This window comes from Gadus morhua, chromosome 8 (genome assembly GCF_902167405.1).
Source record: "Gadus morhua chromosome 8, gadMor3.0, whole genome shotgun sequence".
NCBI lineage: Eukaryota > Metazoa > Chordata > Actinopteri > Gadiformes > Gadidae > Gadus > Gadus morhua.
The window spans coordinates 701,181-842,700 of NC_044055.1; the positions used below are offsets into that span (position 1 = coordinate 701,181).

A 141,520-nucleotide genomic window follows, 5' to 3' on the forward strand; every position below is an offset into this window, starting at 1 on the left:
ATCAGATGGGCACTGCTGACCAACTTGCAAAGCACCGTGCCGAAGATCCACTCTGAGGAATGGTATTTGGCCAGGAAGGGGAAGCTGGATGCAAACAGGATGTTGGAGGTGACCAGATTGATGAGGAAGATATTGGTGACGCTGTTGACCTTCTCAAGCTTGACGATTATGAACAAAACAAGCCAGTTGCCTAAGTAACTCAGGAGGAAGTTGATGTAGTAGAAATAAGGAATGATGGCCGAGGCAAATTTGGTGACGTTTGCTGAAAAGCAGTGTGGGACGAGCCCGTCAGCCTCGTAAGATGGATAGCTTGTGTTTTCACTGATGTTAAACAGATATAAGAAATAGTCATACTGCTCATCCTCCATGGTTATTGCTTGAACCTGTGGTAGATGGAAAAACATATTTATAAGTCTCATATGATTGAATATATTCCTCTACATGGGTGATATGTTTTCGATACGGAAGGCTGTGCCCATCATGCATAAGCTGCTCTGAAGTAGAGCTTCAAATGACAACACAATTAAAACACTTTGATGCTTAAAAGGTCTGGATCAAATATTTTGCAGTTAAAAGAACAAATGATGATAATAATAATAATAATAATAATATAATAGTTCTAATATAATATGAGAAATATTAAATATATTATTAATATAATAAGCAAGACAATAGCTGAGAGCTCTACAGTGACAGCTTTCAGGTATCAAACATAGTGTTTCGGTGACTGCAGAAATATAGTTATAACACACACTGTGCATACATACCTCACATATAACACTGTACAAATTAATGTAGGATCTGTTCTATGCCCAAATCATGTTTCTTACTCATTATTTTACTGGCTGTAATTGCAGCTTGTCTTCTCCATTCTTTAAAATAAATACGAATGCTAATAATTGATTGATAATAAAACATAATGACGGGCCAACGTCTAGTCATTTCAGTTTAAAGGGAGAACTTAATTTGGCTTTTGAAAGATTCTTCTTAAACAAAATAACTCACCAATGTTGATTTCCGTGTGTGGAGGAGTGGATGAGTGAAGAGCTGTGGGTGTTTAGCATAGACATGAGGGTTAAGAGATAGTTCTTAAGAGGAACTGAGATATCCTCCCATTTACATTACGCAACTTTAAAAGGACACCTCTCGCCCATACGATGATTCTGGCACCAATACTGAACAGAAGCTTGGCCTGGACTTAATGTGTTTTACACTCATACTTTATAAAGTCAAATACTGATAATGATGTAATCTAAAGCACCGTTTGATTAGCACTTTGCATACAAATACGACAGCTTACTGGTACATGCTGACCCCAACGTGGTAAACATAACAAGACTGTTTGGCATTACAATAGATTGATGATTATCATAATTAATAATCTTTACATGGCTGGCTAGATTTAGTTTAAGATGTATATCGTAATGAGTCTGGTGATTTTAACTAGAGGGTAACCACATCCACAGTGGAAAATGGAACAATCTTTATAGTAGGCTAAACTGCAATTAAAATATGTGACACAGCTATATATGCTATCCCTACACAGTTTAATACTGACCTAGTTTTCCTAGTCCAATATAATACAATTGTTTGAATCTATAAAACAATATTATCAGTAATTCTTGCAATTCTAATGATTGAAACCGTAGTAAAACCAAAATAAAGTAAGCTCATGCATTTCAGAATATGGTCTCATTTTTATTGTTTGAAGAAGACACATTGATCATGCATCAGTGGCACTTTGTTCAGACAAACAGCAATACTTCACTGTTCATGGGAAAAGAGTATAAAAAATATAACAAATTGACCAAAACATGTACACAAATACTTCAAGGGTACATTACAAGATTCAAAATCAACATTTGTGTACATTACAAGATTCAAAATCCAAACATTGGTTGGAAAAGGTTAATAAATAAGTATAATACTTAAAAGAAAAAGCCAAATGGTATCTTGGAGGTATATTATATCACGCAATCACAGAACCGTTTTAATTACGTTCATTACGTTAGGTAAACTTTTTGAATGTCTGAAAACATTTCTTCATGGGAAAAACATAATTCCAAAGCCAACATAGGAACAATCAGCTGTTAAATCAACTGTAAGCAAAGCAAAAAACTAAACAAAAGCAGCTCCAGGCATCGTGGCTGAGCTAGCCACGATGTTAATATAATCCCTATGATCTCTTGGAGAGGGGATGTCCACACCGTGACACCTGTGGAACGGGTAAAGGATTAAAGTAATGTTTGATGTCACACACCCTAGAGTTGGTTCGCTCTTCTCCAGTGTAAGAGTTCCAGAGGATGTTATCATCGTCACACATGATGAAAGAGCAATGTTGGTAATAACGACACAGCGGTACGGGAAATGAGTGCATCTTAGGGTTCCTTTACCCTGGAAATTATGGGATGGAGTGGGGATCTGCAGGTAGAGGGGGCCGGCTGGATGAATTCAAACATGCAGGCTGCTGATGTCCCGGGGGTGACTGAGGTAAACGGTGCACTGGATTGGGCATGTTGCCCTCTGCGTGATCACGGGGTATTGCCAGGGAAGAGGAATATCTGATTCTGACTGAACAGATATGTGGTAATCACATCCCAGTAGCATTGGATTTGCAAGCACAAAATAGATTCAAACGAGCTGAACATTGGGTTTAAAAAGAGAGAGGTGGTTTAATTAGGGAAAAATGTTGAGGACATGCACCCTTGATCTTTGAATTCAAATATAATTTGTGTCCCAATAATAAATGGCAGTGGCCTTGGCTTGAACACGGCTTGTGACGACCAACCCGGAGAGTTACGCAATAGCAGAGCATGGGGGTGATTCAACACTAATGGGGAGAGGCTGAAGAGTGGACACTTCTCTGATCTGCTCTGATGCATGTACACACACACACACACACACACACACACACACACACACACACACACACACACACACACACACACACACACACACACACACACACACACACACACACACACACACACACACACACCAGATGTGTCATCTCGTTAACAGTTATAAGCTAATCATAGATTCATGCCAAAAAAAAAGACAAAAAAGCAGAAGAAAACAATGGTAGAGGTATCAAGAATTTTAGCACATACATGAGCGCGACCCTACTGCCGCCTTCTGCTTGTCAGGGTCTGCGCAACGTCAGGGGCCCCCACGCCACCCTGTGGGGGAACCCAGGAGCTAGGGCCCCCACGCCACCCTGTGGGGGAACCCAGGAGCTAGGGCCCCCCACATCAACGTGTGGGGGAACCCTAGCACGGCTATTGCCAGACCAAGCTCAATCGTAGATGGGGAAGCTGCTGTCATTTCCTTCAGCACAAGAGGCGTGATCAACGGGCCAGTTCAAATGACTCTGTACACAATTGGCTGCTTGCCGTCGCTTCCCTGTCGGCATTGTGTTAAACCAGCCAATAGCGCGCCAAGGGGAAAAGCCAGCTTGGTGATTGGCTCCCGCAAAAACGTATCGGAAGCAGAAAGAAATGTGTTGCTCTTCTTCAGACCCTAATGCAGGGCAGAACGGGCTGAGGGTACCCAGTCTAGGGGAACCCAGTAGGCAGACGCTAGTGTAATGGGCGTGAGGTTGGACCCAAGAACAGCACAGACTAAGACCAGCGTTGGAACAGTTAAAGAGTTTATTGTCCAAACAGGGTCTTAAAATCCACAGAAGGTACACAAGAATAGTCCACAACCTGAGCTAGCCAAAACAGTCTGACTTTCTAGCAGAGACCTCCGGGGAGGGAATCCAAGCGAACTGGAGACGGACAAGGGGCGAGCAGACAGATGGGTCAGGGACAGAAGGCTGTTCGGATGGAAAGCCAGGAGCGGATCATGACAGTACAGAGCTGGCAGTAGGTTGGAAAGCCAGGAGCGGATCATGACAGTACAGAGCTGACAGTAGGATGGAAAGCCAGGAGCGGATCATGACAGTACAGAGCTGGCAGTAGGATGAAGAGCCAGGAGCGGATCATGACAGTACAGAGCTGACAGTAGGATGGAAAGCCAGGAGCGGATCATGACAGTACAGAGCTGACAGTAGGATGGAAAGCCAGGAGCGGATCATGACAGCTAGTCACCTCTCGTCTGAGAACCCACCTTTAGGTCCTCGGGGGCCCCGATGCCCTGGCATCCCCGGGTGGCCCCGGGGCCCGTCCTGGCCCGGGTGCCCTTGGGGTCCGCGCCCCCCCTCCAGGCCGGGGGCCCCCGGCGTTCCCGGGAGTCCGGCCAACCCTTCACACTGACAACCTCCGGACGGAGTGACCAGCTGGAGGAGCTGAGAGAACTGAGCTCAGCCAGCTCCTTCTTCCAATTAGCAGACACTTCACAGCCACCATGTTTAGGTTAACATTAGATAATTAGCCCTGGAGAAGAGGTTTTGCTTGAGTGGTTTATAAATTTATCTTTCAATCGTCTGCCAAATTCGGGTTCAAATGAGAGCCTTAACCTGCAGCTGTATTGAATGCAATGCTGTGTTGTGTTTCCATGTTACTGATGAGAATCATTTGGCTTGATAAAACCTTAATTTCGCTAAACCCCCTCAGTTTGACACGGAGTTGGATGGACCACTGGGTTCCTCACCATTTTTAAATGATCTGAAATATTTCCTCATTATGTGTGCTTGTGTGCAGGGTTGCCACTTTTTAGTAATGATACATCTCAAACACTTTTCAAGGTCAAATTCAGGGTTCAACCCAACAATAGTGGAGTGTTGCTTGTAGCACTCACCTTACTGCATGATGATGTGCAGTGGCAGCAAGTAACATGAGCCTGAGCTTGAATCCGAGTTAGCTGAAGTCGGATTCAAGCTCCATTCTTATGTCGTCCTCTAGTGGTGGTTTGCATTCTATGCTCGGTGAGGGAATTCTTAAATCACCACTAGAGGGCCTTGAGAATTGAGCTTGAATTTGCTTGCAGTTGAACATAGCGAACAATTCTGATCTAATTTTTCAGTGTTCATTATACTTTGCGTGGAATAGAAATTTCATTCTATAAAAAGCCATCTCCATTCATTGATTTGTAATTAAATCAGTTTGGAAAAATAAATGGGAGAGTTTTTACTAGGTTTAACCATTTTATAATAACCATAGATAAAAAAAAAAGGGTTCTGGCAAAGTTCACAACTTAGGAATATCACTCTGTAATAGCACATTTGTCCAACAATATTTAAGAAACAAACATTGAGAAAATATTTTTCTTTATTAAAATTAGGAAAATTAACATTAAGAACATAATGTTTTTTGTTCACTACATTACATTTATTTGCAGATACTTTATACTTTCACCAATGAAGCTGAACCCCAAATATTGCTTCCCGATCACACAACTTAAAAATAGGAACTAAGCAAAGCAGCCGTTGTAGCATTTTATGATCTACGATATAAAAAGAAGAGCTGGAGAGATTTATTTTAAACATATATATCAACATGTATTTTAAGTGGTGGAAGAGTGACGGTAGACGGTGGAGTTGCAGTAGCTCCGCCTTCGGTAGCATCGACTCTACTGGCCGGGGATCGACCACTGCTGTTAGGAAGAGCAGCACAAACCATCCAAACGATAGCTTTATCTTCATTTGTTACACATTCCACAACTAAAATGAAATAATAGTAGAAACACAACAACGCTTATGCTACACAAAATGGTTTTACAACATAACAGTTAAAATGCAAAAATTCTAAATTCAAATTCTATCATATTCTCTCTTTAGAATTAGATTTTACTCAAAAGTGGTTAAAATTTGCAATGTTGCCATGACAAAGCTAGTTCACGGCCTTGGCAGAACAACTCCGTTATTTTACACTTCCTTGCGATTTTTCATCCTTCGAGAACCTAAATGTAGCTTTTCTAAAATCAATACAAACTTAGATTGTTCTCAGCCTCGTTAATATGAGGTGTTATTCTCAACCACAAACTCACTATTTGGGAAATGACGGAAGGAAACTGAAAAATAATTTCCCTAAGGGGACAACTAATTAACTTACTAATTGTTTAAAGCGCTTTGAGTGCCTTAAAAAATGAGTGCTACATAATTGCAATTAATTATTAGATATTAATTTATAAGATGCTAAATTACTACATTTAAGGGCTGGGCGTAAATCTGCTTATGTCTCTCCCGCTCTGCCTCCGGCTCACACACAGTCTCTGCCTGCCCCCCCCCTCCCCCCCCTTCCACTGACTCACGTCACTTTTTGAAATCGCGAAACATGAGCCGTGTTCGAAATCGTTCACTATTCATTGGGTATTTTAAGTGCACTATATTGTGCATGAAATTAACCACTGAGAATTCGAACACCACTACAAAATGGCGAGCACCCTATATAGTGCACTATATCCATGATAGGGAACGATTTCGAACACAGCTATGGAGTCCGCCTGCACAAGCAGCTCCGAGGAGCTTGTTAGCAAGCGAAAGACCAACGGCTCCATAGTATGGAAATGGTTTGGATATAAGGTGTCTGACGAATTACAAAATCACGTAATATGTAGAGAGTGCTTAATAACTGTTGCAACCAAAGGGTTGCAATTCTGTCCATAATATTCCGGAGGTGCACACAGCTTTTGGCCGTGATATTATATATTATAATGTTCTCAAAAACGGTTTATTCAACCATCAAACTGTATTCAATTCTGAACGGTAGGAATAGTGATTGTAAATCGAAACGGTAGGTAGGTATAGTAACGGTAACTTCAAGGTTTCTCACTCCGCGAGACCCAAACATAAAACATTAAAGGTCCCATGACATGAAAATCTCACTTTATGAAGTTTTATAACATAAATATGAGTTCCCCTAGCCTGCCTATGGTCCCCCAGTGGCTAAAACTTGCGTTTGGTGTAGAACGAGCACTAGCTGTTCTGCTTGCCTTTTGAAAAAACGGAGGCTCAAGCGCGCTGATTTGGAATGTCTTTAGGTCTGTCACAAAGCATCTAAGCTCCTCCCCTTACTCTGCCTGGCCCGCCCAGAGACGTTGGCCCGCCAATGAGACACGACCGCGCAAGCGCCACATGTGTGTGTGAATACACAGACTGTAACGCAAGTGTTTCTTGTCGGTTCTTTGACGTCTCTTGTATTTCCACAACAAGACTGCAGTGGGGGTTATCTGAGCCATGGTTGAGAAGGAATTGGGGGAAAGGAACTTTGGCTTTGACTCCCTGAAGTACATGAACTGCGACATGGAGGAGAAAGACTCCCCAGTGTTGTATATTCTATATTCTAGTGTTCTAGAATATTTACAGAACACGGCTAAAGGCTGTGTGCGCCTCGCCATTGCAATGCATCCACTGTAAACAGAGTGCATGGTACCGTGGCTGCAAGCTGCTCAGGGCCACACCCCCACCCTCCTCCTTGACCCGCCTCGCTCCTCCTCATTTGCATTATAGCTACAGACACCAAAACAGCGCATTTGGGGGAAGCTCAATGTGCGACTGGCTCGGAGTGGCTGTAACTCTGCACCACGGCTGAATTTCGGGAACGTCTTTGAATACTGGGTTAGTTGCCCACTAATACCTATATTAAAGAATACATAAAATAGCATGTCATGAGACATGACATGCAACGCCCCCCCCCCACGCAGTCGTTACGGTTCATAATATTTCAATATTTCGGAGGCACACAGAGCTTTTGGCCGTGGTGTTATATATTATAATGTTCTATGTGTCTAGTCCACGGTTTATTGAACCATCAAACTGTATTCAATTCCAAACGGTAGTATTGCATATTGTTCCTGGTGTTTTACTCTACTTCTGATATCCTTTTGGTGACATTTTACTGTAGCAATCTGAAGAAAAAACACTTTAAAACCACCCATAATGACTCAACTCCATTTACAGTATGCTGAACTTTGACCTTACGTCACATCAATTCCTTCATACATGTGATCCTCATTTCTTTTGCATATTGTTCCTGGTGTGTGGTGTGTAAAATGATACCAAAATGATATCAGAAGTAGAGTAAGACACCAGGAACAATATGCAAAAGAAATGAGGATCACATGTATGAAGGAATTGATGTGACGTAAGGTCAAAGTTCAGCATACTGTAAATGGAGTTGAGTCATTATGGGTGGTTTTAAAGTGTTTTTTCTCCAGATTGCTACAGTAAAATGTCACCAAAAGGATATCAGAAGTAGATAAAGACACCAGGAACAATATGCAAAAGAAATGAGGATCACATGTATGAAGGAATTGATGTGACGTAAGGTCAAAGTTCAGCATACTGTAAATGGAGTTGAGTCATTATAGGTGGTTTATAATGTGATTTTTCTCCGGATTCCTACAGTAAAATGTCACCACAATGATATCAGAAGTAGAGTAAGACACCAGGAACAATATGCAAAAGAAATGAGGATCACATGTATGAAGGAATTGATGTGACGTAAGGTCAAAGTTCAGCGTACTGTAAATGGAGTTGAGTCATTATGGGTGGTTTTAATGTGATTTTTCTCCAGATTGCTACAGTAAAATGTCACCAAAATCATATCAGAAGTAGAGTAAGACATCAGGAACAATATGCAAAAGAAATGAGGATCACATGTATGAAGGAATTGATGTGACATAAGGTCAAAGGTCAGCATATTGTAAATGGAGTTGAGTCATTATGGGTGGTTTTAAAGTGTTTTTTCTCCAGATTGCTACAGTAAAATGTCACCAAAAGGATATCAGAAGTAGAGTAAAACACCAGGAACCATATGGAAAAGAAATGAGGATCACATGTATGAAGGAATTGATGTGACGTAAGGTCAAAGTTCAGCATACTGTAAATGGAGTTGAGTCATTATGGGCGGTTTTAAAGTGTTTTTTCTCCAGATTGCTACAGTAAAATGTCACCAAAATGATATCAGAAGTAGAGTAAGACACCAGGAACAATATGCAAAAGAAATGAGGATCACATGTATGAAGGAATTGATGTGACATAAGGTCAAAGGTCAGCATATTGTAAATGGAGTTGAGTCATTATGGGTGGTTTTAAAGTGTTTTTTCTCCAGATTGCTACAGTAAAATGTCACCAAAAGGATATCAGAAGTAGAGTAAAACACCAGGAACCAAATGCAAAAGAAATGAGGATCACATGTATGAAGGAATTGATGTGACGTAAGGTCAAAGTTCAGCGTACTGTAAATGGAGTTGAGTCATTATGGGTGGTTTTAATGTGATTTTTCTCCAGATTGCTACAGTAAAATGTCACCAAAATCATATCAGAAGTAGAGTAAGACATCAGGAACAATATGCAAAAGAAATGAGGATCACATGTATGAAGGAATTGATGTGACATAAGGTCAAAGGTCAGCATATTGTAAATGGAGTTGAGTCATTATGGGTGGTTTTAAAGTGGTTTTTCTCCAGATTGCTACAGTAAAATGTCACCAAAAGAATAGCAGAAGTGGATTAAGACACCAGGAACAATATGCAAAAGAAAGGAGGATCACATGTATGAAGGAATTGATGTGACGTAAGGTCAAAGTTCAGCATATTGTACTGTAAATGGAGTTGAGTCATTATGGGTGGTTTTAAAGTGGTTTTTCTCCACATTGCTACAGTAAAATGTCACCAAAAGGATATCAGAAGTAGAGTAAGACACCAGGAACAATATGCAAAAGAAAGGAGGATCACATGTATGAAGGAATTTATTTTACATAAGGCCAAAGATCAGCATACTGTAAATGTAATCTGATTTTTCTCTACATTATGGCAGTGAAATATAACTATTAGAATATATATATATATATATATATATATATATATATATATATATATATATATATATATCTTTTAGGACCTTCACTTTGCTCAAGGACCGTGCCTACCGTAGTTACTCTAGTTCAGGCGCAACGAAAATCAAACAGCGGCTCACTTTACCGCTTACTCGCAAACAGCGGCTCACTTTACCGCGGTGAAATGATGGGATGGAGTGGGGACAGGGTTCACGTTAGCCGGCTACAACCGGATATTGGCCGATTGCACGCACGCATGGCCGGTATAATAAAATGTAAACGGCCCACATGTCCATGAAAGAAGTTCGCATTTATGTATGAATTAATCAGTAGCATATGAAAACCAGTAGCGGTTCGTGGCCGAGCTCACCAGGAAGGCAAACACGAACGTGCATTGACTGCATTCATGAACGCCCGCAGTGCATCCGTTTAGGCATACACACATCACTCAATGGCCATGCTGTTGAACGCTGATTGGCTGTCATCATGCGATATTCACGTCAAAGTTGAAATATTTCAACTCGAGCGAATTTGTCGCGGCACAAATCCTCGTGAAGTCGCTCGCCTGTGCACTGCGAAAGTGTGGCGCGACAAATCAAACTTGTCGTCGGTTTTCTCTCGGGAAGAATTCGCCCGATACGCGTCTCTACGTTCACTTTGTATGGGATCTTGTCGCCCCGTCGCGTTTGGTGTGAACGCACAAATCCTTCACGACTGGGCAAAGCTGGCCAAAATCGCCAGTACAATCCCCGTGTCCAGTGTTCCTGCGGAACGAGCCTTTTCTCTCCAAAACAGGATTAAAACATCTATCAGAAACCGCCTAGCTGGGGAAAAGATGAGGCTGATGCGCATATCGAGCCTTGGGCCGGGGTTGAATGACTTAAACTTTTTGCGAGCAGCGGAGCACTTCCATGCCATGAAGTTGCGCCGAAAGTAGCCTGCAAGAATTGCAATTATCGAATGAATTATTTTTTACCCGTTTACCCTTTTTTTGCAGAGAATGGCTGTTATGTTTTTTTGCCTAGGCTAATTTAATAAATGGCATTTATTGAGGCAACTTAGTTTGTGTCGTTTGTCGTTTAAATGTGGACTTTTGGTGATTATTTAATTATTAGTGAATAACGTCCGGAAGATATTCCAAATGTCCGATATTCTGGAATAGTGTCGGACATTTGTCCGCCCAAGAAAAAGTCTAGCGTGAACGCTGAGTGGGGATCTGTAGGAGGGGGCCGGCTGGATTAATTCAAACATGCAGGTTGCTGATGTCTTGGGGGTGGCTGAGGTAAACGGTGCACTGGATTGGGCATGTTGCCCTCTGCGTGAGCACGGGGTTACAGGGAAGAGGAATATCTGATTCTGACATACAGATATCTGGTAAAGCACAAAAGAGATTCAAACGAGCTGAACATCGGGTTTAAAAAGGGAGAGGTGGTTTAAATTTGGCAAAATGTCGAGGACAAGCAGCTCTGATCTTTGAATTAAAATATAATTTGTGTCACAATAATAAATGGCAGTGGCATTGGCTTGAACACGGCTTGTTACGACCAACCCGGAGGGTTACGCAATAGCAGAGCAGGGGGGTGATTCAACAATAATGGGGAGAAGCTGATGATTGGGCACTTCTCTAATCTGCTCTAATGCATGTGAACACACACACACACACACACACACACACACACACACACACACACACACACACACACACACACACACACACACACACACACACACACACACCAGATGTGTTATCTCGTTAACAGTTATAAGCTAATCATAGATTCATGCCAAAAAAAAGCCAAAAAAGCAGAAGAAAACAGCGTGGTATCAAGAATCTTAGCACCAAGATTCTTGCACGACACGAAGAGTTTAAAGGTTCAAGAAATTAACCATGCTATCAGGAATGTCTCCGTCCTTCCCTATTGCGTCTCTCTCTGCATCATCAGAGTCAAGAACACCGAGCGCTGGCTTGTGCTGGGTGGTAAAACAGGGACCACCAAAAAGACACAATGAGACACAATAATGTATGCGTGTGTGCGTTTTTTGTGTGCGTGTGTGTGTGTGTGTGAACGTCCTGAGTGTAGGTCGGTTGAGACAAGGTTTTTTTTTGGCCCGAAATCATTTCAGGGGTGAATGGTTTGGTAACCACTGACCTTGAGGACGGACTGCTTTTGATCCTGCTAAAGCCCTGGGGTCTCATTTATAAAACTGTGTGGGATCGTTACTAAAAGTGTACATACGCCCAAAAGCCAAGTTTTGCGTGCGGCAAAAAATATTCAGATTTATAAAACCCTGCGTACGCACACCGTACGCAATCTTTGCTTTATAAATCACAGAGTGCCTACAAGTGTGCGCAGCTGAATCAGCTTTACGTTCCGCCCTGTACACACCCCTTTTTAACCATAAATGGTCAATGCAAATTACCTCATGAATTCAATCTGCATACAAAACAGACTCAGATGCAAGTATTATGTCTTGTCGGAAACTGGCAGAAGTACTGAGAAAAGCAAAAATGCAAAATTTCAAGGAGGTTGAAGTGGAGACACTTGTGGGTGAGATGGAGGCCCGAAAGGTAGTTTTGTTCGGCGGTCACGGGATTGGAATCGCCAACAACAAAACGCAGAGTGAGTAGCAACATGTTGCTGCAGCAGTGAACTCTGTCAGTAGCACGGAGCGCACAGTCCCAGAATTAAAAAAGTTGTTTGACATAAAGTTACATATTTTTATGTAGCCTACCCATAAATCGTTATGGTCCCTAAAGACCCTCTCCCTCCGAATCCTGCCATTTGCATGGTCCGCCAGAAGTGCCATATGGTGCAGCATTACCACGGCGCTCACCTCTGTATTTATAGGGTTACGGTAATAAGACTGACCGAGAACACCTTGGATAATCAGTTTGTATTCACCCACGTAAAATGTTCTTGAACATAACCCCTTTTTAATGCCTGATTTGTCATGAAATGCATCAAGAGTAACGGACAACGATTGTGACGAGGAGTGTGGCTTGGTTTTCTTGGGATTTAATTGACATTTGATTATGTGTTTACAGTGTCACATAAAAATATTATCTTATTGACACATGTTGGACAGCGCCATGCAGTCCATGCAGTCGCGCCGTCAGTGGACAGTATGGAGTGACGGGATTAAATATAGAGAATTTTTTTTTTTTTTCTATTCTAGGAGATGTTTCTGGAGTTATAACTGAGAAATAATGCAGTTGAATTAAATTATTCAGATTACATAGATTTAACGCATGATACGGGTTGAAATTAAATTTATGAAGGGCGATGATAAAACATAATCGTTCTTCTCACTCTGCAATTCTTCAGTCTGACTTCAGTTCACCACCACACAGAGTTCCCGTTGTCCGGTAATTACCGGTCTTTGACCGGAAAAAAATGAGGAGGACCGAAAATTCTAAATGTCTCCGGTCAGAATGACCGATTGGAAAAAAGGCTCCGTGTGGACGGGGCCTTATTTCCAATTGGTCATTCTGACCGGAGACATTTAGAATTTTCGAAACGGGCGAAAGCGATCCGGTTTCGTTTTATGCTTAATGTTCAAGGCGCTGGTTCTCCACAGAAAAAAGTGGAGCGCATCAACCCTGCGCTCATACAGCATGCGCGCTGTATACAAACATTCAGTCACGAGGAGATTCAACCATTGAGCAGAACAAAATTGAGCAGGTCCTATGTTCCCGGTTTTCCCCAAAAAGGGTCCTATGTTCCCCTGTAGCCATACATACCGGGGAGCATAGGACCCTTTTCCCAGAAAAGGGTCCTATGTTCCCCGCAATCTATCAATCTTTAAAAATATTTAAACTTTGACGCGGGATTCGCGTAATGACAGCCAATCGGCGTTCAACAGAGTGACATGTCTAACGTAACAGCCAATCAACGTTCAACCGGCCAACTCACCGGCCAACACACACAACGCAGTCCGGGGTGAACTGCAGCATGGAGGAGAAAGTGATTGTTGCCGTTTGCAACTCCCGGAGCTCTTTATATAAAAAAATAAAAATAATTGTATAAAAATATCACGGCCAAAAGCTCTGCGCTTCCGGATGGTCGTAACGCGGGGAGCTCTCGTAGGGATTTGCTTCTCGGGGTTTGTTTACCGGCGTATGAATATACTGCGTCAGGTTCTCCGACGTCTCTCCCTCTTCCACAAAAGGTAAAGACATGCAATGGTAGTTATCTTGGCCGGAATTTGGCAGTAATGGTGGAAAAAGTAACAGACCGGGGAACATAGAACCCTTTTTAAAAAAAGGGTCCTATGTTCCCCGGTCACATACATATCGGGGAACATAGGACCCTTTTTTTAAAAAGGGTCCCCGATATGCATGTTCCCCGGTCACATACATATCGGGGAACATAGGACCCTTTTTTGGGAAAAGCGGGGAACATAGGACCCTTTTTTAAAAAAAAAAGGACTCGGGGAACATAGACACGCTCCCCTATAGACTACCGTAGGTTTATGAACTAAACGGCGGCAAGCTAGCGAAAGCCGGCGGCAAGCTTTGCGGATCACCGGTATTTAACAACCATGGCGAATCAAAATATGATCACGCACTTATTCTTCTTTATAAAGCCTGCCTATCAATTTTTTTAAGTGCAATAAACACGGACAATATCCGACCGTTTTTTTTCCAATTTGACCGGTAAAATGAAACCTTCCCGGTCACATGACTGGCACCAATTTCTTCTAGCGGAAACACTGCCACCACACCGTCTGTGTCGCCAGTTCTCCTTTTCCTCCAAACCATGCGTACGCATGGGTCAGAGTTTGCTTAGGGCTACCCACATTTTCCCGTCAAGTTGGTTTTTTATAGATCACAACCCTGCCCTGGTGCGCTTCTCTCCACGCACACAGCTCATCTGTTCTTCCCCGGGGTCATGGGGAGCTCTCCCTTGCCCTGCAGATGGTTGTAGTGTTGGGCCACTGCTTTCCCTAAGAGGGTAACCCCCTCTTAGGGCAAAGGCTTTGTGGAGACGTTAATCGTTGGAGGGGGGGGGGACGGGGGGGACCATGCTAGTAGTACGGCCCCTTACTGCAGTGCTCCTGCCGCAGCTGGCCGTAGGGCTGGTAGCAGGAGGCCATGTCGCAGACCCCTGGGCCACCACACATTGTTAGAAATACACAACCGCTGTCACGGTCGTCTGGCCGTAGGATCAGAGCCCCATGGCCTCTGACGGATACCAAGTCACTGTTCTGCTCGTTAGGTCACAGTCCGCGAACAGAGCCCCATGGCCTCTGACGGATACCAAGTCACTGTTCTGCTCGTTAGGTCACAGTCCACGAACAGAGGCCCTGGGCCTCTGTTCGTGGACTGTGACCTAACGAGCAGAACAGTGACTTGTATCCGTCGCTGCCAAAAGGGGGCGTGTTTACCTGCAGGTCCCATCTCTCCCGGCGGTCCAACACTCCCCTCTCCTCTGGCGCCCTTCATCCCGATTGGTCCAGCGTCGCCTGTGTGTGGGAGAACGACACGGAGGACTCATCACCACGGGGTCCTCCTCCTTACCCGTCTGTCACCGTCTTTGCGTCATGAGCGCAAAGCCCTTCTGCAAGTCAGGGTCTGCACGACGTCAGGGGCCCCCACGCCACCCTGTGGGGGAACCCAGGAGCCAGGGCCCCCACGCCACCCTGTGGGGGAACCCAGGAGCTAGGGCCCCCACGCCACCCTGTGGGGGATCCCAGTTGCTAGGGCCCCCACGCCACCCTGTGGGGGAACCCAGGAGCTAGGGCCCCCACGCCACCCTGTGGGGGAACCCAGGAGCTAGGGCCCCCACACCACCCTGTGGGGGAACCCAGGAGCTAGGGCCCCCACGCCACCCTGTGGGGGAACCCAGGAGCTAGGGCCCCCACACCACCCTGTGGGGGAACCCAGGAGCTAGGGACCCCACGCCACACTGTGGGGGAACCCAGGAGCTAGGGCCCCCATGCCACCCTGTGGGGGAACCCAGGAGCTAGGGCCCCCACATCAACGTGTGGGGGAACCCTAGCATGGCTATTGCCAGACCAAGCTCAATCGTAGATGGGGAAGCTGCTGTCATTTCCTTCAGCACAAGAGGCGTGATCAATGGGCCAGTTCAAACTCTGTACGCAATTGGCTGCTTGCCGTCGCTTCCCTGTCGGCATTGTGTTAAACCAGCCAATAGCGCTCCAAGGGGAAAATCCAGCTTGGTGATTGGCTCCTGCAAAAACATATCGGAAGCAGAAAGAAATGTGTTGCTCTTCTTCAGACCCTACTGCAGGGCAGAACGGGCTGAGGGTACCCAGTCTAGGGGAACCCAGTAGGCAGACGCTAGTGTAATGGGCGCGAGGTTGGACCCAAGAACAGCACAGACTAAGACCAGCGTTGGAACAGTTCAAGTGTTTATTACAGGGTCTTAAAATCCACAGAAGGTACACAAGAATAGTCCACAACCTGAGCTAGCCAAAACAGTCTGACTTTCTAGCAGAGACCTCCGGGGAGGGAATCCAAGCGAACTGGAGATAGAAAAGGGGCGAGCAGGCAGAGGGGTCAGGGACAGAAGGCTGTTCGGATGGAAAGCCAGGAGCGGATCATGACAATACAGAGCTGGCAGTAAGATGGAAAGCCAGGAGCGGATTATGACAGTACAGAGCTGGCAGTAGGATGGAAAGCCAGGAGCGGATCATGACAGCTAGACACCTCTCGTATGAGAACACACCTTTAGATCCTCGGGGGCCACGATGCCCTGGCATCCCCGAGTGGCCCCGGGGCCCGTCCTGGCCCGGGTGCCCTTGGGGTCGGTTCCCCCCCTCCAGCCTCCAACCTTCACTCTGACAACCTCCGGACGGAGTGACCAGCTGGAGGAGCTGAGAGAACTGAGCTCAGCCAGCTCCTTCTTCCAATTAGCAGACTCTTCACAGCCACCATGTTTAGGTTAACAGATAATTAGCCCTGGAGAAGAGGTTTTCTTTTAGTTGTTTATACATTTATATTTTAATCATCTGCCAAATTCGGGTTCAAATGAGAGCCGTAACCTGCAGCTGTATTGAACGCAATGCTTTGTTGTGTTTCCCTGTTACTGATGAGAATCATTTGGCTTGATAAAACCTTAATTTTGCTAAACCCCCTCAGTTTGACACGGAGTTGGATAGACCACTCAGTTCCTCACCATCTTTAAATTATCTGAAATAATTCCTCGTAATTATGTGTGCTTGTGTGCAGGGCTGACACTTTTTAGTAAGATACATCTCAAACACATTTCAAGGACAAATTCAGCGTTCATCCCAACAATAGTGGAGCGTTGCTTGTAGCACTCACCCAACTGCATGATGATGTGCAGTGGCAGCAAGTAACCTTTGCCTGAGCTTGAATCCGGGTTTGCTCAAGTCGGATTCAAGCTCCATTCTTATGTCGCCCTCTAGTGGTGGTTTGCATTCAAAGCCCGGTGAGGGAATTCTCAAATCACCACTAGAGGGCGACACAACTCCTTTAGCATTGAGCTTGAATTCGCTTGGAGTTGAACATAGCGAATTCTGATATATTTTTTTCGTGTTCGTTATACTTTGCGTGGAAGAGCAATTTCATTCTATAAAAAGCTATCTCCATTCATTGATTGTAATTAAATCAGTTTGGAAAAATAAATGGGTGAGTTTTTACTAGGTTTAACCACAATGTTGGCCTTTGCTGCAAATTATATTTGATAATAACCATATATTAAAAAAAAGGGTTCTGGCACAGTTCACAACTTAGGAATATCACTCTGTAATAACACATTTGTCCAAGAGTATTTAAGAAACAAACACTAAGAAAATAATATTATTTTAAGAAAATGATGGTTTTTATTCACTACATTACATTTATTTATAGAAACTTCATGCTTTCAACAATGAAGATGAACCCCAAACAGTGCTTCCCAATCACACAACTTAAAAATAGGAACTAAGCAAAGCAGCCGTTGTAGCACTATTAAGTGCTACGATATAAAAAGAAGAGCTAGAGAGATTTATTTTAAACATATATATCGACATATATTTTTCACACCTAAGTGGTGGAAGAGTGACGGTAGACGGTGGAGTTGCAGTAGCTCCGCCTTCACTAGCCAGTGATGTTGCTAGGTACGCGTCCTGCGTCCCTGACGCATTAAAATCTGAAAGGACGCACTAAACTCACTATCCATGCGTCCCGGGGACGCATCTGATTTTCCCCATGAAAAACGATACATTGTGAATATTAAACAACTCGTGTTTAATCACAGTAACTGGCCAAAGAAACCTTCTTGTGAGCAGATCGGACAAGCGCTGTTTCAACCCTCTGCGCATCTACTTGGCGCAGACGTGATCCCCTGTACAAAGTATCGCGACATGCTAATTTAGCCGCTACCAAAACAACTAGCTCGTCACCGCTGATTTCATTTCAACAATTAAAAATACGAACTTCATAGTAAATAAACCCACGTTTCCACTGCTCGATGCTGTGCTCATTCGTGTCGAATGAGCAAATCAAACAGGATTTTTTTGCAATCCTTCTGATTGAATATATGTACATTTATGACAAAATCGTGAGGACTAGGCTTGTGACACACACACACAAAAATGTGGCGCTCGCGCGGTAATAGCTCATTGGCGCCACCTAGTGATCATTATGTGCAAATGCACAGCCTCTCATTAAAATGACTTAGGGGTCATTTGACCCCTCTTGCGGCGCTAGGAGTAAGTAAAAATGCCCGGCGTTTCTAGTGTTAAACATGAACGGTTGAGTACTCCAGCTCTAACCATATCATACCACCATCAAGGAGTTTAACACTATTAATTTAATTTAAGAAATAGAATAATAATAAAAAAGAAACACATTTTTTAAACTGGGGAGTCGACTCGGGACCCATTGAATTTCTCAGGGACCCACCCAACTCGCCACCTGTGGGTCCCGGGGACTCACTACATTGAAAACCTATCAACATCACTGACTAGCGCATCGACTCAACTGGCTGGGGATCGTCCACTGCTTTTAGAAAGAGCAGCACAAACCATCCAAACGCCAGCTTTATCTTCATTTGTTACACATTTTCTACAGCTAAAATGAAATAACAGTAGAAATACAACAACGCTTATGCTACACAAAATGGTTTTACAACATAACAGTAAAAATGCAGAAATTCAAAAATTCAATATCTACTTTATTCTCTCTTTATAATTATGTTTCAAGCAAAACTGGTTAAATTTGGCAATGTTGTCATGACAAAGCTAGTTGACGGCCGAACAACTCCGTTATTTTACACTTCCTCTTGCGATTTTTCATCCTTCGAGAACCTAAATGTAATTATTCTAAATTCAACACAAACTTAGATTGTTCTCAGCCTCGTTAATATGAGCTGTTATTCTCAACCACAAACTCACTATTTGAGAAATGACGGAGGGAAACTGTGAAAAATAATTTCCTTTAGGGGACAACTAATACCTCTTACCTCACCGGCAGAACCGAGCACGTCGCCCTGGCCACAGCTAAATCACACACCAACAGTGTCACCCGCGGTGTCCCCCAGGGCTCGGTGTTTGGCCCCACTCTTTTCTCCATCTACATGCTCCCCCTGGGCAGCGTCATCAGCAGGCATGGGCTATCCTACCATTGCTATGCTGATGACACACAGCTGTACCTCAGAACCACCCCCACTCCTTCGTGCCCCCTGCCAACATCCACACTGACCACCTGCCTCGAGGGGATAGAGGCGTGGATAAAGCGCAACTTTCTTCAATTTAACAGCTCTAAGACAGAAGCCATCCTCATCGGCACACCACCTCAGCTCTGCTTCTCACACATTACTAGTAGTGGTGCAACGGTTCACGGGTTTCCCGTGATCCGTACGGATCAACCATCACGGTTCGGGACACAAGTGATCTGCGGATCGGCTGATAAAAAAACAAAAGTTGTGCGTTGACGTGATCAGCGCATGTTTAGAGGACAATTCCGGTATTAACAACATCTTCAAGTATCGTAGTGAAATACAGTTTCTGTTGTGTTTTATTTGACTACAACCAACCCCCCTTGCAATGAGCAATGAGTCTCTCAACCGAAATCAATGGATTTACGAAATGCCAAATAAAACACCACAGAAACTATTGCCTTGGGAGAGTGTAGACTCTAAACTCTCCCCAGGCAATGCTGACATCCTGAATTGTAAATCCAGGGTTAGGGATTATTTACTATCCTATCCATGTTAAAAAGAAGAAGGAATAATGCCTCAGATTGCAATTTTTTTAAATATTGACCATGCTTAAAGGAAGCAGGATTATTACCTAATTTTTCACTTTATTTTGTTTTCACACAGTTGAAGATTTTATTTAAAGTCACATTTGTCTTGTTATCTTTATTGTTGTTGTTGGTATCACTTTCTCCGGCCGAAACATTCCCCCTTCCACATCTGTCACCAACCTGGGTGTTAAAATGGACAGGCCACTGAACTATGACACCCACACCAATTACCTCCGCAAGACCGCATTCTACCACCTCAACAACATTGCCAAACTCCGGCCTACACTCACCCAGGCAGATTCAGAGTAGCTCGTCCACGCCTTTGTCTCCTCCAGGTCGGATTACTGCAATGCACTCCTCATCGGGATCTCTGGCAAGAGCATCCAGAAGGTCCAGTACATACAATACAGCGCTGCCAGGATCCTGATGAGGGTACGCAAATATGAACACATCACCCCATCCTGAAATCACTTCACTGGCTCCCTGTCACATTCAGAATTGAATACAAGGTCTCCCTCCTCACCCCCCTGTGCAGTCCACGGACATGCCCCCCCTACCTCCAGGAGTTCCTCACCCCCCACACCACCTCATGCAGGCGTCGATTACGCCGGGGACACGTCCCCACCAGATTTCGTCAAGATTCATTTTGTACCCACCACCCAATCAAGTTAAATCATTACACGGGTCTTTTCAATGCCGTGCAACGCTCCGTTCACTTGCATGGGCTCTTCAAAACTTCCGGCGGTGAATTATATTTGATAATTATATTCCACATCTGTCACCAACCTGGGTGTTAAAATGGACAGGCAACTGAACTATGACACCCACACCAATTACCTCCGCAAGACCGCATTCTACCACCTCAACAACATTGCCAAACTCCGGCCTACACTCACTCAGGCAGATGCAGAGTAGCTCGTCCACGCCAAATATAATTCACCTGAGGTGAATTATATTTGATAATTCACCGTTGCTAAGCAAAATTGACTGCTGTCATGGAAAACAAAGGACTTTTTGCCTCTATTGACGTCGTTGGTTTCACTCCTCAAGTAGTCCGGTAACTTTTCAACCCCAGCGTCTTCGGTTGCTGAGCGACGTCAACGTCTTTGGCAGACTATTTCTCTGTAATGAACACTACGAATGCTGGTAACAAATAAATTGTAAAAAGACACACCATGTGAAGTAATTTTTTCGTTTTGGTACATAGCCGTGTGATAAGCGGGATAATGTATAGAACGTCGGCGGTCATTATCGAAATTAAGCCCCTTCTGTGGGAAGCAAGACACCTTCGCTGCGAGTCGGGGTCCTGTTCGCCCTGTCGGGGCTTAATTTCCTGATAATGACCGGCATTCTATACATTATCCCTTACTTATTACACGGCTCTTCTCAATGCTGTAGACTGCTCCATTCACTTGCATGGGCCTTCCTAACGTTCAGCTGACAATTATTTTTGTTTATTACAAGGCTCTTCTCAATGCCGTGGAATGTTCACGTCCACCATATGGACCGCTCTCAAGGAAAGTGTTTTTTTTTGCCTCTGATTCACATCATTTGTATCACTCTACAGTCCGGTAACTTATCAACCCCAGCGTATTCGGTTGCTAAGCGACGTCAACGACTATGGCGAACTATTTCTCTGCTGATCCACGCTACGAATGATAACAAATACATTGGAAAAAGACACACTTTGCGAAGCTATTTTTTCGATTTTGAAAATAGCCATTACTAATAATACCAATACTCTTTGGCTGGGATGATGAGGCATCAGAGAATCAAGTCATTTTAGCCTGAATACATAGGTAAGAAGCAGCAGAGCAGGTTACTTGTACCATGGACAGTATCAGAACGATAACCTGTTGAACTAAATGGATGTGGTAGGCTACACCACGGGATGCATCTGCAGACCACTGCCACATATATAAAGTTAAGGCGATATTTATTGCTTAAGATTTGCTGGTGCTGTTGCGGGGTCTTTTGTGTTTTTTGTATTCAAGTGGTCGGCTGTTTTAACTTGCAATTGATAGTCGTTGGAGTCAGTCTCTTGTTGACACAAAGTGACTTTTGGTCATTCTTGCTTTGCTTGATTTCTGGAATAATGTTGGGGGGGAGTGGATGAGTTTTGGTCAGAACGCCTGATGTAGGCTAGTTTTGATGGAATGCGTGTTGTGAATTGAGAACAGCCAGCTCATGATGTGATACAGCGTTCAGCTGTGCAACAAATATTTTTTTCTTTTTCAATCTTGAGGACTTTTGTAGTGCTGTGTGTAGCCACACGTTGGCCCTTCTGAACTTGAACACACAGTTAAATTCCTTTCCTAGCTCCTCTTGTTTACGTTGTTAGCTTAGCCATATCATGTCACGTCCACATTTGATACATGGAGCAGAACATAGTGGGTCATATGTCCGATGCTTTTTGGAAACGTTTTCTTCATAAAACGTGGCAGACAGATTTTGTATACATTTTATTCCTTAGTAATTAGCTACATGGTTATGCCGTCTTTCAGAACCTTTCATTACTGGCACTAAAGAGAGAAAAAAGAGTGCATCCTCATTAGGGGTGCAACGGATCACAAAGCTCACGGTTCGGATCGGGTCACGGTTTTTGAGTCACGGGTCGGATCATTTTCGGGCCAACAACAACAATAAAGATAACAAGACAAATGTGACTAATTTTAAATAAAATCTTCAACTGTGTAAAAACAAAAAAAAAAAGTGAAAAATTAGGTAATAATCCTGCTTCCTTTAAGCATGGTCAATATTTAAAAAAATTGCAATCTGAGGCATTATTCCTTCTTCTTTTTAACATGGATAGGATAGTAAATAATCCCTAACCCTGGATTTACAATTCAGGATGTCTGCATTGCCTGGGGAGAGTTTAGAGTCTACACTCTCCCAAGGCAATGCATCCTTATATTCTTTTTTTTAGTTTGGTAGCGAAATACAGTTTCTGTGGTGTTTTATTTGGCATTTTGTAAATCCATTGATTTCGTTTAGGAGACTCATTGCTCATTGCAAGGGGGGTTGGTTGTAGTCTTTTCGCTTGGTTCTAGCCCTACTGTTGATACGGCGAACCGAGCAAAAAGACCACAACCAAACCTAAACACGTCCGGTTCCGGTTCCGGTTTACGTTTCAATGGGATTTACGGAACGCCAAATAAAACACAACAGAAACTGTATTTCACTACGATACTTGAAGATGTTGTTAATACCGGAATTGTCCTCTAAACATGCGCTGATCACGTCAACGCACAACTTTTTTTTTTATCAGCCGATCCGCGGATCACTTGTGTCCCGAACCGTGATGGTTGATCCGTACGGATCACGGGAAACCCGTGAACCGTTGCACCACTAATCCTCATTGTACCCAGCACTTCCGAAAATGTACTTCCGAATGCGTCTCTGTCCCCAGCACATTTCAAACCAAACTGACGCCCATGCCCTTCACTGTGCATCAACACACACCCTCAGACCACCTAAGACCAACCTCCGCACCGTGGGCGATCGGGCTTTCTCCGCTGCTGCTCCAAGACTATGGAACGCTCTCCCTGACCACCTGAAGGCCCCACAGACTACAGCTGCTTTTAAACTAAACCTTGAGTCTTTTTAAAAAAATTGTCTTTTACTGTATATGTTTTAACAACCTTTTTCTTTCTTTTTTTTATCTCTGTAGCACTTAGAGATTTTCGAATGTAAAGTGCTCTAAAAATGATATGTATTATTATTATTTATTATCAATAAAAAAACTAACTGATTAAAGCGCTTTGAGTGCCTTAAAAGAGAGGGCTACATAATTGCAATTAATTATTAGATATTTATTTACAATGTATTTGCTAAATGACTACATTTAAATGTAAAACTGACAAAACAATAAAAATCATCAAATCAAATTTCCTGTTTTCCCATCCAATTATCCAATTCAAACAAAGTAAATTGTCTCCCACATGTTATAAGTCGTTTGTGTGGGACGTCCTTTGTGCGGTGGACTTGCTGCTCAGACTAGCGGGTCTGAAGTGACGTGCCAGACAAGGCCAGTGATGTTGATAGGTTTTCAATGTAGTGAGTCCCCGGGACCCACAGGTGGCGAGTTGGGTGGGTCCCTGAGAAATTCAATGGGTCCCGACTCCCCAGTTTAAAAAATGTGTTTCTTTTTTATTATTATTCTATTTCTTAAATTAAATTAATAGTGTTAAACTCCTTGATGGTGGTATGATATGGTTAGAGCTGGAGTACTCAACCGTTCATGTTTAACCCTAGAAACGCCGGGCCATTTTTACTTACTCCGAGCGCCGCAAGAGGGGTAAAATGACCCCTAAGTCATTTTAATGAGAGGCTGTGCATTTGCACATAATGATCACTAGGTGGCGCCAATGAGCTATTACCGCGCGAGCGCCACATTTGTGTGTGTGTGTGTGTGTGTCACAAGCCTAGTCCTCACGATTTTGTCATAAATGTACATATATTCAATCAGAAGGATTGCAAAAAAATCCTGTTTGATTTGCTCATTCGACACGAATGAGCACAGCATCGAGCAGTGGAAACGTGGGTTTATTTACTATGAAGTTCGTATTTTTAATTGTTGAAATGAAATCAGCGGTGACAAGCTAGTTGTTTTGGTAGCGGCTAAATTAGCATGTCGCGATACTTTGTACAGGGGATCACGTCTGCGCCGAGTAGATGCGCAGAGGGTTGAAACAGCGCTTGTCCGATCTGCTCACAAGAAGGTTTCTTTGGCCAGTTACTGTGATTAAACACGAGTTGTTTAATGTTCACAATGTATCGTTTTTCATGGGGAAAATGAGATGCGTCCCCGGGACGCATGGATAGTGAGTTTAGTGCGTCCTTTCAGATTTTAATGCGTCAGGGACGCAGGACGCGTACCTAGCAACATCACTGCAAGGCATGTTCTTCAACAACAGCTTCCTGAAGTGACTCTGAAACCGCTTACCCACAAAGGAGTAGAACATGGGGCTGATGCAACAATACAAGAACGCTATGTTTCTGGTCACGTATAACGCATAGTTCCACGCCTCGACCTGATCGCACTTCCGGTTTGCATCGTCGGCTGTGGAGATCTGAATGGCCTTCAGCAGGATCACGATGTTATAGGGAGTCCAGCAAACGAAGAAGGTGAACATGATGATGAATATCAGCTTCACCGAGCGCCATTTCTCCCTCATGCGAGTGGACATGATCCGCACGGTGATGCAGGTGTAGCAGTACATCACCATGAAGAGGGGCAGCAGGAAGAAGAGGAGGAACTGCATGTAGTAGCTGACCAGATTCCACTGTTTGACGATGTCGGCGTGGTATCCTGTCTCCTCACACATCAGGCCCTGCTTCCTGTCCTCCCACACGCCTTTGAACACCAGCTCATTGAGACTGGCCAGCACACTGATGAACCAAACGATCAACGACGCCCCGATGGCGTACGCCCTCTTCCTGCTCTTGGCAGAGGACACCGCGTGCACCACGGCCAGGTAGCGGTCAAAGGTCATCAGGGTGAGGAAGAGGATGGAACTGTAGAAACCAATCAGATGGGCACTGCTGACCAACTTGCAAAGCACTGTGCCGAAGATCCACTCTGAGGAATGGTATTTGGCCAGGAAGGGGAAGCTGGATGCAAACAGGATGTTGGAGGTGACCAGATTGATGAGGAAGATGTTAGTGACGCTGTTGACCTTCTCAAGCTTGACGATTATGAACAAAACAAGCCAGTTGCCCAAGTAACTCAGGAGGAAGTTGATGTAGTAGAAATAAGGAATGATGGCCGAGGCAAATTTGGTGACGGTTGCTGAAAAGCAGTGGTGGACGAGCCCGTCAACCTCGTAAGATGGATAGGTTGTGTTTTCACTGATGTTAAACAGATATAAGGGATTGTCATACTGCTCATCCTCCATGGTTATTGCTTGAACCTGTGGTAGATGGAAAAACATATTTATAAGTCTCATATGATTGAATGCTGTGCAAATCGATGTATTCATCTACATGGGTGATATGTTTTCGATACGGAAGGCTGTGCCCATCATGCATAAGCTGCTCTGAAGTAGAGCTTCAAATGACAACACAATTGAAACACTTTTATACTTAAAAGGTCTGGATCAAATATTTTGCAGTTAAAAGAACAAATGATAATAATAATAATAATAATAATATAATAGTTCTAATATAATATGAGAAATATTTAATATATTATTAATATAATAAGCAAGACAATGGCTGAGAGCTCTACAGTGACAGATTTCAGGTATCAAACATAGTGTTTCGGTGACTGCAGAAATATAGTTATAACACACACTGTGCATACATACCTCACAAGTAACACTGTACAAATTAATGTAGGATCTTTTCTATGCCCAAATCATGTTTCTTACTCATTATTTTACTGGTTGTAATTGCAGCTTGTCTTCTCCATTCTTTAAAATAAATACGAATGCTAATAATTGATTGCTAATAATAATGACATAATGCTTGAGGTGGACGGGCCAACGTCTGGTCATTTTAGTGTAAAGGAGAACTTAATTTAGCTTTTAAAAGATTCTTCTGAAACAAAACTCACCAATGTTGATTTCTGTGTGTGGAGGAGTGGATGAGTGAAGAGCTGACTAATGTCTGAGCCTGTCTTCAGTTTCAGGTCTCTATTGTTGAGCATGAGGGTTAAGGGGAAGGCCTTAAGAGGAACTGAGATATCCTCCCCATTTACATTACGCAACTTTAAATGGACACCTCTCGCCCATACGATGATTCTGGCACCAATACTGAACAGAAGCTTGGCCTGGACTCAATGTGTTTTACACTCATACTTTATAAAGTCAAATACTGATAATGATGTAATCTAAAGCACTGTTTGATTAGCACTTTGCATACAAATACGACAGCTTACTGGTACATGCTGACCCCAACGTGGTAAACATAACAAGACTGTTTGGCATTACAATACATTGTGATGGTTATCATAATTAATAATCTTTACATGGCTGGCTAGATTTAGTTTAAGATGTATATCGTAATGAGTCTGGTGATTTTAACTAGAGGGTACCCACATCCACAGTGGAAAATGGAACAATCTTTATAGTAGGCTAAACTGCAATTGATTGGAGTTAGCAATTGAGACACATTGATCATGCATCAGTGGCACTTTGTTCAGACAAACAGCAATACTTCACTGTTCATCTGAAAAGAGCATAAAAAATATAACAAATTGACCAAAACATGTACACAAATACTTCAAGGGTACATTACAAGATTCAAAATCCAAACATTGGTTGGAAAAGGTTAATAAATAAGTATAATACTTAAAAGAAAAAGCCAACTGGTATCTTGGAGGTACATTATATCACGCAATCACAGAACCGTTTTAATTACGTTCATTATGTTAGGTAAACTTTTTGAATGTCTGAAAACATTTCTTCATGGGAAAAACACAATTCCAAAGCCAACATGGGAACAATCAGCTGTTAAATCAACTGTAAGCAAAGCAAAAAACTAAACAAAAGCAGCTCCAGACATCGTGGCTGAGCTAGCCACGATGTTAATATAATCCCTATGATCTCTTGGAGAGGGGATGTCCACACCGTGACACCTGTGGAACGGGTAAAGGATTAAAGTAATGTTTGATGTCACACACCCTTGAGTTGGGTCGCTCTTCTCCAGTGTAAGAGTTCCAGAGGATGTTATCATCGTCACACATGATGAAAGAGCAATGTTGGTAATAATGACACATCGGTACGGGAAATGAGTGCATCTTAGGGTTCCTTTACCCTGGAAATTATGGGATGGAGTGGGGATCTGCAGGTAGAGGGGGCCGGCTGGATGAATTCCAACATGCAGGTTGCTGATGTCTTGGGGGTGACTGAGGTAAACGGTGCACTGGATTGGGCATGTTGCCCTCTGCGTGATCACGGGGTATTGCCAGGGAAGAGGAATATCTGATTCTGACTGAACAGATATGTGGTAAATCACATCCCAGTAGCATTGGATTTGCAAGCACAAAATAGATTCCAACGAGCTGAACATTGGGTTTAAAAAGAGAGGTTGTTTAATTAGGGAAAAATGTTGAGGACATGCACCCTTGATCTTTGAATTCAAATATAATTTGTGTCCCAATAATAAATGGCAGTGGCCTTGGCTTGAACACGGCTTGTGACGACCAACCCGGAGAGTTACGCAATAGCAGAGCATGGGGGTGATTCAACACTAATGGGGAGAGGCTGAAGAGTGGACACTTCTCTGATCTGCTCTGATGCATGTACACACACACACACACACACACACAGACACACACACACACACACACACACACACACACACACACACACACACACACACACACACACACACACCAGATGTGTCACCTCGTTAACAGTTATAAGCTAATCATAGATTCATGCCAAAAAAAAGACAAAAAAGCAGAAGAAAACAATGAGGTATCAAGAATTTTAGCACATACATGAGCGCGACCCCACTGCCGCCTTCTGCTTGTCAGGGTCTGCGCGACGTCAGGGGCCCCCACGCCACCCTGTGGGGGAACCCAGGAGCTAGGGCCCCCACGCCACCCTGTGGGGGAACCTAGGAGCTAGGGCCCCCACATCAACGTGTGGGGGAACCCAGGAGCTAGGGCCCCCACATCAACGTGTGGGGGAACCCTAGCACGGCTATTGCCAGACCAAGCTCAATCGTAGATGGGGAAGCTGCTGTCATTTCCTTCAGCACAAGAGGCGTGATCAACGGGCCAGTTCAAATGACTCTGTACACAATTGGCTGCTTGCCGTCGCTTCCCTGTCGGCATTGTGTTAAACCAGCCAATAGCGCGCCAAGGGGAAAAGCCAGCTTGGTGATTGCCCGCAAAAACGTATCGGAAGCAGAAAGAAATGTGTTGCTCTTCTTCAGACCCTACTGCAGGGCAGAACGGGCTGAGGGTACCCAGTCTAGGGGAACCCAGTAGGCAGGCGCTAGTGTAATGGGCGCGAGGTTGGACCCAAGAACAGCACAGACTAAGACCAGCGTTGGAACAGTTCAAGAGTTTATTGTCCAAACAGGGTCTTAAAATCCACAGAAGGTACACAAGAATAGTCCACAACCTGAGCTAGCCAAAACAGTCCGACTTTCTAGCAGAGACCTCCGGGGAGGGAATCCAAGCGAACTGGAGACAGACAAGGGGCGAGCAGGCAGAGGGGTCAGGGACAGAAGGCTGTTCGGATGGAAAGCCAGGAGCGGATCATGACAATACAGAGCTGGCAGTAGGATGGAAAGCCAGGAGCGGATCATGACAGTACAGAGCTGGCAGTAGGATGGAAAGCCAGGAGCGGATCATGACAGTACAGAGCTGGCAGTAGGATGGAAAGCCAGGAGCGTATCATGACAGCTAGTCACCTCTCGTCTGAGAACACACCTTTAGATCCTCGGGGGCCCCGATGCCCTGGCATCCCGAGTGGCCCCGGGGCCCGTCCTGGCCCGGGTGCCCTAGGGGTCCGCGCCCCCCCTCCAGGCCGGGGGCCCCCGGCGTTCCCGGGGGTCCGGCCAACCCTTCACACTGACAACCTCCGGACGGAGTGACCAGCTGGAGGAGCTGAGAGAACTGAGCTCAGCCAGCTCCTTCTTCCAATTAGCAGACACTTCACAGCCACCATGTTTCGGTAAACATTAGATAATTAGACCTTGAGAAGAGGTTTTGGTTGAGTTGTTTATACATTTATCTTTTAATCATCTGCCAAATTCGGGTTCAAATGAGAGCCTTAACCTGCAGCTGTATTGAAATCAATGCTTTGTTGTGTTTCCATGTTACTGATAAGAATCATTTGGCTTGATAAAACCTTAATTTAGCTAAACCCCCTCAGTTTGACACGGAGTTGGATAGAACACTCAGTTCCTCACCATCTTTAAATTATCTGAAATATTTCCTCATTATTTGTGCTTGTGTGCAGGGTTGCCACTTTTTAGTAATGATGCATCTCAAACACTTTTCAAGGTCAAATTCAGGGTTCATCCCAACAATAGTGGAGCGTTGCTTGTAGCACTCACCTAACTGCATGATGATGTGCAGTGGCAGCAAGTAACCTGAGCCTGAGCTTGAATCCGAGTTAGCTGAAGTCGGATTCAAGCTCCATTCTTATGTCGCCCTCTAGTGGTGGTTTGCATTCTAAGCCCGGTGAGGGAATTCTTAAATCACCACTAGAGGGCAACACAACTCCTTGAGAATTGAGCTTGAATTTGCTTGCAGTTGGACATGGCGAACACTGACGAATTCTGATCTAATTTTTCAGTGTTCATGATACTTTGCGTGGAATAGAAATTTCATTCTATAAAAAGCCATCTCCATTCATTGATTTGTAATTAAATCAGTTTGGAAAAATAAATGGGTGAGTTTTTACTAGGTTTAACCATTTTATTATAACCATAGATAAAAAAAAAAAGGGTTCTGGCACAGTTCACAATTTAGGAATATCACTCCGTCATAACACATTTGTCCAAGAGTATTTAAGAAACAAACATTAAGAAAATATTTTTCTTTATTAAAATTTGGAAAATTAACATTAAGAACATAATATTTTTTATTCACTACATTACATTCATTAGCAGATACTTTATACTTTTAACTATGAAGCTGAACCCCAAATAGTGCTTCCCGATCACACAACTTAAAAATAGGAACAAGGCAAAGCAGCCGTCGTAGCACTATTAAGAGCTACGATATAAAAAGAAGAGCTAGAGAGATTTATTTTAAACATATATATACACATATTTTAAGTGGTGGAAGAGTGACGGTAGACGGTGGAGTTGCAGTAGCTCCGGCTTCGGTAGCGCATCGACTCTACTGGCCGGGGATCGACCACTGCTGTTAGGAAGAGCAGCGCAAACCATCCAAGCGCCAGCTTTATCTTCATTTGTTACACATGTTCTACAGCTAAAATGAAATAACAGTAGAAACACAACAACGCTTACGCTACACAAAATGGTTTTACAGCATAACATTAAAAATGCAGGAATTCTAAATTCAATATCTATTATATTCTCTCTTTAGAATTATATTTCAAGCAAAAATGGTTAAAATTGGCAATGTTGTCATGACAAAGCTAGTTGACGGCCGAACAACTCCGTTATTTTACACTTCCTCTTGCGATTTTTCATCCTTCGAGAACCTAAATGTAGCTTTTCTAAATTCAATACAAACTTAGATTGTTCTCAGCCTCGTTAATATGAGCTGTTATTCTCAACCACAAACTCACTATTTGAGAAATGAAGGAGGGAAACTGTGAAAAATAATTTCCTTTAGGGGACAACTAAGACGTCTTACCCCAACGGCAGAACCGAGCACGTCGCCCTGGGCAAAGCTAAATCACACACCCACAGTGTCACCCGCGGTGTCCCCCAGGGCTCGGTGTTGGGCCCCACCCTTTTCTCCGTCTATATGCTCCCCCCGGGCAGCGTCATGAGCAGGCATGGGCTATCCTACCATTGCTATGCTGATGACACACAGCTGTACCTCAGAACCACCCCCACTCCTTCTTGCCCCCTGCCAACATCCACATTGACCACCTGCCTGGAGGAGATAAAGGCGTAGATAAAGCTCAACTTTCTTTAATTGAACAGCTCAAAGACAGAAGCCATCCTCATCAGCCCACCACATCAGCTCCGCTCCTCCCACATTACCCGCAACACTTTCTCTGGCCGAAACATCCCCCCTTCCATATCTGTCACCAACCTGGGTGTGAAAATGGACCAGCAATTGAACTAAGACACCCACATCAATCACCTCCGCAAGACCGCATTCTACCACCTCAAAAACATTGCCAAACTCCGGCCTACACTCACCCAGGCAGATGCAGAGAAGCTCGTCCACGCCTTTGTCTCCTCCAGGTCGGATTACTGCAATGCACTCCTCATCGGGATCTCTGGCAAGAGCATCCAGAAGCTCCAGCACACACAAAACAGCGCTGCCAGGATCCTGATGAGGGTACGTAAATATGAACATCACCCCCATCCTCAAATCCCTTCACTGGCTCCCTGTCGCATTCAGAATTGAATGCAAGGTCTCCCCCCTCACCCACCAGTGCAGTCCACGGACATGCCCCCCCCCCCCCCCCCCTACCTCCAGGAGCTCCTCAACCCCCAGACCACCTCCACACCCTTCCCTCTGCATCAGCATTCAGCACACACCCTCAGACCACCTAAGACCAAGCTCTGCACCATGGCCCCGCGCTGCTGCCCCCAGACTATGGAACGACCTCCCTGACCACCTGAAGGCCCCACAGACTACAGCTGCTTTTAAACAAAACCTTAAGACTTATCTTTTGAAATAACCCTTTAGCAAATTCCTCTTTGACTGTTTATGCATTATATGTTTTAACAACCCTTTTTTTTTCTTTGCTTTTTTTACTCTGTAGCACTTTGAGATTTTCGAATGTAAGTGCTCTGTATTATTATTGTTATTTATTATTAATAAACAAACTAACTGATTAAAGCGCTTTGAGTGCCTTAACAAAGAGGGCTACATAATTTAAATTGATCATTAGATATTCATTTACAAGGTGTATGCTAAATGACTACATTTAAATGTAAACTGACAAAACAATAATCATCGTTCAATTTTTTCCCATTCAATTATCAAATTAAAACAAAGTAAATTGTCTCCTAAATGTTAAAAGTCGTTTGTGTGGGACGTCCTTCGTGAGGTGGAATTGCTGCTCAGACTTGCGGGTCTGAAGTGACGTGGCAGACAAGGCATGTTCTTCGACAACAGCTTCCTGAAGTGACTCTGAAACCGCTTACCCACAAAGGAGTAGAACATGGGGCTGATGCAACAATACAAGAACGCTATGTTTCTGGTCACGTACAACGCATAGTTCAACGCCTCGACCTGATCGCACGTCCGGTTTGCATCGTCGGCTGTGGAGATCTGAATGGCCTTCAGCAGGATCACAATGTTATAGGGAGTCCAGCAAACGAAGAAGGTGAACATGATGATGAATATCAGCTTCACCGAGCGCCATTTCTCCCTCATGCGAGTGGACATGATCCGCACGGTGATGCAGGTGTAGCAGTACATCACCATGAAGAGGGGCAGCAGGAAGAAGAGGAGGAACTGCATGTAGTAGCTGACCAGATTCCGCTGTTTGACGACGTCGGCATCGTATCCTGTCTCCTCACACATCAGGCCGTGCTCGCTGTGCTTCCGCACGCCTTTGAACACCAGCTCATTTAGACTGGCCAGCACACTGATGAACCAAACGATCAAGGACGCCCCGATGGCGTACGCCCTCCTCCTGCTCTTGGCAGCGGACACCGCGTGCACCACGGCCAGGTAGCGGTCAAAGGTCATCAGGGTGAGGAAGAGGATGGAACTGTAGAAACCAATCAGATGGGCACTGCTGACCAACTTGCAAAGCACCGTGCCGAAGATCCACTCTGAGGAATGGTATTTGGCCAGGAAGGGGAAGCTGGATGCAAACAGGATGTTGGAGGTGACCAGATTGATGAGGAAGATGTTAGTGACGCTGTTGACCTTCTCAAGCTTGACGATTATGAACAAAACAAGCCAGTTGCCTAAGTAACTCAGGAGGAAGTTGATGTAGTAAAAATAAGGAATTACGGCCGAGCCAAATTCGTTGACGTTAGATGTAGAGCAGTGTTCGACAATCTCGCCAACCACGTAATATGGATCGCTTGTGTTCTCACTGTAGTTAGACAGATCAAAGAAATCGTCATCCTGCTCATCCTCCATGGTTATTGCTTAAACCTGTGGTAGATGGAAAAACACATTTATAAGTCTCATATGATTGAATGCTGTGCAAATCGATGTATTCATTTACATGGGTGATATGTATTTGAGACGGAAGGCTGTGCCCATCATGCATAATCTGCTCTGAAGTGGAGCTTCAAATGACAACACAATTAAAACACTTTTATGCTTTAATGGTCTGGAACAAATATTTTGCAGTTAAAAGAACAAAAGGGATAAAAACAATTGACAAACGATTAACATGTTTTAATATATAATAATAATATCATAGTTCTAATATAATATGAGAAATATTTGATATATTATTAATATCATATGCAAGGCAATAGCTGAGAGCTCTACAGTGACAGCTTTCAGGTATCATACTTGGTGTTTCTGTGACTGCAGAAAAATAGTAACATAACACACACTGTGAATACAATTAATGTAGGATCTTTTCTGTGCCCAAATCATGTTTCTTACTAATTATTTTACTGGTTATAAATGCAGCCTGAATTTGTCTTCTCCATTCTTTAACATAATTAGAAAAGTTAATAATTGATTAATAATAATGACATAATGCTGGAAAAGGACGGGCCACCGTCTAGTCATTTCAGTGTAAAGGAGAACTTAATTTGGCTTTTAAAAGATTCTTCTTAAACAAAATAACTCACCAATGTTGATTTCCGTTTGTGGAGGAGTGGATGAGTGAAGAGCTGTGGGTGTTTAGCATAGACATGAGGGTTAACGGGAAGGCCTTAAGAGGAACTGAGATATCCTCCCCATTTACATTACGCAGCTATAAATGGACACCTCTCGCACATACGGTGATTCTGGCACCAATACTGAACAGAAGCTTGGCCTGGACTCAATGTTTTTTCCTCTCATACAAAAAAAATGTGTTTGTTTAGCACTTCGCATACAAATAATACTACAGTTTACTGGTACATGCTGACCCCAACGTGGTAAACATAACAAGACTGTTTGGCATTACAATACATTACGATGATCATCATAATTAATAATCATAATATGGCTTGCTGGATTTAATTTAAGATGTATATCGGTAGAGTGGTAATTTTTACTAGAGGGATGCCCACATCCACAGTGGAAAATGGAACAATCTTTATAGTAGGCTATACAGCAACTCAAATATGTGACACAGCTATATAATGCTATATATGCTATCCTTGCAAAGTTTAATATTGACCTAGTTTTCTTCTTTGAGGTAATCCAATATAATACAAAGGTTTGATTCTATAAAACAATATAATCAGTAAGTCATGCAATTCTAATGATTAAAACTGTGTTGAAGCCAAATTAAAGTAAGCTCATGCATTTCAGAATATGGTCACCTTTTCATTGTTTGAAGAAGACACAGTGATCATGCATCAGTGGTACTTTGTTCAGCCAAACAGCAATACTTCACTGTTCATCTGAAGAGAGCATAAAAAAGATGATAAATGATGGGATGGAGTGGGGATCTGCAGGTAGAGGGGGCCGGCTGGATGAATTGAACATGCAGGTTGCTGATGTCCCGGGGGTGGCTGAGGTAAACGGTGCACTGGATTGGGCATGTTGCCCTCTGCGTGATTACGGGGTATTGCCAGGGAAGAGGAATATCTGATTGTGACTGAACCGATATGTGGTAAATCACATCCCAGTAGCATTGGATTTGCAAGCACAAAAGAGATTCCAACGAGCTGAATATTGGGTTTAAAAAGAGAGAGGTGGTTTAAATAGGGCAAAATGATAGAGTGATAAATACTTTCATAATCCCAGGGGGAAATTATTTTTGTCACGAACTCCAGATATACATACACAAATATTATATATACAATTTACAATTAGCAGACGCTTTTATCCAAAGCGACATACATCGGTTAATACACACATCGACACACCGACGGCAGAGTCAACCATGCAAGGTGACAGCCAGCTCGTCAGGAGCAGTTAGGGTTAGGTTTCTTGCTCAGGGACACATCAACACTCAGCTAGGAGGAGCTGGGGTTTGAACTAGCAACCTTTCGGTTACATGACAACTGCTCTACCTCCTGAACTAAGCCGACCCCGTATGCATATAATAATAATAATAATGTCGAGGGCAAGCACATTTGATCTTTGAATTCAAACATAATTTGTGTCCCAATAATAAATGGCAGTGGCATTGGCTTGAACACGGCTTGTGACGACCAACCCGGAGAGTTACGCAATAGCAGAGCATGGGGGTGATTCAACACTAATGGAGAGAGGCTGATGAGTGGGCACTTCTCTAATCTGCTCGGATGCACACACACGCACACACACACACACACACACGCACACACACACACACACACACACGCACACACACACACACACACACACACACACACACACACACACACACACACATACACATACACACACACACACACACACACACACACACACACACACACACACACACACACACACACACACACACACACCAGATGTTATCTTGATAACAGTTATAAGCTAATCATAGATTCATGCCAAAAAAATGACAAAAAAAAAAAAAGCAGAAGAAAACAATGAGGTATCAAGAATTTTAGCACCAACATGCACGACACAGAGTTTAAAGGTTCAAGAAATTAGCCCTGCTATCAGGAATGTCTCCATCAGGATTTGGTATCCACTTTATCAATATGGTATAAACACTATATGCCTCGCCTTCAGCCATGGTAATGACTGGCAACATCTGTTCCACTTTATTTCCAGTGGGCCGCAGCTCTAGGCAAGGCTGCCTTCTTTCGCCTCTATTGTTCATTTTATCTTTGGAACCTTAGGCCCAGATGGTTCGTCAGTCACCCCACACGTCTATTACGTTTCATGGAATAGACCAGTTCATCTCTCTTTATTGTGATGATGTATTACTCTATCTTGGAGATGCAATTAAGTCTACACCACATATTCAGTCTATTTTTTTTATAAATTTGCGAGTGTATCTAAGTATAAAATAAACTGGTCCAAGTCAGCTCTTCGCGTCTTTACCAATCGATATTCCAGTGGTTGACCAGTTTAAATACTTAGGTTTATCCATTTTTGCTTCAATACAAACCACGGTCTCTTTTAACTACAACTCGACCCTCAGGCAGGTGGAAGGTGATTGGTCATCCATCCCCAAATAATTTCGAGCGAGAGCTTCTATTATCAAAATGAACATCCTACTGCGGGTTAACTTCTGTAGTACAATGCTGCCCTTAGCACCCCCTGTTGGACACCGGGAGAAACTGCAAACATTTGTCTCAAGATATGTCTGGAAAGGGAAACGCCCACGGGTCAAAATGTCCATCTTGCAGCGGCATAAACTTTCTGGTGGTCTTGGGTTTCCAAATTTCCAATTTTATTTTTGGTCCTCAACCCACCGATCTCTACATACTCTACATAAATCCGACAGCACAGGTAGCCTGGCGTTCTTTAGAAGAAAATCGAGTTAAACCACATAGGCTTCAGGACTTAATTTACTCTAACATCCCTATCAAAACCAGCAAATCCAAATTTGGCTCTTTGATATCGCATTTGGTCGCCACATGGAGAACAGTGGTTTTGTTCCAGCAAGTTTTAAGCAGGCGATTGTCCAGCCACTGCTTAAAAATCATAACCTGGATGCAAAATGTCCAAGAAACTACCGTCCCATCTCAAAATTACCTTTTATTTCAAAAATCCTGGAAAAGGTTGTTTTATCACAACTATTGGCCTTTTTAAACCATGGCGAGATTTTGAAACCCTTCCAATCAGGTTTTAGATCACGTCACAGCACTGAGACAGCCTTGCTGAAAGTAACGAATGACCTAGACTCTGGAAAAATGCCATTTTGATCTTACTAGACCTCAGTGCCGCCTTCGACACTGTCAACCACAACACTCTCTTGTCGCACCTAGAGTAGAGTAAAAGTTTGGATGCGTAATAACTTCCTCCAAATTAATAATGACAAAACGGAATTCATTATTTTTGGCCCTTCCAAATCTAAAGCCCCTCGCGCGGCCGACTTAGGTATTCTCTCCCCCTACGTCAAACCCCACTCCAGAAACCTGGCTGTCATCTTTGATTCAAATTTCTGCTTTGACAAGCAAATTGCTGCTGTAGTCAACAGCAGTTTTTACCAGCTCAGAGTCATTGCCAAGATGAAACCCCATTTATCAATTCACAATCTGGAAATAGTAATACATGCCTTCATCACATCACGGCTGGATTACTGCAACTCCCTTTACCTAGGACTCCCTCAATCACTCCTCTCTCGCCTTCAGTTGGTCCAGAGCTCCGCAGCAAGGCTGCTGACTGGATCCAGAAAGCGGGATCATATAACCCCCATCCTAGCATCCCTCCACTGGTTGCCCATCCAGCACAGAATTCATTTTAAAACCGTACTTATGTTTTTTAAAGCCCTAAATGGCCTGGCCCCGCCCTACATCACAGAGCTCATCCACCACCACTCTGCACCCCGGTCCCTTAGATCAGGTAGCTTGGGTCTCCTACACGTTCCACGCACTAGGTTGAAACAGAGGGGTCACAGGGCTTTTGCTGTGGCTGCCCCTAGGCCTGTCACGATAACAAATTTTTCTGGGCGATTAATTGCCCCAGAAATTATTGCGATAAGCGATCATATTGCCGTTTTTCAACTAATATAATGATAAAGTACACCCTTTCGAAGATCAATAAACTTTTATTTTTAAAGAACACTGGAACTGGACTTCTGGAAGACATTTAGAATATCCAGAATAAATTAACAAAACAAACAAAAACAATCTATTATTAACAAAAAATGCTCTTGAATAAAAACGAAACATCAAATAAAAAGGATGTAAACAAGATTGCGCTTCAAAAAATAATAAACACGTGTACCGCCAGGGCTCCGCCTCCCACGCAGACCATGCAACAAGTGACATTTGACGAGGGGGTTTACTCGTTGTGCCCTGTAATTATGAGCCGGAGCCCGATTTCAACCCGACATTTGTTAGTTAGGCCTACCCTGCTAAATATATATAATATATATAAATATTTGTAATGCATAGGACGCCGGTCACTATCGGGAAAATAAGCCCCGACAGGGCGAACAGGACACCAACGCGCAGCGGAGGTGTCTTGCTTCGCCCTGAAGGGGCTTATTTTCGATAATGACCAGCGACGTCGTATACATTATCCCGCTTATTACAAGGCTACTTGCCAAGACGAAAAAATAACTTCACATGGTGTGTCTTTTTACAATTTATTCGTTACCAGCATTCGTAGTGTTGATCAGCAGAGAAATAGTCCGCCAAAGACGTTGACGTTGCTTAGCAACCGAAGACACTGGGGTTGACAAGTTACCGGACTACTATCTATGCAAGTGAACGGAGCGTTCCACGGCATTGAGGAGACCCGTGTAATAAAGGCCTATAATATTTCTGTTTATGGCATCGATTTCTTCTCAGATTAGGACAATAAAGCAATGATTTAAAAAAAAGAGTGCGAATGGAAATTATTGCGGCCGGCAAAACATTATCGCTCATTTAAATTTATCGCGCAATTAATTGATTTATTGCATATCGCGACAGGCCTAGCTGCCCCCGGCCTTTGGAACGAGCTGCCGCCTGCAGTCAGAAACGCTCCTTCCATCAACATTTTTAAATCTAGGCTCAAAACACACCTTTTCTCCCTGGCCTTTTACTTACTTTACTTACTTACTGTCAGTCTGTCACTCTGTCTGTCTGTTAATCTGTCCGTCTGCCATCGCTCTCTCCCTCTCTCTCTCTCCCCCACCCATCTCTCTCTTTCTCTATCTCTCTCTCTCTCCCTCCCCCCCCTCTCTCTCTTCCCCTCTCTCTCTCTCTCTCTCTCTCTCTCTCTCTCTCTCTCTCTCTCTCTCTCTCTCTCTCTCTCTCTCTCTCTCTCTCTCTCTCTCTCTCTTTATCCAGGGTATTCCACCAGTGTTGTACTGGTGGTGTTCCAACACCAACAGTGGCTGTTGTTGCCCTGCCCCCAGTCTTAGCTTAGTGTTGGTAGCGTATCTTCATTCTGCTGTACTGGTCATCGCACAGCGAGACTTGATCCCCCGCTCAGGGGCCGGTCAGCCCTAGGGCAGCGCCCAGGGACCAACTCCAGGTCTAGTGCCAGTGCCACCGCCACTGCTCAAGGGCGCTGGCAGTGGTATAAACCTCATGAGTATGTCTTTGGTAGCATGTTAATAGTGTGTTTGTAGCATGTTAGAAACGTGTTTATAACACATTGGAAGCGTGTGTGTAGTGTTCTGTAGCCTGTTGGTAGCATGTTAGCAGTGTGTTTGGAGCAGGTATGGTATTATGTTTGTCCCACATTTATTTGTTAGTAACGTGTTGTTGGTACGGTGTACATGGAGTGAGAGGCTCACAGCCAACAGCTGCTGGGGGAGCTGGGACGGTGGTCTAACAAGCCACTGTTGGAATAGAAACATTGTGGCTCCCCTGGCATTAGAAAGTGTGTTTGTGATTGTTTATTTACGTGTGCGGTGTATTGTGGCTACTGGCTACACTAACCTCACACATGCACGAGAATATGTCTTGTATTCTATTTTTACCGTGGTATATAAATGTAAACCCTTAAACACAGTTTGACCTTTTATTCAAAGTGGTGATTCTTCAATTTGACCTTCATTGTTTTAAGTTGACCCAGACCACAGAACGGCTCTTATTCGCTGCAGGGTCTACCAGGGTTTCCAACAACAATGAATGTTGAAAGACATATTGCACGTGGCCGAACAACCTCCAAGCTCACTGTTTAGACATCTCAATAACTAAAATCATGCTCCTACCTTTCCACCCTTTATAATCCCGTTCAGGAGCTGCTGACTCCGTCTCCTCTTCACACCTTGGCCGGGGTGCTGCCTGTGTGTTTGGAGGTGTGTGTGTGTGTGTGTTTTGAGTGTGTGTGTGTGTCTGGTGTGTGTTGTTGTGTGTGCACCAGGACCCAGCACCAGACACTGGCCTCAGCCCTGTTGGTCTGTCAGTCTGTCACAGGAGGGAGGAGCTACGAGGGTGTGGAGGGAAAAGGCTGAGACCGATGCCAAAGTGAAGCCCTGCCAAGACGTGTGTGTGTGTGTGTGTGTGTGTGTGTGTGTGTGTGTGTGTGTGTGTGTGTGTGTGTGTGTGTGTGTGTGTGTGTGTGTGTGTGTGTGTGTGTGTGTGTGTGTGTGTGTGTGTGTGTGTGTGCGTGCGCAGCAGTGTACTGTTAGCAGATCAGTAGATAATGAACCAACACACAAACTAACTTTTAATTGTACCCATGGCTGGAAGATATATTTACTGTTGTGCAAGGTTTTCATTTCCCCCTTGGCTAGTTACCCCAACCCTACTGTGTGTGTGTGTGTGTGTGTGTGTGTGGGTTAGTTAGTGGCTAGTTACCCCAACCCTACTGTGTGTGTGTGTGTGTGTGTGTGTGTGTGTGTGTGTGTGTGTGTGTGGGTTAGTTAGTGGCTAGTTACCCCAACCCTACTGTGTGTGTGTGTGTGTGTGTGTTTGTGGGTTAGTTAGTGGCTAGTTACCCCAACCCTACTGTGTGTGTGTGTGTTTGTGGGTTAGTTAGTGGCTAGTTACCCCAACCCTACTGTGTGTGTGTGTGTGTGTGTGTGTTTGTGGGTTAGTTAGTGGCTAGTTACCCCAACCCTACTGTGTGTGTGTGTGTGTGTGTGGGTTAGTTAGTGGCTAGTTACCCCAACCCTACTTCTCCGCCTCAGTTTCCACCTCACTTCCTTCCTCTGACCGTTCCAAAGCAAACATAAGACGGTAACAAAATGAATACATGCATTGCATGAGCACCCATTGCATTGGGTGCTCTTTTGCAATGTAACGCAATGACAGTTCGGATCCTTACAATCGATCTGTTCCTGCGACCACCACCTCCACCACCACCACCACCACCACCACCTCCACCATCACCACCACCTCCACCACCACCACCACCACCACCTCCACCACCACCACCATCACCACCTCCACCACCACCACCACCTCCACCATCACCACCACCTCCACCACCACCACCACCACCACCACCTCCACCATCACCACCACCACCTCCACCATCACCACCACCACCTCCACCATCACCACCACCACCTCCAGGTGAAGACACAACTGCATCCCTTCGGCCTCCCCTTGATCCTACACCTCCGTATTTTGTTTTTGCGTGTTCAGAAGTGAGTTTCCCAGACCCAACACAACTCGCACATGTGTGGGCTAGCAGCCCGCCAGCGAGCGATGGAGGGGACGAAACAACACTGCTGGGGGCGGGGGGGGGGGGGCACTTAGGGCATAAAGGACATTTAAATAAACTGTGGCTTTTCTTAGGTTAAAGTGTTTACCCTGAAAAAGCAATTACATTGCTACATTGTCTGTGGATTAAGCGTCAAATTCGAACTCTGTGTTTCGCATATTTTTGCAAGATTGTTTGCAGCGCTTTGAACATTCTCCCTTCCTAGGGAACAGAAATAGGTTGACATATTATTCTTTCTCTTCAACTTCCGTGTGACACTTCTGTGACTACTTAGGGGCTAAAAAGCCATTAGCACTCACTGGCAAACGAGAAGACACCATCATTGTACAAAATGGAGGGATGGTCCCCAGTAATAACGCCGGAGGGCTGGTATGATGAGAGCCCGTTCCCTCTCCTCTGTCCTGGTGACAGGGCTCATCGTTAAGCCTAAACGCGCCCGCTAACTGGACTGCAGAGGGGGTCACTCCGGCGTACGAATGTCTCCATTTGCCGGGCTGGATTGATGAGAGGTGTTGCTCTTCGTGGCCCCACTTCCACGGCCCAGGGAAGTCAGTGGTTGTTCGCTGTATCTCGAGTTTTACCTTCTTCTTATTGACTTAGTTCTTCTAACTTTAGTGACGTGTAAACCACCACGTATGTAAAGGTGCTGCACACACTGTCTCAAAGCAATGAGTTCCCTTGCGCGATTTTCCTCACTTTTGGAGAGTTTTTCAGTTCCCCCGTGCGTTTATGTTGGTTCTGAGACCCAGACATCCTCGGGTCTGAACCAGGGTGCTGCTGCAGTACATCGAAAATGTACTGCAAAGTATAAAAGTATACTTTATTATCTCAGAGTTGGGAAATTTGTGTGGTCAAAAGTGCAGCACATTTAAGACACACACACAACAACAACATTTAAGAAATAAATAGTTCAGTGAATCAGTAGCAGGCCTTAAAACAACATTCCAAAATTAGTTTAAAAATAGTAAAAGAAAAACACAGTGTTCATGATCTTGACCTGTGTCTTTCATTAAAAAGTCTAAAGGTACGGCCACACCAACCGCGTTGCTCGCGTTAGGGGCGTTGAAAATCGGCATTTTTGCATAGGGAACCATTGGTCTGGGCGCGGTACACGCGTTGAAGCGTTGAAGCGTTGCGTTGGGGGCGTTGGGCGCGGCAGTTGCGCGTAATTACGCACGTAAACGCAGTAATGGTGCGGCCACACCAACCGTGTTGCTCGCGTTGGATAACGCAAGTAACGCGCCTAACCTGACGCTTGATCAGTGTGTGGTCGTTCAACGCTTCCAACGCGTCAACGCGCCAACGCAGCTCGATGAGTCCATGTACATGCAAGTGAACGGAGCGTTCCCTCTTCGTCATAACTATCAAACCAAACATCCTTCACATTCACCGAGCGAACCTTATGAAAGTAAAATGCACATTTCTCGCTAAAAATGTTTCCATAAACGCATTTAATGGCGTAACTATGTTACTATTTCCACCCAGAATAAAGAAAGATGTCGGCCGTATGCTTCTGTGCAAGCTCACTACTCTCTGCCAGTGACGTCGGGTCAAGCTCCACGCTGATTGGCTACCGCGGCTAAGCGTCACGCGTTGGAGCGTTGAAAGTTCAATTTTCTGAACTCCGGGCGTTTTATGTTGGGCGCGTTACTGCGTTTACGTGCTTAATTACGTGCAACTGCCGCGCCCAACGCCCCCAACGCAACGCTTCAACGCTTCAACACGTTTACCGCGCCTAGACCAATGGTTCCCTATGCAAAAATGCCGATTTTCAACGCCCCTAACGCGAGCAACGCAGTTGGTGTGGCCGTACCTTAAAGCGCCCAACGCACCAACGCACCATTCCCAGCAGGAAGGAGCAGGAGGCTGCGTTGGGGCGTACGTGCTGGGCTGTTGCTTCAAGGCCCGAGTTGGAGGACGCCTTACCCGAGTCGGCAGTCGAGCTGCTCAACCCCATAGCTTTTTGGCCGGAGAGCTACATGCCACTGCCACCGGACTTTGGTGACCGGCCTAAGCCTCCGCGCTTTACTTCACACGCTCCACGCTTTGGCATAAATAAAGTGCTGTTTACCCTAACCGTCTTCATCGGGGTCCTACCTGCTTGCCTGCCACCCACTAACCCTAACAGATGTACAGTACGGCTCTGCCTGGCCTCAGGGTGGGGCGAGGCTCAGTAACCCCGAACACCCGAAACACACGCTAAAGTATTCTCTATGGCTTTGCGCCGCATTTGTCAAAGGAACACATTTCCATTGCCATCCGGCTGTCGTCGCTGGCGTACCTTGCCTAAGGTACATACGCATGAAGGAACAATGGCTTTAAAGTGATTTGCTAAACCAAATACACCCCGGTACCCCTCCCTCTCTCTATCTCTCGGGTCTCTCTCTATCTTCCTCACTCAATCTCAGCCTCGGTCTTCGCTCGTTCTCCCACACTTTTCCCCCCCTCGCCGACACGTGTATAAGCGTCTGGGTGCACGTGTACGGCGTGCTTGCTCATCCCTGCTCCCCGGGACTAATGGCTTTAAGTGAAAAAGATCTATGGGGAGTGAGGAGGTGGGGGGTCTCAGCTGCTGTCTGATGAGCAGAAATTACGTGTCTAATGGAATGAAATAGTTGTGCAAATTGGAGAATCGAGATTCTCCCTCTCTCTCAATGCCCTGCTCTCTCGCTATCACTCTCTCTCTCTCTCTCTCTCTCTCTCTCTCTCTCTCTCTCTCTCTGTCTATGTCTTTAACGAGGCTCTCTGTCTCTCTCTCTCTCACTCTCTCTCTCTTTCTCTCTGTCTCTCTCTCCCTCTCTCTCTCTCTCCCCCTCTCTATCTCTCTCTCCCCCTCTCTTTCTCTCTCTCTCTCTCTCTCTCTCTCTCTCTCTCTCTCTCTCTCTCTCTCTCTCTCTGTCTCTGTCTCTGTCTCTGTCTATGTCTTTAACTAGGCTCTCTCTCTCTCTGACTGTCTCTCTCTCTCCCCCCCTCTCTCTCTCTCTCTCTCTCTCTCTCTCTCTCTCTCTCTCTCTCTCTCTCTCTCTCTCTCTCTCTCTCTCTCTCTCTCTCTCTCTCTCCCCCTCTCTGTCTTTGTCTCTGTCTCTGTCTGTCTTTAACTAGGCTCTCTCTGTCTTTCTGTCTCTCTCTCTCTCTCTCTCTCTCTCTCTCTCTCTCTCTCTCTCTCTCTCTCTCTCTCTCTCTCTCTCTCTCTCTCTCGTGCTCATTCTCTCTCTCTCTCTCTCTCTCTCTCTCTCTCTCTCTCTCTCTCTCGTGCTCTCTCTCTCTCTCTCTCTCTCTGTCCCTCTCTCTCGCTGTTGTTTGGACCATAGGTATGGAGTGCATGGTCTACCTTGGTTTGCCGCCTCTCCTAATTGCCTGTACCATTCCGGTGTCTTATTTCTCCGTGGTCACCGGCCGTCGCTTACTGCCTTCAAACAGTCGCTCGCGCGCAAGGGTGCCGGCGCCATGGAAACGAGCGACACAGGAGCCTTGGCGGCGGGCGGATGTCCTGAAAAATGAAGTCAAATAGAAAATCATTCCTCGTTGACCGCCCCCTCCCGCCGTGTTGGGGGAGAGTACATCCGGGCAGAGGAATGTGCCTGCTTTACTCCCTCCAGACTGAGAATGAAGTAGAACACTGTTGCTACAGGGAGGAGACGACAGAGGAAGAGGAGGAGGAGGGGATACATCTGTTGGGGATAAAAATGATGTAAGAGGGCCCAGTTGAAACCTTCAAGAGCCAACCCTCCACAGGTCACAGATTGTAAACACGTGTTTATGTGTGTGTGTGTGTGTGTGTGTGTGTGTGTGTGTGTGTGTGTGTGGTGTGTGTGTGTGTGTGTGTGTGTGTGTGCTTTGACCGTTTCCGAGAATCTTCACTGACCCATGCCAAACAGCTATCTCGCACACAAAAACAAACACACACACCAAAAGAACTCTAACACAGACTCTTCACAGATCTGTGTGTGTTGAAAACATTGTATTATCACGCAGATATTCACTTTATGCCCAAGGATGGCCGACAGATGCTTTTAACTAACTTTAACTAACTAAAATAATCTCCTTGATTCGGCGAGAGAGAGTGAGAGAGAGAAATTGGAGAGAGAAACTAGAGAGAGAAACTAGATAGAGAAACTAGAGAGAGAAACTAGAGAGAGAGAGAGAGAGAGAGGGAAACTGGAGAGAGAGAAACTGGAGAGGGAGAGATAAAGAAAGAGACAGAGGAACTGGAGAGAGAGAGGGAGAGGGAGATTTTTAAAAAGACTTTATTCACCGTTTCTTTCTTGAACAATTAACCTTTTAACACAGACAACGAAGACTTTAGACAGCAATAAATAACTAAATAAACACACTCATTAAAACGCAGTTAACAAAACACATTGAGAGTGGAAAGTTTAAAGTGACTCATTCAAGCTGACGCTATGAGAGACAGCAGGCACACTGCTTTTTATACCCTCTGCATCTTCAACATTGCTCAGCTCTTTTGCTAGTCTATGTCCAATTTTTTTCATTCTGTAATACTCCTTCTCAGTGAAGCCTCCCTCCCCTCTGATGTTCATTTGAGATTTTACAGATAGCAACAGCATTTTTTTGTTTTGGACATTCTTCATATTTTTAGTTTTTTTGTAACACCTGTATACTATGTACTGAGTACATCCCATCCCGCTGTGAAGCAGAAGCCAGTGGTGAGTCAGTGAGGGGCTGGCAGTCAGTTACACAGTCCTCCATCTCCTCCTCCTCCTCCTCCTCCTCACTAGACTCTGTCTCTTCACCACTAGACTCTGTCTGCACCTCCTTCTCCTCCCTATCTGCTGTTTTCTTGGCTTTAGAGCCACAGGTTTCACTGGCCTGTTTCCTTTTAAGAAGGGGAGCCTTACACCTACTGTCTCCCTCCTCCATCAACCCACCCTCACTGTCACTCTGCTCTACTGCAGCAGAGCTGGGCCCAGCCTCTACACTCTTTGCTGGTTCTGTAATAATATTGTCCCCATTCTCCTGAACAACGTCACTCTTTTTTTCAATGTCAACACATACTAGAAAAAAACTTTCAGGATTTTTAAGAACCTGCTTTCCAATTTCAACATTTTCATCATCATGAGTTGCCTTATTTGGATTTTCCCCACACTGCTTTGCAGTTACAACATTTTCTTCTGTGATCTCAATGCTTGCAGCCCGCTGTTTTACAGCGTCCACATCTTTGGAGGAGCCTGCTGTCGCCTCAGCAGGCTCAGCCCAATTTTCGAGGGCTTTTCCGGGCAAGCTCTGACTAAATGCCCTTCTTTCCCGCAGCCAAAACACTTTAGAGTTCCAGAGTTTACAAACACAGCATAGTCAAAGTCGTCCACCCTTAATTGAAAAACTAAACTCAGTTCACTGTCCTTCTTGTTCAGAATCATGTGCACTTGCCGTCTACGTGACACTACATGCCGCAGCAGGGGAGACTTGCATCCCGACGGCAGCTTCCTGATTGCAGACACTATTTTCCCGTGCCTCGATAGTTCCCGAACCAGAACCTCGTCTCCGGTGAACGGAGGGATGTTAGAGATAGCAATCCTCGCTGCCGGCGTTGTAAGCGGAGACACGGACACAAACAAATCCTTCACAACGATCCCAGATTCCACCACTTGGTTTGCCTTGGCCACGCTGTCCACAAAAATAACGACCCCTCCGTTCATCCGGGCCGCGGACCTGATGCTGCTGTGCCCGACAACGTCTGCCACTGCCAGACTGCAGTCCTCCACTGAACATGGGAAGGTGGTGGATATCTTGAAGCCATGCTTGCGGCTGAGCTCCCCGAACGGCCGGACGGACGGAGAGAGGGACAGAGAGAGAGAGAGAGAGAGGGAGAAATAGAAAGAGCCTTAACCTGCAGCTGTATTGAATGCAATGCTTTGTTGTGTTTCCATGTTACTGATGAGAATCATTTGGCTTGATAAAACCTTAATTTCGCTAAACCCCCTCAGTTTGACACGGAGTTGGATGGACCACTCAGTTCCTCCCCATCTTTAAATGATCTGAAATATTTCCTCATTATGTGTGCTTGTGTGCAGGGTTGCCACTTTTTAGTAATGATACATCGCAAACATTTTTCAATGACAAATTCAGGGTTCATTCCAAGTTCCAACAATAGTGGAGCGTTGCTTGTAGCACTCACCTAACAACATGATGATGTGCAGTGGCAGCAAGTAACCTTTACCTGAGCTTCAATCCGTGCTAGCTGAAGTCGGATTCAATCTCGATTCTTATGTCGCCCTCTAGTGGTGGTTTTCATTCAAAGCCCGGTGAGGGAATTCTCAAATCACCACTAGAGGGCGACACAACTCCTTTAGCATTGAGCTTGAATTCGCTTGGAATTGAACATAGGGAATTCTGACAAATTCTGATCTATTTTTTCAGTGTTCATGATACTTTGCGTGGAATAGCAATTTCATTCTATGAAAAGCCATCTCCATTCATTGATTGTAATCAAATCAGTTTGGAAAAATAAATTGGTGAGTTTTTTACTAGGTTTAACCACAATGTTGGCCTTTGCTGCAAATTATCTTTTATAATAACCATATATATATAAAAAAAAAAGGGTTCTGGCACAGTTCACAATTTAGAAATATCACTCTGTAATAACACATTTGTCCAAGAGTATTTAAGAAACAAACATTAAGAAAATAATATTTTTTAAGAAAATTAACATTAAGAAAATAATGTTTTTTATTCACTACATTACATTTATTTGCAGAAACTTTATACTTTCAACTATGAAGCTGAACCCCAAATATTGCTTCCCGATCACACATCTTAAAAATCGGAACTAAGCAAAGCAGCCGTCGGAGCACTATTAAGAGCTATGATATAAAAGAAGAGCTGGAGATTATTTAAACATATCTATCAACATGTATTTTAAGTGGTGGAAGAGTGACGGTAGACGGTGGAGTTGCGGTAGCTCGGCCTTCGGTAGCGCATCGACTCTACTGGCCGGGGATCGACCACTGCTGTTAGGAAGAGCAGCACAAACCATCCAAACCACAGCTTCATCTCTACTGGCCGGGGATCGACCACTGCTGTTAGGAAGAGCAGCACGAACCATCCAAACCACAGCTTCATCTCTACTGGCCGGGGATCGTCCACTGCTGTTAGGAAGAGCAGCACAAACCATCCAAACCACAGCTTCATCTCTACTGGCCGGGGATCGACCACTGCTGTTAGGAAGAGCAGCGCAAACCATCCAAACCACAGCTTCATCTTCATGTGTTACACATTCCACAACTAAAATGAAATAACAGTAGAAACACAACCACGCTTATGCTACACAAAATGGTTTTACAACATAACAGTAAAAATGCAGAAATTCTAAATTCAATATATACTATATTCTCTCTTTATAATTATATTTCAAGCAAAAGTGGTTCAAATTGGCAATGTTGTCATGACAAAGCTAGTTGACGGCCGAACAACTCCGTTATTTTACACTTCCTCTTGCGATTTTTCATCCTTCGAGAACCTAAATGTAGCTATTCTAAATTCAATACAAACTTAGATTGTTCTCAGCCTCGTTAACATGAGCTGTTATTCTCAACCACAAACTAACTATTTGAGAAATGACGGAGGGAAACTGTGAAAAATAATTTCCTTACAACTAAAATGAAATAACAGTAGAAATACAACAACGCTAATGCTACACAAAATGGTTTTACAACATAACAGTTAAAATGCAGAAATTCTAAATTCAAATTCTATCATATTCTCTCTTTAGAATTAGATTTCACACAAAACTGGAAAAAATTGCTAATGTTGTCATGACAAAGCTAGTTCACGGCCTTGGCAGAACAACTCTATTTTACACTTCCTCTTGCGACTCTTCATCCTCCTAAATGTAACTTCTCTAAAATCAATACAAACTTAGATTGTTCTCAGCCTCGTTAATATGAGGTGTTATTCTCAACCACAAACTCACTATTTGGGAAATGACGGAAGGAAAGTGTGAAAAATAATTTCCCTAAGGGGACCACTAATAAACTAACTAACTGATTAAAGCGCTTTGAGTGTCTTAAAAAAGAGTGCTACATAATTGCAATTAATTATTAGATATTCATCTACAAGGTATATGCTAAATGACTACATTTAAACGTAAAACTGACAAAACAATAAACATCATCAAATTTAATTATCCATTTTCCCATCCAATTATCCAATTTCAAACAAAGTACATTGTCTCCCAAGCGTTAAAAGTCGTTTGTGTGGGATGTCCTTTGTGCGGTGGACTTGCTGCTCAGACTAGCGGGTCTGAGTTGACGTGCCAGACAAGGCATGTTCTTCAACAACAGCTTCCTGAAGTGATTCTGAAACCGCTTACCCACAAAGGAGTAGAACATGGGGCTGATGCAACAATACAAGAACGCTATGTCTCTGGTCACGTACAACACATAGTTCAACGCCTCGACCTGATCGCACTTCCGGTTTGCATCGTCGGCTGTGGAGATCTGAATGGCCTTCAGCAGGATCACGATGTTATAGGGAGTCCAGCAAACGAAGAAGGTGAACATGATGATGAATATCAGCTTCACCGAGCGCCATTTCTCCCTCATGCGAGTGGACATGATCCGCACGGTGATGCAGGTGTAGCAGTACATCACCATGAAGAGGGGCAGCAGGAAGAAGAGGAGGAACTGCATGTAGTAGCTGACCAGATTCCACTGTTCGACGACGTCGGCGTGGTATCCTGTCGCCTCACACATCAGGCCGTGCTCGCTGTGCTTCCGCACGCCTTTGAACACCAGCTCATTGAGACTGGCCAGCACACTGATGAACCAAACGATCAAGGACGCCCCGATGGCGTACGCCCTCCTCCTGCTCTTGGCAGCGGACACCGCGTGCACCACGGCCAGGTAGCGGTCAAAGGTCATCAGGGTGAGGAAGAGGATGGAACTGTAGAAACCAATCAAATGGGCACTGCTGACCAACTTGCAAAGCACCGTGCCGAAGATCCACTCGGAGGAATGGTATTTGGCCAGGAAGGGGAAGCTGGATGCAAACAGGATGTTGGAGGTGACCAGATTGATGAGGAAGATGTTGGTGACGCTGTTGACCTTCTCAAGCTTGACGATGATGAACAAAACAAGCCAGTTGCCCAAGTAACTCAGGAGGAAGTTGATGTAGTAGAAATAAGGAATGATGGCCGAGCCCAATTGGTTGACGTTTGATGCAGAGCAGAGTTCGACGGGCGTTTCATCCACGTAATCTGGAACGCTTGTGTTCTCACTATTGTTAGCCATATCCAAGACGTACGATGGATAGCTGGTGTTGTCGCTGATGTTAAACAGATCCAAGGAATGGTCATGCTGCTCATCCTCCATGGTTATTGCTTAAACCTGTGGTAGATGGAAAAGCGTATTAATAAGTCTCATATGATTGAATATTGTGCAAATCAATGTCTTCATCTACATGGGTGATATGTATTTGAGACGGAAGGCTGTGCCCATCATGCATAAGCTGCTCTGAAGTGGAGCTTCAAATGACAACAGAATTAAAACGCTTTTATACTTAAAAGGTCTGGATCAAATATTTTGCAGTTAAAAGAACAAAAGGGATAAAAACACTTGACAAATGATCAACATTTAATAAATATTATAATAATATCATAGTACTAAAATAATATGAGAAATATTTAATATATTATTAATATAATAAGCAAGACAATAGCTGAGAGCGCTACAGTGACAGCTTTGAGGTATCGACCATAGTGTTTCTGTCACTGCAGGAATATAGTTATAACACACACTGTGCATAACACTGTACAAATAAAAGTAGGATCTTTTCTATGCCCAAATCATCTTTCTTACTCATTATTTTACTGGTTGTAATTGCAGCTTGAGTTTGTCTTCTCCATTCTTTAACATAAATACAAATGCTTATAATTGATTGATAACAATAATGACCTATTGCTGGAGGTGGACGGGCCAACGTCTAGTCATTTCAGTGTAAAGGGAGAACTTAATTTGGCATTTAAAAGATTCTTCTTAAACACAATAACTCACCAATGTTGATTTCCGTATGTGGGGGAGTGGATGAGTGAAGAGCTGTGGGTGTTTAGCATAGACATGAGGGTTAAGGGGAAGGCCTTAAGAGGAACTGAGATATCCTCCCCATTTACATTACGCAGCTATAAATGGACACCTCTCGCACATACGGTGATTCTGGCACCAATACTGAACAGAAGCTTGGCCTGGACTCAATGTTTTTTATACTCATACCTTACAAAGTCAAATATTGATGATGACGTAATATACAGGATAGTTTGTTTAGCACTTTAGATACAGATACTACAGTTTACTGGTACAGGCTGACCCCAACGTGGTAAACATAACAAGACTGTTTGGCATTACAATACATTATTATGATTATCATAATTAATAATCATAACATGGCTTGCTGGATTTAGTTTAAGATGTATATCAAAATGAGTCTGGTAATTTTAACTAGAGGAATACCCACATCCACAGTGAAAATGGAACAATCTTTATAGTAGGCTATACAGCAACTCAAATATGTGACACAACTTTATGTGCTATCCCTACACAGTTTAATACTGACCTTGTTTGCCTGGTTTTATTTTTTTGAGGTAATCCAATATAATCCAATGGTTTGAATCTATAAAACAATATTATCAGTAAGTACTCAAGTACACATTTCTTCATGGGAAAAACAGCCAACAGAGGAACAATCAGTTGTTAAATCGACTGTAAGCAAAGCAAAAAACTCAAAACAAAAGCATGATAATATAATGCCTTTGATCTCTTGGAGAGGGGATGTCCACACCGTGTCACCTGAGGAACGGGTAAAGGATAAAGTAATGTTGGATGTCACACACAGACAGGTGACTGGGATTGTCTTTAACAGGTTCACCCTTGAGTTGGGTCGCTCTTCTCCAGTGTAAGAGTTCCAGAGGATGTTATCATCGTCACACATGATGAAAGAGCAATGTTGGTAATAACAACACAGCGGTACGGGAAATGAGTGCATCTCAGGGTTCCTTTACCCTGGAAATGATGGGATGGAGTGGGGATCTGCAGGTAGAGGGGGCCGGCTGGATGAATTCAAACATGCAGGCTGCTGATGTCCCGGGGGTGACTGAGGTAAACGGTGCACTGGATTGGGCATGTTGCCCTCTGCGTGATCACGGGGTATTGCCAGGGAAGAGGAATATCTGATTCTGACTTAACAGATATGTGGTAAATCACATCCCAGTAGCATTGGATTTGCAAGCACAAAAGAGATTCAAACGAGCTGAACATTGGGTTTAAAAAGAGAGAGGTGGTTTAAAATACCCCGGAGGGTTACGCAATAGCAGAGCAGGGGGGTGTTTCAACACTAATGAACAACGGTTACTGAGTGGGCACTTCTCTAATCTGCTCGGATGGATGTGCACACACACACACACACACACACACACACGCACACACACACACACACACACACACACACACACACACAGACACACACACACACACACACACAGACACACACACACGCACACACACACACACACACACACACACACACACACACACACACACACGCACACACACACACACACACACACACACACACACACACACACACATTCAGACACACACACACATTCAGACACACACACACACAGTCACACACACACACATATGTATTATATGATATAGATATCTCTGTATAATATGATGTTATTTAGATATAGAGCTCCAGGACTCCCGACGGAGCCCCCGGAGTGTTCTAGAATATTTCCAGAACACGGCCGAAGGCTGTGTGCCCCTCGCCATGGCGATGCATCCACTGTAAGCAGAGCGCATGGTACCCAAGCCCCCAGGAGCAGTGCACACTTCTGCAATCCACCGCAGCTCAGTGGCCAAGCCTGGTATTGCAGCTGTTTATGTAGGCTGTGGACGGGTCCCTCGATTCCAGGGACCCAGAAGTAGATCTCTCCGTTCCTTCCAATACAAGTGGGGCCCAGGAATGCGTCCCCGCAAAAAATGTCTGGATATCAATCAAAGGCTTATAATTATCTTCATAGCATGTTCTAATAAAATGTAAGTTTTCTCTATTCAAAACGCCACCTCAAGCGTTTTATTAGCTGTTTTATTTATTTATTTTTTGCAGGAGAAGGAGGGCAGGGCAGCTGAAAGGAGTCTTACAGTTTTTTTCAATTTTTCAAAAAGTCTTTCATGTTCACTGTTTTTATTCAGTTCCAGAGGGCACGTTTTCAACACAACCAAAAGATCAAATACTAAAAACTGCACATTGCAGCACTGTACATTAAAGTGCAGTAAATACAGTTTTAGCAAAAAATAAAACAAAATAAACCCTACTGTACTGTAAACACAGAAAAACATGGCAATTGTGCGTGGGTGGGCTTATGGATCCTGCAGTCTGTAGAGGTCTGGCCATAGGATCTCATCAACATCACAAGCAATGTTTTCTCCCGCTAAGAATCTGGGAAAATATTGCCTTGTGTGCCGAATCCATCCATGAATTGACCCTAAGTCGTTGTCAGCGCAGGCTTGTTCCATTGCCAGCAGAAAAGGCATGCGAGCATGTGGTTGGCGGTCATATATGCGCCATCTCCAAGCCGAAAATAATTCTTCTATGGGGTTTAAAAATGGTGTGTAAGGGGGAAAGTATAGGACTTTAAATTGATGACGGTTGGCGAACCAGTTGCGGGCCAGGGCAGCCCGATGGAAACTAACATCATGCCAGACAACAACAAACCTGGGCCGCTCTGGTCTGTCCTGTACAGCTGCATCGTGAAGTGCATCCAGAAATGTTATTATATCTTCGGTATTGAAGGGACCTAGTTTTGTTTGATGGTGCAGTAGCCCTAGAAGGCTTATGGCAGCACACAGTGAGATATTTCCCCGCGCTGCCCCGGGACTTGCACAATTGCCCTTTGGCCAATTATGTCACGACCCCGTCGTCTTGTTTTGCTGAGGTTGAATCCAGCCTCATCAATGTAAATCAATTCATGAGGCTGTGCAGCTCCATCCATCTCCAAGATGCTCCTTAACAAAACAAAATACATGCAATACATATTTTGGATGGCATTACTCAAAACACTAAACTACAGTACTAAACATACAGAACCCCCACCCCATCAAACAGGTACCTGGTACCTCTCTGAATGTATCTATGTGGTACTGATACAATGGCACACATTCAGCTGTAACTGGATGACACCAATACTGTATTGTAAATGTAAAGGACTGTAACAATTACCTGTACATATTCACGTCGAAGTCCTTTGACCCTGACACTGTTTCTCTGAAATGGGACCCTGTACAATTGCTTAATGGTAGTTTGGTGCTTTACCAAGATGCGTCTGATAGTGGAAATGCTTACTCGTTCTTTGCTTTTGAATACTTCTCTATCTGCAAGTATTTGTTGCTGTAGCTGGTTGAGACGGATTGCACTGTTTGCTCGGACCAGGTCCACAATGGAGAGTTCCTGCTGTTGGGTGAACAGGCGTAGGCGTCCGCCCCCAGAAGGTCTTCTAGTCATTCTATAGAAAAAAGCATCCACGAAATGGTACTGCATTGGTTTGCTTATTTTTAACAGTACTGTATATACTGTACTTTACTGTATATACCATAGAAAGTACTGAAACATCTCAATGTAGGTAATCACAGTATGTCACAAAACTACCACTTTTGTTCAAAAAGGAGCATTAGCCACCCTGTAATACAGTACATGTGATATGGTACAGTACTGCAAATAATCTTGATACAGTCTAAGTAGAGTAGAAAGTAGAGAGTTGAAGACATACATGTTTTCCAGTCGGAATGTCCTTATTATGGATGAAACTGTGAAACGGCTTAGATTAGGGTGGACTCTCTGCCCAGCTTCCCTCATAGTCAGACCATGGTTTATGACATGGTTCAACAAAATGCTCTTATGTCATCGGAAATAATGTTGGGGGCCTGAGGCCTTTTTGTAGCTGGCTGATTGGTGTTCAGTTTTGGAAGAAAATGTTTTCAGGTGTGTAAGTATTTTCAATTAACCAATGTGTTTAGGATTTTGAATAGGTGTGTTTTCCTAATGGTTCAATGAGATGTCATTTTGAATTAAGTGTCTTATGTATGAAATAGTGTGTAGTGTGTAGGAGCAAGTGTGTTGCAGAAAGGAGCAAGTGTGTTGCACAATTGCAACTAAAGTGCAAAGCAGCGCTTTTGTTTAAAGATGTCTAAGAAAGATGTGTTTAAGGTATAGCAACAAAAACTTCAAGTTGTGTTACTTTTGTCTAAGCATGTGTTTATAGCGTTCAAGCAAATTGAGAAAAACTGTAGTGAAACAAATGTTGTTTCCGCCCGGCATCCGAGAGGGCTCAGTGCCTCTCGTGTCCGAGGGTTTTTCAGTTTTAGTAGTTTTAGTTTCAAACCGTCATATTCTATACTTGGTCCCATTGAAGCCGCCTGCCCATTCTGACACTTAAATTACTGAAGACATCGTAACTCGGTCAAACTTCAACCGTTTACCTTCGTTCAAACCATTTAACAAATCTTCACACTTGGATGTTCAATAATATCCCAACGGAATTTCGATATCATTTACAATTTATTCAGAATCACAGTTTTAGTTTCATTCTGGCTTCATTTGAGGTTTCAGATACAGCTGCATGCTTTGCGCTTCTCATTCAGTTGTAACTTTATTTGTTTCCAACCATTTACTTTTTCTTAAACGATGTGCATGTTTACAAATTTACAAAGTTTAGTTTACTCCATTTAGACTTTTTAACTTTTGTTCAAGTCCCTTTACTAGATTTAAGCCCTTTAACGTTTCTTTATGTCTTAATCTTTGTGGCATTATTAAAAAATATTTTCACCCTCACTTTGTACTACAGCACTCACCGCATTTTCTGCAGGAAATGCATTTTCTAGTTATATTATATTCTCTCTTAATAATTATATTTCACGCAAAACTGGTTAAAATTGGAAATGTTGTCATGACAAAGCTAGTTCACAAATAACTGTTATTTAACACTTCCTCCTGCGATTTTTCATCCTTCGAGAACCTAAATGTTGCTACTCTAAATTCTATACAAACTTTGATTGTTCTCAGCCTCATTATTATGAGGTGTGATTCTCAAACACACACTCACTATTTGAGAAATGACGCAAGGAAACTGAAAAAGTATTTCCCTAAGGGGACAACTAATAAACTAACTGTTTAAAGCACTTTGAGTGCCCGTAAAAAAGAGGGCTACATAATTGCAATTAATTATTAGGTATTCATTTACAAGGTATATGCTAAATGACTACATTCAAATGCTAAAACTGACAAAACAATAAAAATCATCAAATCAAATTTCCTGTTTTCCCATCCAATTATCCAATTCAAAAAAGGTCAATTGTCTCCCGCATGTTAAAAGTCGTTTGTGTGGGATGCCCTTTGTGAGGTGGACTTGCTGCTCAGACTAGCGGGTCTGAAGTGACGTGCCAGACAAGGCATGTTCTTCAACAACAGCTTCCTGAAGTGATTCTGAAACCGCTTACCCACAAAGGAGTAGAACATGGGGCTGATGCAACAATACAAGAACGCTATGTTTCTGGTCACGTACACCGCAAAGTTCAGAGCTTCGACCTGAACGCACATCGGGTTTGCTTCGTCGGCTGTGGAGATCTGAATGGCCTTCAGCAGGATCACGATGTTATAGGGAGTCCAGCAAACGAAGAAGGTGAACATGATGATGAATATCAGCTTCACCGAGCGCCATTTCTCCCTCATGCGAGTGGACATGATCCGCACGGTGATGCAGGTGTAGCAGTACATCACCATGAAGAGGGGCAGCAGGAAGAAGAGGAGGAACCGCATGTAGTAGCTGACCAGTTTCCACTGTTTGACGACGTCGGCGGGGTATCCTGTCTCCTCACACATCAGGCCCTGGTTGCTGTCCTTCCACACGCCTTTGAACACCAGCTCATTGAGACTGGCCAGCACACTGATGAACCAAACGATCAACGACGCCCCGATGGCGTACGCCCTCTTCCTGCTCTTGGCAGCGGACACCGCGTGCACCACGGCCAGGTAGCGGTCAAAGGTCATCAGGGTGAGGAAGAGGATGGAACTGTAGAAACCGATCAGATGGGCACTGCTGACCAACTTGCAAAGCACCGTGCCGAAGATCCACTGGGAGGAATGGTATTTGGCCAGGAAGGGGAAGCTGGATGCAAACAGGATGTTGGAGGTGACCAGATTGATGAGGAAGATGTTGGTGACGCTGTTGACCTTCTCAAGCTTGACGATGATGAATAAAACAAGCCAGTTGCCTAAGTAACTCAGGAGGAAGTTGATGTAGTAGAAATAAGGAATGATGGCTGAGCCAAATTGGTTGACGTGAGATGTAGAGCAGTGTTGGACGAGCCCGATAACCACATCGCTTGTGTTTTCGCTATTAAACATTTCCAAGTATTTTTTTTCGTCATATTCATAACTCTGCTCATCCCCCATGGTTATTGCTTAAACCTGTGGTAAATAGAAAAACATATTAATAAGTCTCATATGATTGAATGCTATGATAATCGATATGCATTTGAGACGGAAGGCTGTGCCAATCAAGCATTAGCTGCTCTGAAGTGGAGCTTCAAATGACAACACAATTAAAACACTTTTATGCTTAAAAGAACTGGATCAAATATTGTTGAAAGTTGAAGGAACAAAAGGGATAAAAACACTTGACAAACAATCAATATGTCATAATATATTATAATAATAATAATAATAGTATAATATTTCTAATATAATATGAGAAATATTTAATATATTATTATATAATAAGCAAGACAATAGCTGAGAGCTGAAAGATGACACTGTACAAATTAATGTAGGATATTTTCTATGCCCAAATCATGTTTCTTACTCATTATTTTACTGTTTGTAATTGCAGCTTGAATTTGTCTTCTCCAATCTTTAAAATAAATACAAATGATAATAATCAATTGATAATAATAATGACCTATTGCTGGAGGTGGACGGGCCTCCAGCTTATTTTAGCGTAAAGGGAGAACTTAATTTGGCTTTTAAAAGATTCTTCTGAAACAAAACTCACCAATGTTGATTTCTGTGTGTGGAGGAGTGAAGAGCTGACTAATGTCTGAGCCTGTCTTCAGTTTCAGGTCTCTATTGTTGAGCATGAGGGTTAAGGGGAAGGCCTTAAGAGGAACCGAGATATCCTCCCATTTACATTACGCAGCTAAGAATGACACCTCTCCCCCATACGATGATTCTGCCACCGATACTGAACAGAAGTTTTGCCTGGACTCAATGTTTTTTATACTCATACTTTACAAAGTCAAATATTGATGATGATGTAAATGGGGAGGATTTATTATTGTCACCGCAGAGAGTAACAACATCACCTGAGTCTATTTGAAAAGAACTGAGCTCTCCGGCGCAGGATCTCCGAGGTAACTAAAGCGGTGATTGTCTAGACCAATCAGAGCTTCTAATCTATTGGTCCTACCCCACACACAGGAAGTAGGACCCCCCCCCCCCTCATTACCATTTGACTTTACTTCCCACATGAATATATATACATTCATACATTCAAGCATTAGACACAAAGTTACATATTAAACATTAGTTATATGAGGTTTACACCTTATGCATGACAGTTATATGAAGTGAGGTCTTTGATCGCCTTGTTCATTAACCTGTTCTTAAATCACCATGACTTACCACAAGGGGTTAAGAGATGAGCCCTGTGAAAGCAATGTTCATTTAAACAGTAAAATATGTATTTGTAATAGTTAATGCCACTTTATTTGTCTGTGGCATATACAGTCATAATCCTAAAGTTGGTAGTGTCTGATTTTAACCGGGGTATGGATCAGTTACCTTAATTCTTTAGTATTTAAGTCGACAGAATACACATTCTGAGACCAGACGAGGAACCGTGGGAGGGTGTTCCCTCTCCCGGTGACGGGGGCCAGCCGTCTTTGAGGGGCCACTTCTACCTAAATGAGGAACACGTGGAAATGTCCTCAGAATGCAAGGACTTGTTGACCATGGTACAAAAGCTACTATCAAGTGTTTAACATTTGGCTCCATTGTAAATATATTGACCTTATATTCTTGTATAATTCATACGTAAAGTCAACCTTACTTATACTTATTCTCTAAGTGAACTGAGAAATGGACGGATCATTGACCACAAAGGGATGTCTTATCTGAGTCGTCTCCGTTTGCCGGTCCACTCCGGACCCCCGGTGGTGAATAGCAGTAGAACAGGGTCCCCCTGTTCTAGGGGTCCCCCCCCCCCCCTCTTCCCCCTGCTGGCACATTCCTCTCCACTATTTTTTCTTACATTTGGCAAATATCCTTTTTAACCTTCATTATTTTCTATCACAACCCCAACATCCACAGTGGCACAATCTTTATAGTAGGATATACAGCAACTGAAATATGTGACACAGCTATATATGCTATCCCTAGACAGTTTACAATAATACTGACCTAGTTTTCCTAGTCCGATATAATACAATGGTTTGAATCTATGAAGCAATATTATCAGTAATTCTTGCAATTCTAATGATTGAAACCGTAGTAAAACCAAAATAAAGTAAGCTCATGCATTTCAGAATATGAACAGAATTTTATTGTTTGAAGAAGACACATTGATCATGCATCAGTGGTACTTTGTTCAGCCAAACTGCAATACTTCACTGTTCATGGGAAAAGAGTATAAAAAATATAACAAATTGACCAAAACATGTACACAAATACTTCAAGTGTACATTACAAGATTCAATCTACATTAGTGTACATTACAAGATTCAAAATCTTAACATGGGTTGGAAATGTAAATAAATAAGTATAATACTTAAAAGAAAAAGCCAAATGATATCTTGGAGGTACATTATATCACTCAATCCCCAAAACGATTTAATTACGTTCATTACGTTAAATAAAGTTTATGAAATTTCCTAAAACAATTCTTCATGGGAAAAACAGCCAACAGAGGAACAATCAGTTGTTAAACCAACTGTAAGCAAAGCCAAAAACTAAAAACAAAAGCAGCTCCATACGATTCATGATAATATAATGCCTTCAATCTCATGGAGAGGGGATGTCCACACCGTGACACCTGTGGAACGGGTAAAGGATTAAAGTAATGTTGGATGTCACACACAGACAGGTGTCTGTCTTTACCAGGTTTACCCTTGAGTTGGGTCGCTCTTCTCCAGTGTAAGAGTTCCAGAGGATGTTATCTTCGTCACACGTGATGAAAGAGCAATGTTGGTAATAATGACACATCGGTACGGGAAATGAGTGCATCTTAGGGTCCCTTTACCCTGGAAATGATGGGATGGAGTGGGGATCTGCAGGTAGAGGGGGCCGGCTGGATGAATTCAAACATGCAGGCTGCTGATGTCTTGGGGGTGGCTGAGGTAAACGGTGCACTGGATTGGGCATGTTGCCCTCTGCGTGATCACGGGGTATTGCCAGGGAAGAGGAATATCTGATTCTGACTGAACAGATATGTGGTAAATCACAGCATTGGATTTGCAAGCACAAAAGAGATTCTAACAAGCTGAACATTGGGTTTAAAAAAGGAGAGGACATGCACCCTTGATCTTTGAATTCAAACATCATTTGTGTCCCAATAATAAATGGCAGTGGCCTTGGCTTGAACACGGCTTGTGACGACCAACCCCGGAAAGTTACGCAATAGCAGAGCATGGGGGTGATTCAACACTAATGGAGAGAGGCTGAAGAGTGGACACTTCTCTGATCTGCTCTGATGCATGTACACACACACACACACACACACACACACACACACACACGCACGCACGCACGCACGCACGCACGCACGCACACGCACACGCACGCACGCACGCACGCACGCACGCACACACACGCACACGCACACACACGCACCAGATTTGTAACCTCGTTAACAGTTATAAGCTAATCATAGCTTCATGCCCAAAAAAAGGACAAAAAAGCAGAAGAAAACAGTGAGGTATCAAGAATCTTAGCACCAACATGCACGACACAAAGAGTTTAAAGGTTCAAGAAATGAGCCCTTCTAACAGGAATATCTCCGTCCTTCCCTATTGCGTCTCTCTCTGCATCATCAGAGTCAAGAACACCGAGCGCTGGCTTGTGCTCGGTGGTAAAACAAGGACCACCAAAAAGACACAATGAGACACAATAATGTATGCGTGTGTGCGTGTGTGTGTGTGTGTGTGTGTGTGTGTGTGTGTGTGTGTGAACGTCCTGAGTGTAGGTCGGTTGAGACAAGGTTTTTTTTGGCCCTAAATCATTTCAGGGGTGAGTGGTTTGGGAACCACTGACCTTGAGGACGGACTGCTGCTGAACCTGCTAAAGCCCTGCCCTGGTGCGCTTCTCTCCACACACACAGCTCATCTGTTCTTCCCCGGGGTCATGGGGAGCTCTCCCTTGCCCTGCAGGTGGTTGTAGCGATGGGCACTGTCATAAGATGTGGGGCCCTTTGAAGCCCACCCAGGTGGGCTTCAAAGGGCCCCACATCTTATGACACAGCGCCGCGATGCAATTAAGAGGGACTTGATTGACTTGAGCAGCGTGTCTCATAAGGATCTGGTAACCCCCTCTTAGGACAAAGGCTTTGCGGAGATGTTAATTGTTTGAGGGGGGGGGGGGTGGGGGGACCACGCTAGTGGTACGGCCCCTTGCCGTAGTGCTCCTGCCGCAGCTGGCTGTAGGCCTGGTAGCAGGAGGCCATGTCGCAGCCTCCCTGGGCCCCCGGCGGGCCCCTCTTCCCGGGGACGCCGTGGCCTCCAGGCTTCCCGGGCTCCCCTGGTGGCCCCCGGGACCCCACGCCGTCCTGGCCCCGCGGCCCCTGGACACCTGGGAGGACAGAGAGCGGTCAGACCACGTCAACGTTGACCACGAGGTTGGGTATACTGGTTGTACTGGTGTTGGTAGGGCGCCGTGAGGGCAGCCTCCCGGCTCAACCGCTGTCACGGGGATCGGCCGTAGGATCAGATAGCGGAGGGCCAGAGCATGGAGGGACTGGTATGTGAGGAGTAGAACTTTGAATTGAATGAACTGGACTGGTAACCAGTGGAGCTGCATCACGGTGGTGCTGCCAGGGCTTAACGCCAGTTGAGCCTGGCAGCTGAGTTCTGCTCATGTTGCAGTCCGTCCGGGGCCTTAGAGGGGAGACCGCTGAGTGTGGCGGGTAGAGGTGAAGCAGTGGATCAGGGCTTCAGTGACTGAGTCTGAGGGTGGGGGTCGGAGTCGGGCCATGTTCTTCAGGTGGTAGAATGCAGATCTAGTGACGTTCTTAATGTGGGAGTGGACTGATAGGGTGGGGTCCAGGATGACACCCGGGGTGCGGACTACGGGTGACGGGGTGATGGAGCAGCCGACTGTGACCTAACGAGCAGAACAGTGACTTGTATCCGTCGCTGCCAAAAGGGGGCGTGTTTACCTGCAGGTCCCATCTCTCCCGGCGGTCCAACACTCCCCTCTCCTCTGGCGCCCTTCATCCCGATTGGTCCAGCGCCGCCTGTGTGTGGGAGAACGACACGGAGGACTCATCACCACGGGGTCCTCCTCCTTACCCGTCTGTCACCGTCTTTGCGTCATGAGCGCGACCCTACTGCCGCCTTCTGCAAGTCAGGGTCTGCACGACGTCAGGGGCCCCCACGCCACCCTGTGGGGGAACCCAGGAGCTAGGGCCCCCACGCCACCCTGTGGGGGAACCCAGGAGCTAGGGCCCCCATGCCACCCTGTGGGGGAACCCAGGAGCTAGGGCCCCCACGCCACCCTGTGGGGGAACCCAGGAGCTAGGGCCCCCACGCCACCCTGTGGGGGAACCCAGGAGCTAGGGCCCCCACGCCACACTGTGGGGGAACCCAGGAGCTAGGGCCCCCACGCCACCCTGTGGGGGAACCCAGGAGCTAGGGCCCCCACATCAACGTGTGGGGGAACCCTAGCATGGCTATTGCCAGACCAAGCTCAATCGTAGATGGGGAAGCTGCTGTCATTTCCTTCAGCACAAGAGGCGTGATCAACGGGCCAGTTCAAATGACTCTGTACGCAATTGGCTGCTTGCCGTCGCTTCCCTGTCGGCATTGTGTTCAATCAGCCAATAGCGCTCCAAGGGGAAAAGCCAGCTTGGTGATTGGCTCCCACAAAAACGTATCGGAAGCAGAAAGAAATGTGTTGCCCTTCTTCAGACCCTTCTGCAGGGCAGAATGGGCTTGGGGTACCCAGTCTTGGGGAACCCAGTAGGCAGGCGCTAGTCACCTCTCGTCTGAGAACCCACCTTTAGATCCTCGGGGGCCCCGATGCCCTGGCATCCCCGAGTGGCCCCGGGGCCCGTCCTGGCCCGGGTGCCCTTGGGGTCCGCGCCCCCCCTCCAGGCCGGGGGCCCCCGGCGTTCCCGGGGGTCCGGCAGAACCTTCACACTGACAACCTCCGGACGGAGTGACCAGCTGGAGGAGCTGAGAGAACTGAGCTGTGTGGGTGAGTGAGTGAGTGAGTGAGTGAGTGAGTGAGGTAGTGAGTGAGTGAGTGAGTGAGTGAGGTAGTGAGTGAGTGAGTGAGTGAGCGAGGTAGTGAGTGAGTGAGTGAGTGAGTGAGTGAGTGAGTGAGTGAGTGAGTGAGTGAGTGAGTGAGGTAGTGAGTGAGTGAGTGAGTGAGTGAGGTAGTGAGTGAGTGAGTGAGTGAGCGAGGTAGTGAGTGAGTGAGTGAGTGAGTGAGCGAGGTAGTGAGTGAGTGAGTGAGCGAGGTAGTGAGTGAGTGAGTGAGCGAGTGAGCGAGTGAGTGAGTGGGTGAGGTAGTGAGTGAGTGAGTGAGTGAGTGAGCGAGTGAGTGAGTGAGGTAGTGAGTGAGTGAGCGAGGTAGTGAGTGAGTGAGTGAGTGAGTGAGGTAGTGTGTGTGTGTTTGTGTTTTTGTGTTTGTGTGTGTGTGTTTGTGTTTTTGTGTGTGCGTGTGTGTGTGTGTAGGGGGGAAGTAGACAGAATGAAACAGTTTATATTACAACAGAAGCTAACATAAGATACATTAGTATTAATTAAATGGAGCACAGCTATGTAATTATATTCCAACCACCGTGAACCCTATTTAGGGTCATTACCTACCTGCACCCAAATTTTGTAAAGTTGGATCAAGCTATTTCTCCCTGCCTGTCTTGACTTGAACCTGTGCGAAGCGTGTGGTTAATGCAATGGTGGCGGTAACAGATGAGTTAACACGCCCAAGCTGCTCACACACTTTCTGACGTTGCACAATAGACTGTGTCATTATGCAAGTGGCTCACAAAACACACATCCCCCAGCCTCAGACTGCTGCTGGATTGATCATCCCTATATCGTCCCTTGATTGTCTCGTGATGATCGTCCCGTGTTAATCGTCTGTGTGTCCTAGGACACCAACTACATAAATGATTTGATGATATTTTCTCATTGAAAATGAAACAAAATTCATGTCCGTTTATTGAGACAAGATGAGTGTTATGTGAGTTGTCTGATCTTACTCAGATTACCAAATCGAATCGAGCGTTCTTCCTCAACTTCTGTAAGGTTTCAAAGAAAGATAGACATCCTTCCTAAGAAGTGCCAATGATGCTTAACATCATTGATGTTGTACTTACATTTAATCTACCTTCTCATGAGTGCACGTTTTGCAGTTTCGCCTTATCTGAGAATGGCAAACTCATTCCGAGAATGAGTTTGCCATTCCGAGAATGAGTTTTCCTTGAGATTGAAATTGGGTGTCTGAGTCCTGGTGCAGACAAAACCATCTACATCTTAAATTGCTACTTCAAAGAGGGCCCGGTTCTTGGGTTTCCATTCACACTATCAAACCAAATTTCATTTTCCACATTTCCCATTTAGATCAACTTTTTTATTTTATTTTAGAAAATTGCTGCTATGACCATAATTATTTTAATACATTAATCATTTCAGTATTATGTACAGAGTATGTGTATTTGTAAGAGCTTAGTGTAGCTGGGTGCTTGCGCTTTTCATTGTGAATTCTAGGTTCGGAAAACGGCGGACTCTGACTGCTCATGAAACATTAACCTTGGATAACATTGATCACCTTACCTTGGATAACATTGATCACCTTACCTTGGATAACATTGATCACCTTACCTTGGATAACATTGATCACTTTACCTTGGATAACATTGATCACCTTACCTTGGATAACATTGATCACCTTACCTTGCATAACATTGATCACCTTACCTTGCATAACATTGATCACCTTACCTTGGATAACATTGATCACCTTACCTTGGATAACATTGATCACCTCACCTTGGATAACATAGATCACCTTACCTTGGATAACATTGATCACCTTACCTTGCATAACATTGATCACCTTACCTTGCATAACATTGATCACGTTACCTTGCATAACATTGATCACCTTACCTTGGATAACATTGATCACCTCACCTTGGATAACATTGATCACCTTACCTTGGATAACATTGATCACCTTACCTTGCATAACATTGATCACCTTACCTTGCATGACATTGATCACCTCACCTTGGATAACATTGTGTCCTAAGCCCCCTCCTCTACTCCCTATACACCCACGACTGCGTGGCTACACATGGATCCAATGCAGTGATCAAGTTCGCCGATGAAACGACAGTGATGGGCCTGATCACTGATGGTGATGAGACGGCCTATAGGAGCGAGGTCGACTGTCTGGCTCAGTACAGCCAGGACAACAACCTCATTCTCAACACCGATAAGACCAAGGAGCTCGTAGTGGACTTCAGGAAGAAGAGACAGATTCAACACCCCATCTCCATCAATGGGTCTGCTGTGGAGAGGGTACACAGCATTAAGTTCCTGGGAGTCCACATCACCAGAGACCTCACCTGGGAGGAGCACACCAACCAGGTGGTGAAAAAAGCACAGCGGCGCCTATTTCACCTTAGGCGTCTGAAAAAGTTTGGCGTGGGGCCCAAGATCCTGGGGGCCTTCTTCAGAGGCACAACGGAGAGCATATTGACGGGATGCATCACTGCCTGGTACGGGAACTGCACTGCCCAAAGCCGCAAAATGCTGCAAAGGGTAGTGCGGACAGCTGAGAGGATCAGCGGATGTGAGCTTCCCTCCATCCAGGATACCTACAAGGCCCGGTGTGTCAGGAAGGCCCTCCGAATCATTTGGGACCCCAGCCACCCCAACCAGAAACTGTTTGAGCTACTGCCGTCAGGGAGGCGGTACCAAAGCCTAAGGGCCAAAACCCAGAGGATGACAAGCAGTTTTTTCCCCCAAGCAGTCAGACTCCTGGAAAAACACACTACGCCCCAACCATCCACACGCACACCACAACAACAGACTGTTGTTACTTTTTAGTATTATTGATGCTGCTACTTACTTATTTATTTATTTATTTTTACTTTGTTCCTTTTCATATGGTTTCTTATTCTTATTCTTATTTATTTTATCTTTTACTGTTGCTGCTATGTGAATGTTGAGGAACCAAGCCTAAGATTTTTACTCTTGAGTACTGTACTATAAGATGTAATAAAAGTGATTCTGATTCTGATTCTGATTCTGATCTGATTCATTGATCACCTCACCTTGGATCACGTTGGCGCAGAGCTTCATTAACTGCTCATCTGATGGTCCCTTTCCCTTTGATAAAATCACAATCGTCAATCACACAGTTGTTGGGCCATGGATTATATCCAATAAAGTAATAGGCCTGCATTAAACATAAACAGATATTATAAATACAGTATTATGTGTATTCGATGTTACATACATATGCATGAAGAACAGCATCCCCCCCTCCTTAGACAACCATCAATTTGCCTACAGGGCAAACAGGTCGACGGAGGATGCAGTGTCACTAGCCCTCCACTCTACCCTGACACACCTTGACCAGCGTGACAGTTATGTGCGGATGCTATTCATAGACTATAGCTCCGCCTTCAATACCATCCCCCCCCATAAACTTGCCACCAAGCTGGACCACCTGGGCCTCAACACACACCTGAGCAGCTGGGTCCTGGACTTCCTCACTGGCCGACCACAGACTGTGCGAATGGGGAGAAAGGTCTCCTCCAGCATCACCCTGAACATCGGTGCACCACAGGGTTGTGTGTTGAGCCCCTTCCTCTTCTCCCTCTACACTCTCGACTGCAAACCCACCCACGAGGCCAACACCATGTTTAAATTTGCAGACGACACCATGGTGGTAGGCAGGATCTCAAGCAACAACGAGGCTGCCTACAGGACAGAGGTAGAGAACCTGGTGAGCTGGAGCCGAGAGAACAACCTGATCCTCAACGCAGCAAAAACAAAGGAGATGATCCTGGACTTCAGGAGGAAGACGAAGCCCTTCGTCCATCACCCCATCACCATCGACGGCGAGACAGTGGAGGTTGTGCAGAACATCAGGTACCTCGGGGTCAACATCAGCCATGACCTGACTTGGACCGTCAACACCACCGCGACGGCCAAGAAAGGACTTCAAAGGCTTTACTTCCTGAGGTGCTTGAAGAGGGCATGTCTCCCACAAAAGCTGCTGGTGAGCTTCTACAGGTCAGCCATCGAGTCAGTTCTCAAATACTGCATCACCGCATGGTACTCTGGCTGCACCATAGATGATAGGAAAGCTCTCCAGCGCATCATTAAGACGGCTGAGAGGATCACCGGCACCCAGCTCCCCAGACTGGAGGACATCTACCAGACCCGCTGTACTCGGAGGGTTATGGGCATCCTCAGAGACAGCACAAACCCTGGACACTGCCTCTTCACTCTCATGCCCTCCGGAAGACGATACAGGACACTGCCCGCCCGCACTACAAGACTGCAGCACAGTTTCTATCATGGAGCTGTGACGCTGCTAAACTCCACTCCCACTCTATTGCCACACTGATACTCCCCATCTCATCTCATACACACATTATTGCACTTCAGGACTTGGACTTTTTAAAACATTTTATTTATATACGTATTTTATTAATGTGTGGATATATATATCTGTATATATATATATGTATGTATGTGTGTGTATGTGTATGTGTGTATGTATATATATATATATATATATATTTATATATTGCTGATACTTATTTATTTTTTTTTATTTTTATTTTTTATTTATTTTATTTATAGAACTGTGCAACTGGAGGAGGACTGCTCCATACAAAATTTCGTTGTCTTGTACAATGACAATAAAGATTATTCTATTCTATTCTATTCTATGAGGGGAGAACCAAATGATGAATGCAGAAATGGTGGGGAGGTGAGTCAGTAATATGCGTCAATGCCATCCACACCACAACAGTCAAGTCTTTGACAGCGTTTTTTGGCCTTTTACCCTGTATTATATACTCCCTTTATATTATCAGCCTTACCGTATATATTACCGTTATATTATTAGCCTTACCGTATACTACCTTTATATTATTAGCCTTACCGTATACTACCTTTATATTATCAGCCTTACCGTATACTACCTTTATATTATCAGCCTTACCGTATACTACCTTTATATTATTAGCCTTACCGTATATATTACCGTTATATTATTAGCCTCTTACCGTATACTACCTTTACATTATTAGCCTTACCATATATATTACCGTTATATTATCAGCCTTAGCGTATATACTACCTTTATATTATTAGCCTTGACATATATATTATCTTTATATTATCAGCCTTACCGTATACTACCTTTATATTCTCAGCCTTACCGTATACTACCTTTACATTATTAGCCTTACCGTATATACTACCTTTACATTATTAGCCTTACCGTATACTACCTTTATATTATTAGCCTTACCGTATATATTACCTTTACATTATTAGCCTTAGCGTATATATTACCTGCATCTAACCACATCTTAACGACATAGTACCTGACTGCACGTTGCCTGATTGGCCTTTACTCAGTTTTTTACTAAAAGGAAGGAAAAGATGACATTTGTAATTCCATTGGGAGAGGAAAGTGGTCCAACTCACTGGAGTCCCCGGGTAGCCGTTGACTCCTGGTTGCCCTGGCGACCCGTCCTGCCCCGGGACGCCCCGGATGCCCTCGTGTCCTGGGTGCCCGTCTGCACCCGTCCTCCCCTCGGCCCCCCTGGCACCAGGAACCCCCGCAGCCCCCCTCTGACGGACAGACGGACAGAACAACCCTTTGATACGAAGGATCCTGAAACATCGAAGTGACACGTCTTACTCAGCACAATGGCTGAGGGTAGCAAATATCTTTAGGTTACATATGGGTTGGTGAGTTAAGAAGTACCCCAACATTTTATTTTAATTAAATATTGATTTGGGATGAAATGTTGTCTCATTCTGACATTGCGAAAGGATAATAAACGGATATACATCCTTCTGAAGTGTGGCTCAACATTGGACGATTGAACAACGCTGTCTGACAGAGTCAGAGGCAGTGGATCATAAACTATTAGGAAGTGGTCTGTGTGTGTGCAGTGTGTGTGGCCAGGAGACATGGGCCTATTGGGCAACAAAGGATTACCAGTTCATGCATCTATAGTGGGGAGACGTGTTGTGCAATGAAGAGAGCAATGTGGGCTGATAAATGTGTGACCGTTACCAAGAATTACACCATACTCCACACAACGTACCGGTAAATGACCTGATATATATTTGATGGTTTCTATCTTTTGAAAGAGCAGTTGACTTCACACCTTCTGTTAAAGGGGATTTCCACCTTCCCACCTTCTGAAGCAAAATGTAATTCAAAGAGATGAGTGTCTGATCCGAGGTAGTGGTGACATCTGGAGATATTTTCATTAGTTTTTACTTGTGTGTTTTGAAGATCATAGTATGGAGTAGTATGTGAAGACACAACTGCATCCCTTCGGCCTCCCCTTGATCCTCCACCTCCGTATTTTGTTTTTGCGTGTTCAGAAGTGAGTTTCCCAGACCCAACACAACTCGCTCATGTGTGGGCTAGCAGCCCGCCAGCGAGCGATGGAGGGGACGAAACAACACTGCTGGGGGCGGGGGGGGGGGGCACTTAGGGCATAAAGGACGTCTAAATAAACTGTGGCTTTTCTTATGTTAAAGTGTTTACTCTGAAAAAACAATTACATTAGGGGAGAGCCGGGTCGATTGAAACACTTTTCAGTTAAACGACTTTTTCAAAGATGACGTTACGTATACAAATAATTTCAACATGTGATCAACAACTCACATGTATGTTATCTTAGTTACAAGTGTAATTTAATACATTTGTTGGATGATCGAGCTGTTTTTTAACTTTGAAAGTAAGTTGACATCTGTTTCAAACGCCCCGCCTAGTCGGGACGTTTGAAACACACATGCGGGACGAATGAAACAGCATATTTTAAAAATAAACTATTGAACTTACTCTTGTTTTTTTGCAATATACCGGACAACACAGTAGTGTACTTGTCATTGCTAAAATTTCACATAATTCCGCATACTATAAATAGGTTAAAATATCTTTTTGGCCCGTGCGTAATTGTCAAGATGCACGTTTCGATTAAAACTCACCTATTTTATTTTGGACGACTAAATTTGCATAAATTTTACTTATTTCCCTATCCTAAGTCATGTTTAGGGATACACAGTTGAACATCCTTTTATTTATTTTAAACAAAAACTACCACGTCAACCGGATAACATGACTCCTGTTGCGTTTGAAACAAGTGTTTCAATCGTCCCTACAGCGACTACTGACACTTAAACCTTTTTTACCTCTAAACTTCAAAACTCTGACATTGCACACTTTAACACAGGTTTAAGTACTAATTCATCTGTTGTATAGTCATATTATTATGGCATGAAACAAAAAACACAACTATTTATTACAAAAAAACTACCGCAGGAAGGATTTTAGTTTCCGCTCTCGAAAACAGGTTTGGGGGATAACATTTGAACGGTGGTACGTCATTACACGAAATTTCGTGGGGTTGGTCAGGCTTCCGTGCTGAATGTAGTGACGAAATTTGACGTGAAAGCCTTGCGTGGTTTTCGAGGAAATCGCTGTGTTTCAATCGTCCCGTGTTTCAATCGACCCGGCTCTCCCCCTACATTGTCTGTGGATTAAATGTTAAATTCAAACTCTGTGTTTCGCATATTTTTGCAAGATTGTTTGCAGCGCTTTGGACATTCTCCCTTCCTAGGGAACAGAAATAGGTTGACATATTATTCTTTCTCTTTAACTTCCATGTGACACTTCTGTGACTTCTTAGGGGCTAAAAAGCCATTAGCACTCACTGGCAAACGAGAAGACACCATCATTGTACAAAATGGAGGGATGGTCCCCAGTAATAACGCCGGAGGGCTGGTATGATGAGAGCCCGTTCCCTCTCCTCTGTCCCGGTGACAGGGCTCATCGTTAAGCCTCAACGCGCCCGCTAACTGGACTGCAGAGGGGGTCACTCCGGCGTACGAATGTCTCCATTTGCCGGGCTGGATTGATGAGAGGTGTTGCTGCACCGTTTGCTCCTGTGACAAACGGGTTACCGGTGTCTCTTCGTGGCCTCACTCCCACGGCCCGAGGCAGTCAGTGGTTGTTCGCTGTAACTAGAGTTTTACCTTCCTCTTATTGACTTGGTTCTTCTAACTTTAGTGACGTGTAAACCACCACGTATGTAAAGGTGCTGCACACACTGTCTCAAAGCAATGAGTTCCCTTGCGCGATTTTCCTCACTTTTGGAGAGTTTTTCAGTACCCCCGTGCGTTTATGTTGGTTGTCACGCAAGTTCTGAGACCCAGACATCCTCGGGTCTGAACCAGGGTGCTGCTGCAGTACATCGAAAATGTACTGCAAAGTATAAAAGTATACTTTATTATCTCAGAGTTGGGAAATTTGTGTGGTCAAAAGTGCAGCACATTTAAGACACAGGCATACAACTGGGAACGCCACACACACAACAACATTTAAGAAATAAATAGTTCAGTGAATCAGTAGCAGGCCTAAAAACAACATTCCAAAATTAGTTTAAAAATAGTAAAAGAAAAACACAGTGTTCACGATCTTGACCTGTGTCTTTCATTAAAAAGTCTAATAGCAGAGGGGACAAATGACAAGCTACACCTCTTGTCCTTTTGACCTTGACCTTTGCAGCAGCCTGCTACTGCCCAGTTGCTGAGTTGAAACCTCCTATATAAGGGGTGGGTAGGATCTCTAAGTATCCGCTAAGCTTTATCAACAACAAGATCTGCCCATAGCTGGGTGACTGACGTCTGACTGCATCCAATTATTTTGCTTGCTGTCTTCACCAGACGCTGCAACTTATCATCATATTTTGGCCGCAATGTGATATTCAACCAAACTCTACTATCCTAACACTGCTGATTCACTATGACTCATTGGCTATAACCTAAGCCAATCAGAGTGCTTTATTACATTCCATAATCACTATCAGGCATTATTGAAGCTAAATACAAGATGAACCTTAAAATATGACTTAGGCAATTATGCAAACGGAATAGATGGACATGGCTTGGATTAAGGCGGATGTATGAGAACGGTTTCCCTGCGAATCCCTTTGAACCTTTAGGGCTGTACAAACAAAATATACTAGACACCATTTTTGGTCTTCATGGTTGGGTCTAACTGCACGGTTCAGTTCTACTGTCTTTGACCTCCCGAGCTGAAAGATAGCGGCTTTGAAGTGAAACATGAGGGATCGGTTTTCAGATGATATCCCACTCGGTCATCGCTCTTTGGAGTAAGGACCCATTAGTGGAATGCTTTTACCAAATGTGTCTTTATAGTTCAGGAAGGCTTGTTATTGACTGCAGGCCCATACAAATAAGGTAATGGCAAATAATAGATGTAGCCAAAGGAAAAAAAGTGGTGCTATGCAATAACGAAAGCCTGCATACATGAATCTCGTTTTCCTTTGTTTTTTCACCAGAACACGCACCAACAACCTCAGTGGAAAAAATAACTTTCAACATGGTCGTGAAAAAAAGGGAGAGACGCCGAGATCGTTTAATGGCCTGTGGCATGTGCCACCGCGACCACTGACATACCATGGCATATGCCGTTCTGGAACGGTAACTGCCGTTCTGAAACGGTAACTGCCGTTCTGAAACGGTAACTGCCGTCGCGACCACTGACATACCATGGCATATGCCGTTCTGAAACGGTAACTACCATTCTGAAACGGTAACTACCGTTCTGAAACGGTAACTACCGTTCTGAAACGGTAATGCCATGGCATATGCCGTTCTGGAACGGTAACTGCCGTTCTGAAACGGTAACTACCGTTCTGAAACGGTAATGCCATGGCATATGCCTTTCTGGAACGGTAACTACCGTTCTGAAACGGTAACTGCCGTTCAGGTGGAATGGTAACTGCAGTTCCCAACAATGGTATGTGACACCAGCATAACTCCTCCGTATAATTTCAAGACAGGTATTGCCATAAATGTAAAGGTATATATATTTGGTATTTATTGACACAATATCACAACATAACGCCGTAAATAAAGGGATTTACACGTTTCTCTCGTCCGTGCTGTTGTAAGGATATTTCCGATCTGTTTCTTGTTGCTTTTGTAATGACAGATGCTTTTGAAAACAGCCGGACTTGCTCCGGTGACGGTAGTTATAGCCTAGCCTTCTAGGTGGCCATGGAGCTATAGTCTATTGCTTTGTTCCAATATCCATACTATCCGCAGTCATTATACTTTATTTTAGTATGACTTCTTTTTTATATAGTTTGAGTACGTAGTGCGTTGCAATTAAGATCAGGGCGAAAGGACCCGGATGGTATACTCAAAACGGTCAAACCGATGAGTGTGGATTGATGTACACCTTTCGTGCTCCACGGCAGCGATCTTAGCTACGTAGCTGAAGAGGCGGAGCCAGGCTGAGCCAACGTCGGCGCATTTTCTTTGATAGGTCCATGCATTTTCCACGTATCCTGCATTAATGGAGTCATTTTGTAGTTTTAATAGCTTTATAACTACTATGTGTAAAGAGTTCACCGTTCAAAGCGAGATGTTTATTGCGGTTGCGATCGTAGTTTCCGGTTAGTGCACCAGAGCCAGGTCCCTATAGGGGTGGCACTGTAGGCTATGGATAGACAGTCATCCATTTTTCCACTCGTGTTTTATCAAGATGTTCTAGTAGCGTAGCCTATAATAAAGCCTACTGTATGACTGCTTCAGCTCATAACTATTCAATAGGCCAAATATTAAGTTTTGCATTTGTTCTTATTGGTGTTTAACCAAATAATTTAAGTAGGCCTATAGGTTCCTATCATTTAACCCTGATCCAGTGTCATAAACCTTTCTATATCGACATGATCCAGTGGTATCATGGCATACAGGCCAAAAGTTTTTCCGCTGGCAAGCCAATTATGTTAATCGGAATTTCCATTTCCTACTGGAACCACCGTTTTTCCGCTGGCATGCCACTCATGTAAAATGGTATTACCAGTTTCTACTGGCACCTTCCGTTTTTCCGCTGGCATGCCACTCATGTAAAATGGTATTACCAGTTTCTACTGGCACCTACCGTTTTTCCGCTGGCATGCCACTCATGGAAAATGGTAATTACCAGTTTCTACTGGCACCTACCGTTTTTCCGCTGGCATGCCACTCATTGAAAATGGTAATTACCAGTTTCTACTGGCACCTACCGTTTTTCCGCTGGCATGCCACTCATGGAAAATGGTAATTACCAGTTTCTACTGGCACCTACCGTTTTTATAAGAATGATTGTGTAGCTGTGAATCATGAGTGGTATGTGTGTATGAACGGGCAAATACCACGGGAAAGGAATATCTACTGGCAAACGGTAGGTGACGCTGACATTATCAGAAAAGCAATGTTAGTAATAAAGTCTCTCAAAGAGCCATTGGGATCACTCAAAGTTGGTCTTGTTGTGGTATGATGTATTATGTGACGCGTGCGTGTTGCCCCCTAGTGGCGGTTGGTGGTCTTATTTAAAATTTAAAACTATATTGGAAGAATTTATTTTCGATAAAAGTGACTTAGTTATTGTAATTAGTATGGGTATATCTTGATAGATAAATTAAGAATGACTAAATGTTATAGTCTTTGATGGTGTTTACCAGCGGAGCTCGAACACGCAGTTTGGATTTCCTTGAATAGATGATTTAAATATAACAAACAAATAGAATGAACAGTTTGCACTAAACATTAATGAAAGACTTAAATTAGCTCTTTATTCTCTCAAATGTCCTTTCTTTTAAACTGAAGCAAATAATGTTGGTACACTCAGAAAAACCTCTAAACCCCAGGCGGTATGTTGGCTCTCACCTAACTACATGATGATGTGCAGTGGCAGCAAGTAACCATTGCCTGAGCTTGAATCCGAGCTAGCTGAAGTCTGATTCAATCTCAATTCTTATGTCGCCCTCTAGTGGTGGTTTGCATTCAAAGCCCGGTGAGGGAATTCTCAAATCACCAATAGAGGGCGACACAACTCCTTTAGAATTTAGCTTGAATTCGCTTGGAGTTGAAGATAGCGAATTTTGACGAATTCGGATGCATTTTTTCAGTGTTCATTATACTTTGCGTGGAATAGCAATTTCATTCTATAAAAAGCTGTCTCCATTCATTGATTGCAATTAAATCGGTTCCGTAAAATAAATGGGTGCGTTTTTACTAGGTAAGCTCCGGCCTATTTTTTAGGTTTCTGCTCAAAAAATAACGTACCCAAAATGAATAGAGAATATCACTGCATCTACAAGGTCTATTTGAATAAATGTGGTGTCATTATAAAGGGAACACTTGTGAAATGTGTTCAAATGTGTAAGTATCAGTATTTATGTCACTGGCTCAGAGTTAATGAAGTTGGCACAAAAGCATAAATGACAGATTAAATTTCCGCCCAAAATAAATCATACTTCTTCTATGAATATCTCTTTGAAATGATGCTGATGAAGCCAGAAGTCGAAATAAAATCATAGCACAAGTTGTGACCATTATCCCTGCAAAGTTCGATCATCATAAAGTTAAGCAGAGCAAAATTACAGAGGTTTTAGTAAAGACTATTTAGGCGGACTCTCTAAATTGGTCATTTTGGCACATTTTGGCACCATATGTGCCATTTGAGGTTTTTGATGTACTGAACTAAATATTTCACTTTTATGTCATTATCTGTGATCATCACATACATTTTCAACAGTTTTAGATTTTTCTTTGATTTTAAATTTTTCTCAGTACTCGTCGGAATGCGTGCGTAAAGAGGCCACTACCGGATGTAGCTCTCCTGATGTCGCTCTCCTGAGCTACATCTTGTTACGCAGGCTAATAACTCGGCCGGGGATTGGTTGATTTAGATGATTGACACCCCGTTTTAACCGTAAGAGCCAATAGGAGTTTTTTGCTCTCAAGTACAACTTTTCATCAATAAATCGCAAAGGTAAGACAGAATATATGTTAGTCTCTGTCAGTAAGTGGTTGTATACCTTTGTAATCTTTGGCTGCTGGTTCACTGACTTCTTATCGTAGGGCCTTAACAGTGGTAATGTCGAACTCGTCATGGTCTTAGCTTTCATTTGAGATGATATTTGTTTGTGTACAATGAAGTATCGCTGCGGTAGCAATGGAAATGTGGAGAGTGGGTTCACTTTCTGACGCTATTCAGATTTTGATGTTGGATAATTCATATGCTTGTCGTTGGAGTTGTGTTTGGTGTGTGTATAAATATATTTGCTTGTAGCGGAGTTTCTCGTGTTTAATTTGACGTGCAGTATGACTATTTCGACATAATAAGGGCAGTGTTGTAGGCATTTTGCTGCGAGAGTGATCGAGAGTCCCCAAATATGGGGACCTTCGAGCTTAAAACCATAATCTTGGCCTTTGCTGCAAATTACATTTTATAATAACCATGGTGTAGTGACTACATTATGGGTTCGTGTTCCCCTCTTACTGATCGAGTGGGAGGGAACCGGCTATGAGTCACGGGGTCTAGGGGGACTGTTGATGCGGTTGCACGAGTTGTTCTAGCAATGCGCTGTGAGTGATTGTCCTGCTCTGTTTCTTTAAACGGTTATTATTACGTTGCCTATGTCCTCCTTTTCCTCCGGCACTACATTATATATGTATATATATATATATATATATATATATATATATATATATATATATATATATATGTGTGTGTGTGTGTGTGTGTGTGTGTGTGTGTGTGTGTGTGTGTGTGTGTATATATATATATATATATATATATATATATATATATATATATATATATATATATATATATGTATATGTATATGTATATGTATATATGTATATATATATATATATATATGTATATGTATATATATATATGTATATATATAGAGTGATACCCCTAAGTTGTGAACTGCAGAGTGATACCCCTAACCGTTTTTTCTTTTTAATATATATATATATATATATATATATATATATATATATATATATTAAAAAGAAAAAACGGTTCTGGCACAGTTCACAACTTAGGGGTATCACTCTGCAGTTCACAACTTAGGGGTATCACTCTGCAATAACACATTCGTCCAAGAGTATTTAAGAAATAAGAAAATTAGGAAAATTAACCTCAAGAAAATAAAAAAATGCTTTCACTACATTACATTTATTTGATACTTTATACTTTCAACAATGAAGATGAACCCCAAATATTGCTTCCCAATCACACATCTTAAAAAAAGGAAAAAAGCAATGCAGCCGTCGTAGCATTTTTAAGTGCTACGATATAAAAAGAAGAGCTGGAGATTTTTCTTAAACATATATATGTCGACATATATTTTCCACATCCAAGTGGTGGAAGAGTGACGGTAGACAGTGGAGTTGCAGTAGCTCCGGCTTCGGTAGCGCATCGACTCTACTGGCCGGGGATCGACCACTGCTGTTAGGAAGAGCAGCGCAAACCATCCAAACGACGCTTTATCTTCATTTGTTACACATGTTCTACAACTAAAATGAAATAACAGTAGAAACACAACAACGCTTATGCTACACAAAATGGTTTTACAACATAACATTAAAAATGCAGAAATTCTAAATTCAATATCTATTATATTCTCTCTTTATAATTATATTTCAAGCAAAAGTGGTTAAAATACTGTCATGACAAAGCTAGTTGACGGCCGAACAACTCAGTTATTCTACACTTCCTCTAGTGATTTTTCATCCTTCGAGAACCTAACCTAACTTCTCTAAAAACAATACAAACTTAGATTGTTCTCAGCCTCGTTAATATGAGGTGTTATTCTCAACCACAAACTCACTATTTGGGAAATGACGGAAGGAAACTGAAAAAAAATGTCCCTAAGGGGACAACTAATAAACTAACTAACTGATTAAAGCGCTTTAAGTGCCTTAAAAAAGAACACTACATAATTGCAATTACTTATTAGATATTCATTTATAAGGTATATGCTAAATGACTACATTTAAATGTAAAACTTAAAATTGAATCATCCATTTTCCCATTCAATTGTGTAATTCAAACAAAGTAAATTGTCTCCCGCATGTTAAAAGTCATTTCTGTGGGATGTCCTTTGTGAGGTGGACTTGCTGCTCAGACTAGCGGGTCTGAAGTGACGTGCCAGACAAGGCATGTTCTTCGACAACAGCTTCCTGAAGTGATTCTGAAACCGCTTACCCACAAAGGAGTAGAATATGGGGCTGATGCAACAATACAAGAACGCTATGTTTCTGGTCACGTACAACGCATAGGTCAGAGCTTCGACCTGATCGCACTTCCGGTTTGCTTTGTCGGCTGTGGAGATCTGAATGGCCTTCAGCAGGATCACGATGTTATAGGGAGTCCAGCAAACGAAGAAGGTGAACATGATGATGAATATCAGCTTCACCGAGCGCCATTTCTCCCTCATGCGAGTGGACATGATCCGCACGGTGATGCAGGTGTAGCAGTACATCACCATGAAGAGGGGTAGCAGGAAGAAGAGGAGGAACTGCATGTAGTAGCTGACCAGATTCCACTGTTCGACGACGTCGGCGTGGTATCCTGTCTCCTCACACATCAGGCCGTGCTCGTTGTGCTTCCACACGCCTTTGAACACCAGCTCATTGAGACTGGCCAGCACACTGATGAACCAAACGATCAACGACGCCCCGATGGCGTACGCCCTCCTCCTGCTCTTGGCAGCGGACACCGCGTGCACCACGGCCAGGTAGCGGTCAAAGGTCATCAGGGTGAGGAAGAGGATGGAACTGTAGAAACCAATCAGATGGGCACTGCTGACCAACTTGCAAAGCACCGTGCCGAAGATCCACTCGAAGGAATGGTATTTGGCCAGGAAGGGGAAGCTGGATGCAAACAGGATGTTAGAGGTGACCAGATTGATGAGGAAGATGTTAGTGACGCTGTTGACCTTCTCAAGCTTGACGATGATGAACAAAACAAGCCAGTTGCCCAAGTAACTCAGGAGGAAGTTGATGTAGTAGAAATAAGGAATCATGGCCGAGCCCAATTGGTTGACGTTTGATGCAGAGCAGAGTTCGACGTGCTCGTTATCCGGAATAACTGGATAGCTTGTGTTTTCACTGTTGTTAAGCATATCCCGGATTTTTTCATCCTCATCATCATAATTATGCTCATACTCCATGGTTATTGCTTGAACCTGTGGTAGATTGGAAAACATATTTATAAGTCTCATATGATTGAATGCTGTGCAAATCGATGTATTCATCTACATGGGTGATATGTTTTCGATACGGAAGGCTGTGCCCATCATGCATAAGCTGCTCTGAAGTAGAGCTTCAAATGACAACACAATTAAAACACTTTTATACTTAAAAGGTCTGGATCAAATATTTTGCAGTTAAAAGAACAAATGATAATAATAATAATAATATAATAGTTCTAATATAATATGAGAAATATTTAATATATTATTAATATAATAAGCAAGACAATAGCTGAGAGCTCTACAGTGACAGCTTTCAGGTATCAAACATAGTGTTTCGGTGACTGCAGAAATATAGTTATAACATACACTGTGCATACATACCTCACATATAACACTGTACAAATTAATATAGGATCTTTTCTATGCCCAAATCATGTTTCTTACTCATTATTTTACTGGTTGTAATTGCAGCTTGTCTTCTCCATTCTTTAAAATAAATACGAATGCTAATAATTGATTGATAATAATACATAATGACATAATGCTTGAGGTGGACGGGCCACCGTCTAGTCATTTCAGTGTAAAGGGAGAACTTAATTTGGCTTTTAAAAGATTCTTCTTAAACAAAATAACTCACCAATGTTGATTTCCGTATGTGGAGGAGTGGATGAGTGAAGAGCTGTGGGTGTTTAGCATAGACATGAGGGTTAACGGGAAGGCCTTAAGAGGAACTGAGATATCCTCCCCATTTACATTACGCAACTTTAAATGGACACCTCTCGCACATACGATGATTCTGGCACCAATACTGAACAGAAGCTTGGCCTGGACTCGATGTGTTTTACACTCATGCTTTATAAAGTCAAATACTGATAATGATGTAATCTAAAGCACCGTTTGATTAGCACTTTGCATACAAATACGACAGCCTACTGGTACATGCTGACCCCAACGTCGTAAACATAACAAGACTGTTTGGCATTACAATACATTGTGATGATTATCATAATTAATAACCTTTACATGGCTGGCTGGATTTAGTTTAAGATGTATATCGTAATGAGTCTGGTGATTTTAACTAGAGGGTACCCACATCCACAGTGGAAAATGGAACAATCTTTATAGTAGGCTAAACAGCAATTCAAATATGTGACACAGCTATATATGCTATCCCTACACAGTTTAATACTGACCTAGTTTTCCTAGTCCAATATAATACAATGGTTTGAATCTATAAAACAATATAATCAGTAAGTCATGCAATTCTAATGATTGAAACCGTAGTAAAACCAAAATAAAGTAAGCTCATGCATTTCAGAATATGGTCTCATTTTTGTTGCTTGAAGAAGACACATTGATCATGCATCAGTGGTACTTTGTTCAGACAAACAACAATACTTCACTGTTCATCTGAAAAGAGCATAAAAAATATATCAAATTGACCAAAACATGTACACAAATACTTCAAGGGTACGTTACAAGATTCAAAATCGACATTTGTGTACATTACAAGATTCAAAATCCAAACATTGGTTGGAAAGATTAATAAATAAGTATAATTCTTAAAAGAAAAAGCCAACTGGTATCTTGGAGGTACATTATATCACGCAATCACAGAACCGTTTTAATTACGTTCATTACGTTAGGTAAACTTTTTGAATGTCTGAAAACATTTCTTCATGGGAAAAACATAATTCCAAAGCCAACATAGGAACAATCAGCTGTTAAATCAACTGTAAGCAAAGCAAAAAACTAAAAAGAACAGCAGCTCCAGACGATTCATGATAATATAATCGCTTTGAGCTCATGGAGAGGGGATGTCCACACCGTGACACCTGAGGAACGGGTAAAGGATTCAAGTAATGTTGGATGTCACACACAGACAGGTGTCTGTCTTTAACAGGTTCACCCTTGAGTTGGGTCGCTCTTCTCCAGTGTAAGAGTTCCAGAGGATGTTATCATCGTCACACATGATGAAAGAGCAATGTTGGTAAGAATGACACATCGGTACGGGAAATGAGTGCATCTTAGGGTTCCTTTTCCCTGGAAATGATGGGATGGAGTGGGGATCTGCAGGGAGAGGGGGCCTGCTGGATGAATTCAAACATGCAGGCTGCTGATGTCCCGGGGGTGACTGAGGTAAACGGTGCACTGGATTGGGCATGTTGCCCTCTGCGTGATCACGGGGTATTGCCAGGGAAGAGGAATATCTGATTCTGACTGAACAGATATGTGGTAAATCACATCCCAGTAGCATTGGATTTGCAAGCACAAAATAGATTCAAACGAGCTGAACATTGGGTTTAAAAGAGAGAGGTGGTTTAAATAGGGCAAAATGTTGAGGACATGCACCCTTGATCTTTGAATTCAAACATAATTTGTGTCTCAATAATAAATGGCAGTGGCCTTGGCTTGAACACGGCTTGTGACGACCAACCCGGAGAGTTACGCAATAGCAGAGCATGGGGGTGATTCAACACTAATGGGGAGAGGCTGAAGAGTGGACACTTCTCTGATCTGCTCTGATGCATGTACACACACACACACGCACACACACACACACACACACACACACACGCACGCACGCACACGCACGCACGCACACGCACACGCACACGCACACACACACCAGATGTGTCACCTCGTTAACAGTTATAAGCTAATCATAGATACATGCCAAAAAAGCAGACGAAAACAGTGAGGCATCAAGAATTTTAGCACATACATGAGCGCGACCCTACTGCCGCCTTCTGCTTGTCAGGGTCTGCGCGACGTCAGGGGCCCCCACGCCACCCTGTGGGGGAACCCAGGAGCTAGGGCCCCCACGCCACCCTGTGGGGGAACCCAGGAGCTAGGGCCCCCACGCCACCCTAGGGGGGAACCCAGGAGCTAGGGCCCCCACGCCACCCTGTGGGGGATCCCAGGAGCTAGGGTTCCCCCACATCAACGTGTGGGGGAACCCTAGCCCGGCTATTGCCAGCTCAATCGTAGATGGGGAAGCTGCTGTCATCTCCTTCAGCACGAAAGGCGTGATCAACGGGCCAGTTCAAATGACTCTGTACGCAATTGGCTGCTTGCCGTCGCTTCCCTGTCGGCATTGTGTTAAACCAGCCAATAGCGCGCCAAGGGGAAAAGCCAGCTTGGTGATTGGCTCCCGCAAAAACGTATCGGAAGCAGAAAGAAATGTGTTGCTCTTCTTCAGACCCTACTGCAGGGCAGAACGGGCTGAGGGTACCCAGTCTAGGGGAACCCAGTAGGCAGACGCTAGTGTAATGGGCGTGAGGTTGGACCCAAGAACAGCACAGACTAAGACCAGCGTTGGAACAGTTCAAGAGTTTATTGTCCAAACAGGGTCTTAAAATCCACAGAAGGTACACAAGAATAGTCCACAACCTGAGCTAGCCAAAACAGTCCGACTTTCACGCAGAGACCTCCGGGGAGGGAATCCAAGCGAACTGGAGACAGACAAGGGGCGAGCAGGCAGAGGGGTCAGGGACAGAAGGCTGTTCGGATGGAAAGCCAGGAGCGGATCATGACAGTACAGAGCTGGCAGTAGGATGGAAAGCCAGGAGCGGATCATGACAGTACAGAGCTGGCAGTAGGATGGAAAGCCAGGAGCGGATCATGACAGCTAGTCACCTCTCGTCTGAGAACACACCTTTAGATCCTCGGGGGCCCCGATGCCCTGGCATCCCCGAGTGGCCCCGGGGCCCGTCCTGGCCCGGGTGCCCTTGGGGTCCGCGCCCCCCCTCCAGGCCGGGGGCCCCCGGCGTTCCCGGGGGTCCGGCCAACCCTTCACACTGACAACCTCCGGACGGAGTGACCAGCTGGAGGAGCTGAGAGAACTGAGCTCAGCCAGCTCCTTCTTCCAATTAGCAGACACTTCACAGCCACCATGTTTCGGTAAACATTAGATAATTAGACCTTGAGAAGAGGTTTTGTTTGAGTTGTTTATACATTTATCTTTTAATCATCTGCCAAATTCGGGTTCAAATGAGAGCCTTAACCTGCAGCTGTATTGAATGCAATGCTTTGTTGTGTTTCCATGTTACTGATGAGAATCATTTGGCTTGATAAAACCTTAATTTCGCTAAACCCCCTCAGTTTGACACGGAGTTGGATAGAACACTCAGTTCCTCACCATCTTTAAATTATCTGAAATATTTCCTCATTATGTGTGCTTGTGTGCAGGGTTGCCACTTTTTAGTAATGATGCATCTCAAACACTTTTCAAGGTCAAATTCAGGGTTCATCCCAACAATAGTGGAGCGTTGCTTGTAGCACTCACCTAACTGCATGATGATGTGCAGTGGCAGCAAGTAACCTGAGCCTGAGCTTGAATCCGAGTTAGCTGTAGTCGGATTCAAGCTCCATTCTTATGTCGCCCTCTAGTGGTGGTTTGCATTCTAAGCCCTTTGAGGGAATTCTTAAATCACCACTAGAGGGCAACACAACTCCTTGAGAATTGAGCTTGAATTTGCTTGCAGTTGAACATAGCGAACACTGACGAATACTGATCTAATTTTTCAGTGTTCATGATACTTTGCGTGGAATAGCAATTTCATTCTATGAAAAGCCGTCTCCATTCATTGATTGTTATTAAATCAGTTTGGAAAAATAAATTGGTGAGTTTTTTACTAGGTTTAACCACAATGTTGGCCTTTGCTGCAAATTATCTTTTATAATAACCATATATATAAAAAAAAGGGTTCTGGCACAGTTCACAATTTAGGAATATCACTCTGTAATAACACATTTGTCCAAGAGTATTTAAGAAACAAACATTAAGAAAATAATATTTTTTAAGAAAATTAAAAAAAAAAATCAAAATTAAAAATCGGAACTAAGCAAAGCAGCCGTCGGAGCACTATTAAGAGCTATGATATAAAAGAAGAGCTGGAGATTATTTAAACATATCTATCAACATGTATTTTAAGTGGTGGAAGAGTGACGGTAGACGGTGGAGTTGCGGTAGCTCGGCCTTCGGTAGCGCATCGACTCTACTGGCCGGGGATCGACCACTGCTGTTAGGAAGAGCAGCACAAACCATCCAAACCACAGCTTCATCTCTACTGGCCGGGGATCGACCACTGCTGTTAGGAAGAGCAGCACGAACCATCCAAACCACAGCTTCATCTCTACTGGCCGGGGATCGTCCACTGCTGTTAGGAAGAGCAGCACGAACCATCCAAACCACAGCTTCATCTCTACTGGCCGGGGATCGACCACTGCTGTTAGGAAGAGCAGCGCAAACCATCCAAACCACAGCTTCATCTCTACTGGCCGGGGATGGTCCACTGCTGTTAGGAAGAGCAGCGCAAACCATCCAAACCACAGCTTCATCTCTACTGGCCGGGGATCGACCACTGCTGTTAGGAAGAGCAGCACGAACCATCCAAACCACAGCTTCATCTTCATGTGTTACACATTCCACAACTAAAATGAAATAACAGTAGAAACACAACCACGCTTATGCTACACAAAATGGTTTTACAACATAACAGTAAAAATGCAGAAATTCTAAATTCAATATATACTATATTCTCTCTTTATAATTATATTTCAAGCAAAAGTGGTTCAAATTGGCAATGTTGTCATGACAAAGCTAGTTGACGGCCGAACAACTCCGTTATTTTACACTTCCTCTTGCGATTTTTCATCCTTCGAGAACCTAAATGTAGCTATTCTAAATTCAATACAAACTTAGATTGTTCTCAGCCTCGTTAATATGAGCTGTTATTCTCAACCACAAACTCACTATTTGAGAAATGACGGAGGGAAACTGTGAAAAATAATTTCCTTACAACTAAAATGAAATAACAGTAGAAATACAACAACGCTTACGCAACACAAAATGGTTTTACAACATAACAGTTAAAATGCAGAAATTCTAAATTCAAATTCTATCATATTCTCTCTTTAGAATTAGATTTCACACAAAACTGGAAAAAATTGCTAATGTTGTCATGACAAAGCTAGTTCACGGCCTTGGCAGTACAACTCCGTTATTTTACACTTCCTCTTGCGACTCTTCATCCTCCTAAATGTAACTTCTCTAAAATCAATACAAACTTAGATTGTTCTCAGCCTCGTTAATATGAGGTGTTATTCTCAACCACAAACTCACTATTTGGGAAATGACGGAAGGAAAGTGTGAAAAATAATTTCCCTAAGGGGACCACTAATAAACTAACTAACTGATTAAAGCACTTTGAGTGTCTTAAAAAAGAGTGCTACATAATTGCAATTAATTATTAGATATTCATCTACAAGGTATATGCTAAATGACTACATTTAAACGTAAAACTGACAAAACAATAAACATCATCAAATTTAATTATCCATTTTCCCATCCAATTATCCAATTTCAAACAAAGTACATTGTCTCCCAAGCGTTAAAAGTCGTTTGTGTGGGATGTCCTTTGTGCGGTGGACTTGCTGCTCAGACTAGCGGGTCTGAGTTGACGTGCCAGACAAGGCATGTTCTTCGACAACAGATTCCTGAAGTTACTCTGAAACCGCTTACCCACAAAGGAGTAGAACATGGGGCTGATGCAACAATACAAGAACGCTATGTCTCTGGTCACGTACAACGCATAGTTCAACGCCTCAACCTGATCGCACTTCCGGTTTGCATCGTCGGCTGTGGAGATCTGAATGGCCTTCAGCAGGATCACGATGTTATAGGGAGTCCAGCATACGAAGAAGGTGAACATGATGATGAATATCAGCTTCACCGAGCGCCATTTCTCCCTCATGCGAGTGGACATGATCCGCACGGTGATGCAGGTGTAGCAGTACATCGCCATGAAGAGGGGCAGCAGGAAGAAGAGGAGGAACTGCATGTAGTAGCTGACCAGATTCCACTGTTCGACGACGTCGGCATCGTATCCTGTCTCCTCACACATCAGGCCGTGCTCGCTGTGCTTCCGCACGCCTTTGAACACCAGCTCATTTAGACTGGCCAGCACACTGATGAACCAAACGATCAACGACGCCCCGATGGCGTACGCCCTCCTCCTGCTCTTGGCAGCGGACACCGCGTGCACCACGGCCAGGTAGCGGTCAAAGGTCATCAGGGTGAGGAAGAGGATGGAACTGTAGAAACCAATCAGATGGGCACTGCTGACCAACTTGCAAAGCACCGTGCCGAAGATCCACTCGGAGGAATGGTATTTGGCCAGGAAGGGGAAGCTGGATGCAAACAGGATGTTGGAGGTGACCAGATTGATGAGGAAGATGTTAGTGACGCTGTTGACCTTCTCAAGCTTGACGATGATGAACAAAACAAGCCAGTTGCCCAAGTAACTCAGGAGGAAGTTGATGTAGTAGAAATAAGGAATGATGGCCGAGCCCAATTGGTTGACATTTGATGCAGAGCAGAGTTCGACGGGCGTTTCATCCACGTAATCTGGAACGCTTGTGTTCTCACTATTGTTAGCCATATCCAAGACGTACGATGGATAGCTGGTGTTGTCGCTGATGCTAAACAGATCCAAGGAATGGTCATGCTGCTCATCCTCCATGGTTATTGCTTAAACCTGTGGTAGATGGAGAAGCGTATTAATAAGTCTCATATGATTGAATATTGTGCAAATCAATGTCTTCATCTACATGGGTGATATGTATTTGAGACGGAAGGCTGTGCCCATCATGCATAAGCTGCTCTGAAGTAGAGCTTCAAATGACAACACAATTAAAACACTTTTATACTTAAAAGGTCTGGATCAAATATTTTGCAGTTAAAAGAACAAAAGGGATAAAAAAACTCGACAAATGATCAACATTTAATAAATATTATAATAATATCATAGTACTAAAATAATATGAGAAATATTTAATATATTATTAATATAATAAGCAAGACAATAGCTGAGAGCGCTACAGTGACAGCTTTGAGGTATCGACCATAGTGTTTCTGTCACTGCAGGAATATAGTTATAACACACACTGTGCATAACACTGTACAAATAAAAGTAGGATCTTTTCTATGCCCAAATCATCTTTCTTACTCATTATTTTACTGGTTGTAATTGCAGCTTGAGTTTGTCTTCTCCATTCTTTAACATAAATACAAATGCTTATAATTGATTGATAACAATAATGACCTATTGCTGGAGGTGGACGGGCCAAAGTCTAGTCATTTCAGTGTAAAGGGAGAACTTAATTTGGCTTTTAAAAGATTCTTCTTAAACACAATAACTCACCAATGTTGATTTCCGTATGTGGGGGAGTGGATGAGTGAAGAGCTGTGGGTGTTTAGCATAGACATGAGGGTTAAGGGGAAGGCCTTAAGAGGAACTGAGATATCCTCCCCATTTACATTACACAGCTATAAATGGACACCTCTCGCACATACGGTGATTCTGGCACCAATACTGAACAGAAGCTTGGCCTGGACTCAATGTTTTTTATACTCATACCTTACAAAGTGAAATATTGATGATGACGTAATATACAGGATCGTTTGTTTAGCACTTTACATACAGATACTACAGTTTACTGGTATAGGCTGACCCCAACGTGGTAAACATAACAAGACTGTTTGGCATTACAATACATTATTATGATTATCATAATTAATAATCATAACATGGCTTGCTGGATTTAGTTTAAGATGTATATCAAAATGAGTCTGGTAATTTTAACTAGAGGAATACCCACATCCACAGTGAAAATGGAACAATCTTTATAGTAGGCTATACAGCAACTCAAATATGTGACACAACTTTATGTGCTATCCCTACACAGTTTAATACTGACCTTGTTTGCCTAGTTTTATTTTTTTGAGGTAATCCAATATAATCCAATGGTTTGATTCTATAAAACAATATTATCAGTAAGTACTCAAGTACACATTTCTTCATGGGAAAAACAGCCAACAGAGGAACAATCAGTTGTTAAATCGACTGTAAGCAAAGCAAAAAACTCAAAACAAAAGCATGATAATATAATGCCTTTGATCTCTTGGAGAGGGGATGTCCACACCGTGTCACCTGAGGAACGGGTAAAGGATAAAGTAATGTTGGATGTCACACACAGACAGGTGACTGGGATTGTCTTTAACAGGTTCACCCTTGAGTTGGGTCGCTCTTCTCCAGTGTAAGAGTTCCAGAGGATGTTATCATCGTCACACATGATGAAAGAGCAATGTTGGTAATAACAACACAGCGGTATGGGAAATGAGTGCATCTTAGGGTTCCTTTACCCTGGAAATGATGGGATGGAGTGGGGATCTGCAGGTAGAGGGGGCCGGCTGGATGAATTCAAACATGCAGGTTGCTGATGTCCCGGGGGTGACTGAGGTAAACGGTGCACTGGATTGGGCATGTTGCCCTCTGCGTGATCACGGGGTATGGCCAGGGAAGAGGAATATCTGATTCTGACTGAACAGATATGTGGTAAATCACATCCCAGTAGCATTGGATTTGCAAGCACAAAAGAGATTCCAACGAGCTGAACATTGGGTTTAAAAAGAGAGAGGTGGTTTAAAATACCCCGGAGGGTTACGCAATAGCAGAGCAGGGGGGTGTTTCAACACTAATGAACAACGGTTACTGAGTGTGCACTTCTCTAATCTGCTCGGATGGATGTGCACACACGCACACACACACACACACGCACACACACACACACACACACACACGCACACGCACACGCACACGCACACACACGCGCACGCGCGCACACACACACACACACACACACACACACACACACACACACACACACACACACACACACACACACACACACACACACACACACACATTCAGACACACACACACACACATTCAGACACACACACACACAGTCACACACACACACACACACATATGTATTATATGATATAGATATCTCTGTATAATATGATGTTATTTAGATATAGAGCTCCAGGACTCTGCCGGAGCACCCGGAGTGTTCTAGAATATTTACAGAACACGGCCGAAGGCTGTGTGCCCCTCGCCATGGTGATGCATCCACTGTAAACAGAGCGCATGGTACCCAAGCCCCCAGGAGCAGTGCACACTTCTGCAATCCACCGCTGCTCAGTGGGCAAGCCTGGTATTACAGCTGTTTATGTAGGCTGTGGACGGGTCCCTCGATTCCAGGGACCCAGAAGTAGATATCTCCGTTCCTTCCAATACAAGTGGGGCCCAGGAATGCGTCCCCGCAAAAAATGTCTGGATATCAATCAAAGGCTTATAATTATCTTCATAGCATGTTCTAATAAAATGTAAGTTTTCTCTATTCAAAACGCCACCTCAAGCGTTTTATTAGCTGTTTTATTTATTTATTTTTTGCAGGAGAAGGAGGGCAGGGCAGCTGAAAGGAGTCTTACAGTTTTTTTAAATTTTTCAAAAAGTCTTTCATGTTCACTGTTTTTATTCAGTTCCAGAGGGCACGTTTTCAACACAACCAAAAGATCAAATACTAAAAACTGCACATTGCAGCACTGTACATTAAAGTGCAGTAAATACAGTTTTAGCAAAAAATAAAACAAAATAAACCCTACTGTACTGTAAACACAGAAAAACATGGCAATTGTGCGTGGGTGGGCTTATGGATCCTGCAGTCTGTAGAGGTCTGGCCATAGGATCTCATCAACATCACAAGCAATGTTTTCTCCCGCTAAGAATCTGGGAAAATATTGCCTTGTGTGCCGAATCCATCCATGAATTGACCCTAAGTCGTTGTCAGCGCAGGCTTGTTCCATTGCCAGCAGAAAAGGCATGCGAGCATGTGGTTGGCGGTCATATATGCGCCATCTCCAAGCCGAAAATTATTCTTCTATGGGGTTTAAAAATGGTGTGTAAGGGGGCAAGTATAGGACTTTAAATTGATGACGGTTGGTGAACCAGTTGCAGACCAGGGCAGCCCGATGGAAACTAACATCATGCCAGACAACAACAAACCTGGGCCGCTCTGGTCTGTCCTGTACAGCTGCATCGTGAAGTGCATCCAGAAATGTTATTATATCTTCGGTATTGAAGGGACCTAGTTTTGCTTGATGGTGCAGTAGCCCTTGAAGGCTTATGGCAGCACACAATGAGATATTTCCCCGCGCTGCCCCGGGACTTGCACAATTGCCCTTTGGCCAATTATGTTACGACCCCGTCGTCTTGTTTTGCTGAGGTTGAATCCAGCCTCGACAATGTAAATAAATTCATGAGGCTGTGACGCTCCATCCATCTCCAAGATGCTCCTTAACAAAACAAAATACATGCAATACATATTTTGGATGGCATTACTCAAAACACTAAACTACAGTACTAAACATACAGAACCCCCACCCCATCAAACAGGTACCTGGTCAGACCCGGCGCCAAGGGCGGGCCAGACCGGGCCGGGCCCGCCCATTTGATGTCTTTGCCCCCGCCCACTTGATGTCTTTGCCCTTGTAAAAATAAAATGTATTTTACTTTTTTATTTTATTTTTTATGCTAAGATATTTATGATGTCAGATACTATTTAAAATCTCAAAAAATAATTGTTAAACTAAATAAAAAATGTGTAGAAAATAGAGAAGTGATTGACATGTGTGTAAACCTATCGCTATTCAGAATTCGTCACACCGAACGACGGCATTAACCGGCAAATTCAAATTAGTAGCCTAGCCTGCTCTGGTGTTTTAAAAAGAAAATGGATATCAGACGCTGGTTAAAAACTAATTGGCCTACTTATCCGGAAAAAAACCCTGCAGTTACTGCAAGTAAAGTTAGCTCTAACCCTGACCGGGCTGAGCCTCTTGCTGGAGCTGGATTTGAGTTCCCGCCGCTAGCTGTAACAACGCAGCCGCTATTAGCCCTCTCCTCCGAGACGCCTTTTACCTCTCACTCCGACCCGCCAGGAGTAACAACACCCTCCGCCTCCTCCTCGCCTCCACCAATCATTTCCTACAAATTCTGGTGAAAAGAGTCTGTTCACATGCCGACGTCATGGGTCCCGACCGGCGCTTTCATTGGATTATGCGACAATGTTTTGGCCGAGCACATGATGCAATGTTGCGAAAGTTTTGTATGTTTATGTTTATTTGCTCGTCTGCGTGGCGCGGAATATTGCTGTTGGCGTCTGTGGTATTTAATGTGCCGCCGCGCACACAATGCAAATGTGATTTGTATTTGGCTGTTTGTGTGTGTTAAAATGTAGGCTATTATTTGCGAACTGCGTGCGTCTTAAGGCAATGCTGTTGTTGGCCATGCTGATGTGTTGCGCTGCTGTGGACTGTTGCAATTGAGTTTTTTGTAGGCTACACCTGTCTGTCATAATATAGATGTGGGCCCTCCCACAAAATCTACGTGCCCCCTGTATAGATTTGCTCTGGCGCCGGGTCTGTACCTGGTACCTCTCTGAATGTATCTATGTGGTACTGATACAATGGCACATATTCAGCTGTAACTGGATGACACCAATACTGTATTGTAAATGTAAAGGACTGTAACACTTACCTGTACATATTCACGTCATAGTCCTTTGACCCTGACACTGTTTCTCTCAAATGGGACCCTGTACAATTGCTTAATGGTAGTTTGGTGCTTTACCAAGATGCGTCTGATAGTGGAAATGCTTACTCGTTCTATGCTATTGAATACTTCTCTATCTGCAAGTATTTGTTGCTGTAGCTGGTTGAGACGGATTGCACTGTTTGCTCGGACCAGGTCCACAATGGAGAGTTCCTGCTGTTGGGTGAACAGGCGTAGGCGTCCGCCCCCAGAAGGTCTTCTAGTCATTCTATAGAAAAAAGCATCCACAAAATGGTACTGCATTGGTTTGCTTATTTTTTACAGTACTGTATATACTGTACTTTACTGTATATACCATAGAAAGTACTGAAACATCTCAATGTAGGTAATCACAGTATGTCACAAAACTACCACTTTTGTTCAAAAAGGAGCATTAGCCACCCTGCAATACAGTACATGTGATATGGTACAGTACAGCAAATACTCTAGATACAGTCTGAGTAGAGTAGAAAGTAGAGAGTTGAAGACATACATGTTTTCCAGTCGGAATGTCCTTATTATGGATGAAACTGTGAAACGGCTTAGATTAGGGTGGACTCTCTGCCCAGCTTCCCTCATAGTCAGACCATGGTTTATGACATGGTTCAACAAAATGCTCTTATGTCATCGGAAATAATATTGGGGGCCTGAGGCCTTTTTGTAGCTGGCTGATTGGTGTTCAGTTTTGGAAGAAAATGTTTTCAGGTGTGTAAGTATTTTTAATTAACCAATGTGTTTAGGATTTTGAATAGATGTGTTTTCCTAATGGTTCAATGAGATGTCATTTTGAATTAAGTGTCTTATGTATGAAATAGTGTGTAGTGTGTAGGAGCAAGTGTGTTGCAGAAAGGAGCAAGTGTGTTGCACAATTGCAACTAAAGTGCAAAGCAGCGCTTTTGTTTAAAGATGTCTAAGAAAGATGTGTTTAAGGTATAGCAACAAAAACTTCAAGTTGTGTTACTTTTTTCTAAGCATGTGTTTATAGCGTTCAAGCAAATTGAGAAAAACTGTAGTGAAACAAATGTTGTTTCCGCCCGGCATCCGAGAGGGCTCAGTGCCTCTCGTGTCCGAAGGTTTTTCAGTTTTAGTAGTTTTAGTTTCAAACCGTCATATTCTATAGTTGGTCCCATTGAAGCCGCCTGCCCATTCTGACACTTAAATTACTGAAGACATCGTAACTCGGTCAAACTTCAACCGTTTACCTTCGTTCAAACCATTTAACAAATCTTCACACTTGGATGTTCAATAATATCCCAACGGAATTTCGATATCATTTACAATTTATTCAGAATCACAGTTTTAGTTTCATTCTGGCTTCATTTGAGGTTTCAGATACAGCTGCATGCTTTGCGCTTCTCATTCAGTTGTAACTTTATTTGTTTCCAACCATTTACTTTTTCTTAAACGATGTGCATGTTTACAAATTTACAAAGTTTAGTTTACTCCATTTAGACTTTTTAACTTTTGTTCAAGTCCCTTTACTAGATTTAAGCCCTTTAACGTTTCTTTATGTCTTAATCTTTGTGGCATTATTAAAAAATATTTTCACCCTCACTTTGTACTACAGCACTCACCGCATTTTCTGCAGGAAATGCATTTTCTAGTTATATTATATTCTCTCTTAATAATTATATTTCACGCAAAACTGGTTAAAATTGGAAATGTGGTCATGACAAAGCTATTTCACAAATAACTGTTATTTAACACTTCCTCCTGCGATTTTTCATCCTTCGAGAACCTAAATGTTGCTACTCTAAATTCTATACAAACTTTGATTGTTCTCAGCCTCATTATTATGAGTTGTGATTCTCAAACACACACTCACTATTTGAGAAATGACGCAAGGAAACTGAAAAAGTATTTCCCTAAGGGGACAACTAATAAACTAACTAACTGTTTAAAGCACTTTGAGTGCCCGTAAAAAAGCCCGCTACATAATTGCAATTAATTATTAGGTATTCATTTACAAGGTATATGCTAAATGACTACATTCAAATGCTAAAACTGACAAAAGCATAAAAATCATCAAATCAAATTTCCTGTTTTCCCATCCAATTATCCAATTCAAAAAAGGTCAATTGTCTCCCGCATGTTAAAAGTCGTTTGTGTGGGATGCCCTTTGTGAGGTGGACTTGCTGCTCAGACTAGCGGGTCTGAAGTGACGTGCCAGACAAGGCATGTTCTTCGACAACAGATTCCTGAAGTGACTCTGAAACCGCTTACCCACAAAGGAGTAGAACATGGGGCTGATGCAACAATACAAGAACGCTATGTTTCTGGTCACGTACAACGCATAGTTCAACGCCTCGACCTGATCGCACTTCCGGTTTGCTTCGTCGGCTGTGGAGATCTGAATGGCCTTCAGCAGGATCACGATGTTATAGGGAGTCCAGCAAACGAAGAAGGTGAACATGATGATGAATATCAGCTTCACCGAGCGCCATTTCTCCCTCATGCGAGTGGACATGATCCGCACGGTGATGCAGGTGTAGCAGTACATCACCATGAAGAGGGGCAGCAGGAAGAAGAGGAGGAACTGCATGTAGTAGCTGACCAGATTCCACTGTTCGACGACGTCGGCGTGGTATCCTGTCTCCTCACACATCAGGCCGTGCTCGCTGTGCTTCCGCACGCCTTTGAACACCAGCTCATTGAGACTGGCCAGCACACTGATGAACCAAACGATCAAGGACGCCCCGATGGCGTACGCCCTCCTCCTGCTCTTGGCAGCGGACACCGCGTGCACCACGGCCAGGTAGCGGTCAAAGGTCATCAGGGTGAGGAAGAGGATGGAACTGTAGAAACCAATCAGATGGGCACTGCTGACCAACTTGCAAAGCACCGTGCCGAAGATCCACTCGGAGGAATGGTATTTGGCCAGGAAGGGGAAGCTGGATGCAAACAGGATGTTGGAGGTGACCAGATTGAGGAGGAAGATGTTGGTGACGCTGTTGACCTTCTCAAGCTTGACGATGATGAACAAAACAAGCCAGTTGCCTAAGTAACTCAGGAGGAAGTTGATGTAGTAGAAATAAGGAATGATGGCTGAGCCAAATTGGTTGACGTGAGATGTAGAGCAGTGTTGGACGAGCCCGTCATCCACAATGCTTGTGTTTGCGGCAATAAACATTTCCAATAATCTTTTATCGTCACGTTCATAATTCTGCTCATCCCCCATGGTTATTGCTTAAACCTGTGGTAAATAGAAAAACATATTAATAAGTCTCATATGATTGAATGCTATGATAATCGATATGCATTTGAGACGGAAGGCTGTGCCAATCAAGCATTAGCTGCTCTGAAGTGGAGCTTCAAATGACAACACAATTAAAACACTTTTATGCTTAAAAGAACTGGATCAAATATTGTTGAAAGTTGAAGGAACAAAAGGGATAAAAACACTTGACAAACAATCAATATGTCATAATATATTATAATAATAATAACAATAGTATAATATTTCTAATATAATATGAGAAATATTTAATATATTATCATATAATAAGCAAGACAATAGCTGAGAGCTGAAAGATGACACTGTACAAATTAATGTAGGATATTTTCTATGCCCAAATCATGTTTCTTACTCATTATTTTACTGTTTGTAATTGCAGCTTGAATTTGTCTTCTCCATTCTTTAACATAAATACAAATGATAATAATCAATTGATAATAATAATGACCTATTGCTGGAGGTGGACGGGCCTCCAGCTTATTTTAGCGTAAAGGGAGAACTTAATTTGGCTTTTAAAAGATTCTTCTGAAACAAAACTCACCAATGTTGATTTCTGTGTGTGGAGGAGTGAAGAGCTGACTAATGTCTGAGCCTGTCTTCAGTTTCAGGTCTCTATTGTTGAGCATAGACATGAGGGTTAAGGGGAAGGCCTTAAGAGGAACCGAGATATCCTCCCCATTTACATTACGCAGCTAAGAATGACACTTCTCGCCCATACGATGATTCTGCCACCGATACTGAACAGAAGTTTTGCCTGGACTCAATGTTTTTTATACTCATACTTTACAAAGTCAAATATTGATGATGATGTAAATGGGGAGGATTTATTATTGTCACCGCAGAGAGTAACAACATCACCTGAGTCTATTTGAAAAGAACTGAGCTCTCCGGGGCAGGATCTCAGAGGTAACTAAAGCGGTGATTGTCTAGACCAATCAGAGCTTCTAATCTATTGGTCCTACCCCACACACAGGAAGTAGGACCCCCCCCCCCCCCTCATTACCATTTGACTTTACTTCCCACATGGATATATACATTCATACATTCAAGCATTAGACACAAAGTTACATATTAAAAATTAGTTATATGAGGTTTACACCTTATGCATGACAGTTATATGAAGTGAGGTCTTTGATCGCCTTGTTCATTAACCTGTTCTTAAATCACCATGACTTACCACAAGGGGTTAAGAGGTGAGCCCTGTGAAAGCAATGTTCATTTAAACAGTAAAATATGTATTTGTAATAGTTAATGCCACTTTATTTGTCTGTGGCATATACAGTCATAATCCTAATGCTGGTAGTGTCTGATTTTAACCGGGGTATGGATCAGTTACCTTAATTCTTTAGTATTTAAGTCGACAGAATACACATTCTGAGACCAGACGAGGAACCATGGGAGGGTGTTCCCTCTCCCGGTGACGGGGGCCAGCCGTCTTTGAGGGGCCACTTCTACCTAAATGAGGAACACGTGGAAATGTCCTCAGAATGCAAGGACTTGTTGACCCTGGTACAAAAGCTACTATCAAGTGTTTAACATTTGGCTCCATTGTAAATATATTGACCTTATATTCTTTTATAATTCATACGTGAAGTCATCCTTACTTATACTTATTCTCTAAGTGAACTGAGAAATGGACGGATCATTGACCACAAAGGGATGTCTTATCTGAGTCGTCTCCGTTTGCCGGTCCACTCCGGACCCCCGGTGGTGAATAGCAGTAGAACAGGGTCCCCCTGTTCTAGGGGTCCCCCCCCCCCCCTCTTCCCCCTGCTGGCACATTCCTCTCCACTATTTTTTCTTACATTTGGCAAATATCCTTTTTAAACCTTCATTATTTTCTATCACAACCCCAACATCCACAGTGGAAAATGGCACAATCTTTATAGTAGGATATACAGCAACTCAAATATGTGACAGAGCTATATATGCTATCCCTAGACAGTTTACAGTAATACTGACCTAGTTTTCCTAGTCCGATATAATACAATGGTTTGAATCTATGAAACAATATTATCAGTAATTCTTGCAATTCTAATGATTGAAACCGTAGTAAAACCAAAATAAAGTAAGCTCATGCATTTCAGAATATGAACAGATTTTTATTGTTTGAAGAAGACACATTGATCATGCATCAGTGGTACTTTGTTCAGCCAAACTGCAATACTTCACTGTTCATGGGAAAAGAGTATAAAAAATATAACAAATTGACCAAAACATGTACACAAATACTTCAAGTGTACATTACCAGATTCAATCTACATTAGTGTACATTAAAAGATTCAAAATCTAAACATGGGATGGAAATGTAAATAAATAAGTATAATACTTAAAAGAAAAAGCCAAATGATATCTTGGAGGTACATTATATCACTCAATCCCCAAAACGATTTAATTACGTTCATTACGTTAAATAAAGTTTATGAAATTTCCTAAAACATTTCTTCATGGGTAAAACAGCCAACAGAGGAACAATCAGTTGTTAAACCAACTGTAAGCAAAGCCAAAAACTAAAAACAAAAGCAGCTCCAGACGATTCATGATAATATAATGCCTTCAATCTCATGGAGAGGGGATGTCCACACCGTGACACCTGTGGAACGGGTAAAGGATTAAAGTAATGTTGGATGTCACACACAGACAGGTGTCTGTCTTTACCAGGTTCACCCTTGAGTTGGGTCGCTCTTCTCCAGTGTAAGAGTTCCAGAGGATGTTATCTTCGTCACACGTGATGAAAGAGCAATGTTGGTAATAATGACACATCGGTACGGGAAATGAGTGCATCTTAGGGTTCCTTTACCCTGGAAATGATGGGATGGAGTGGGGATCTGCAGGTAGAGGGGGCCGGCTGGATGAATTCAAACATGCAGGTTGCTGATGTCTTGGGGGTGGCTGAGGTAAACGGTGCCCTGGATTGGGCATGTTGCCCTCTGCGTGATCACGGGGTATTGCCAGGGAAGAGGAATATCTGATTCTGACTGAACAGATATGTGGTAAATCACAGCATTGGATTTGCAAGCACAAAAGAGATTCTAACAAGCTGAACATTGGGTTTAAAAAAGGAGAGGACATGCACCCTTGATCTTTGAATTCAAACATCATTTGTGTCCCAATAATAAATGGCAGTGGCCTTGGCTTGAACACGGCTTGTGACGACCAACCCGGAGAGTTACGCAATAGCAGAGCATGGGGGTGATTCAACACTAATGGGGAGAGGCTGAAGAGTGGACACTTCTCTGATCTGCTCTGATGCATGTACACACACACACACACACACACGCACACACACGCACACACACGCACACGCATGCACACACACGCACACACACACACGCAAGCACACACACGCACACGCACACACACACCAGATTTGTAACCTCGTTAACAGTTATAAGCTAATCATAGATTCATGCCCAAAAAAAGGACAAAAAAGCAGAAGAAAACAGTGAGGTATCAAGAATCTTAGCACCAACATGCACGACACAAAGAGTTTAAAGGTTCAAGAAATGAGCCCTTCCAACAGGAATATCTCCGTCCTTCCCTATTGCGTCTCTCTCTGCATCATCAGAGTCAAGAACACCGAGCGCTGGATTGTGCTCGGTGGTAAAACAAGGACCACCAAAAAGACACAATGAGACACAATAATGTGTGCGTGTGTGTGTGTGTGTGTGTGTGTGTGTGTGTGTGTGTGTGTGTGTGGACGTCCTGAGTGTAGGTCGGTTGAGACAAGGTTTTTTTTGGCCCTAAATCATTTCAGGGGTGAGTGGTTTGGGAACCACTGACCTTGAGGACGGACTGCTGCTGAACCTGCTAAAGCCCTGCCCTGGTGCGCTTCTCTCCACACACACAGCTCATCTGTTCTTCCCCGGGGTCATGGGGAGCTCTCCCTTGCCCTGCAGGTGGTTGTAGCGATGGGCACTGTCATAATACGTGGGGCCCTTTGAAGCCCACCCAGGTGGGCTTCAAAGGGCCCCACATCTTATGACACAGCGCCGCGATGCAATTAAGAGGGACTTGATTGACTTGAGCAGCGTGTCTCATAAGGATCTGGTAACCCCCTCTTAGGGCAAAGGCTTTGCGGAGATGTTAATTGTTTGAGGGGGGGGGGGTGGGGGGACCACGCTAGTGGTACGGCCCCTTGCCGTAGTGCTCCTGCCGCAGCTGGCTGAAGGCCTGGTAGCAGGAGGCCATGTCGCAGCCCCCCTGGGCCCCCGGCGGGCCCCTCTTCCCGGGGACGCCGTGGCCTCCAGGCTTCCCGGCCTCCCCTGGTGGCCCCCGGGACCCCACGCCGTCCTGGCCCCGCGGCCCCTGGACACCTGGGAGGACAGAGAGCGGTCAGACCACGTCAACGTTGACCACGAGGTTGGGTATACTGGTTGTACTGGTGTTGGTAGGGCGCCGTGAGGGCAGCCTCCCGGCTCAACCGCTGTCACGGGGATCGGCCGTAGGATCAGATAGCGGAGGGCCAGAGCATGGAGGGACTGGTATGTGAGGAGTAGAACTTTGAATTGAATGAACTGGACTGGTAACCAGTGGAGCTGCATCACGGTGGTGCTGCCAGGGCTTAACGCCAGTTGAGCCTGGCAGCTGAGTTCTGCTCATGTTGCAGTCCGTCCGGGGCCTTAGAGGGGAGACCGCTGAGTGTGGCGGGTAGAGGTGAAGCAGTGGATCAGGGCTTCAGTGACTGAGTCTGAGGGTGGGGGTCGGAGTCGGGCCATGTTCTTCAGGTGGTAGAATGCAGATCTAGTGACGTTCTTAATGTGGGAGTGGACTGATAGGGTGGGGTCCAGGATGACACCCGGGGTGCGGACTACGGGTGACGGGGTGATGGAGCAGCCGACTGTGACCTAACGAGCAGGATAGTGACTTGGTATCCGTCGCTGCCAAAAGGGGGCGTGTTTACCTGCAGGTCCCATCTCTCCCGGCGGTCCAACACTCCCCTCTCCTCTGGCGCCCTTCATCCCGATTGGTCCAGCGCCGCCTGTGTGTGGGAGAACAACACGGAGGACTCATCACCACGGGGTCCTCCTCCTTACCCGTCTGTCACCGTCTTTGCGTCATGAGCGCGACCCTACTGCCGCCTTCTGCAAGTCAGGGTCTGCACGACGTCAGGGGCCCCAACGCCACCCTGTGGGGGAACCCAGGAGCTAGGCCCCCCCGCCACCCTGTGGGGGAACCCAGGAGCTAGGGCCCCCATGCCACCCTGTGGGGGAACCCAGGAGCTAGGGCCCCCACGCCACCCTGTGGGGGAACCCAGGAGCTAGGGCCCCCATGCCACCCTGTGGGGGAACCCAGGAGCTAGGGCCCCCACGCCACCCTGTGGGGGAACCCAGGAGCTAGGGCCCCCACGCCACCCTGTGGGGGAACCCAGGAGCTAGGGCCCCCACGCCACACTGTGGGGGAACCCAGGAGCTAGGGCCCCCACGCCACACAAGAGGCTCGATCAACGGGCCAGTTCAAATGACTCTGTACGCAATTGGCTGCTTGCCGTCGCTTCCCTGTCGGCATTGTGTTAAATCAGCCAATAGCGCTCCAAGGGGAAAAGCCAGCTTGGTGATTGGCTCCCACAAAAACGTATCGGAAGCAGAAAGAAATGTGTTGCCCTTCTTCAGACCCTTCTGCAGGGCAGAATGGGCTGGGGGTACCCAGTCTTGGGGAACCCAGTAGGCAGGCGCTAGTCACCTCTCGTCTGAGAACGCACCTTTAGATCCTCGGGGGCCCCGATGCCCTGGCATCCCCGAGTGGCCCCGGGGCCCGTCCTGGCCCGGGTGCCCTTGGGGTCCGCGCCCCCCCTCCAGGCCGGGGGCCCCCGGCGTTCCCGGGGGTCCGGCCAACCCTTCACACTGACAACCTCCGGACGGAGTGACCAGCTGGAGGAGCTGAGAGAACTGAGCTGTGTGGGTGAGTGAGTGAGTGAGTGAGTGAGTGAGTGAGTGAGTGAGTGAGTGAGTGAGTGAGTGAGTGAGCGAGGTAGTGAGCGAGGTAGTGAGTGAGTGAGTGAGTGAGCGAGGTAGTGAGTGAGTGAGTGAGTGAGTGAGTGAGTGAGTGAGTGAGTGAGTGAGTGAGTGAGTGAGGTAGTGAGTGAGTGAGTGAGTGAGTGAGTGAGTGAGTGAGTGAGTGAGGTAGTGAGTGAGTGAGTGAGTGAGTGAGTGAGTGAGTGAGTGAGGTAGTGAGTGAGTGAGTGAGTGAGTGAGTGAGTGAGTGAGTGAGTGAGTGAGTGAGTGAGTGAGGTAGTGAGTGTGTGTTTGTGTTTTCGTGTGTGTGTGTTTGTGTTTTTGTGTGTGCGTGTGTGTGTGTAGGGGGGAAGTAGACAGAATGAAACAGTTTATATTACAACAGAAGCTAACATAAGATACATTAGTATTAATTAAATGGACCACAGCTATGTAATTATATTCCAACCACCGTGAACCCTATTTAGGGTCATTACCTACCTGCACCCAAATTTTGTAAAGTTGGATCAAGCTATTTCTCCCTGCCTGTCTTGACTTGAACTTGTGCGAAGCGTGTGGTTAATGCAATGGTGGCGGTAATAGATGAGTTAACACGCCCAAGCTGCTCACATGCTTCCTGATGTTGCACAATAGACATGTCATTATGCAAGTAGCTCACAAAACACACATCCCCCAGCCTCAGACTGCTGCTGATCATCCCTATATCGTCCCTTGATCGTCCCGTGATGATCGTCCCGTGTTAATCGTCTGTGTGTCCTAGGACACCAACTACATAAATGATTTGATAATATTTTCTCATTGAAAATGAAACAAAATTCATGTCCGTTTATTGAGACAAGATGAGTGTTATGTGAGTTGTCTGATCTTACTCAGATTACCAAATCGAATCGAGCGTTCTTCCTCAACTTCTGTAAGGTTTCAAAGAAAGATAGACATCCTCCCTAAGAAGTGCCAATGATGCTTAACATCATTGATGTTGTACTTACATTTAATCTACCTTCTCATGAGTGCACGTTTTGCAGTTTCGCCTTATCTGAGAATGGCAAACTCATTCCGAGAATGAGTTTGCCATTCCGAGAATGAGTTTTCCTTGAGATTGAAATTGGGTGTCTGAGTCCTGGTGCAGACAAAACCATCTACATCTTAAATTGCTACTTCAAAGAAGGCCCGGTTCTTGGGTTTCCATTCACACTATCAAACCAAATTTCATTTTCCACATTTCCCATTTAGATCAACTTTTTTATTTTATTTTAGAAAATTGCTGCTATGACCATAATTATTTTAATACATTAATCATTTCAGTATTATGTACAGAGTATGTGTATTTGTAAGAGCTTAGTGTAGCTGGGTGCTTGCGCTTTTCATTGTGAATTCTAGGTTCGGAAAACGGCTGACTCTGACTGCTCATGAAACATTAACCTTGGATAACATTGATCACCTTACCTTGCATAACATTGATCACCTTACCTTGCATAACATTGATCACCTTACCTTGGATCACATTGATCACCTCACCTTGGATAACATTGATCACCTTACCTTGGATAACATTGATCACCTTACCTTGCATAACATTGATCACCTTACCTTGCATGACATTGATCACCTCACCTTGGATAACATTGATCACCTCACCTTGGATCACGTTGGCGCAGAGCTTCATTAACTGCTCATCTGATGGTCCCTTTCCCTTTGATAAAATCACAATCGTCAATCACACAGTTGTTGGGCCATGGATTATATCCAATAAAGTAATAGGCCTGCATTAAACATAAACAGATATGATAAATACAGTATTATGTGTAATCGATGTTGCATACATATGCATGAGGGGAGAACCAAATGATGAATGCAGAAATGGTGGGGAGGTGAGTCAGTAATATGCGTCAATGCCATCCACACCACAACAGTCAAGTCTTTGACAGCGTTTTTTGGCCTTTTACCCTGTATTATATACTACCTTTATATTATCAGCCTTACCGTATACTACCTTTATATTATCAGCCTTACCGTATACTACCTTTATATTATTAGCCTTACCGTATACTACCTTTATATTATCAGCCTTACCGTATACTACCTTTATATTATCAGCCTTACCGTATACTACCTTTATATTATCAGCCTTACAGTATACTACCTTATATATTATCAGCCTTACCGTATACTACCTTTATATTATTAGCCTTACCGTATACTACCTTTATATTATCAGCCTTACCGTATACTACCTTTATATTATTAGCCTTACAGTATACTACCTTATATATTATCAGCCTTACCGAATACTACCTTTATATTATTAGCCTCTTATCGTATATATTACATTTATATTATCAGCCTTACCGTATACTACCTTTATATTATCAGCCTCTTATCGTATATATTACCTTTATATTATTAGCCTTACCGTATACTACCTTTATATTATTAGCTTCTTACCGTATATACTACCTTTATATTATTAGCCTTACCGTATACTACCTTTATATTATCAGCCTTACCGTATATATTACCATTATATTATCAGCCTTACCGTATACTACCTTTATATTATCAGCCTCTTATCGTATATATTACCTTTATATTATTAGCCTTACCGTATACTACCTTTATATTATTAGCTTCTTACCGTATATATTACCGTTATATTATTAGCCTTACCGTATACTACTTTTATATTATTAGCCTTACCGTATATATTACCGTTATATTATTAGCCTCTTACCGTATACTACCTTTATATTATTAGCCTTACCATATATATTACCGTTATATTATCAGCCTTAGCGTATACTACCTTTATATTATTAGCCTTACCGTATACTACCTTTATATTATTAGCCTTACCGTATATACTACCTTTACATTATTAGCCTTACCGTATATACTACCTTTACATTATTAGCCTTACCGTATACTACCTTTATATTATTAGCCTTACCGTATATATTACCTTTACATTATTAGCCTTAGCGTATATATTACCTGCATCTAACCACATCTTAACGACATAGTACCTGACTGCACGTTGCCTGATTGGCCTTTACTCCGTTTTTTACTAAAAGGAAGGAAAAGATGACATTTGTAATTCCATTGGGAGAGGAAAGTGGTCCAACTCACTGGAGTCCCCGGGTAGCCGTTGACTCCTGGTTGCCCTGGCGACCCGTCCTGCCCCGGGACGCCCCGGATGCCCTCGTGTCCTGGGTGCCCGTCTGCACCCGTCCTCCCCTCGGCCCCCCTGGCACCAGGAACCCCCGCAGCCCCCCTCTGACGGACAGACGGACAGAACAACCCTTTGATACGAAGGATCCTGAAACATCGAAGTCACACGTCTTACTCAGCACAATGGCTGAGGGTAACAAATATCTTTAGGTTACTTATGGGTTGGTGAGTTAAGAAGTACCCCAACATTTTATTTGAATTAAATATTGATTTGGGATGAAATGTTGTCTCATTCTGACATTGCGAAAGGATAATAAACGGATATACATCCTTCTGAAGTGTGGCTCAACATTGGACGATTGAACAACGCTGTCTGACAGAGTCAGAGGCAGTGGATCATAAACTATTAGGAAGTGGTCTGTGTGTGTGCAGTGTGTGTGGCCAGGAGACATGGGCCTATTGGGCAACAAAGGATTACCAGTTCATGCATCTATAGTGGGGAGACGTGTTGTGCAATGAAGAGAGCAATGTGGGCTGATAAATGTGTGACCGTTACCAAGAATTACACCATACTCCACACAACGTACCGGTAAATGACCTGATATATATTTGATGGTTTCTATCTTTTGAAAGAGCAGTTGACTTCACACCTTCTGTTAAAGGGGATTTCCACCTTCCCACCTTCTGAAGCAAAATGTAATTCAAAGAGATGAGTGTCTGATCCGAGGTAGTGGTGACATCTGGAGATATTTTCATTAGTTTTTACTTGTGTGTTTTGAAGATCATAGTATGGAGTAGTATGTGAAGACACAACTGCATCCCTTCGGCCTCCCCTTGATCCTCCACCTCCGTATTTTGTTTTTGCGTGTTCAGAAGTGAGTTTCCCAGACCCAACACAACTCGCTCATGTGTGGGCTAGCAGCCCGCCAGCGAGCGATGGAGGGGACGAAACAACACTGCTGGGGGCGGGGGGGGGGGGCACTTAGGGCATAAAGGACGTCTAAATAAACTGTGGCTTTTCTTATGTTAAAGTGTTTACTCTGAAAAAACAATTACATTAGGGGAGAGCCGGGTCGATTGAAACACTTTTCAGTTAAACGACTTTTTCAAAGATGACGTTACGTATACAAATAATTTCAACATGTGATCAACAACTCACATGTATGTTATCTTAGTTACAAGTGTAATTTAATACATTTGTTGGATGATCGAGCTGTTTTTTAACTTTGAAAGTAAGTTGACATCTGTTTCAAACGCCCCGCCTAGTCGGGACGTTTGAAACACACATGCGGGACGAATGAAACAGCATATTTTAAAAATAAACTATTGAACTTACTCTTGTTTTTTTGCAATATACCGGACAACACAGTAGTGTACTTGTCATTGCTAAAATTTCACATAATTCCGCATACTATAAATAGGTTAAAATATATTTTTGGCCCGTGCGTAATTGTCAAGATGCACGTTTTTTTAAAACTCACCTATTTTATTTTGGACGACTAAATTTGCATAAATTTTACTTATTTCCCTATCCTAAGTCATGTTTAGGGATACACAGTTGAACATCCTTTTATTTATTTTAAACAAAAACTACCACGTCAACCGGATAACATGACTCCTGTTGCGTTTGAAACAAGTGTTTCAATCGTCCCTACAGCGACTACTGACACTTAAACCTTTTTTACCTCTAAACTTCAAAACTCTGACATTGCACACTTTAACACAGGTTTAAGTACTAATTCATCTGTTGTATAGTCATATTATTATGGCATGAAACAAAAAACACAACTATTTATTACAAAAAAACTACCGCAGGAAGGATTTTAGTTTCCGCTCTCGAAAACAGGTTTGGGGGATAACATTTGAACGGTGGTACGTCATTACACGAAATTTCGTGGGGTTGGTCAGGCTTCCGTGCTGAACGTAGTGACGAAATTTGACGTGAAAGCCTTGCGTGGTTTTCGAGGAAATCGCTGTGTTTCAATCGTCCCGTGTTTCAATCGACCCGGCTCTCCCCCTACATTGTCTGTGGATTAAGTGTTAAATTCAAACTCTGTGTTTCGCATATTTTTGCAAGATTGTTTGCAGCGCTTTGGACATTCTCCCTTCCTAGGGAACAGAAATAGGTTGACATATTATTCTTTCTCTTTAACTTCCGTGTGACACTTCTGTGACTTCTTAGGGGCTAAAAAGCCATTAGCACTCACTGGCAAACGAGAAGACACCATCATTGTACAAAATGGAGGGATGGTCCCCAGTAATAACGCCGGAGGGCTGGTATGATGAGAGCCCGTTCCCTCTCCTCTGTCCCGGTGACAGGGCTCATCGTTAAGCCTCAACGCGCCCGCTAACTGGACTGCAGAGGGGGTCACTCCGGCGTACGAATGTCTCCATTTGCCGGGCTGGATTGATGAGAGGTGTTGCTGCACCGTTTGCTCCTGTGACAAACGGGTTACCGGTGTCTCTTCGTGGCCTCACTCCCACGGCCCGAGGCAGTCAGTGGTTGTTCGCTGTAACTAGAGTTTTACCTTCCTCTTATTGACTTGGTTCTTCTAACTTTAGTGACGTGTAAACCACCACGTATGTAAAGGTGCTGCACACACTGTCTCAAAGCAATGAGTTCCCTTTCGCGATTTTCCTCACTTTTGGAGAGTTTTTCAGTTCCCCCGTGCGTTTATGTTGGTTGTCACGCAAGTTCTGAGACCCAGACATCCTCGGGTCTGAACCAGGGTGCTGCTGCAGTACATCGAAAATGTACTGCAAAGTATAAAAGTATACTTTATTATCTCAGAGTTGGGAAATTTGTGTGGTCAAAAGTGCAGCACATTTAAGACACAGGCATACAACTGGGAACGCCACACACACAACAACAACATTTAAGAAATAAATAGTTCAGTGAATCAGTAGCAGGCCTAAAAACAACATTCCAAAATTAGTTTAAAAATAGTAAAAGAAAAACACAGTGTTCACGATCTTGACCTGTGTCTTTCATTAAAAAGTCTAATAGCAGAGGGGACAAATGACAAGCTACACCTCTTGTCCTTTTGACCTTGACCTTTGCAGCAGCCTGCTACTGCCCAGTTGCTGAGTTGAAACCTCCTATATAAGGGGTGGGTAGGATCTCTAAGTATCCGCTAAGCTTTATCAACAACAAGATCTGCCCATAGCTGGGTGACTGACGTCTGACTGCATCCAATTATTTTGCTTGCTGTCTTCACCAGACGCTGCAACTTATCATCATATTTTGGCCGCAATGTGATATTCAACCAAACTCTACTATCCTAACACTGCTGATTCACTATGACTCATTGGCTATAACCTAAGCCAATCAGAGTGCTTTATTAGATTCCATAATCACTATCAGGCATTATTGAAGCTAAATACAAGATGAACCTTAAAATATGACTTAGGCAATTATGCAAACGGAATAGATGGACATGGCTTGGATTAAGGCGGATGTATGAGAACGGTTTCCCTGCGAATCCCTTTGAACCTTTAGGGCTGTACAAACAAAATATACTAGACATCATTTTTGGTCTTCATGGTTGGGTCTAACTGCACGGTTCAGTTCTACTGTCTTTGACCTCCCGAGCTGAAAGATAGCGGCCTTGAAGTGAAACATGAGGGATCGGTTTTCAGATGATATCCCACTCGGTCATCGCTCTTTGGAGTAAGGACCCATTAGTGGAATGCTTTTACCAAATGTGTCTTTATAGTTCAGGAAGGCTTGTTATTGACTGCAGGCCCATACAAATAAGGTAATGGCAAAATAATAGATGTAGCCAAAGGAAAAAAAGTGGTGCTATGCAATAACGAAAGCCTGCATACATGAATCTCGTTTTCCTTTGTTTTTTCACCAGAACACGCAACAACAACCTCAGTGGAAAAACTAACTTTCAACATGGTCGTGAAAAAAAGGGAGAGACGCCGAGATCGTTTAATGGCCTGTGGCATGTGCCACCGCGACCACTGACATACCATGGCATATGCCGTTCTGGAACGGTAACTGCCGTTCTGAAACGGTAACTGCCGTCGCGACCACTGACATACCATGGCATAAGCCGTTCTGGAACGGTAACTGCCATTCTGAAACGGTAACTACCGTTCTGAAACGGTAACTGCCGTCGCGACCACTGACATACCATGGCATATGCCGTTCTGGAACGGTAACTGCCGTTCTGAAACGGTAACTACCGTTCTGGAACGGTAACTGCCGTTCTGAAACGGTAACTACCGTTCTGAAACGGTAACTGCCGTCGCGACCACTGACATACCATGGCATATGCCGTTCTGAAACGGTAACTAGTACTACCGTTCTGAAACGGTAACTACCGTTCTGAAACGGTAATGCCATGGCATATGCCTTTCTGGAACGGTAACTACCGTTCTGAAACGGTAACTGCCGTTCAGGTGGAACGGTAACTGCAGTTCCCAACAATGGTATGTGACACCAGCATAACTCCTCCGTATAATTTCAAGACATAATTTCAAGGCTTCTTAGGGGTATCACTCTGCAATAACACATTCGTCCAAGAGTATTTAAGAAATAAGAAAATTAGGAAAATTAACCTCAAGAAAATAAAAAAATGCATTCACTACATTACATTTATTTGATACTTTATACTTTCAACAATGAAGATGGACCCCAAATATTGCTTCCCAATCACACATCTTAAAAAAAGGAAAAAAGCAAAGCAGCCGTCGTAGCATTTTTAAGTGCTACGATATAAAAAGAAGAGCTGGAGATTTTTCTTAAACATATATATGTCGACATATATTTTCCACATCCAAGTGGTGGAAGAGTGTCGGTAGACGGTGGAGTTGCAGTAGCTCCGGCTTCGGTAGCGCATCGACTCTACTGGCCGGGGATCGACCACTGCTGTTAGGAAGAGCAGCGCAAACCATCCAAACGACGCTTTATCTTCATTTCTTACACATGCTCTACAACTAAAATGAAATAACAGTAGAAACACAACAACGCTTATGCTACACAAAATGGTTTTACAACATAACATTAAAAATGCAGAAATTCTAAATTCAATATCGATTATATTCTCTCTTTATAATTATATTTCAAGCAAAAGTGGTTAAAATGCTGTCATGACAAAGCTAGTTGACGGCCGAACAACTCAGTTATTCTACACTTCCTCTAGTGATTTTTCATCCTTCGAGAACCTAACCTAACTTCTCTAAAAACAATACAAACTTAGATTGTTCTCAGCCTCGTTAATATGAGGTGTTATTCTCAACCACAAACTCACTATTTGGGAAATGACGGAAGGAAACTGAAAAAAAATGTCCCTAAGGGGACAACTAATAAACTAACTAACTGATTAAAGCGCTTTAAGTGCCTTAAAAAAGAACACTACATAATTGCAATTACTTATTAGATATTCATTTATAAGGTATATGCTAAATGACTACATTTAAATGTAAAACTTAAAATTGAATCATCCATTTTCCCATTCAATTGTGTAATTCAAACAAAGTAAATTGTCTCCCGCATGTTAAAAGTCGTTTGTGTGGGATGTCCTTTGTGAGGTGGACTTGCTGCTCAGACTAGCGGGTCTGAAGTGACGTGCCAGACAAGGCATGTTCTTCGACAACAGCTTCCTGAAGTGATTCTGAAACCGCTTACCCACAAAGGAGTAGAACATGGGGCTGATGCAACAATACAAGAACGCTATGTTTCTGGTCACGTACAACGCATAGTTCAGAGCTTCGACCTGAACGCACATCGGGTTTGCTTTGTCGGCTGTGGAGATCTGAATGGCCTTCAGCAGGATCACGATGTTATAGGGAGTCCAGCAAACGAAGAAGGTGAACATGATGATGAATATCAGCTTCACCGAGCGCCATTTCTCCCTCATGCGAGTGGACATGATCCGCACGGTGATGCAGGTGTAGCAGTACATCACAATGAAGAGGGGCAGCAGGAAGAAGAGGAGGAACTGCATGTAGTAGCTGACCAGATTCCACTGTTCGACGACGTCGGCGTGGTATCCTGTCTCCTCACACATCAGGCCCTGCTCGCTGTCCTTCCACACGCCTTTGAACACCAGCTCATTTAGACTGGCCAGCACACTGATGAACCAAACGATCAACGACGCCCCGATGGCGTACGCCCTCCTCCTGCTCTTGGCAGCGGACACCGCGTGCACCACGGCCAGGTAGCGGTCAAAGGTCATCAGGGTGAGGAAGAGGATGGAACTGTAGAAACCGATCAGATGGGCACTGCTGACCAACTTGCAAAGCACCGTGCCGAAGATCCACTCGGAGGAATGGTATTTGGCCAGGAAGGGGAAGCTGGATGCAAACAGGATGTTAGAGGTGACCAGATTGATGAGGAAGATGTTAGTGACGCTGTTGACCTTCTCAAGCTTGACGATGATGAACAAAACAAGCCAGTTGCCCAAGTAACTCAGGAGGAAGTTGATGTAGTAGAAATAAGGAATCATGGCCGAGCCCAATTGGTTGACGTTTGATGCAGAGCAGAGTTTGACGTGCTCGTTATCCTCACAATCTGGATAGCTTGTGTTTTCACTGTTGTTAAGCATATCCCAGATTTTTTCATCCTCATCATCATAATTATGCTCATACTCCATGGTTATTGCTTGAACCTGTGGTAGATTGGAAAACATATTTATAAGTCTCATATGATTGAATGCTGTGCAAATCGATGTATTCATCTACATGGGTGATATGTTTTCGATACGGAAGGCTGTGCCCATCATGCATAAGCTGCTCTGAAGTAGAGCTTCAAATGACAACACAATTAAAACACTTTTATACTTAAAAGGTCTGGATCAAATATTTTGCAGTTAAAAGAACAAATGATAATAATAATAATAATATAATAGTTCTAATATAATATGAGAAATATTTAATATATTATTAATATAATAAGCAAGACAATAGCTGAGAGCTCTACAGTGACAGCTTTCAGGTATCAAACATAGTGTTTCGGTGACTGCAGAAATATAGTTATAACATACACTGTGCATACATACCTCACATATAACACTGTACAAATTAATATAGGATCTTTTCTATGCCCAAATCATGTTTCTTACTCATTATTTTACTGGTTGTAATTGCAGCTTGTCTTCTCCATTCTTTAAAATAAATACGAATGCTAATAATTGATTGATAATAATACATAATGACATAATGCTTGAGGTGGACGGGCCACCGTCTAGTCATTTCAGTGTAAAGGGAGAACTTAATTTGGCTTTTAAAAGATTCGTCTTAAACAAAATAACTCACCAATGTTGATTTCCGTATTTCGAGGAGTGGATGAGTGAAGAGCTGTGGGTGTTTAGCATAGACATGAGGGTTAACGGGAAGGCCTTAAGAGGAACTGAGATATCCTCCCCATTTACATTACGCAACTTTAAATGGACACCTCTCGCACATACGATGATTCTGGCACCAATACTGAACAGAAGCTTGGCCTGGACTCGATGTGTTTTACACTCATGCTTTATAAAGTCAAATACTGATAATGATGTAATCTAAAGCACCGTTTGATTAGCACTTTGCATACAAATACGACAGCCTACTGGTACATGCTGACCCCAACGTGGTAAACATAACAAGACTGTTTGGCATTACAATACATTGTGATGATTATCATAATTAATAACCTTTACATGGCTGGCTGGATTTAGTTTAAGATGTATATCGTAATGAGTCTGGTGATTTTAACTAGAGGGTACCCACATCCACAGTGGAAAATGGAACAATCTTTATAGTAGGCTAAACAGCAATTCAAATATGTGACACAGCTATATATGCTATCCCTACACAGTTTAATACTGACCTAGTTTTCCTAGTCCAATATAATACAATGGTTTGAATCTATAAAACAATATAATCAGTAAGTCATGCAATTCTAATGATTGAAATGAAACCGTAGTAAAACCAAAATAAAGTAAGCTCATGCATTTCAGAATATGGTCTCATTTTTGTTGCTTGAAGAAGACACATTGATCATGCATCAGTGGTACTTTGTTCAGACAAACAACAATACTTCACTGTTCATCTGAAAAGAGCATAAAAAATATATCAAATTGACCAAAACATGTACACAAATACTTCAAGGGTACATTACAAGATTCAAAATCGACATTTGTGTACATTACAAGATTCAAAATCCAAACATTGGTTGGAAAGATTAATAAATAAGTATAATACTTAAAAGAAAAAGCCAACTGGTATCTTGGAGGTACATTATATCACGCAATCACAGAACCGTTAATTACGTTCATTACGTTAGGTAAACTTTTTGAATGTCTGAAAACATTTCTTCATGGGAAAAACATAATTCCAAAGCCAACATAGGAACAATCAGCTGTTAAATCAACTGTAAGCAAAGCAAAAAACTAAAAACAACAGCAGCTCCAGACGATTCATGATAATATAATCGCTTTGAGCTCATGGAGAGGGGATGTCCACACCGTGACACCTGAGGAACGGGTAAAGGATTAAAGTAATGTTGGATGTCACACACAGACAGGTGTCTGTCTTTAACAGGTTCACCCTTGAGTTGGGTCGCTCTTCTCCAGTGTAAGAGTTCCAGAGGATGTTATCATCGTCACACATGATGAAAGAGCAATGTTGGTAATAATGACACATCGGTACGGGAAATGAGTGCATCTTAGGGTTCCTTTACCCTGGAAATGATGGGATGGAGTGGGGATCTGCAGGTAGAGGGGGCCGGCTGGATGAATTCAAACATGCAGGTTGCTGATGTCCCGGGGGTGACTGAGGTAAACGGTGCACTGGATTGGGCATGTTGCCCTCTGCGTGATCACGGGGTATTGCCAGGGAAGAGGAATATCTGATTCTGACTGAACAGATATGTGGTAATCACATCCCAGTAGCATTGGATTTGCAAGCACAAAATAGATTCAAACGAGCTGAACATTGGGTTTAAAAGAGAGAGGTGGTTTAAATAGGGCAAAATGTTGAGGACATGCACCCTTGATCTTTGAATTCAAACATCATTTGTGTCCCAATAATAAATGGCAGTGGCATTGGCTTGAACACGGCTTGTGCCGACCAACCCGGAGAGTTACGCAATAGCAGAGCATGGGGGTGATTCAACACTAATGGGGAGAGGCTGAAGAGTGGACACTTCTCTGATCTGCTCTGATGCATGTACACACACACACACACACACACACACACACACACACACACACACACACACACACACACACACACACACACACACACACACACACACACACACACGCACGCACGCACACACACACACACACACACACACACACACACACACACACACACACACACACACACACACACACACACACACACACACACACAAGATGTGTCACCTCGTTAACAGTTATAAGCTAATCATAGATACATGCCAAAAAAAAAGACAAAAAAGCAGACGAAAACAGTGAGGCATCAAGAATTTTAGCACATACATGAGCGCGACCCTACTGCCGCCTTCTGCTTGTCAGGGTCTGCGCGACGTCAGGGGCCCCCACGCCACCCTGTGGGGGAACCCAGGAGCTAGGGCCCCCACGCCACCCTGTGGGGGAACCCAGGAGCTAGGGCCCCCACGCCACCCTAGGGGGGAACCCAGGAGCTAGGGCCCCCACGCCACCCTGTGGGGGATCCCAGGAGCTAGGGTTCCCCCACATCAACGTGTGGGGGAACCCTAGCCCGGCTATTGCCAGCTCAATCGTAGATGGGGAAGCTGCTGTCATCTCCTTCAGCACGAAAGGCGTGATCAACGGGCCAGTTCAAATGACTCTGTACGCAATTGGCTGCTTGCCGTCGCTTCCCTGTCGGCATTGTGTTAAACCAGCCAATAGCGCGCCAAGGGGAAAAGCCAGCTTGGTGATTGGCTCCCGCAAAAACGTATCGGAAGCAGAAAGAAATGTGTTGCTCTTCTTCAGACCCTACTGCAGGGCAGAACGGGCTGAGGGTACCCAGTCTAGGGGAACCCAGTAGGCAGACGCTAGTGTAATGGGCGCGAGGTTGGACCCAAGAACAGCACAGACTAAGACCAGCGTTGGAACAGTTCAAGAGTTTATTGTCCAAACAGGGTCTTAAAATCCACAGAAGGTACACAAGAATAGTCCACAACCTGAGCTAGCCAAAACAGTCCGACTTTCACGCAGAGACCTCCGGGGAGGGAATCCAAGCGAACTGGAGACAGACAAGGGGCGAGCAGGCAGAGGGGTCAGGGACAGAAGGCTGTTCGGATGGAAAGCCAGGAGCGGATCATGACAGTACAGAGCTGGCAGTAGGATGGAAAGCCAGGAGCGGATCATGACAGTACAGAGCTGACAGTAGGATGGAAAGCCAGGAGCGGATCATGACAGCTAGTCACCTCTCGTCTGAGAACACACCTTTAGATCCTCGGGGGCCCCGATGCCCTGGCATCCCCGAGTGGCCCCGGGGCCCGTCCTGGCCCGGGTGCCCTTGGGGTCCGCGCCCCCCCTCCAGGCCGGGGGCCCCCGGCGTTCCCGGGGGTCCGGCCAACCCTTCACACTGACAACCTCTGGACGGAGTGACCAGCTGGAGGAGCTGAGAGAACTGAGCTCAGCCAGCTCCTTCTTCCAATTAGCAGACACTTCACAGCCACCATGTTTCGGTAAACATTAGATAATTAGACCTTGAGAAGAGGTTTTGTTTGAGTTGTTTATACATTTATCTTTTAATCATCTGCCAAATTCGGGTTCAAATGAGAGCCTTAACCTGCAGCTGTATTGAATGCAATGCTTTGTTGTGTTTCCATGTTACTGATGAGAATCATTTGGCTTGATAAAACCTTAATTTCGCTAAACCCCCTCAGTTTGACACGGAGTTGGATAGAACACTCAGTTCCTCACCATCTTTAAATTATCTGAAATATTTCCTCATTATGTGTGCTTGTGTGCAGGGTTGCCACTTTTTAGTAATGATGCATCTCAAACACTTTTCAAGGTCAAATTCAGGGTTCATCCCAACAATAGTGGAGCGTTGCTTGTAGCACTCACCTAACTGCATGATGATGTGCAGTGGCAGCAAGTAACCTGAGCCTGAGCTTGAATCCGAGTTAGCTGTAGTCGGATTCAAGCTCCATTCTTATGTCGCCCTCTAGTGGTGGTTTGCATTCTAAGCCCTTTGAGGGAATTCTTAAATCACCACTAGAGGGCAACACAACTCCTTGAGAATTGAGCTTGAATTTGCTTGCAGTTGAACATAGCGAACACTGACGAATACTGATCTAATTTTTCAGTGTTCATGATACTTTGCGTGGAATAGCAATTTCATTCTATGAAAAGCCGTCTCCATTCATTGATTGTTATTAAATCAGTTTGGAAAAATAAATTGGTGAGTTTTTTACTAGGTTTAACCACAATGTTGGCCTTTGCTGCAAATTATCTTTTATAATAACCATATATATAAAAAAAAGGGTTCTGGCACAGTTCACAATTTAGGAATATCACTCTGTAATAACACATTTGTCCAAGAGTATTTAAGAAACAAACATTAAGAAAATAATATTTTTTAAGAAAATTTACATTAAGAAAATAATGTTTTTTATTCACTACATTACATTTATTTGCAGAAACTTTATACTTTCAACTATGAAGCTGAACCCCAAATATTGCTTCCCGATCACACATCTTAAAAATCGGAACTAAGCAAAGCAGCCGTCGGAGCACTATTAAGAGCTATGATATAAAAGAAGAGCTGGAGATTATTTAAACATATCTATCAACATGTATTTTAAGTGGTGGAAGAGTGACGGTAGACGGTGGAGTTGCGGTAGCTCGGCCTTCGGTAGCGCATCGACTCTACTGGCCGGGGATCGACCACTGCTGTTAGGAAGAGCAGCACAAACCATCCAAACCACAGCTTCATCTCTACTGGCCGGGGATCGACCACTGCTGTTAGGAAGAGCAGCACGAACCATCCAAACCACAGCTTCATCTCTACTGGCCGGGGATCGTCCACTGCTGTTAGGAAGAGCAGCACGAACCATCCAAACCACAGCTTCATCTCTACTGGCCGGGGATCGACCACTGCTGTTAGGAAGAGCAGCGCAAACCATCCAAACCACAGCTTCATCTCTACTGGCCGGTGATCGTCCACTGCTGTTAGGAAGAGCAGCGCAAACCATCCAAACCACAGCTTCATCTCTACTGGCCGGGGATCGACCACTGCTGTTAGGAAGAGCAGCACGAACCATCCAAACCACAGCTTCATCTTCATGTGTTACACATTCCACAACTAAAATGAAATAACAGTAGAAACACAACCACGCTTATGCTACACAAAATGGTTTTACAACATAACAGTAAAAATGCAGAAATTCTAAATTCAATATATACTATATTCTCTCTTTATAATTATATTTCAAGCAAAAGTGGTTCAAATTGGCAATGTTGTCATGACAAAGCCAGTTGACGGCCGAACAACTCCGTTATTTTACACTTCCTCTTGCGATTTTTCATCCTTCGAGAACCTAAATGTAGCTATTCTAAATTCAATACAAACTTAGATTGTTCTCAGCCTCGTTAATATGAGCTGTTATTCTCAACCACAAACTCACTATTTGAGAAATGACGGAGGGAAACTGTGAAAAATAATTTCCTTACAACTAAAATGAAATAACAGTAGAAATACAACAACGCTTATGCAACACAAAATGGTTTTACAACATAACAGTTAAAATGCAGAAATTCTAAATTCAAATTCTATCATATTCTCTCTTTAGAATTAGATTTCACACAAAACTGGAAAAAATTGCTAATGTTGTCATGACAAAGCTAGTTCACGGCCTTGGCAGAACAACTCCGTTATTTTACACTTCCTCTTGCGACTCTTCATCCTCCTAAATGTAACTTCTCTAAAATCAATACAAACTTAGATTGTTCTCAGCCTCGTTAATATGAGGTGTTATTCTCAACCACAAACTCACTATTTGGGAAATGACGGAAGGAAAGTGTGAAAAATAATTTCCCTAAGGGGACCACTAATAAACTAACTAACTGATTAAAGCACTTTGAGTGTCTTAAAAAAGAGTGCTACATAATTGCAATTAATTATTAGATATTCATCTACAAGGTATATGCTAAATGACTACATTTAAACGTAAAACTGACAAAACAATAAACATCATCAAATTTAATTATCCATTTTCCCATCCAATTATCCAATTTCAAACAAAGTACATTGTCTCCCAAGCGTTAAAAGTCGTTTGTGTGGGATGTCCTTTGTGCGGTGGACTTGCTGCTCAGACTAGCGGGTCTGAGTTGACGTGCCAGACAAGGCATGTTCTTCGACAACAGATTCCTGAAATGACTCTGAAACCGCTTACCCACAAAGGAGTAGAACATGGGGCTGATGCAACAATACAAGAACGCTATGTCTCTGGTCACGTACAACGCATAGTTCAACGCCTCAACCTGATCGCACTTCCGGTTTGCATCGTCGGCTGTGGAGATCTGAATGGCCTTCAGCAGGATCACGATGTTATAGGGAGTCCAGCAAACGAAGAAGGTGAACATGATGATGAATATCAGCTTCACCGAGCGCCATTTCTCCCTCATGCGAGTGGACATGATCCGCACGGTGATGCAGGTGTAGCAGTACATCGCCATGAAGAGGGGCAGCAGGAAGAAGAGGAGGAACTGCATGTAGTAGCTGACCAGATTCCACTGTTCGACGACGTCGGCGTGGTATCCTGTCGCCTCACACATCAGGCGGTGCTCGCTGTGCTTCCGCACGCCTTTGAACACCAGCTCATTTAGACTGGCCAGCACACTGATGAACCAAACGATCAACGACGCCCCGATGGCGTACGCCCTCTTCCTGCTCTTGGCAGCGGACACCGCGTGCACCACGGCCAGGTAGCGGTCAAAGGTCATCAGGGTGAGGAAGAGGATGGAACTGTAGAAACCAATCAGATGGGCACTGCTGACCAACTTGCAAAGCACCGTGCCGAAGATCCACTCGGAGGAATGGTATTTGGCCAGGAAGGGGAAGCTGGATGCAAACAGGATGTTGGAGGTGACCAGATTGATGAGGAAGATGTTAGTGACGCTGTTGACCTTCTCAAGCTTGACGATGATGAACAAAACAAGCCAGTTGCCCAAGTAACTCAGGAGGAAGTTGATGTAGTAGAAATAAGGAATGATGGCCGAGCCCAATTGGTTGACGTTTGATGCAGAGCAGAGTTCGACGGGCGTTTCATCCACGTAATCTGGAACGCTTGTGTTCTCACTATTGTTAGCCATATCCAAGACGTACGATGGATAGCTGGTGTTGTCGCTGATGCTAAACAGATCCAAGGAATGGTCATGCTGCTCATCCTCCATGGTTATTGCTTAAACCTGTGGTAGATGGAGAAGCGTATTAATAAGTCTCATATGATTGAATATTGTGCAAATCAATGTCTTCATCTACATGGGTGATATGTATTTGAGACGGAAGGCTGTGCCCATCATGCATAAGCTGCTCTGAAGTAGAGCTTCAAATGACAACACAATTAAAACACTTTTATACTTAAAAGGTCTGGATCAAATATTTTGCAGTTAAAAGAACAAAAGGGATAAAAACACTTGACAAATGATCAACATTTAATAAATATTATAATAATATCATAGTACTAAAATAATATGAGAAATATTTAATATATTATTAATATAATAAGCAAGACAATAGCTGAGAGCGCTACAGTGACAGCTTTGAGGTATCGACCATAGTGTTTCTGTCACTGCAGGAATATAGTTATAACACACACTGTGCATAACACTGTACAAATAAAAGTAGGATCTTTTCTATGCCCAAATCATCTTTCTTACTCATTATTTTACTGGTTGTAATTGCAGCTTGAGTTTGTCTTCTCCATTCTTTAACATAAATACAAATGCTTATAATTGATTGATAACAATAATGACCTATTGCTGGAGGTGGACGGGCCAAAGTCTAGTCATTTCAGTGTAAAGGGAGAACTTAATTTGGCTTTTAAAAGATTCTTCTTAAACACAATAACTCACCAATGTTGATTTCCGTATGTGGGGGAGTGGATGAGTGAAGAGCTGTGGGTGTTTAGCATAGACATGAGGGTTAAGGGGAAGGCCTTAAGAGGAACTGAGATATCCTCCCCATTTACATTACGCAGCTATAAATCGACACCTCTCGCACATACGGTGATTCTGGCACCAATACTGAACAGAAGCTTGGCCTGGACTCAATGTTTTTTATACTCATACCTTACAAAGTGAAATATTGATGATGACGTAATATACAGGATCGTTTGTTTAGCACTTTACATACAGATACTACAGTTTACTGGTATAGGCTGACCCCAACGTGGTAAACATAACAAGACTGTTTGGCATTACAATACATTATTATGATTATCATAATTATAATCATAACATGGCTTGCTGGATTTAGTTTAAGATGTATATCAAAATGAGTCTGGTAATTTTAACTAGAGGAATACCCACATCCACAGTGAAAATGGAACAATCTTTATAGTAGGCTATACAGCAACTCAAATATGTGACACAACTTTATGTGCTATCCCTACACAGTTTAATACTGACCTTGTTTGCCTAGTTTTATTTTTTTGAGGTAATCCAATATAATCCAATGGTTTGAATCTATAAAACAATATTATCAGTAAGTACTCAAGTACACATTTCTTCATGGGAAAAACAGCCAACAGAGGAACAATCAGTTGTTAAATCGACTGTAAGCAAAGCAAAAAACTCAAAACAAAAGCATGATAATATAATGCCTTTGATCTCTTGGAGAGGGGATGTCCACACCGTGACACCTGAGGAACGGGTAAAGGATTAAAGTAATGTTGGATGTCACACACAGACAGGTGACTGGGATTGTCTTTAACAGGTTCACCCTTGAGTTGGGTCGCTCTTCTCCAGTGTAAGAGTTCCAGAGGATGTTATCATCGTCACACAGGATGAAAGAGCAATGTTGGTAATAACAACACAGCGGTATGGGAAATGAGTGCATCTTAGGGTCCCTTTACCCTGGAAATGATGGGATGGAGTGGGGATCTGCAGGTAGAGGGGGCCGGCTGGATGAATTCAAACATGCAGGTTGCTGATGTCCCGGGGGTGACTGAGGTAAACGGTGCACTGGATTGGGCATGTTGCCCTCTGCGTGATCACGGGGTATGGCCAGGGAAGAGGAATATCTGATTCTGACTGAACAGATATGTGGTAAATCACATCCCAGTAGCATTGGATTTGCAAGCACAAAAGAGATTCCAACGAGCTGAACATTGGGTTTAAAAAGAGAGAGGTGGTTTAAAATACCCCGGAGGGTTACGCAATAGCAGAGCAGGGGGGTGTTTCAACACTAATGAACAACGGTTACTGAGTGTGCACTTCTCTAATCTGCTCGGATGGATGTGCACACACGCACACACACACACACACGCACACACACACACACACACACACGCACACACACGCACACGCACACGCACACGCACACGCACACACACACGCGCACGCGCGCACACACACACACACACACACACACACACACACACACACACACACACACACACACACACACACACACATACATTCAGACACACACACACACATTCAGACACACACACACACACAGTCACACACACACACACACACATATGTATTATATGATATAGATATCTCTGTATAATATGATGTTATTTAGATATAGAGCTCCAGGACTCTGCCGGAGCACCCGGAGTGTTCTAGAATATTTACAGAACACGGCCGAAGGCTGTGTGCCCCTCGCCATGGTGATGCATCCACTGTAAACAGAGCGCATGGTACCCAAGCCCCCAGGAGCAGTGCACACTTCTGCAATCCACCGCTGCTCAGTGGCCAAGCCTGGTATTGCAGCTGTTTATGTAGGCTGTGGACGGGTCCCTCGATTCCAGGGACCCAGAAGTAGATATCTCCGTTCCTTCCAATACAAGTGGGGCCCAGGAATGCGTCCCCGCAAAAAATGTCTGGATATCAATCAAAGGCTTATAATTATCTTCATAGCATGTTCTAATAAAATGAAAGTTTTCTCTATTCAAAACGCCACCTCAAGCGTTTTATTAGCTGTTTTATTTATTTATTTTTTGCAGGAGAAGGAGGGCAGGGCAGCTGAACGGAGTCTTACAGTTTTTTTCAATTTTTCAAAAAGTCTTTCATGTTCACTGTTTTTATTCAGTTCCAGAGGGCACGTTTTCAACACAACCAAAAGATCAAATACTAAAAACTGCACATTGCAGCACTGTACATTAAAGTGCAGTAAATACAGTTTTAGCAAAAAATAAAACAAAATAAACCCTACTGTACTGTAAACACAGAAAAACATGGCAATTGTGCGTGGGTGGGCTTATGGATCCTGCAGTCTGTAGAGGTTTGGCCATAGGATCTCATCAACATCACAAGCAATGTTTTCTCCCGCTAAGAATCTGGGAAAATATTGCCTTGTGTGCCGAATCCATCCATGAATTGACCCTAAGTCGTTGTCAGCGCAGGCTTGTTCCATTGCCAGCAGAAAAGGCATGCGAGCATGTGGTTGGCGGTCATATATGCGCCATCTCCAAGCCGAAAATAATTCTTCTATGGGGTTTAAAAATGGTGTGTAAGGGGGCAAGTATAGGACTTTAAATTGATGACGGTTGGTGAACCAGTTGCGGACCAGGGCAGCCCGATGGAAACTAACATCATGCCAGACAACAACAAACCTGGGCCGCTCTGGTCTGTCCTGTACAGCTGCATCGTGAAGTGCATCCAGAAATGTTATTATATCTTCGGTATTGAAGGGACCTAGTTTTGCTTGATGGTGCAGTAGCCCTTGAAGGCTTATGGCAGCACACAATGAGATATTTCCCCGCGCTGCCCCGGGACTTGCACAATTGCCCTTTGGCCAATTATGTCACGACCCCGTCGTCTTGTTTTGCTGAGGTTGAATCCAGCCTCGACAATGTAAATAAATTCATGAGGCTGTGCAGCTCCATCCATCTCCAAGATGCTCCTTAACAAAACAAAATACATGCAATACATATTTTGGATGGCATTACTCAAAACACTAAACTACAGTACTAAACATACAGAACCCCCACCCCATCAAACAGGTACCTGGTACCTCTCTGAATGTATCTATGTGGTACTGATACAATGGCACATATTCAGCTGTAACTGGATGACACCAATACTGTATTGTAAATGTAAAGGACTGTAACACTTACCTGTACATATTCACGTCGAAGTCCTTTGACCCTGACACTGTTTCTCTGAAATGGGACCCTGTACAATTGCTTAATGGTAGTTTGGTGCTTTACCAAGATGCGTCTGATAGTGGAAATGCTTACTCGTTCTTTGCTATTGAATACTTCTCTATCTGCAAGTATTTGCTGCTGTAGCTGGTTGAGACGGATTGCACTGTTTGCTCGGACCAGGTCCACAATGGAGAGTTCCTGCTGTTGGGTGAACAGGCGTAGGCGTACGCCCCCAGAAGGTCTTCTAGTCATTCTATAGAAAAAAGCATCCACAAAATGGTACTGCATTGGTTTGCTTATTTTTTACAGTACTGTATATACTGTACTTTACTGTATATACCATAGAAAGTACTGAAACATCTCAATGTAGGTAATCACAGTATGTCACAAAACTACCACTTTTGTTCAAAAAGGAGCATTAGCCACCCTGTAATACAGTACATGTGATATGGTACAGTACTGCAAATATTCTAGATACAGTCTAAGTAGAGTAGAAAGTAGAGAGTTGAAGACATACATGTTTTCCAGTCGGAATGTCCTTATTATGGATGAAACTGTGAAACGGCTTAGATTAGGGTGGACTCTCTGCCCAGCTTCCCTCATAGTCAGACCATGGTTTATGACATGGTTCAACAAAATGCTCCTATGTCATCGGAAATAATGTTGGGGGCCTGAGGCCTTTTTGTAGCTGGCTGATTGGTGTTCAGTTTTGGAAGAAAATGTTTTCAGGTGTGTAAGTATTTTCAATTAACCAATGTGTTTAGGATTTTGAATAGATGTGTTTTCCTAATGGTTCAATGAGATGTCATTTTGAATTAAGTGTCTTATGTATGAAATAGTGTGTAGCGTGTAGGAGCAAGTGTGTTGCAGAAAGGAGCAAGTGTGTTGCACAATTGCAACTAAAGTGCAAAGCAGCGCTTTTGTTTAAAGATGTCTAAGAAAGATGTGTTTAAGGTATAGCAACAAAAACATCAAGTTGTGTTACTTTTGTCTAAGCATGTGTTTATAGCGTTCAAGCAAATTGAGAAAAACTGTAGTGAAACAAATGTTGTTTCCGCCCGGCATCCGAGAGGGCTCAGTGCCTCTCGTGTCCGAGGGTTTTTCAGTTTTAGTAGTTTTAGTTTCAAACCGTCATATTCTATACTTGGTCCCATTGAAGCCGCCTGCCCATTCTGAAACTTAAATTACTGAAGACATCGTAACTCGGTCAAACTTCAACCGTTTACCTTCGTTCAAACCATTTAACAAATCTTCACACTTGGATGTTCAATAATATCCCAACGGAATTTCGATATCATTTACAATTTATTCAGAATCACAGTTTTAGTTTCATTCTGGCTTCATTTGAGGTTTCAGATACAGCTGCATGCTTTGCGCTTTTCATTCAGTTGTCACTTTATTTGTTTCCAACCATTTACTTTTTCTTAAACAATGTGCATGTTTACAAAGTTACAAAGTTTAGTTTACTCTATTTAGGCTTTTTAACTTTTGTTCAAGTCCCTTTACTAGATTTAAGCCCTTTAACGTTTCTTTATGTCTTAATCTTTGTGGCATTATTAAAAAATATTTTCACCCTCACTTTGTACTACAGCACTCACCGCATTTTCTGCAGGAAATGCATTTTCTAGTTATATTATATTCTCTCTTAATAATTATATTTCACGCAAAACTGGTTAAAATTGGAAATGTTGTCATGACAAAGCTAGTTCACAAATAACTGTTATTTAACACTTCCTCCTGCGATTTTTCATCCTTCGAGAACCTAAATGTTGCTACTCTAAATTCTATACAAACTTTGATTGTTCTCAGCCTCATTATTATGAGGTGTGATTCTCAACCACACACTCACTATTTGAGAAATGACGCAAGGAAACTGAAAAAGTATTTCCCTAAGGGGACAACTAATAAACTAACTATCTGTTTAAAGCACTTTGAGTGCCTTAAAAAAGAGGGCTACATAATTGCAATTAATTATTAGGTATTCATTTACAAGGTATATGCTAAATGACTACATTCAAATGCTAAAACTGACAAAACAATAAAAATCATCAAATCAAATTTCCTGTTTTCCCATCCAATTATCCAATTCAAAAAAGTTCAATTGTCTCCCGCATGTTAAAAGTCGTTTGTGTGGGATGTCCTTTGTGAGGTGGACTTGCTGCTCAGACTAGCGGGTCTGAAGTGACGTGCCAGACAAGGCATGTTCTTCGACAACAGCTTCCTGAAGTGATTCTGAAACCGCTTACCCACAAAGGAGTAGAACATGGGGCTGATGCAACAATACAAGAACGCTATGTTTCTGGTCACGTACACCGCATAGTTCAGAGCTTCGACCTGAACGCACATCGGGTTTGCTTCGTCGGCTGTGGAGATCTGAATGGCCTTCAGCAGGATCACGATGTTATAGGGAGTCCAGCAAACGAAGAAGGTGAACATGATGATGAATATCAGCTTCACCGAGCGCCATTTCTCCCTCATGCGAGTGGACATGATCCGCACGGTGATGCAGGTGTAGCAGTACATAACCATGGAGAGGGGCAGCAGGAAGAAGAGGAGGAACCGCATGTAGTAGCTGACCAGATTCCACTGTTTGACGATGTCGGTGTGGTATCCTGTCTCCTCACACATCAGGCCCTGCTCGCTGTCCTCCCACACGCCTTTGAACACCAGCTCATTGAGACTGGCCAGCACACTGATGAACCAAACGATCAACGACGCCCCGATGGCGTACGCCCTCTTCCTGCTCTTGGCAGCGGACACCGCGTGCACCACGGCCAGGTAGCGGTCAAAGGTCATCAGGGTGAGGAAGAGGATGGAACTGTAGAAACCAATCAGATGGGCACTGCTGACCAACTTGCAAAGCACCGTGCCGAAGATCCACTCTGAGGAATGGTATTTGGCCAGGAAGGGGAAGCTGGATGCAAACAGGATGTTGGAGGTGACCAGATTGAGGAGGAAGATGTTGGTGACGCTGTTGACCTTCTCAAGCTTGACGATGATGAACAAAACAAGCCAGTTGCCTAAGTAACTCAGGAGGAAGTTGATGTAGTAGAAATAAGGAATGATGGCTGAGCCAAATTGGTTGACGTGAGATGTAGAGCAGTGTTGGACGAGCACGTCCTCCACGTAAGATGCATAGCTTGTGTTTTCGCTATTGTTAAACATTTCCAAGTATTTTTCATCGTCATATTCATAATTCTGCTCATCCCCCATGGTTATTGCTTAAACCTGTGGTAAATAGAAAAACATATTAATACGTCTCATATGATTGAATGCTATGATAATCGATATGCATTTGAGACGGAAGGCTGTGCCAATCAAGCATTAGCTGCTCTGAAGTGGAGCTTCAAATGACAACACAATTAAAACACTTTTATGCTTAAAAGAACTGGATCAAATATTGTTGAAAGTTGAAGGAACAAAAGGGATAAAAACACTTGACAAGCAATCAATATGTCATAATATATTATTATAATAATAATAATAATAGTATAATATTTCTAATATAATATGAGAAATATTTAATATATTATTATATAATAAGCAAGACAATAGCTGAGAGCTGAAAGATGACACTGTACAAATTAATGTAGGATATTTTCTATGCCCAAATCATGTTTCTTACTCATTATTTTACTGATTGTAATTGCAGCTTGAATTTGTCTTCTCCATTCTTTAACATAAATACAAATGATAATAATCAATTGATAATAATAATGACCTATTGCTGGAGGTGGACGGGCCTCCAGCTTATTTTAGCGTAAAGGGAGAACTTAATTTGGCTTTTAAAAGATTCTTCTGAAACAAAACTCACCAATGTTGATTTCTGTGTGTGGAGGAGTGAAGAGCTGACTAATGTCTGAGCCTGTCTTCAGTTTCAGGTCTCTATTGTTGAGCATAGACATGAGGGTTAAGGGGAAGGCCTTAAGAGGAACCGAGATATCCTCCCATTTACATTACGCAGCTAAGAATGACACCTCTCGCCCATACGATGATTCTGCCACCGATACTGAACAGAAGTTTGGCCTGGACTCAATGTGTTTTACACTCATACTTTACAAAGTCAAATATTGATGATGATGTAAATGGGGAGGATTTATTATTGTCACCGCAGAGAGTAACAACATCACCTGAGTCTATTTGAAAAGAACTGAGCTCTCCGGCGCAGGATCTCAGAGGTAACTAAAGCGGTGATTGTCTAGACCAATCAGAGCTTCTAATCTGTTGGTCCTACCCCACACACAAGAAGTAGGACCCCCCCCCCCCTCATTACCATTTGACTTTACTTCCCACATGAATATATATACATTCATACATTCAAGCATTAGACACAAAGTTACATATTAAACATTAGTTATATGAGGTTTACACCTTATGCATGACAGTTATATGAAGTGAGGTCTTTGATCGCCTTGTTCATTAACCTGTTCTTAAATCACCATGACTTACCACAAGGGGTTAAGAGATGAGCCCTGTGAAAGCAATGTTCATTTAAACAGTAAAATATGTATTTGTAATAGTTAATGCCACTTTATTTGTCTGTGGCATATACAGTCATAATCCTAAAGCTGGTAGTGTCTGATTTTAACCGGGGTATGGATCAGTTACCTTAATTCTTTAGTATTTAAGTCGACAGAATACACATTCTGAGACCAGACGAGGAACCATGGGAGGGTGTTCCCTCTCCCGGTGACGGGGGCCAGCCGTCTTTGAGGGGCCACTTCTACCTAAATGAGGAACACGTGGAAATGTCCTCAGAATGCAAGGACTTGTTGACCATGGTACAAAAGCTACTATCAAGTGTTTAACATTTGGCTCCATTGTAAATATATTGACCTTATATTCTTGTATAATTCATACGTAAAGTCAACCTTACTTATACTTATTCTCTAAGTGAACTGAGAAATGGACGGATCATTGACCACAAAGGGATGTCTTATCTGAGTCGTCTCCGTTTGCCGGTCCACTCCGGACCCCCGGTGGTGAATAGCAGTAGAACAGGGTCCCCCTGTTCTAGGGGTCCCCCCCCCCCCCCCCCCCTCTTCCCCCTGCTGGCACATTCCTCTCCACTATTTTTTCTTACATTTGGCAAATATCCTTTTTAACCTTCATTATTTTCTATCACAACCCCAACATCCACAGTGGCACAATCTTTATAGTAGGATATACAGCAACTGAAATATGTGACACAGCTATATATGCTATCCCTAGACAGTTTACAATAATACTGACCTAGTTTTCCTAGTCCGATATAATACAATGGTTTGAATCTATGAAGCAATATTATCAGTAATTCTTGCAATTCTAATGATTGAAACCGTAGTAAAACCAAAATAAAGTAAGCTCATGCATTTCAGAATATGAACAGAATTTTATTGTTTGAAGAAGACACATTGATCATGCATCAGTGGTACTTTGTTCAGCCAAACTGCAATACTTCACTGTTCATGGGAAAAGAGTATAAAAAATATAACAAATTGACCAAAACATGTACACAAATACTTCAAGTGTACATTACAAGATTCAATCTACATTAGTGTACATTACAAGATTCAAAATCTTAACATGGGTTGGAAATGTAAATAAATAAGTATAATACTTAAAAGAAAAAGCCAAATGATATCTTGGAGGTACATTATATCACTCAATCCCCAAAACGATTTAATTACGTTCATTACGTTAAATAAAGTTTATGAAATTTCCTAAAACATTTCTTCATGGGAAAAACAGCCAACAGAGGAACAATCAGTTGTTAAACCAACTGTAAGCAAAGCCAAAAACTAAAAACAAAAGCAGCTCCAGACGATTCATGATAATATAATGCCTTCAATCTCATGGAGAGGGGATGTCCACACCGTGACACCTGTGGAACGGGTAAAGGATTAAAGTAATGTTGGATGTCACACACAGACAGGTGTCTGTCTTTACCAGGTTTACCCTTGAGTTGGGTCGCTCTTCTCCAGTGTAAGAGTTCCAGAGGATGTTATCTTCGTCACACGTGATGAAAGAGCAATGTTGGTAATAATGACACATCGGTACGGGAAATGAGTGCATCTTAGGGTCCCTTTACCCTGGAAATGATGGGATGGAGTGGGGATCTGCAGGTAGAGGGGGCCGGCTGGATGAATTCAAACATGCAGGCTGCTGATGTCTTGGGGGTGGCTGAGGTAAACGGTGCACTGGATTGGGCATGTTGCCCTCTGCGTGATCACGGGGTATGGCCAGGGAAGAGGAATATCTGATTCTGACTGAACAGATATGTGGTAAATCACAGCATTGGATTTGCAAGCACAAAAGAGATTCTAACAAGCTGAACATTGGGTTTAAAAAAGGAGAGGACATGCACCCTTGATCTTTGAATTCAAACATCATTTGTGTCCCAATAATAAATGGCAGTGGCCTTGGCTTGAACACGGCTTGTGACGACCAACCCCGGAGAGTTACGCAATAGCAGAGCATGGGGGTGATTCAACACTAATGGGGAGAGGCTGAAGAGTGGACACTTCTCTGATCTGCTCTGATGCATGTACACACACACACACACACACACACACACGCACACGCACGCACACGCACGCACACACACGCACACACACACACACACACACACACACACACACGCACGCACACGCACACACACACCAGATTTGTAACCTCGTTAACAGTTATAAGCTAATCATAGATTCATGCCCAAAAAAAGGACAAAAAAGCAGAAGAAAACAGTGAGGTATCAAGAATCTTAGCACCAACATGCACGACACAAAGAGTTTAAAGGTTCAAGAAATGAGCCCTTCTAACAGGAATATCTCCGTCCTTCCCTATTGCGTCTCTCTCTGCATCATCAGAGTCAAGAACACCGAGCGCTGGCTTGTGCTCGGTGGTAAAACAAGGACCACCAAAAAGACACAATGAGACACAATAATGTATGCGTGTGTGTGTGTGTGTGTGTGTGTGTGTGAACGTCCTGAGTGTAGGTCGGTTGAGACAAGGTTTTTTTTGGCCCTAAATCATTTCAGGGGTGAGTGGTTTGGGAACCACTGACCTTGAGGACGGACTGCTGCTGAACCTGCTAAAGCCCTGCCCTGGTGCGCTTCTCTCCACACACACAGCTCATCTGTTCTTCCCCGGGGTCATGGGGAGCTCTCCCTTGCCCTGCAGGTGGTTGTAGCGATGGGCACTGTCATAAGATGTGGGGCCCTTTGAAGCCCACCCAGGTGGGCTTCAAAGGGCCCCACATCTTATGACACAGCGCCGCGATGCAATTAAGAGGGACTTGATTGACTTGAGCAGCGTGTCTCATAAGGATCTGGTAACCCCCTCTTAGGGCAAAGGCTTTGCGGAGATGTTAATTGTTTGAGGGGGGGGGTGGGGGGACCACGCTAGTGGTACGGCCCCTTGCCGTAGTGCTCCTGCCGCAGCTGGCTGTAGGCCTGGTAGCAGGAGGCCATGTCGCAGCCCCCCTGGGCCCCCGGCGGGCCCCTCTTCCCGGGGACGCCGTGGCCTCCAGGCTTCCCGGGCTCCCCTGGTGGCCCCCGGGACCCCACGCCGTCCTGGCCCCGCGGCCCCTGGACACCTGGGAGGACAGAGAGCGGTCAGACCACGTCAACGTTAACCACGAGGTTGGGTATACTGGTTGTACTGGTGTTGGTAGGGCGCCGTGAGGGCAGCCTCCCGGCTCAACCGCTGTCACGGGGATCGGCCGTAGGATCAGATAGCGGAGGGCCAGAGCATGGAGGGACTGGTATGTGAGGAGTAGAACTTTGAATTGAATGAACTGGACTGGTAACCAGTGGAGCTGCATCACGGTGGGTGCTGCCAGGGCTTAACGCCAGCTGAGCCTGGCAGCTGAGTTCTGCTCATGTTGCAGTCCGTCCGGGGCCTTAGAGGGGAGACCGCTGAGTGTGGCGGGTAGAGGTGAAGCAGTGGATCAGGGCTTCAGTGACTGAGTCTGAGGGTGGGGGTCGGAGTCGGGCCATGTTCTTCAGGTGGTAGAATGCAGATCTAGTGACGTTCTTAATGTGGGAGTGGACTGATAGGGTGGGGTCCAGGATGACACCCGGGGTGCGGACTACGGGTGACGGGGTGATGGAGCAGCCGACTGTGACCTAACGAGCAGAACAGTGACTTGTATCCGTCGCTGCCAAAAGGGGGCGTGTTTACCTGCAGGTCCCATCTCTCCCGGCGGTCCGACACTCCCCTCTCCTCTGGCGCCCTTCATCCCGATTGGTCCAGCGTCGCCTGTGTGTGGGAGAACAACACGGAGGACTCATCACCACGGGGTCCTCCTCCTTACCCGTCTGTCACCGTCTTTGCGTCATGAGCGCGACCCTACTGCCGCCTTCTGCAAGTCAGGGTCTGCACGACGTCAGGGGCCCCCACCCCACCCTGTGGGGGAACCCAGGAGCTAGGGCCCCCACGCCACCCTGTGGGGGAACCCAGGAGCTAGGGCCCCCATGCCACCCTGTGGGGGATCCCAGGAGCTAGGGCCCCCACGCCACCCTGTGGGGGAACCCAGGAGCTAGGGCCCCCACGCCACCCTGTGGGGGAACCCAGGAGCTAGGGCCCCCACGCCACACTGTGGGGGAACCCAGGAGCTAGGGCCCCCACGCCACCCTGTGGGGGAACCCAGGAGCTAGGGCCCCCACATCAACGTGTGGGGGAACCCTAGCACGGCTATTGCCAGACCAAGCTCAATCGTAGATGGGGAAGCTGCTGTCATTTCCTTCAGCACAAGAGGCTCGATCAACGGGCCAGTTCAAATGACTCTGTACGCAATTGGCTGCTTGCCGTCGCTTCCCTGTCGGCATTGTGTTAAATCAGCCAATAGCGCTCCAAGGGGAAAAGCCAGCTTGGTGATTGGCTCCCACAAAAACGTATCGGAAGCAGAAAGAAATGTGTTGCCCTTCTTCAGACCCTTCTGCAGGGCAGAATGGGCTGGGGGTACCCAGTCTTGGGGAACCCAGTAGGCAGGCGCTAGTCACCTCTCGTCTGAGAACCCACCTTTAGATCCTCGGGGGCCCCGATGCCCTGGCATCCCCGAGTGGCCCCGGGGCCCGTCCTGGCCCGGGTGCCCTTGGGGTCCGCGCCCCCCCTCCAGGCCGGGGGCCCCCGGCGTTCCCGGGGGTCCGGCAGAACCTTCACACTGACAACCTCCGGACGGAGTGACCAGCTGGAGGAGCTGAGAGAACTGAGCTGTGTGGGTGAGTGAGTGAGTGAGTGAGTGAGTGAGTGAGTGAGTGAGTGAGTGAGTGAGTGAGTGAGTGAGTGAGTGAGTGAGTGAGTGAGCGAGGTAGTGAGTGAGGTAGTGAGTGAGTGAGTGAGTGAGCGAGGTAGTGAGTGAGTGAGTGAGTGAGTGAGTGAGTGAGCGAGTGAGCGAGTGAGGTAGTGAGTGAGTGAGGTAGTGAGTGAGTGAGTGAGTGAGTGAGTGAGTGAGGTAGTGAGTGAGTGAGTGAGTGAGTGAGTGAGTGAGTGAGTGAGTGAGTGAGTGAGTGAGTTAGTGAGTGAGGTAGTGAGTGAGTGAGTGAGTGAGTGAGGTAGTGAGTGTGTGTTTGTGTTTTCGTGTGTGTGTGTTTGTGTTTTTGTGTGTGCGTGTGTGTGTGTAGGGGGGAAGTAGACAGAATGAAACAGTTTATATTACAACAGAAGCTAACATAAGATACATTAGTATTAATTAAATGGACCACAGCTATGTAATTATATTCCAACCACCGTGAACCCTATTTAGGGTCATTACCTACCTGCACCCAAATTTTGTAAAGTTGGATCAAGCTATTTCTCCCTGCCTGTCTTGACTTGAACTTGTGCGAAGCGTGTGGTTAATGCAATGGTGGCGGTAATAGATGAGTTAACACGCCCAAGCTGCTCACATGCTTCCTGATGTTGCACAATAGACATGTCATTATGCAAGTGGCTCACAAAACACACATCCCCCAGCCTCAGACTGCTGCTGATCATCCCTATATCGTCCCTTGATCGTCCCGTGATGATCGTCCCGTGTTAATCGTCTGTGTGTCCTAGGACACCAACTACATAAATGATTTGATAATATTTTCTCATTGAAAATGAAACAAAATTCATGTCCGTTTATTGAGACAAGATGAGTGTTATGTGAGTTGTCTGATCTTACTCAGATTACCAAATCGAATCGAGCGTTCTTCCTCAACTTCTGTAAGGTTTCAAAGAAAGATAGACATCCTCCCTAAGAAGTGCCAATGATGCTTAACATCATTGATGTTGTACTTACATTTAATCTACCTTCTCATGAGTGCACGTTTTGCAGTTTTCCTTGAGATTGAAATTGGGTGTCTGAGTCCTGGTGCAGACAAAACCATCTACATCTTAAATTGCTACTTCAAAGAAGGCCCGGTTCTTGGGTTTCCATTCACACTATCAAACCAAATTTCATTTTCCACATTTCCCATTTAGATCAACTTTTTTATTTTATTTTAGAAAATTGCTGCTATGACCATAATTATTTTAATACATTAATCATTTCAGTATTATGTACAGAGTATGTGTATTTGTAAGAGCTTAGTGTAGCTGGGTGCTTGCGCTTTTCATTGTGAATTCTAGGTTCGGAAAACGGCTGACTCTGACTGCTCATGAAACATTAACCTTGGATAACATTGATCACCTTACCTTGCATAACATTGATCACCTTACCTTGCATAACATTGATCACCTTACCTTGGATCACATTGATCACCTCACCTTGGATAACATTGATCACCTTACCTTGGATAACATTGATCACCTTACCTTGCATAACATTGATCACCTTACCTTGCATGACATTGATCACCTCACCTTGGATAACATTGATCACCTCACCTTGGATCACGTTGGCGCAGAGCTTCATTAACTGCTCATCTGATGGTCCCTTTCCCTTTGATAAAATCACAATCGTCAATCACACAGTTGTTGGGCCATGGATTATATCCAATAAAGTAATAGGCCTGCATTAAACATAAACAGATATGATAAATACAGTATTATGTGTATTCGATGTTGCATACATATGCATGAGGGGAGAACCAAATGATGAATGCAGAAATGGTGGGGAGGTGAGTCAGTAATATGCGTCAATGCCATCCACACCACAACAGTCAAGTCTTTGACAGCGTTTTTTGGCCTTTTACCCTGTATTATATACTACCTTTATATTATCAGCCTTACCGTATACTACCTTTATATTATCAGCCTTACCGTATACTACCTTTATATTATTAGCCTTACCGTATACTACCTTTATATTATCAGCCTTACCGTATACTACCTTTATATTATCAGCCTTACCGTATACTACCTTTATATTATCAGCCTTACAGTATACTACCTTATATATTATCAGCCTTACCGTATACTACCTTTATATTATTAGCCTTACCGTATACTACCTTTATATTATCAGCCTTACCGTATACTACCTTTATATTATTAGCCTTACAGTATACTACCTTATATATTATCAGCCTTACCGAATACTACCTTTATATTATTAGCCTCTTATCGTATATATTACATTTATATTATCAGCCTTACCGTATACTACCTTTATATTATCAGCCTCTTATCGTATATATTACCTTTATATTATTAGCCTTACCGTATACTACCTTTATATTATTAGCTTCTTACCGTATATACTACCTTTATATTATTAGCCTTACCGTATACTACCTTTATATTATCAGCCTTACCGTATATATTACCATTATATTATCAGCCTTACCGTATACTACCTTTATATTATCAGCCTCTTATCGTATATATTACCTTTATATTATTAGCCTTACCGTATACTACCTTTATATTATTAGCTTCTTACCGTATATATTACCGTTATATTATTAGCCTTACCGTATACTACTTTTATATTATTAGCCTTACCGTATATATTACCGTTATATTATTAGCCTCTTACCGTATACTACCTTTATATTATTAGCCTTACCATATATATTACCGTTATATTATCAGCCTTAGCGTATACTACCTTTATATTATTAGCCTTACCGTATACTACCTTTATATTATTAGCCTTACCGTATATACTACCTTTACATTATTAGCCTTACCGTATATACTACCTTTATATTATCAGCCTTACCGTATACTACCTTTATATTATTAGCCTTACCGTATATACTACCTTTACATTATTAGCCTTACCGTATATATTACCTGCATCTAACCACATCTTAACGACATAGTACCTGACTGCACGTTGCCTGATTGGCCTTTACTCCGTTTTTTACTAAAAGGAAGGAAAAGATGACATTTGTAATTCCATTGGGAGAGGAAAGTGGTCCAACTCACTGGAGTCCCCGGGTAGCCGTTGACTCCTGGTTGCCCTGGCGACCCGTCCTGCCCCGGGACGCCCCGGATGCCCTCGTGTCCTGGGTGCCCGTCTGCACCCGTCCTCCCCTCGGCCCCCCTGGCACCAGGAACCCCCGCAGCCCCCCTCTGACGGACAGACGGACAGAACAACCCTTTGATACGAAGGATCCTGAAACATCGAAGTCACACATCTTACTCAGCACAATGGCTGAGGGTAACAAATATCTTTAGGTTACATATGGGTTGGTGAGTTAAGAAGTACCCCAACATTTTATTTGAATTAAATATTGATTTGGGATGAAATGTTGTCTCATTCTGACATTGCGAAAGGATTAAAAAACGGATATACATCCTTCTGAAGTGTGGCTCAACATTGGACGATTGAACAACGCTGTCTGACAGAGTCAGAGGCAGTGGATCATAAACTATTAGGAAGTGGTCTGTGTGTGTGCAGTGTGTGTGGCCAGGAGACATGGGCCTATTGGGCAACAAAGGATTACCAGTTCAGGCATCTATAGTGGGGAGACGTGTTGTGCAATGAAGAGAGCAATGTGGGCTGATAAATGTGTGACCGTTACCAAGAATTACACCATACTCCACACAGCGTACCGGTAAATGACCTGATATATATTTGATGGTTTCTATCTTTTGAAAGAGCAGTTGACTTCACACCTTCTGTTAAAGGGGATTTCCACCTTCCCACCTTCGGAAGCAAAATGTAATTCAAAGAGATGAGTGTCTGATCCGAGGTAGTGGTGACATCTGGAGATATTTTCATTAGTTTTTACTTGTGTGTTTTGAAGATCATAGTATGGAGTAAAAAGAGAAAATTTGGGTCTATCAAAATGGCTGGCATCAATTATAACAATTACTTATGACTATTAGTGAAATGTAAACTAAGAAAATTACTTGCCAATTTCATTCATAAACTTTAAATGTACTCTTGATGAATGCAATTTTTGTAGGTCGATTTGGACAAAGGTGAATAAATGTAATGTAATGTACATTTTACCTTACATTTAAAATGTAAAAATATACATTTAATGTGCATTTACAGTTTACTGTAAATGTACGGCCTCTCAGGGAATGTCACATTTGAATCATTTCAAATATTGGCCATTTAAAGCGATGTATGCATGTCCAAATCCTACATGTAGGGATAATCCATGGTGCTTCTCTGAAGGAGACTTCTATCTTGTCTGTTAGCGTGTTATGAGTCACAGGGTTATAGTACAATGGAAGGGATGGAGCAGATTAGGAAAGTAGAAGTGAGGCATCTGCTCTTCCTTCTCTCTACCCTTGTTGCCACCAAGTGAACCGCATCGTGCTGGAGCACACGGACCGCGAGAGCTGGAGGGAGAACTCCATGGGTTGAGGGAATAACAATAAGTAATGTCAGGAATAATCATAAGTAAACATTTGCAAATGTTCTATGACAGAATAGACAATTTTGTCATTATCTGCATAGACGTCCCTTCCTTCCTGTTTCCCTGCCACACCGGACTGGTTCAAACATCATCAGCCCAGAGGCGGTTCAATTCCACGGGGAGGGTTTAAGTTATTGATGATGAAGCTAAATTACAACCAGTTCACTTATTGGTGATTTAAAGCAATTGAATCCTACATGTAGGGATAATCTACGACTAGAGGTATCTCTTTGAGGGGGACAACTTTATGGTTGCTATCTTGTTTACTGCTACTATGTTATTAGTTCACAGGTTGCTATAGCTCACCGAACGCTTGCAGCTGATATGACTTCCAGCATTTTGCAGTCGTGCAGCAACAAATCACACCTCAGACCACAAAGGGTTGCACTGCTTATGTTATGACTTATAAACCATACACAAATATAGTTTCTCTGTAACACTTACTTCTCCTTTTCCACCGACAGGACCAGCAGGGCCCTATGACACACACACACACACACACACACACACACACACACACACACACACACACACACACACACACACACACACACACACACACACACACACACACACACACACACACGCACACACACACACGCACGCAAGCACGCACGCACCACCACAGAAACACAGGATGAGCATACGGATGTAAACCATAACAGCACTTGCAAACATTGCAGGAAATATGAAAGGCATGTCTACACATTTAACCCGACCTGTGGTCCTTTTATTTATTACTTTTACCAACTTTGAGAACAGCAGTACGGCAACGAGTTGCCATCAAAAGAAAGGTGAGGGGGGGCGCACTCCCCTGTCCCCACTCTCACATCCACCGCGGACCTCTAAACCTCGAATGGCTTTTGATACACATAACAGAAGAGGGGTACGAACCACCACGCCAGGGCTCCCAGGCTCTCCATCTGTGCCCGGTGGGCCCTGGAAACACAGAAGAACCCCACAGTTCATCAGCGGGCCCCACCTGTGTGCACATGGACTGCACATCTGCTACCGGGACGGGCCGGCCTCTCTCTGTTGAGGCCCGATCGGTTTCTGATATCTCCGACTTGTGTAGATATGTACAATGAGGTGTTTGCTAACACATGAATTTATGAAGAACATTAGGTCAAATATGGTTGTAAATATGTCATGAAAACTGGCAGATTGAATATAAAGTATAAATATACACTTACAGGCTTCCCGTCTGGACCCGGAACACTAGTATCTCCCTGGAAACAACACCAAACAAACACATGGTAGATGTTTCCTCATTGCATAAAAAAGAAGCCATCGTAGAAGGACAACTCGATGTAATGGAGGGGAGACCGTAGCAGTAATACCAAATACATTGATCAAACAGATCTCTTCCAGGAAACCGTTCTAATAATTACCTTCTCCCCTTTTGTTCCACCAAGTCCTCTGTTGCCAGGCAACCCCATGTTCCCAGCATGCCCTTGGTCTCCCTGGTGATTGAAACATAATAATAATAATCACACAATGAAAACATCACGGTACAGTCTGCATACACTGCATACTCATGCACAAACTGAAATGGAGGTTTGTCACTTAAAATATTATCTATATAATACAAATATACATTTCTACGTTTAAGGGCTGGTTTCCTATTCAAAGGTAGCCTCTGGAAATGTATGATTACCCCAGCTGCCTTGGCCCTATGTAATTCATTACTGCACCCAGGGGCAATGCACTAAGATGGTCCTCCTGGAGACCTGGGTGTTCGCTTTTCCGTAGCCATTTCAGCGAGCCTCAGAGCCTGACTCACTACCTGCTATGGCTGCTAGAGCCACAGAGTAGGAGTAGGTCACCATGCCAGTGACGTAGCTGATTGATGAAATCCAACATGGCGGCGCCCCGTAACATAAACAACACTTTCACCGAACAATTTTAGCCCTTTTAGCAAGTTCAGCCATTTGTAGTTATTGTACCAATGAGAAGGCAGACAATACATCTGTTATATCAACTGAACTTCAAATTTCAGTTCAGTTCATCTATAAAGTTCAGCCCTCAAAACGATTGACACGATAAAGAATGTAACATAAGAACTTATTACTATAACTATATATATATATATATATATATATATATATATATATATATATATATATAGTCAGCCTTACCGTATATATAGTTATATATATATATATATATATATATATGTATATATATATATATATATATATATATATATATAGTTATATATGCATATCTATACCTTCAATCCTTGAAGTCCTGGTAGACCGCTGGTCCCTGCAGTGCCTGGACCGCCCTACAGACAACAACGTATGTTACTACACACAGCGCACTCTGTTCCCCTCGCTGGGTTCTGTTGTATTGTGTTGTGTTGTGTTGTGTTGTGCTGCGTTGTGTTGTGTTGTGTTGTGTTGTGCTGTGTTGTGTTGTGTTGTGCTGTGTTGCGCTGCGCTGCGCTGCGCTGCGTTGCGTTGCGTTGCGCTGCGCTGCGTTGCGTTGCGTTGCGTTGCGTTGCGTTGCGTTGCGCTGCGTTGCGTTGCGTTGCGCTGCGTTGCGTTGCGCTGCGTTGCGTTGCGTTGCGTTGCGTTGCGTTGTGTTGTGTTGTTTTGTGCTGTGTTGCGTTGTGTTGTGCTGCGTTGCGTTGTGTTGCGTTGCGTTGTGCTGCGTTGTGTTGCGTTGTGCTGTGTTGCGTTGTGTTGCGTTGTGCTGCGTTGTGCTGCGTTGTGTTGCGTTGTGCTGCGTTGTGTTGCGTTGTGTTGCGTTGTGTTGCGTTGTGCTGTGTTTTGGTGAGTTGTGTTGTGTTGTGTTGTGTTGTGCTGTGCTGTGTTGTGTTGTTGTGGTGAGTTGTGTTGTGTTGTGCTGCGTTGTGTTGTGTTGTGTTGCGTTGTGTTGTGTTGTGTCGTGCCGTGCCGTGCCGTGTTGTGCTGTGTTGTGTTGTGTTGTGCTGTGCTGTGCTGTGCTGTGTCGTGTCGTGTCGTGTCGTGCCGTGTTGTGTTGTGCTGTGCTGTGTTGTGTTGTGCTGTGTTGTGTTGTGTTGTGTTGTGTTGTGTTTTGCTGTGCTGTGTTGTGTTGTGTTGTGTTGTGTTGTGCTGTGTTGTGTTGTGTTGTGTTGTGTTGTGTTGTGCTGTGTTGTGTTGTGTTGTGTTGTGCTGCGTTGTGTTGTGTTGTGCTGGGCTGTGTTGTGGTGTGTTGTGTTGGGTTGTGTTGTTCTGCGTTGTGTTGTGTTGTGTTGCGTTGTGTTGTGTTGTTGTGTTGTGCTGTGTTGTGTTATGCTGCGTTGTGTTGTGTTGTGTTGTGCTGCGTTGCGTTGTGTTGTGCTGTGTTGTGTTGTTGTGTTGTGTTGTTGTGTTGTGCTGTGTTGTGTTGTGTTGTGGTGTGTTGTGTTGGAGTGCGTTCAGCAGGGTCAAATGTCCACTAGAGAGATGTATCACAGGGCAGCAGCTGGATAACAAGTCTCAAAATAAAAAGGTTTTCTAACAATTGCTGAGAAATAAAACCCATAATGAACCCACTGAAGTTCCATGCAACCAATATGCTGATGTAGGTTACTCTTGGTTCCTTATTTTATTTTAATGTCAGATGCTATGCTCAAACTAAACCACAGCCGTTCCCTTATTTTACGTTTAAAGCGTACTTTCGAAACTTTAGAAATTTCTAGTCAGCTTATTATGTTTTTGAGGACCATCCTTTTTTAGCCTCCAAAGCCAGACTACAGCTCCCGCTGCGTTATCACACACAACGTACCTTCGGGCCCTGTCGTCCATCGCCTCCAGGGGGGCCTGTGGCCCCGGGGGCGCCCTGGAAACAAGCAGCCCACACAGTTACACACGTACACACCCAACCGCACACCGCCAGAAGGCTGCTGAAATGATCCCCAGTTCAATCAATCCAACTCAAATATGCCCGGCCTGCGTCGGCCGGGAAACAGGATCACCTCCGTCCAGCAGATGGCAGCAAATCCCACAAATTCCCAAAGCGCACGCGTGTTCCCAAATGGAATAATGCAGGAGCGCCGAGGCAGATATCCTCCAAGCACATTCCTCTCATTAATAACTGTTGGATAGCTCTATCATTTCAAACCAACGACACTCAAATATACTCTTAAATCTTCTATACAGCACCTTTAAAAGGTTAACAAACAAAGAATTGTTA

The 141,520-nt window shown here is 43.7% G+C and overlaps 14 protein-coding genes across 20 annotated transcripts in view; all 14 read right to left on the minus strand.

Moving 5' to 3' along the window:
• LOC115549391 (C-C chemokine receptor type 3-like) overlaps nt 1-1,060 on the minus strand; it is a 1,915-nt gene extending 855 nt beyond the window's left edge. The window contains exons 1-2 of the mRNA XM_030364539.1: nt 1,006-1,060; nt 1-383 (exon numbers count right to left, since the gene is read on the minus strand). The exon at nt 1-383 is cut by the window's left edge and continues 855 nt beyond it. Coding sequence (XP_030220399.1) covers nt 1-368 — 368 coding nt within the window. The 5' untranslated portion in view covers nt 369-383; nt 1,006-1,060. The remainder of the gene's footprint in view (nt 384-1,005) is intronic.
• A 22,739-nt stretch (nt 1,061-23,799) lies between these two features.
• LOC115548766 (C-C chemokine receptor type 3-like) lies at nt 23,800-26,602 on the minus strand. The gene is made up of 3 exons (XM_030363589.1): nt 26,495-26,602; nt 24,840-25,850; nt 23,800-23,969 (listed from the first exon to the last, which is right to left on the minus strand). Exons 1-3 carry the CDS (start codon nt 26,585-26,587, stop codon nt 23,883-23,885), a joined length of 1,191 nt encoding a protein of 396 aa, XP_030219449.1. The 5' UTR covers nt 26,588-26,602; the 3' UTR covers nt 23,800-23,882.
• A 3,823-nt stretch (nt 26,603-30,425) lies between these two features.
• On the minus strand, nt 30,426-45,494 carry LOC115548763 (C-C chemokine receptor type 3). Of its 3 annotated transcripts, none has more exons than XM_030363586.1 (4): nt 45,234-45,494; nt 35,008-35,088; nt 34,327-34,368; nt 30,426-33,670 (listed from the first exon to the last, which is right to left on the minus strand). In XM_030363586.1, exon 4 carries the CDS (start codon nt 33,653-33,655, stop codon nt 32,573-32,575), a length of 1,083 nt encoding a protein of 360 aa, XP_030219446.1. In that variant the 5' UTR covers nt 33,656-33,670; nt 34,327-34,368; nt 35,008-35,088; nt 45,234-45,494; the 3' UTR covers nt 30,426-32,572. The 3 variants fall into 3 exon arrangements, with proteins under 3 accessions (XP_030219446.1, XP_030219445.1, XP_030219447.1); XM_030363585.1 differs by lacking the exon at nt 45,234-45,494 and adding an exon at nt 40,443-40,642; XM_030363587.1 differs by lacking the exons at nt 35,008-35,088; nt 45,234-45,494 and adding an exon at nt 40,443-40,645.
• A 3,071-nt stretch (nt 45,495-48,565) lies between these two features.
• Nucleotides 48,566-52,517, minus strand: LOC115548755 (C-C chemokine receptor type 3-like). Its single transcript, XM_030363578.1, has 3 exons — nt 52,469-52,517; nt 51,913-51,954; nt 48,566-51,246 (listed from the first exon to the last, which is right to left on the minus strand). Exon 3 carries the CDS (start codon nt 51,229-51,231, stop codon nt 50,101-50,103), a length of 1,131 nt encoding a protein of 376 aa, XP_030219438.1. The 5' UTR covers nt 51,232-51,246; nt 51,913-51,954; nt 52,469-52,517; the 3' UTR covers nt 48,566-50,100.
• A 1,569-nt stretch (nt 52,518-54,086) lies between these two features.
• Nucleotides 54,087-58,592, minus strand: LOC115548754 (C-C chemokine receptor type 3-like). Of its 4 annotated transcripts, none has more exons than XM_030363575.1 (3): nt 57,477-58,592; nt 55,139-55,421; nt 54,087-54,924 (listed from the first exon to the last, which is right to left on the minus strand). In XM_030363575.1, the coding sequence occupies exons 1-3, from the start codon at nt 58,364-58,366 to the stop codon at nt 54,886-54,888; spliced, it is 1,212 nt and encodes a 403-aa protein (XP_030219435.1). In that variant the 5' UTR covers nt 58,367-58,592; the 3' UTR covers nt 54,087-54,885. The 4 variants fall into 4 exon arrangements, with proteins under 4 accessions (XP_030219435.1, XP_030219436.1, XP_030219434.1 ...); XM_030363576.1 differs by having other exon boundaries at nt 55,262-55,421; nt 57,477-58,590; XM_030363574.1 differs by having other exon boundaries at nt 54,087-55,421.
• A 3,154-nt stretch (nt 58,593-61,746) lies between these two features.
• Nucleotides 61,747-77,375, minus strand: LOC115548563 (collagen alpha-1(XXIII) chain-like). Its single transcript, XM_030363306.1, has 6 exons — nt 77,301-77,375; nt 69,871-70,017; nt 67,473-67,527; nt 64,179-64,370; nt 63,339-63,416; nt 61,747-62,752 (listed from the first exon to the last, which is right to left on the minus strand). The coding sequence occupies exons 1-6, from the start codon at nt 77,373-77,375 to the stop codon at nt 62,559-62,561; spliced, it is 741 nt and encodes a 246-aa protein (XP_030219166.1). The 3' UTR covers nt 61,747-62,558.
• Nucleotides 77,376-78,435: 1,060 nt separating this feature from the next.
• On the minus strand, nt 78,436-81,356 carry LOC115548761 (C-C chemokine receptor type 3-like). The gene is made up of 2 exons (XM_030363583.1): nt 81,115-81,356; nt 78,436-80,468 (listed from the first exon to the last, which is right to left on the minus strand). The coding sequence occupies exon 2, from the start codon at nt 80,451-80,453 to the stop codon at nt 79,356-79,358; it is 1,098 nt and encodes a 365-aa protein (XP_030219443.1). The 5' UTR covers nt 80,454-80,468; nt 81,115-81,356; the 3' UTR covers nt 78,436-79,355.
• Nucleotides 81,357-86,002: 4,646 nt separating this feature from the next.
• On the minus strand, nt 86,003-88,792 carry LOC115548757 (C-C chemokine receptor type 3). The gene is made up of 2 exons (XM_030363579.1): nt 88,685-88,792; nt 86,003-88,018 (listed from the first exon to the last, which is right to left on the minus strand). Exon 2 carries the CDS (start codon nt 88,001-88,003, stop codon nt 86,873-86,875), a length of 1,131 nt encoding a protein of 376 aa, XP_030219439.1. The 5' UTR covers nt 88,004-88,018; nt 88,685-88,792; the 3' UTR covers nt 86,003-86,872.
• A 5,450-nt stretch (nt 88,793-94,242) lies between these two features.
• Nucleotides 94,243-96,880, minus strand: LOC115548762 (C-C chemokine receptor type 3). Its single transcript, XM_030363584.1, has 2 exons — nt 96,757-96,880; nt 94,243-96,173 (listed from the first exon to the last, which is right to left on the minus strand). Exon 2 carries the CDS (start codon nt 96,156-96,158, stop codon nt 95,073-95,075), a length of 1,086 nt encoding a protein of 361 aa, XP_030219444.1. The 5' UTR covers nt 96,159-96,173; nt 96,757-96,880; the 3' UTR covers nt 94,243-95,072.
• Nucleotides 96,881-98,301: 1,421 nt separating this feature from the next.
• LOC115548765 (collagen alpha-2(IX) chain-like) lies at nt 98,302-106,330 on the minus strand. The gene is made up of 5 exons (XM_030363588.1): nt 105,293-106,330; nt 103,805-103,859; nt 101,917-102,108; nt 101,119-101,196; nt 98,302-100,531 (listed from the first exon to the last, which is right to left on the minus strand). Exons 2-5 carry the CDS (start codon nt 103,830-103,832, stop codon nt 100,338-100,340), a joined length of 492 nt encoding a protein of 163 aa, XP_030219448.1. The 5' UTR covers nt 103,833-103,859; nt 105,293-106,330; the 3' UTR covers nt 98,302-100,337.
• Nucleotides 106,331-109,921: 3,591 nt separating this feature from the next.
• LOC115548760 (C-C chemokine receptor type 3-like) lies at nt 109,922-112,901 on the minus strand. Its single transcript, XM_030363582.1, has 2 exons — nt 112,601-112,901; nt 109,922-111,954 (listed from the first exon to the last, which is right to left on the minus strand). Exon 2 carries the CDS (start codon nt 111,937-111,939, stop codon nt 110,842-110,844), a length of 1,098 nt encoding a protein of 365 aa, XP_030219442.1. The 5' UTR covers nt 111,940-111,954; nt 112,601-112,901; the 3' UTR covers nt 109,922-110,841.
• Nucleotides 112,902-116,884: 3,983 nt separating this feature from the next.
• LOC115548758 (C-C chemokine receptor type 3-like) lies at nt 116,885-120,414 on the minus strand. Its single transcript, XM_030363580.1, has 2 exons — nt 120,367-120,414; nt 116,885-119,700 (listed from the first exon to the last, which is right to left on the minus strand). The coding sequence occupies exon 2, from the start codon at nt 119,683-119,685 to the stop codon at nt 118,555-118,557; it is 1,131 nt and encodes a 376-aa protein (XP_030219440.1). The 5' UTR covers nt 119,686-119,700; nt 120,367-120,414; the 3' UTR covers nt 116,885-118,554.
• A 4,483-nt stretch (nt 120,415-124,897) lies between these two features.
• On the minus strand, nt 124,898-127,696 carry LOC115548759 (C-C chemokine receptor type 8). Its single transcript, XM_030363581.1, has 2 exons — nt 127,426-127,696; nt 124,898-126,839 (listed from the first exon to the last, which is right to left on the minus strand). The coding sequence occupies exon 2, from the start codon at nt 126,822-126,824 to the stop codon at nt 125,727-125,729; it is 1,098 nt and encodes a 365-aa protein (XP_030219441.1). The 5' UTR covers nt 126,825-126,839; nt 127,426-127,696; the 3' UTR covers nt 124,898-125,726.
• A 1,262-nt stretch (nt 127,697-128,958) lies between these two features.
• The window catches only part of LOC115548753 (collagen alpha-1(XXI) chain), a 34,895-nt gene continuing 22,333 nt past the window's right edge, over nt 128,959-141,520 (minus strand). Inside the window, exons 22-33 of one of the 2 annotated variants that reach the window (XR_003977639.1) lie at nt 141,113-141,166; nt 139,611-139,664; nt 138,769-138,840; nt 138,571-138,606; nt 138,272-138,316; nt 137,822-137,854; nt 135,930-136,076; nt 134,442-134,496; nt 132,612-132,803; nt 131,772-131,849; nt 129,682-131,184; nt 128,959-129,474 (exon numbers count right to left, since the gene is read on the minus strand). Coding sequence is in view for 1 of the 2 variants with exons in the window: in XM_030363573.1 (XP_030219433.1) it covers nt 130,991-131,184; nt 131,772-131,849; nt 132,612-132,803; nt 134,442-134,496; nt 135,930-136,076; nt 137,822-137,854; nt 138,272-138,316; nt 138,571-138,606; nt 138,769-138,840; nt 139,611-139,664; nt 141,113-141,166 (960 nt within the window). In the remaining variant the exon portion in view is untranslated. Of the gene's footprint in view, nt 131,185-131,771; nt 131,850-132,611; nt 132,804-134,441; nt 134,497-135,929; nt 136,077-137,821; nt 137,855-138,271; nt 138,317-138,570; nt 138,607-138,768; nt 138,841-139,610; nt 139,665-141,112; nt 141,167-141,520 lie in introns of both variants that reach the window. The other variant, XM_030363573.1, reaches the window with a different exon arrangement.

Bases quoted from the DNA above. Each gene is read 5' to 3' on its own strand.
- LOC115548763 (XM_030363586.1), bottom strand. From the start codon at position 33,655: ATGGAGGATGAGCAGGATGACGATTTCTTTGATCTGTCTAACTACAGT.
- LOC115548563 (XM_030363306.1), bottom strand. From the start codon at position 77,375: ATGACGAGTTCGACATTACCACTGTTAAGGCCCTACGATAAGAAGTCA. The intron at 67,528-69,870 runs GTGAGTTGGACC...ATTTTATCAAAG, and splicing joins ACGGCTACCCGGGGACTCCA to GGAAAGGGACCATCAGATGA. The intron at 64,371-67,472 runs GTGAGGTGATCA...TCACCCACACAG, and splicing joins CTGCGCCAACGTGATCCAAG to CTCAGTTCTCTCAGCTCCTC.
- LOC115548755 (XM_030363578.1), bottom strand. From the start codon at position 51,231: ATGGAGGATGAGCAGCATGACCATTCCTTGGATCTGTTTAACATCAGC.
- LOC115548758 (XM_030363580.1), bottom strand. From the start codon at position 119,685: ATGGAGGATGAGCAGCATGACCATTCCTTGGATCTGTTTAGCATCAGC.
- LOC115548761 (XM_030363583.1), bottom strand. From the start codon at position 80,453: ATGGAGTATGAGCATAATTATGATGATGAGGATGAAAAAATCCGGGAT.
- LOC115548754 (XM_030363574.1), bottom strand. From the start codon at position 58,366: ATGGGGGATGAGCAGAGTTATGAATATGACGAAAAAAAATACTTGGAA. The intron at 55,422-57,476 runs GTACGTGACCAG...TTTTTTCTATAG, and splicing joins GAAGCTCTGAACTTTGCGGT to AATGACTAGAAGACCTTCTG.
- LOC115548762 (XM_030363584.1), bottom strand. From the start codon at position 96,158: ATGGGGGATGAGCAGAATTATGAACGTGACGATAAAAGATTATTGGAA.
- LOC115548757 (XM_030363579.1), bottom strand. From the start codon at position 88,003: ATGGAGGATGAGCAGCATGACCATTCCTTGGATCTGTTTAGCATCAGC.
- LOC115548759 (XM_030363581.1), bottom strand. From the start codon at position 126,824: ATGGGGGATGAGCAGAATTATGAATATGACGATGAAAAATACTTGGAA.
- LOC115548760 (XM_030363582.1), bottom strand. From the start codon at position 111,939: ATGGAGTATGAGCATAATTATGATGATGAGGATGAAAAAATCTGGGAT.
- LOC115548765 (XM_030363588.1), bottom strand. From the start codon at position 103,832: ATGAAGCTCTGCGCCAACGTGATCCAAG. The intron at 102,109-103,804 runs GTGAGGTGATCA...TCACCCACACAG, and splicing joins CTGCGCCAACGTGATCCAAG to CTCAGTTCTCTCAGCTCCTC. The intron at 101,197-101,916 runs GTGCGTTCTCAG...TCCCACACACAG, and splicing joins GGGCCCCCGAGGATCTAAAG to GCGGCGCTGGACCAATCGGG.
- LOC115548766 (XM_030363589.1), bottom strand. From the start codon at position 26,587: ATGCTCAACAATAGAGACCTGAAACTGAAGACAGGCTCAGACATTAGT. The intron at 25,851-26,494 runs GTGAGTTTTGTT...CATCTACCACAG, and splicing joins ACACACAGAAATCAACATTG to GTTCAAGCAATAACCATGGA. The intron at 23,970-24,839 runs ATGCCTTGCAGT...TATCAACATCAC, and splicing joins GGAAGCTGTTGTTGAAGAAC to TGGCCTTGTCTGGCACGTCA.